The sequence below is a fragment of the Schistocerca nitens genome, chromosome 2 (genome assembly GCF_023898315.1).
Source record: "Schistocerca nitens isolate TAMUIC-IGC-003100 chromosome 2, iqSchNite1.1, whole genome shotgun sequence".
NCBI classification, from domain to species: Eukaryota; Metazoa; Arthropoda; class Insecta; order Orthoptera; family Acrididae; genus Schistocerca; species Schistocerca nitens.
Genome location: NC_064615.1, coordinates 989,793,412 through 989,937,590, shown reverse-complemented (window position 1 = coordinate 989,937,590; position 144,179 = coordinate 989,793,412).

Here is a 144,179-nt window from a genome sequence, read left to right as displayed (position 1 = left end):
GAGTATCACTTGTATCATACGTCTGTAAGCGAGATTTCCATCCTCCTAAACATCCCCAGGTCCTTTGTTTCCAATGTGATACTGAAGTGGAAACATGAAGGGGGACGTAAAGCACAAAAGTGTACAGGCCGACCTCATCTGTTGACTGACAGAGACAGCAGACAGTTGAAGAGCGTCGTAATGTGTAATAGGGAGCCATCTATCCAGACGACCACACAGGAATTCAAGGCTGCATCAGGATTTACTGCAAGTACTATGACAGTTAGACTGGAGGTGAGAAAACTTGGATTTCTTGGTCGAGCGGATGCTCATATACCACACATCACGCCGGTAAATACCAAAAGACGCCTCGCTTGGTGTAGGGAGCGTAAACATTGGACGATTGAACAGTGGAAAAACGTTGTGTGGAGTGACAAATCACGGTACATAATGTGGCGATACGATGGCAGGGTGTGGGTATGGCGAATGCCCGGTGAACGTCATCTGCCAGCGTGTGTAGTGCTAACAGTAAAATTCTGAGGCGGTGGTGTTTTCGTGGAGGGGGCTTGCACCCCTTCTTGTTACGCGTGGCTTTATCACACCTACATTGAAGTTTTAAGCACCTTCTTGGTTCCCACTATTGAAGAGCAATTCGGGGATGGCGAATGCATCTTTCAACACGATCGAGCACCTGTTCATAATGCACGGCCTGTGGCGGAGTGGTTACACGTCAATAACATCCCTGTAATGGGCTGGCCTGCACAAAGTCCTGACCTGAATCCGATAGAACACCTTTGGGATGTTTTGGAACGCCAACTTCGTGCCAGGCCTCGCCGACCGACATCGATAGCTCTTCTCGGTGCAGCACTCCGTGAATAATGGGCTACCATTCCCTAAGAGATCTTCCAGCACCTGATCGAACGTATGTCTGCGAGAGTGGAGGCTGTCATCAAGGCTAAGGGTGGGCCAACGCGATATTGAATTTTTCAGGTAGGTGTCCGGATACTTTTGATCACATAATTATTATCATTCTTTACTAAACAGCCCTCGTGTATCAATGCAGCTGAGACGAACTAAATCAAGAATTATCCCATTTTCCTTTTCTCATTTTGTGCGAAATATCACAGAAGCAAAGTTTCGTAAAAGTTTCAAATTATGTGTATCGTTTGCTGAAAGTCGCTGAGTTCTCTCGTTCTTAAATACTGATATATTCTGGATAACATGCATGCTATTACGCATACTCTGAATATACTCATATACACAGGTTCTAACTTTAATAGTTGACTGTGTTAAGCCTTTAATTTTAGGTTATACCTCCTAGAGACTTTGAATATGCGTTGAGGCATCGTAACTCACGGTGTGCAAATTACATAGACTATATTCACCCAGTGTTTGAGAACAAGAGCACTTGGTGTCTTGGATCAAACTATACACAATTTCAAACCTCTACGAAGCTCTTCCTCGCTGATACTGCTCACAAAATAATGAAAGGGAAACAGTTTATTGCTTACCTATTTTCGCTGTTCATGCAGTATAACCTCATCATTAGGCATGATGCTTTAATTTATTATTTCTCCAATACTAATTATGCTCACTACACATTTAGCAGACGATATCAACATATAGTAATGAGTTTACCGGCAAAATTACAATGAAGCGCCAAAGAAACTGGTCTAGCCATGCGTATGCAAATACAGAGATACGTGAACAGGCAGAATACGGCGCTGCGGTCGGCAACAAGTGTCTGGTGCAGTTGTCAGATCGGTTACTGCTGCTACAATAGCAGGTTATTGAGATTTAAGTGAATTTGAACGTGGGACACAGCATCTCAGACGTAGCGATGAAGTGGGGATTTTCCCGTATTACCATTTTACGAGTGTACCGCGAATATCAGGAATCCGGTAAATCATCAAATCTCCAACATCGCTTCGGCTGGAAAAAGATCCTGCAAGAACTGGGCCAACGACGACTGAAGAAAATCGTTCAACGTGACAGAACGGCAACCCTTCCGCAAATTGCTACAGATATCGGTATTGGGCCATCAGCAAATGTCAGCGTGCGATCGATTCAACGAAACATCGTCGATGTGGGCTTTCGGAGCCGAAGGCCCACTCGTGACCCTTGATGACTGCACGGCACAAAGCTTTACTCCTCCCCTGGGCCCATCAACACCAACATTATACTGTACGACTGGAAACATGTTGCCTGGTCGGATGAGTCTCGTTTCAAATTGTATAGAGCAGAAATACGTGTACAAGTATGTAGAAAACCTCATGAATCCATGGACTCTGCATGTCAGCAGGGGACTGTTCCAATTGGTGGAGGCTCTGTAATAGTGTGGGGCGTGTGCAGTTGTAGTGATATGGGACCCATTATACTGCAACATACGACTGTAACAGTTGATCTTCTCCGACCATCTGCATCCATTCATGTCCATTGTGTATTCCGACGGACTTGGGCAATTCCAGCAGGACTCGCCCGCATCTCGTGGTCGTGCGGTAGCGTTCTCGCTTCCCACGCCCGGGTTCCCGGGTTCGATTCCCGGCGGGGTCAGGGATTTTCTCTGCCTCGTGATGGCTGGGTGTTGTGTGCTGTCCTTAGGTTAGTTAGGTTTAAGTAGTTCTAAGTTCTAGGGGACTTATGACCACAGCAGTTGAGTCCCATAGTGCTCAGAGCCATTTGAACCATTTTGAACCAGCAGGACAATGTGACATCCCACGTGCCAAGAAATGCTACAGAGTGGCTCTAGAAACACTCTTCTGGGTTTAAACACTTCCGCTGGGCACCTAATGCATTATTGACCTTATATGGGATGCCTTGCGACGTGGTGCTCAGAAGAGGTCTCTACCCCGTCGTACTCTTACTGATTTATGGACAGCCCTGCGGGATTCAAGGTGTCAATTCCCTCCAGCACTACCTCAGACGTTAGTCGAGTCCATGCCACGCCGTGTTGCGGTACTTCTACGTGCTCGCGGGGGCCCTACACTATATTTGGCAGGTGTACCAGTTTCCTTGTCTCTTCATTGTATATATCTATGCGACACGCACATCATGAGATATGACGTCATAAAGGTTGAGATACATGAGAAACTAGGTTACCTTAAAACGGGGCTATTTTATACATGTGATTTCTATGTTTTAAGGAATTGGGTTAAACATAGTGGAGGGAGTTTACTAGGAATATCTTAACGCACTAACAGATTACCGTAAGATACGTAGTTGTAGTTTGCTAACACATTAGCATGATGTATCTCGGTTATGTTGTTGTTTTTTTTTTTTTTTAACAGAATAGGTGTCAGTCAGTTTGAAATTTGTATTAATATAAGAATAAGATTTGCTACAGCATCTAGACAGCATCTCGTAAATAAATAAAATAACTAAAAATATTTTACTGCACCGCAGGGGTGATATTGCCAATATCAGAACCATAAGCAGTAGTATCTTTAAAATTCTCGTAACAGAATATCAGACCACAGTTAGTGACCAATTAATGCAAAACAGAGTGCTACATAGACAGGGATTCGAGAGTGAAAGTTCAGTCATTTTGTTGATCCCCTTTCGTTGTAAGCAGCAGAATGTGAGGTCGTGTGGAGGTTGGTACGTTTTCCTTAGCTCAGCTCACTGATCCCATAACAGCTGTACTTGGTAGACACCATGCCCCCAAACAGCTTCCACATGGAGGAAACCGGCTCCTGAACTCTTAAGAGCGGATATTACGTGTTTGAAAAAGGTCACTCGATACAAACAAGTTACCTAATCTGCGGAATGTGTGTGGAAAATTTTCCAGATGCTTTCTGATACTGCATATTCTATAATACGTCACTGGAAAATATATATACGGAATATATCATTTGGCGCAGCTCCGCCTCAGAGGTTTTAACTAAAAATCACACCTGGGAATACACTTTTCTACATCTACAAAAACTACATAAATGCTCCTTAAGACACAGTACAATGCATGCCAGAAGGTACTTTGTACCAGTATTATTAATTTTCTCTTGTATTCCATTTGCATACTTAGAGAGAGTCAAATTGCTTGGACGCCTCTGTACGTGTCGTAATCTCTTTTACCTTTTTCTTAAGATCCCTACTTGAGTTATACGTTGGTGGAAGAGTAATGGCCGGACGGTGCTCTTCAAAGATAATTTCTTTAAATTTACGCAACATGCATTCCCGAGAACTACGTCGCCTTTCTTCCGAGGATTCCATTCAAGATCCCCGAGTATTTCTGTTACATTTTCATGTCAGCTTTACTGACCTCTTCCCATTTTAGCAACACATCTGTGAAATTATTCGACGTCTGTTGTCATACTTACTTGACAGAGTTGAGATCATATTTTTAAGAGAATTTTTAATGACCCTATTACTTAAATTACTCAGCTTGGTTAAATGGTATCATCTATGATTAACTTCCATAAGTAAGTTTGGTAACGTTCTTAAGTTAACTTTCATCAGAGCTGAGTAATGTTCGGTTGTCATGAGCCGTTTATTACCACGAACATTAATACAGTCTCAGAACTGCTCTTCGGCATTTATTTCTTTCATGCATTTCCATCAGGTTTTATAGTATATTTGAACCTCAATAAGTGATAACCCATTAGCAATTAGCGTAGTCTTTTTTGGTTCGTGTCATGCCTTACATTTATCCCAAATTAGAGCAGACAAAATTCTTCTGTATCCCCTCCTGTTTGGAGCACGGCATTGTATGCCAGTGAGACATGAGCTGTGGGAAAACTGGAACAAAAGATCACCGAAGCATTTGAGATGTGGTGCTACAGAGGAATGTTGAAAATTATACTGATAATGTAAGGAATAAAGAGGTTCTCCGCAGATACGGCGAAGGAGGACAGGATTGCAGGACATCTTTTAAGACAACAGCGAGGAGTAACTTTCATGGTACTAAAGGCAGCTTTAGAGGGTAAAAACTGTAGGGGAAAACAGAAATTGAAATACATCCACCAAATAACTGAGGATGTAGGTTGCAATTGCTACGCTGAGCTGAAAAGTTCGTAGAAGAAAGGAACTCGTGGCGGCCTGCACACAACCAATCAGAAGACTGATGACTCAAAACAAGTGCCGTTATCAACATGACATAGTATTTATTCACTCATGAGCCGAAACACTGTGATTGCTAAACACCCTTTTATACGTATAACAGATACAACAGTGTCTAAGAATGGAAAAAATGTTAATGATATTCCGCGCTATGGAAAGCCTTTTCCAAATCTACGAACGTATCGTATGTGTCACTTGTTTTCCCCAAATCTACCCTGCATTACTGTGCTGAAATTTGCTCTTAAGGACTTAAATATCATGAACCACCAAATCGATCGTTCTCTAATATAATTCTAATTTTCCCTTCAATTCTCCGATAAAATACTCTTGCAAGCATCGTTAACAGAAACGCTTTTAAGCTGTTTGCGTCTGAAATTTCAATACCACAAGTTACTAATTATTGCAGATATCTTCGGTAAATAGGTGAAATTAAATAAGAACAACACGCAGCGACGCACAAAGCATACTAAAAGCATGCACTTCACACAAGTGCTCGCCTGGCCACAAGCGTGCGGTATTAGCTGATTTACAAGCGGAGAGACAAGGCTCCATAATGCACGTACCGGACAAAGGGACGTGTACCGTAGAGGCGGGATATCTCTGTCGTGATAGTATTCTGCGCGGTTGTGGAGTAATTTAATTCCGCGGGCACTCGCTGCAAGCTGTTAGTGGGACGGAGAGAAGCTGTTTAAGTGTGTGTGTGTGTGTGTGTGTGTGTGTGTGTGTGTGTGTGTGTGTGTTTCACACTCTCGCATCACGGTCAAGCGAGTACCCGCTGACTGCGAGACTGAGCAGACACCGTTTGTGCGCATGCGCTCGCCTCACTGCCCAGACACGCCGCCAAAGTAAACGTTGCACTTGTAATTTTCACCCCTACTTCCTCTTTTTATTTTAATTAAAAAGTGCTGGTGCAGCAATTTCCGCTGCAAAAGCCAGTGAGAGGGAACTGAGACGAAACTCGGTGTGTGTGACGTTGCTGTTCTCGCCGCAAGACTTACGTGCGGTTCGCTTTAATCCCACGGCTGAAACACTGGAATATCACAGTGTTTTACGAGAGGGACCTCCATCATTCACGAGTTCAAACGCTGTGACGTTACACTGTAATGCTCAGCCACTAAATTGGTGACTACATCACATAGTAGCGATGTGCATTAATAAAAAATGGGGTTAGGTACTGGAGGCGGAGAGAAGTATAACAGATCTTCAACTGACTTGGGGTGGCCCAGTAATGTTCTTGCACTGACAGCTCCAGTAATAGTGTAAGTATTCTTGCAAACCACTACTAATTTTATCAGTCTACTTCCCTTGACTGCTGCCACTGGCTGCAATTTTAGTGAATATACGTTGAAGCGGCAAAGAAACTGGTATAGGCATGCCTATTCAAATACATAGATATGTAAACAGACAGAATACCGCGCTGCCGTCGGCAACGAGTATATAAGACAGCGTCTGGCGCAATTATTACATCGGCTACTGCTGCTACAATGGTACGTTATCAACATTCAAGTGAGTTTGAACGTGGTGTTATAGTCGGCGCACGAGCGGTGGGACATAGCATCTCCGAAGTAGCAATGAAGTCGGGACTTTCCCGTACGACCATTTCGATAATGTACCGTGAATATCAGGAATCTAGTAAAACTTCAAATCTCCGACATTACTGCGGCCGCAAAAAGATCCTGCAAGAACGGGACCAGCGACGAATGAAGAGAATCGTTCAACGTTACAGAAGTGCAACTTTTCCGAAAATTGCTTGCATATGTCACTGCTGGTCCATCAGCAAGTGCCAGCGTGCGAACCAGTCAACGAAATATCATCGATATGGGCTTTCGGAGCCGAAGGCCCACTCGTGTATCCTTCATGTCTGTACGACACAAAGCCTCGTCTGGGCCCGTCAGCACCGACATTCAACTGTTAATCAAAATGTTGGCTGGTCGTACGAGTCTCGTTTCGAATTGTATCGAGCGGATGGATGTGTACGGGTACGGAGGTAACCTAATGAATCCATGGACCCTCCATGTCAGGAGGGGACTGTTAAAGCTGGTGAAGGATCTGTAATAGCGTGGGGTGTATGCAGTTTGGAGTGATATCGGACGACTGATGCGTCTTGATACGAATCTAACAGGTGACACGTACGTAAGCATACTATCTGGACCACCTGTGCCCATTCATGTCAATTGTGCATTCCGGTGCACTTGGGCAATTGTAGCAGGACAACACGAGACCCCGTAAGTCCAGAATTGCTACGGAGTAGCTCCAGCAACACCCTTCTGAGTTTAAACACTTCCGCTGGCCATCAAGCTTCTCAGACATGAACATTGTTGAGCATATCTGGGATGGCTTGCAACGTGCTGTTCAGTAGAGATCTCCAGCCCCTCCTACTCTTACGGATCTGTGTACAGCCCTGCAGGATTCATGATGTCAGTTCCCTCCAGCACTACTTCAGAAATTATTCGAGTCAATTCCACGTCGTGTTGCGACACTTCTGCGTGCTCGCGGTGTCCTTGCACGATATTAGGCAGTGTAACATCCACGAGATAAATTTTAGCTACAGTGCGACGAGAGGAAACTCTAACAGTTATGAACATTATCTATTCGACATATGAAAAAACAGTGAAAACGATGATAAATATTGATTATTTATATAATATTTTATGATGTAATTGGACATATCGATGTGTATCATACAAAGACAATGATAATTGTAAATTCCTTTTATGGTCTGCGTGTGTCTTCCTTTGTTTTTACCTTTTGTTGGTTGGCTTTTGTAGGTTGCGGACGCAAGTCGCATATCAAACCGAGGTCTGTTAAGAAATTCTAGTTATTTGTTAATTATTACTTGAGAATATAGTTCATCATTATTATAAATATGAGTGAATAATTATTTGTAACTTTAATTCCTCTCTCAATAAGCATTATCTGTGTTAATTATTTCTTTCCGCTGCAAGGAGCGCAGCCATTGATGATAGCGATTTATATAGCGTTTTTATCTGTGTCTTCCTTAGGAAAGAATCAATGGTTTGCTTGATGAAAATTAGTCTAAATAGTGCACAATATGAAAGTAAAGTTTAATAAGCATTTCAAATACTTATCCTATTAAAAAGAAAATTTACTCTAACAATAGAAAGTCTCTATCAATAGTCTGCCGCCATCTTAACAATTATCTCAGCGGCAAATTCAAATTACGCAACTCTGCAGACATAAATGCCGAAGGAAATAAAATTGTGTAAAAATAAATGTTCACCGGTGGTCCCGAACTCATTTTAATGAAAATAATTCGAATCAGATTGGTTCATTAAAAACGGTGCTCATAGCACAATTCATATAACAAACTTTTCTTGCTGATGTATGGAGCCGAAATTAATTACGCACGAGTTGCGAAGAATATTGTTTCCGGTAACATAGGTCAGAACCGAGCGGGGTGGCGCAGTGGTTAGACACTGGACTCGCATTCGGGAGGACGACGGTTCAATCCCGCGTCCGGCAATCCTGATTTAGGTTTTCCGTGATTTCCCTAAATCACTCCAGGCAAATGCCGGGATGGTTCCTCTGAAAGGGCACGGCGGACTTCCTTCCCAATCCTTCCCTAATCCGATGAGACCGATGACCATGCTGTCTGGTCTCCTTCCCCAAAACCAACCAACCAACATAGGTCAGTGTTGTGCGCGGCTGATATTCGATGGTATTAATGATCATTTTGCTGAAGATAACTGTTTCCATCTTAATCAATAGTTGTATAGAATCTGTTGTATGAACTGTGATTTAGTGACACTTACACAACTTCCAGACAACACTTAAACACAATGTTGACTTGGAGTTTTTTAGCAACTTGACGAAATCTTTAGCCGGGAGAAAAATTATTTAGTAATTACTCAATGTAATAAAACAAGATTATCACTTTCATTTACAAATTAGTTAAATACCAAACCACTGATTAACACAGGGAACGCCGCAGCAGGTGTGCCAGTTTATTTGGCTCTTCAGTGTATTTTGCGTCAATCCATCTTAATACTTTCTCTTGCTTCGGAAGATATATCAAAGAGCCTACAGTTAAAGGAAAAGGCAGTAATTGCACAAAATGATTTCTTTTAACTTTGCAGTGGGGGGGGGGGTGTATCCCTTTTAATGATCATGAAACATCATTTTACCTTCTAATATTGTCTCTACTCTTCCTTTATAGGCTTTCCCAATTGTCGTTTGCCAAGTTTTTAACACTGTATGAAGGACCGAACGAATATTGACGGGGTGAGAAAGGATTTGGTAACATCAGGAACACAACACATTACCATGATGTAAGAAATACGTTGATACTGAAGACAGCTTCCATTCATGTCGGAATGGATAAATACTGGTCCTATATGATTATCAAGATAATATTGTAACATTCTTCCTACAAAATAGACAAGTTCAGATAACAATGATGGAGCTCAATAATATTCAGGTGACCGTGTTGGCAAGGCGACATGCGACAATTCAACGACGTGCTCAAAAAACCAATCGTTGATGGTCTGTGTGAAAAGGGGCCCTGTCTTCTCAAACACAGCATCACCATTGGGAAACAAACGGTGTATCATTGAATGGACCATATCAGCCAAAATGGTCACGAAATCTTTGGCAGTAAGGCGATCTTGCAGAGTACCAATGGGGCTCATTGAACACCACGATGTCTGTTCCGAAATCGTCACCGAATTCCCATCAAGTGTCATTCTTACGAAGTAAACTCGACCAGATCTTGGAAACGGCGTGAAACGAGACTCATCCGACCCAATGACATTCTTCCATTGCTCCACAGTCCAGGTATTACGGATTTAGCACCACGTTTTCCTGGACGGGTATTTTTATCACTGATGAGTCTTTTTGGAATTACAGCTTGGCCTGAACTGCCCTACTTATGGAGCTCCCTTCGTGTTAATTTCGTGCCGGCAGGATTCGCGACATTCAGTTCCGCAGTGACATTCGCAGCTGTCGTCCCCTTATTTTTCGTCACAGTCCTCTTCAATTGCCGTCCGTAACGATCACACAACACATACTTTAGTCCACGGTATCACTTAGCGGATGATGTTATTCCGCTTTCCCTTTACGGCTATAAATCTTAAATATGGTGCCTCGTGAAACACGAAACAACTCGGCTACCGTGGTTACGGAGGCAGCCACCACACGAGCACTAACACTAAGCCCATATTCGAATAAACGTACACTTTGTGATCAAAAGTATCCGGACACCGCGAAAAACTACGTTTTTCATATTAGGTGCAGTGTGCTGCCACCTACTGCCATGTACTTCATATCACGGGCCTCAGGAGTCATTAGACGTCGTGAGAGAGCAGAGTGGGGCGCTCGGCGGAGCTCACGGATTTCGAACGTGGTCAGGTGATTGGGTGTCACTTGTGTCATACGTCTGTACACGAGATTTCCACACTCCTAAATATCACTAGCTCCACTGTTTCCGATGTGATAGTGAATTGGGAACATGAAAGGGCACGTACAGCATGAAAGCGTATGTTGACTGACAGAGACAGCAGACAGTTGAAGAGCATCGTAATGTGTAATAGGGAGCCATCTATCCAGACCATCACACAGGAATTTCTAACTGCATCAGGATTTACTGCAAGTACTATGACAGCTAGGCCGGAGGTGAGAAAACTCAGATTTTATCGTCGAGCAGATGGTCATAAACCACACATAACGCCGGTAAATACCAAAAGACGCCTCGCTTGGTGTAAGGAGCGTAAACATTGGACGATTGAACAGTGGAAAAACGTTGTGTGGAGTGACAAATCACGGTATACAATGTGGTGATCCGATGGCAGTGTGTGGGTATGGCGAATGCCTGGTGAACGTCATCTTCCAGCACCTGTAGTGCCAACAGTAAAATTCGGAGGCGGTGGTGTCATGGTGTGATCGTGTTTTCCATGGAGGGGGCTTGCACCTCCTCTTGTTTTGTGTGGCAATATCACAGCAACGGACCTACATCGAAGTTTTAAGCTCCTTCTTGCTTCCCTTTGTCGAAGAGCAATTCGGGGATGGCGATTGTATCTTCCAACACGATCGAGCACCTGTTCATAATGCACTGCCCGTGGCGGTATAGTTGCACGACAGTAACATCCCTGCAGTGGGCTAGCCTGCACAGAGTCCTGACCTGAATCCTATAGTACACCTTTGGGATGTTTTGGAATGCCGACTCCGTGCCGGGCCTCACTGACCTACATCGATACCTCTCCACAGTGCAGCACTCCGTGAAGAATTGGCTGCCATTACCCATGAAACCTTCCAGCACCTGATTGAACGTATGCCTGTGTGTCCGGATACTTTTGATCATATAGTGTAGCTCCGGAATAGTGCACTCACAACTACTGTTCCGAACACGACTGATACTTGCAATGCACTGGGTGCCATTCGTGGTCAAACACAACAGCGCAACTTCCAAACGTGGCCAGCATCTGCGTTTATGGTCAAGCAGTCATTTCTCGCGGGTTTTTCCACATTTTTGTCTAGCGCCTGTATTTTCAGGCGGTAACAATAGTCCTAAGTTTCCGAAGTACATATCATCAGTTTCTATCTTTCCTATGATGGAGAAACCTTCCTTCCTTATCTCTTTCGACCTTTGACATCATCACCATACTTCTGAGTACAGAATTATCAGCATAGCCACCAGAAACGAAGGACTGCGGACAATGAGAACGTAAACAGACACATAGTTTCGACCATCATCCAAGGAAACGACAGACGGAATACACCTACCGTAGTTTACGGACTACAAGACGCAGCTTCTTCTTCGAAAAATTGCCTCCAAAATACAAGTGCGTCTTATACTCGAAATTAATATAAAAATGTCCAGCGTCTGATTTACATTTCCACATATCGATGCCGTGGGAAAAGTATCTCTGTCTGCCACCACTGGACTCGTAGCAGCAGTGCACCGATGCGACGAACATGAGTTGCGCGGATTCACAAGGTTGCTAAAACTGTCTCCACCCCCCTCGCCAACACACACACACACACACACACACACACACACACACACACACACCCGCCCGGTCATCACAAACCCAGATTACAGAGCACTGTCTAGTCTATGCTGCCTCACTGCAATCCACGGTGCCAATGAAATTGTATTGAAAGTGTTCAGTGCTATCGGTGACAGTAAAATTTTTTAACATTACCGTAACGCTATCGATGGCAGCGAAGACTATCTTATTTATGTAGAGGGCAATGATGACGTCAAAGAGGAAGAAGAAAGTTAAGATGATAATTTTTTAGAGATTTTGAAGGTCATTTCGGTTTCATAGACTAAGATTTTTTGTGGTCTGTCTTTGAAATCTAATAATAAAAATGGTAATAATGCTATTTTTTTAATGCTTAAAACTACGCTGCGTCTCATAGTCCGTAGCGTCTTATAGTGCATCTATACTCCGCAAGCCACCTTATGGTGTGTGGTGCAGCGTACTTCGTGTATGAATGTCGCTTAGTCATTTCCTTTACTAGTCAGGAATGAGGTGTGGCATAATGATTGGTTATGAACCTCTGTTTGTGCTTGTAACTCCCTAATTTCACCTTCATGGTCTTTCCTCGAGGGAAACATAAAAGGAAGCAATACATCGGCTGATTAATCTAGGATTGTACGTACCTGGCATTTTTAATAGTAAACTGCACCGCGCTGCAGGACCCCTCTCTTATGACGTCTGCCACTGGAGTTGGATAACCACCTCCGCAGGTATTTCGCGCTTAATAATAAGAAGAAACTAGCAGCTATTCTCTGATTTTATTCTATGAATTCTATATTGTACGGATCGCTTAGTGCGGAGCAATGTCGAATGAGGGTTTTGTCAACTACACTCCTGGAAATTGAAATAAGAACACCGTGAATTCATTGTCCCAGGAAGGGGAAACTTTATTGACACATTCCTGGGGTCAGATACATCACATGATCACACTGACAGAACCACAGGCACATAGACACAGGCAACAGAGCATGCACAATGTCGGCACTAGTACAGTGTATATCCACCTTTCGCAGCAATGCAGGCTGCTATTCTCCCATGGAGACGATCGTAGAGATGCTGGATGTAGTCCTGTGGAACGGCTCGCCATGCCATTTCCACCTGGCGCCTCAGTTGGACCAGCGTTCGTGCTGGACGTGCAGACCGCGTGAGACGACGCTTCATCCAGTCCCAAACATGCTCAATGGGGGACAGATCCGGAGATCTCGCTGGCCAGGGTAGTTGACTTACACCTTCTAGAGCACGTTGGGTGGCACGGGATACATGCGGACGTGCATTGTCCTGTTGGAACAGCAAGTTCCCTTGCCGGTCTAGGAATGGTAGAACGATGGGTTAGATGACGGTTTGGATGTACCGTGCACTATTCAGTGTCCCCTCGACGATCACCAGTGGTGTACGGCCAGTGTAGGAGATCGCTCCCCGCACCATGATGCCGGGTGTTGGTCCTGTGTGCCTCGGTCGTATGCAGTCCTGATTGTGGCGCTCACCTGCACGGCGCCAAACACGCATACGACCATCATTGGCACCAAGGCAGAAGCGACTCTCATCGCTGAAGACGACACGTCTCCATTCGTCCCTCCATTCACGCCTGTCGCGACACCACTGGAGGCGGGCTGCACGATGTTGGGGCGTGAGCGGAAGACGGCCTAACGGTGTGCGGGACCGTAGCCCAGCTTCATGGAGACGGTTGCGAATGGTCCTCGCCGATACCCCAGGAGCAACAGTGTCCCTAATTTGCTGGGAAGTGGCGGTGCGGTCCCCTACGGCACTGCGTAGGATCCTACGGTATTGGCGTGCATCCGTGCGTCGCTGCGGTCCGGTCCCAGGTCGACGGGCACGTGCACCTTCCGCCGACTACTGGAGACAACATCGATGTACTGTGGAGACCTCACGCTCCACGGGTTGAGCAATTCGGCGGTACGTCCACCCGGCCTCCCGCATGCCCACTATACGCCCTCGCTCAAAGTCCGTCAACTGCACATACGGTTCACGTCCACGCTGTCGCGGCATGCTACCAGTGTTAAAGACTGCGATGGATCTCCGTATGCCACGGCAAACTGGCTGACACTGACGGCGGCGGTGCACAAATGCTGCGCAGCTAGCGCCATTCGACGGCCAACACCGCGGTTCCTGGTGTGTCCGCTGTGCCGTGCGTGTGATCATTGCTTGTACAGCCCTCTCGCAGTGTCCGGAGCAAGTATGGTGGGTCTGACACACCGGTGTCAATGTGTTCTTTTTTCCATTTCCAGGAGTGTATATCCTTCGTGGCTGGACCGCACAGCATTAATAATCTTCCAGGGAATCTCAGTGCAGTATCTGCCTTTCCCATGATTAGTTTTGTGTCTCGTCCGACTTTAAATCGCTTAGTACGCATACTCAGAGATAGATAGTGGGTGTGTGCTTCCAGTCACTGATCGCAAATCGTGTATCAAGTGTAAGAGGCCTTCCCGCTGTTTTGACGTAATATGCTACATCTGTTTATATTGAAAGCAAACTGATAGTACCTGCACCAAGCGTTAATCCTTGCAGGGCCGGGCGGAGTGGCAGCGTAGTTTGAGCCGCCATGCCTTGCGCGGCCTTTCCCGCCGGAGGTTCGAGTCCTCCATCGGGCATTGGTGTGAGTGTGTGTGTGTGTGTGTGTGTGTGTGTGTGTGTGTGTGTGTGTGTGTGTGTGTGTGTGTGTTGATCTTAGCATAAGTTAGTTTAACGAGTGTGTACGTCTAGGGACCAATGACCTCAACCGTTTCGTCCCTTAGGAATTCACACACATATGAACATATAATCCTTGCAGGTCTTCCTGCATTTCCCTAAAATTTTCTAACGCTGTGACTTCTCTTTATACTGCAGTACCATTCGCGATCAGTAACTTGCAGTGTTCAGTTTTCGCAGTATCCCTTACAGTGAGTCCGCTTGTGCGCACGCTCTACCCAATTCCGACTACAGTGGTGTGCAAGGAGGCAACTGCCTGATGCATTACACTCAGACAGAGACGGAGAGTACTTCAGAGAAGAGAAAACTTTATTGTAATGGTAGCGTGCTCACTGTTGCTATACAACACCGTAAATTCTAGATGTTGCCTATTGTAGTAGCTGGCAACACTTGGGTAAGGGCTACATTGAACCACTGTTCTGGTTCTTACTCTTCCTGGAAAACTGTTTATGTTCAAACAACAATACGAGATTACGTAATATTTAATATGTATGTTTCATGTCATCCTTAATAAACACAACACGAGTTAAATACCTTCACCATATCTAAATTAACACGAAAATGAACGCTACATCTTCTACGCTCACCACAATGATGTGTGTGCTATAGACGCAGAAGATTAATGAGGCACAATGCCCCTTGTTGCTATGCATCGCCTCAACACCCAATTCCATATCGCACACACAGCCTGAGTATGAAAGCCACCCATCCGCTTTGGCAAGGTACAAGGTTTAAGGGTGTAAGACGTGTACATTTCTATTGTCTATTGTCAAACCACAATTTATGAAAGATGTTTATATTTTATTTATAGGATTAAGTAGGAATAATTAATATTTGTCATGCTGGAAATAATTGTGGTAGCAGGGAATGTTTGCACCGAAGTATTGTTGGCAGGAGAGACTACACATCGATATAATTTTAAAAAGGGCGGGAGAGACCGCGTGTGGATACATTTTAAGAAAAAAGTGGGAAAGACCGCGCATTGATACATTTTATAATGGTAGCAGGGATTGTCTGCACCAGAAAGCACTGTTGGCGGGAGAGACCCACTTTAGCGTTCGTAGGAAGTCAGAAGTAAGCGAGATGTGAAGCGAGTCGGTAGCAGGTCTGAAGCGAGAGGTTGAGAGGAGCGGTGTGCCTGCCAGCCACTAGCTATGATTTACAAGAGATTATTAACGGATATACAGAGACATCAGCTAACTATTAACATAAGAGGAACTAATATTATTGAATTATTCTTTTTGAGAAACTCAAGACTATTGAAGGTATGTTTGCGCAATGCTAGTTGTAAGATTATTGTGAAAATGAAGTCCCATTTGAAAGTTGGAAAATCATTTCATTCAGAATAGAATTAATTTTTGCCAGCAATATTGCATTACTGATTATAATCCATCCCAAAAACCAGCAACGTAAAACTTTGCAAAATTTTATTTTTATCAAGGAAAAAGAATAACGTCAGATTCGGTAATAAATAGAGCCACTTATTATGACAGCCACCAGCAGCTAATAGAGTATAGTAAAACAGGATAAGTATATTCATGTCGCAGTTCCATGTAGCAGTCAGATGGCGATCCAGCAACAGTAAAAAAGGTAAGGAACACTATTGGGTAATTGCAGGTAACGACTAAGGGCCACGACGACGACACATTCTATGTTTCGTCGAAATAATCAGAAAATCACTTTTAATAAGCAACATTTAAATTTGTATGCGAAGATTGAGAAAGAGAATTATTTCAAAGGGAAGATTTCATTTGTTAATATTAAGCAAGAAATAGAAATCCTAAGGGAAGGTTTCATAGGTTATTGTAGAAGGGGAGATTGCGTAACAAAAGAGATATAGAGGAGACGGGAAGGTTTCAAGGAAATTGGGGGGTTTGTTGAGAGGGGGGCTGAATTGGTATGCCGTCTGCAGGAGGACCATGAATAGTAAAGCACTGTACTCTTAGAGTCAGTTTTACGGGTTTGTAGAAGCTTAACCAGAATGTGAAAATAGCAGAATTTCGCTACTGCATTGGTGCCGAGCTTCCTTCTCGCTCCTGTAGAAGCCACGTTCAGACGCAGTGGTCAGGCATTATCTGCATCTGAGTAGGAGACGTCGGAACACTTAACAATATGTGTACGAAATTACTTCCCAATGAATGAAAATAAAATTTCCATGAGGATAAATGCGTGTTCTCAAGGTAATCTGAGGTAGGAATTATTCGATTGCACAGGTGTGTTTCGTACGCAGATTTTAATGTTTGATGAGTGATGATATAATAACCCTATCAGTTCAATCTTTGGCAGTTGTACCTAATAACATATGTCTGTATGTCCATCTTTTTAGAGAAGGTTGAGGGACTCGGCTGTTCGTTAGAGAATGTCAAATTAAACACCTTTCAGACGTCAAATTTCCGACCTTATTTTACTTGGCAACCAGTTTCTGCTTTTTACTACGCCACTGAGATAGGATTCGGCAGGTGATGGTTAAAGTGATCACTGTAGCAAGTAGACATCTACTAATACCAGAATTGTTGACCTATGTTTTGACCACAACCGAGGTAGATTCTTCCTATACGTCGGTCAGGTGCCTGAAGACGGCGTAGTTAAACGCTGAAACTGGTTGCCAAATATAATGAGTTTGGAAATTTGACGGGTGGAAGGTGTTTAATTTGAAATCCTCGGAATAACATATAGTACAAGTAATGTTTTGATGTGATCTTTTATTGTTTTACAACGTCCCAAATGAGGTGTGGTCCAAATGATGCCATTTAACAACAACGCTTCAAGCGTGATGTCTAATAGATTTTGAGTAGTTGCTTCATTTATGTTCTTATTGTGGTTATATCACTGTGGTGTGCTTCTGATGTCCATTCTCTCCACAGAGTAACGTGTCCCTTCTCTGACACGCCAGCCCTTAGCAGCTGTGCGGTGCGAAGCGGCACATTTCGACTTCCTGCTGCTGGTGCCAAGATGATGGCGCGTTACGGTGCCAAGATGTGCGAGAGGGCTCTGGCTATGCGCCTGCTTCGACGCTAGCGCCGTTTGAGCCGTCTACTTGCGGCATGGCGGAGCGAGCAGGAGTCGCTGGAGGCCAGCGAGTGCGACGGATGTAGGAACAGTCTGGAAGAAAGTGGAGTGGGGCTGGACAGCGTGTGGAGTGTCACAAAGTCCAATACAGGGCATGGCCTAGCTGTGCGTGGCATTAGTCATTTGGCGAACGGACTGTCTCTTTTCGTGGTGTCCAGTAGAAGACGGCAGCCACAGCGAGAGGCGAGGAACAGTGAAGACTAGTTATTGTGTGTTGCATAGAGCGCCAAGTGTTCCGCTTCTATACCTATTGCTGGCAGCTGACAGGTGTTGTCAGGACGAAGTTATTGCGTGATAGGTCCTAAGACCAGTGAACGCAGCCAATGGCTGTTGTGTTCGCAAATCGATACATGTGATGAAATCTATACCGCACCGCGCAGCCATCAGGGAATAAGAGAATGATTTCTGTATTTTGTTTTTTTACGGATAGAGAAGTCATGTTTCAAAGATTGTACATAGCTACACTACTGCCCATTAAAATTGCTACACCACGAAGATGACGTGCTACAGACGCGAAATTTAACCGATAGGAAGAAGATGCTGTGATATGCAAATGATCAGCTTTTCAGAGCATTCACAAAACGTTGGCGCCGGAGGCGACACCTACAACGTGCTGACACGAGGAAAGTTTCCAACCCATATCTCATACACAAACAGCAGTTGACCGGCGTTGCCTGGTGAAACGTTGTTGTGGTGCCTCGTGTAAGGAGGAGAAATGCGTACCATCATGTTTACGACTTTGGTAAAGGTCGGATCGTAGCCTATCGCGATTGCGGTTTATCGTATCGCGACATTGCTGCTCGCGTCGGTAGAGATGCAATGACTGTTAACAGAATATTTAATCGGTGGGTTCAGGAGTGTAATACGGAACGCCTTGCTGGATCCCAACGGCCTCATATCACTAGCAGTCGAGATGCCAAGCTACTTATCTCCATAGCTGTAACGGATCGTGCAGCCACGTCTCGATTCCTGAGTCAACAGATGGGGAAGTTTTCAAAACAACAATCATCTGCACGAACAGTTCGACGTTTCCAGCAGCATGGACCATCAGCTCGGAGACCATGGCTGCGGTTACTCTTGACGCTGAATCACAGACAGGAGCGCCTGCGGTGGTGTACTCAACGACGAACCTGGGTGCACGAATGGCAAAACGTCATTTTTTCGGCTGAATCCAGGTTCTTCACATTGGAAGCGTGTAATCGTCATCGCCATACTGATGTATCACCCGGCGTGATAGTTTGGGGTGCCATTAATTACACGTCTCGGTCACCTCTTGTTCGCGTTGACGGCACTTTGAACACTGGTCGTTACATTTCAGATGTGTTATGACCCGTGGCTATACCCTTCATTCGATCCCTGCGAAACCCTACATTTCAGCAGGACAATACACGACCGCATGTTGTAGGTCCTGTACGGGCCTTTCTGGATACAGAAAATGTTCGACTGCTGCCCTGGCTAGCACATTCTCCAAATCTCTCACCAATTGAAAGCGTCTGGTCAATGGTGGCCGAGCAACTGGCTCGTCACAATACGCCAGGCACTACTCTTGGTGAATTGTGGTATCGTGTTGAAGCTGCACGGGCAGCTGTACCTGTACACGCCATCCAAGCTCTGTTTGACTCAATGCCCAGGCGTATCAAGGCCGTTATTACGGCCAGAGGTGGTTGTTCTGGGTACTGATTTCTCAGGATCTATGCGCCCAAATTGCGTGGAAATGTAATCACATGTCAGTTCTAGCATAATATATTTGTCCAATGAATACCCGTTTATCATCTGCATTTGTTCTTGGTGTAGCAATTTTAATGGCCAATAGTGTATAAGTCTTGCTGTGCGCTGCTACCTATTGTCACTGTATTAGGTCGCCCTGTGTGGTAGCGTTGTTCATAGAATTAGTGGAGTAGCCATTGCAGCACTTGTTATGGTACTTTTTCGTTTATCATTCTTTGTTATGACGATCGTCTGCCTATAGAAAGATAGTATGTGTTTGTATTATGAATATTGTGATTTCTGTTCATTTGTTCTGGCTCGCCGTCTCCTTGTTCGTCACCGGGCTTCAGTAAGATTTGTCCTTGAAAATACTCTATATGGTCAGATTAAGTTTTTATATTATTATTATTTGGGCTGTGCTCACCCTTAAGTAAGAAATATTCCTTGGAAAGATGCCGTTGACTTAGGTGTTAGCTTTATACCTTACCCCATTCAACAGCAAGCATATCTTTCACTAGGTGAAGAACGTTCCACAAATGAACACCCTTGCAAGAAGCTGGCCCTGAAAGGGTTAGACAATGAAAAATTCGTGACAAAGAAAGAACTTTATTAATTTTTAAAAGCTAGTACTGCACCACAAGAATTACCACATGCAAAAATTTATGACCGTGAGGCTTAATTCGCATGCCATTGTGAGATTCAGAAAATATAACAACGTGTTTCAAAGAAGGCAAATGCAGTCTTGTGCTGGCCTCTGTCAGCAAGACTGCATCTGGCAGATTTGATAATTTCACGCAATAAAATGGATATAACGCTACATTTGAAACGCAGATCTGATTAGACCATGGCAATAAACAAAGACACAAAGTTGGATATGCGTGAAAATAGAAAACTTCAGATTTCACGTAAAACAAGTGAATGCTGAAATGTCCGGACCTCTGGGAAAATACTTATAAAAATCTCGTACTAGTAAATGAGAGAGCTACTATTTTTTTGTAAAAAAAGAAAAAGAAGAAAAACTTGCAGATCACAGTAATGACAGAGATCCGGGGTACAGCATAGAGTGTGATCTGGCAAAGATTGCATCAACATCGAGTCATACCAGTGTTGGGTTTGTGTCGGTTCTGGAGCGCCACGACCGACCTCATTTGAGCTCTTCTGTCAGGAGAATTAATTTGGAGTTGGAATGGCTACTTGGATCTGGTGCAGGGTCGCACATTGGTGTGGTTCCTGTTGATTCTCTCTGTAGGTGGGACTATACTAGACATGGCCTACACCTCAACAAGAAAGGGAAGGGTAAACTGGCTGGGCTGATAGCAGGAAATTTAAAGGGGGGAGGAACTACATCTCATGGTGGAAACTCTTTTTTAGTGTAAGATCAGTGTCCAGTGGGAAACTCAGCCAGGCAAGTACTAAAGACGTTAAAAAAGTTCAAGATACTCACAAAAGTAAAGTGAAAAATAATGTTAGTATATTTCATCAAAATATGTGGGGGATTGAAGAATAAAATTGAAGAAATAGAAACTGAGAATGTAATAGATGTACTATGCCTGTCTGAGCATCACATTGTCACTGATATGCAAAAGGCTAGCATCAATGGGTACAAATTAGCTGCATATGTAAGTAGAGATAATATGATGAGAGGAGGAGTTGCCATATATGTCAAAAGCTTCCACAGTGTAAAAAATTTAGAAACTAAAAAATTTTGTGTAGAGCAACATATGGAAGCATGTGCCACTGAACGTAAACTAAATGATGGCACTTTCATAATTGTAACAGTGTATAGGTCCCCCTCAGGTAATTTCCAGCTATTTCTAGAAAACTTGGATGCTTTGTTGTGCTATCTGTCAGACAGGGGAAAGCAAATTATCATATGCAGGGATTTCAATGTTGATTCCCTGAAAGAGTGTAATAGGAAGAATGATCTTGTAGTATTACTCAGTTCTTTCAATTTGAGCTCCGTCATTGATTTTCCTACTCGTATAACAAAGAACAGCAGTACATTGATAGATAACTTTTTTATAGACCAAGATAAGTTTAACGACATAAATGCTTATCCTGTTGAGAATCGTCTTTCAGATCATGGCGCACAGCTAGTTACAGTACATGACATAGCACCATGCAGTATATCAAATCAGACTTTCAAAGCAGTGCTTTCAATTAACAATATAAATATTGCAAACTTTAGGGAAAGCCTACAACAGCTAGACTGGGTTGAAGTGTATAAGGAACCCGATGCAAACTTGAAATATAACTTATTTCACGATGCATTTTTAAGGATATTTGAAAATTGTTTTCCGAAGAAAATAGTTAAACATAATTCCAAGAAAACACATAAAAAACGTTGGCTAACTAAAGGAATAAGAATATCTTGCAACCATAAAAGAGAACTGTATCTAACAGCAAGAGGGAGTAGTGACCCCGAAATTGATCAATATTATAAAAACAATTGTGCAGTACTAAGAAAACTTACTAAAAAGTCCATAAGCATGTGTATTATGTCTGAGATCAGTATCTCCGATAATAAAATTAAAGCAATTTGGAATATACTAATAGAAGAGGCCATACATGTACAGTTTGAAACAACTGTAATTCCACCAACCTCTCCCTCTGAAATCAGTAAAATAATAAACTCACTGAAAAGTAAAACAACTACCGCCCAATCTCTCTTCTGACAGCTCTATCAAAAATTTTTGAGAAATTAATGTACTGAAGAGTAGCCTCCCATATTTGTAAAAATAAAGTACTAACAAGATGTCAGTTTGGTTTTCAGAAAGGCTTTTCAACAGAATATGCTATATACGCTTTCACTGATCCAATATTAAATGCTCTGAATAACCGGACATCACCAATTGGTATTTTTTGTGATCTCTCAAAGGCCTTGGATTGTGTGAATCATGGAATTCTTTTAGATAAGCAAAATCATTATGTTTTGAGGGGGGCAGTGCACAAATGGTTTAATTCATACTTAACTGGAAGAATGCAGAAAGTTGAAATAAGTTGTTCATGTAATGTTAAAACAACAGCTGATTCCTCAAACTGGGGGGCTATCAAGTACAGGGTCCCACAGGGTTCGATCTCAGGTCCTTTACTGTTCTTGATATACATTAATGACTTACCATTCCACATTGATGAAGATGCAAAGTTAGTTCTTTTTGCTGATGATACAAGTATATTAATGACATCCAAAAACCAAGAACTAAGTGATGTAATTGTAAATGATGTTTTTCACAAAATTATTCAGTGGTTCTCAGCAAACGGAATCTCTTTACATTTTGATAAAACACAGTATATACAGTTCTGTACAGTAAATGGCACAACTCCAGTAATAAATATAGACTTTGAGCAGAAGTCTGTAGCTAAGGAAGAGTTTTCAAAATTTTTAGGAGTGTCCATTGATGAGAGGTTAAACTGGAAGCAACACATTGATGGTCTGATGAAACGTCTGAGTTCAGCTACGTATGCTATTAGGGTTATTGCTAATTTTCGTGATAAGAATCTCAGTAAATTAGCTTACTATGCCTACTTTCATTCACTGCTTTCGTATGGCATCATATTCTGGGGTAGTTCATCGTTGAGTAGAAAAGTATTCATTGCTCAAAAACGTGTAATCAGAATAATTGCTGGAGCCCACCCACGGTCATCCTGCAGACATCTATTTAAGGATCTAGGGATCCTCACCAGTAACCTCACAGTATATATATTCACTTATGAAATTTGTTGTTAATAATCCAACCCAGTTCAAAAGTAATTGCAGTGTGCATAGCTATAACACCAGGAGAAAGGATGATCTTCACTATGCAGGGTTAAATCTGACTTTGAAACAGAAAGGGGTATATTATGCTGCCACAGAAGTCTTTGGTCACCTACCAAACAGCATCAAAAGCCTGACAGAGGGCCAATTAACATTTAAAAATAAGTTAAAAGAATTTCTAGATGACAACTCCTTCCACTCATTGGCTGAATTTTTAGATATAAATTAAGGGAAAAAAACATTAGTGTCATGCAATATTTTGTGTGATGTAATATCTTGTACAGACATCTTTTATTAACCTGACACGTTCCACAGCATTACTAAGTGTCATATTCATGACCTATGGAACAAGTATTAATCTAACGTAATATAATCTCCAGGCAACTGTCAGTTTTCGTGTCCTGGTGACGCTACCACTCCGTCAAGTAGCTCCACAGTTGAGATCATGGGGCTGAGTGGACCCCACTCCAGTTCTGCATTAAGCAAAAAATCCTTGGCAATACCCACAATCGAAGCCAGGTCCTCCGCATAGCATGATGAATACTCAGCTACATATGCGGGAAAAAATTGCATAAACCCATGGAACCTACCACCTCAAATTTAATAAGATTCGCCTTATACAGGGGCACTTGTCACCAGCTATGGAACACCAAAACGCTCAAAGCCAGTGTTCGAAGGGTCTTATAACGAAATTAATTTCGATGGTCCACTGGCGGTGCAACGAAAAAGCTTGCCAACAGCTAGTTGCGGCTTCAGTCTGTCACTAACCTGATCCTTCGGCGTACCACACGTCTCGTCAAATGCAGTATAACGAGTGAGGCCCCTCGTGGTGTAAACGGCCTGGCACATCACAATGACTCAGCGTCTCTACTCGTCAGCTGTAGCACCAAGACTCCATGACAGATTTAGTCTGAGTATGCAAGGACGCGCACGATCTTCTAAAAACAGGCAGGCAGTACGAGCTGCACACTCTAACTGGACGCCGTAGCACTTGTCGCTAGGTACGGAGTAAAAGATACGATGGAGCATAAATGACTCAATAAGAGCCGACAAATGGCTCGCAATCCATGGCACAGAAGTTTAATAACCGTGATCGTTTTCAGTTCGTTTAAACCATCCAGCGGCATGGTGAATATGAATCTCAGTCTATGCTGTGTCTGTATCGAATGACGTTATATTAGCAGTAATTAACAATGCATCGTCGCCATGGAGGAATACTGTAACGGCATTATCCAAATCTGACGCTGGTTGTCTTAATCATGTATGAGTACAATTTAAATAAACTGAAACCTCTAAAATAACGTGTTCTTTGTTCTAATTCCAGTAAAAGTTTTTGTCTTCATTGTTGTTCCTGAACACTCTATGCCTCAATGTTGTGGAACAATTATTAACTGAATTCTCCACCTGGACTTGACAGCAATGACAAAAAGGAAACGTTTTCTTTATTTTTTGTAGTATTAGAAGCCAAGATCGCTTGAGGTCAAACAGTTTATTTCTTGATCAGGTGCGACAGCTAATAACTGTCACCTTCGGATTCTCAGATCTCCCACAAACAGTCGACATACGGAGAATATGCTCCGATTACAATAATACAACTACACACTGGTTTGTGTTTATCTCTGTATTATTGTAACTGGGAGTTTGTCCTCGATATGTCGATGAGACTGGTGTGCAATTATGTTTCTGAGAGATCTCAGAAACTGAAGATGACAACTAGTTACTGTCGAAACTGGCCAAAAAAACAATTTTACAACAAGCGATCTTGGCTTTAATATCGCTGATTTTGATATTAGATCGCCCCACAACACGTGTAAAATACGCTTTCTTGATTTTCTGCAGTTATTATTTATTTGTCCACCAACTAGCTTTTACCTCCGTTGTCCATTATCAGGTGGCACTGAATTTCACACCAACATGTAGAATGTCAGTAAGATTTTGCACTTAAGACACATCTTATTAAGTTTCATCATTTTGATTTTTAGGATAGGTAGTGCAGAATCTGAAGGGAACATCCTGCATTATTTACACCTAAACACCAAAATGGTGAAGCTCATTCAGAGCATACATTAAGATAAAATGATGTCTGACTGAAAGAAATATTAGTGATACAGTTGCAGATATCTTTCATAGGAAAATGTTACCTTAAGTACACAGGCTTGTACAGTTGCCTCTATCGATGCAACCCACAATACCTTAAAAAACCACATGCAAGATTTTCGTGTTCTCTCACTAAATACGTGCAAACTAATAGTCCTACAGAAAAAATGAACAGGACGTTTTTGTAGGAAATTTAGTGCAGTTAAATTCTGTTATTGGATACGTTTTCGTGAGAGGCCACTATTGTTGAGTTATTCAGGAAAAACATACAAAATGACCTTTAAACGCCCCTCCACCTCCGCAGTCATTCCTCACCAGTTAAGATTTTTAGTGTACGTTATGCCACTCCCTCCCACCAACGCACAAAAATTTTCAACTACGCCAACTATTCCCGATATTAGATTTTTCTTTGGTCTCTGTCGATTAGGCTCCTACAACACCAGCATATTCACGTAGTCCTTTAATATTAACAGTTAAAATGTGCGCATGAGGGTAATGAAAGAAAAACTACTTTTGTAAACGTGTGCTGAAACTAATCACGTTGACAACTCGATCCAAACTTAATCCTTACAAGAAAAGTAGTTTCGTAGTCAGGCTTGACGAATAAAATTAAGTAATTGTTTATTTTATGCTGCTAAAATTTACAAAATTGTGAGGTAAACTGTACACAGAAGTCAATTCTACAATTTGTAAGTGGTCGACTAAGCCAGTGGTGTATTAAGGCCGGTCAAATGAAGACCGAGAAAGGTCGAATGTGAGACACTTTAAACAGTGATAGAAGAGAGTGCCATAAACACTATACCAGTATACTAGAAATCCTGATCTGTGGGGGCTGAGTGTGGGAGTGGGGGTGTGTTTGAAGGTAACTTTTGTACATTTCTTGAATAACTAGTAAACGACGGCCTCTAGTGAAAATGTACGCCATTACATAAGTGAACTACATTAAAATTTACTACAAAAATGTTCTGTTCATTTTTTTCAGTAGGACTAATAGTTTGCGCACAGTGTGCGAGATAATAGGAAAATCTCGCATGTGATACTTGAAGGAACTGTGGGTTGCACAAAACTCATCAGTGGGGACAGCTGAGTCACTCTACATAGAAAAAATACTCTGTGGATAGTTATATTCGAAAAACTGATGATTTTTGGTATTGCAATTGCTTCTCTCCCTTTTGCTAACTGAGATTAATTTAAGAGAGGGAAAAAAACGAGTGTTTTTGTTCGTTTAACACTAAGAGAGAATTTGGTGTCACACTGTAATTAGTTTGAAGTATTTACATTCGAGTCATCTTCGTGCGTTTTTTAACATTACATGAATCAAGGTGTACATTGTTTGGGTGGTGTTCTATTGAAACATCTTCCACAAAAGTTGAATATACCTTTCCTAGTCTTATTGTTAAACAACCTTTAAATTATGCTTAGACTTGAGCTACGGTAAGCTAACGCCAAATGAAGGTGTGTCGTTGCGGTGGTGTGCGTAGCAGATATTGTGTCACGGCGATGTACGTAGCAGTTCGATGAAATGACGACCGTTTGGTATTCTGTGGTGGTTGCAGATCACAGCTATTCCCCGAAACAGACGCGCTTCAACAGCAGCGAGTGGCTATTGGCTCGTAACGAGCAGTGCTCGACGGCCACTGGAGGAATAGCAGCGCTACGCGGAGGCGCAGTAACACCAGCATTTGTATTCCGAACCGATGTACTGCTGGTAGCAACGGGAGCCTAGCTCTATCGCGAAATGCGTTCTGCAAGAGAAGCTGGCGCTGTATACAATGTCTAATGATGTTGCGGGGCACCGGCTGTGATGGGTCTTTACTGGGCTTATCTTTGATACACTCTTTGTGCGTAGCGTCGCCAGTGAAAAAGAAAATCTGGAAAAGCGGGAATTCTCAGGGGAACTGCTTTCATTGGGAAAGGCGAGGATACCTCGAAAAATTCTAACTCGTGAGAATCCGTGACACTTTGGGAGGGGGGGGGGGAGACGGCGATACTAATGAGCTGGCGGGATAGGCCCCCACCAAGGGCGCAGTCACAGAGAGGACGCGTAAACTGACTGGGAAAAAAACAACAAAGACGGTTTTAAAATTATCCGAAAAAGGTGCGTAAGTTCCTACCTCTCGTGCGGTGTGTATATGGTTAATTTTGTATTGAAATACTTGGTCTTCTTTTAATTCATTGTTCGTTCTCGGTGAACCGTATATTATTCAGACACTTCGTGGACACATGCGTTATTATGAATTAAAGAAAGCATAACATTCTAAGCTTATTTAGCTTCCGATCATACACACAATATGTTCTACACTGAAGACCGAAAGAAACTGGTACACCTGCCTAATATCGCGTAAGGCCCCCGCTAGCACGCAGAATTGGCACAGCACGACGTAGCATCGACTCAGCTAACGTCTGAAGTAGTGCCGGAGGGAACTGACACCATGATTCCTGCAGAGCTGTCCACAAACCCATAAGAGTACGAGGACTTCGAGATCTCTTCTGAACAGCACGGTGCAAGGCATCCCACATATGCTCAATGATGTTCATGTCTGGGAAGTTTAGTGGCCAGCGAAAGTGTTTAAACTCAGAAGAGTGTTCCTGGTGCCACTTTGTAGCAATTCTGGACATGTGGGGTGTGGCATTGTCCAGTTGGAATTGCTCAACTTCTTCGGAATGCACAATGGACATGAATGGATGCAGGTGATCAGAAAGGATGCTTACGTACATGTCACCAGTCAGAGTCGTATGTAGACGTATCAGGCGTCCCATAACACTCCAACTGCACGCGTCCCATATCGTTCCAACTGCACACGCCCCACACCATTACAGAGCCTTCACCTGCTTGAATAGTCCTCTGCTGACATACAGGGGCCATGATTCATGAGGTTGTCTCCATACCCGTACACGTCCATCCGCTCGGTACAATTTGAACCGAGTTTCTCCCGAACAGACAACACGTATCCAGTCATCAACAGTCAAATGTCGGTGTTACGGCCCAGGCGAGGCGTAAAGCTTTGTGTCGTGCAGTCGTCAATGGTACACGAATTGGCCTTCGGCTCCGAAATCCCGTATCAATGACGTTTCGTTGAACGATTCTCTTCAGTCGTCGATGGTCCCGTTCGTGCAGGATCTTGTTCCGGCATCAGTGATGTCGGAGATTTGATGTTTTACCGGATTCCTGATATTCACGGTGCACTCGTGATACGCTCGTACGGGAAAATCGACACTTCATCACTACCTCGGAGGTACTGCGTCCCATCGCTCGTGCGCCAACTATAACACCAAGTTCGAACTCACTTAAATCTCGGTAACCTGCCATTGTAGCAGCAGTAACCGTTGTTACAACTGCGTCAGACACTTTTTGTCTTATATGGCCTTGCCGACAGTAGCGCTATATTCTGTCTATTTACGTATACCTGTATTTGAATACACATATCCTTCAGTAGACCTGGGTGTTATCATGAATTAATCAATGTACGCTACTCTAAACTCGTTTATTCTCCTCTTATACCTAAAACGTTTCATTGGCAAAGTACAGGAATTTAACTTAGTTCTTCATTGTTCGGTCATGACCAACGGCATGTCCTTCAGACACCTTGTAGGGCCCTGTGCGTTAGTAAATGATCAGAGCTGCATTTGCTAAGTCTTTCTGCTGTCTGTATGTATGGTAAATTTCGTATGTTACACGGTTCTTGATTTGATTAGTTATTTTCATGGATCACTGAATGCCTTATGTGCGTCTCTGTCGAGCACGTTGTACTACGGCATGCCTCTTGAATGCTCTTAAAAAAAATCTTTTTGGGTTGGACTGTAGCAGAAACGTACGAATGACATAGTGTATTGTGTGCCGTATCAAAATCGTTGCCACGTGCCCCTCCTGAACCCCTTAATACATATGGTAATGTCAAGAAACAAGTACGTAAAAGAATTCAGATTTCTCTTACTGAATTATTCTTGACATCATTAGTGGGGACCAGTTTTATATATTCTTTGTGTGTATTAAATATTCACCGAGACGCTTCTCTGTTAATAAATTCCATGTCGAAGTTCGTAGTAAACTTAGGCTCTTATCTTATGCTCATATCACCAAATCACTCTCCCAGTTTGTCGGTCTGAATTATTAAAGGCTAACTGTCTTTACCCACGGCAGACTAAAGTTACGTCTTGATTATGATTAGTAAAAATCGTTACTAGTGCACTATTTCCCGGCTCCTTTAAAATATTAATCGAAATAATTGCCTGTCACATGGGCGCCTGGGAATAAATGACTGGCTGTCTCTGTACAGGTAGTCCATCACGATAGCTCAGTGCTGCCGGCAGGGTAGCTCAGCGTGTTCGGTCAGAGGATTAGCTACCTGAGTCAACATATCAACGGAGAACCCAAATGGGTGTAATCTGACGTCCATCTCGAACAAATTCAACGAAAAAAAAAAGTGGTCAGCGTGACTGATTGCCGTCCTACGGGCCCGGCTTCGACTCCCGGCTGGGTCGCCGCTCAGGGACAGGGCGTTGTGTTCTCTTCTTCATCATTTCATCATCCTCCTCCCGCGGGAAGGTCGCCCAATGTTGCGTCGAATGAAATAAGACCTGCACCAAGGCGGCCGGCCCTGTCCCGTAAGGGGCCTCCCTCCATACGCTCATTTCCATTTTTTCTGTACAGATAGATTTTTAAAGCGCTCTACAAAGGTGCGTGGGTGGCATCGAGGGTGTTGGTCAACGGGGGAGCTTGGAGGAAATCTTAGCTGTTTTATTCACGCGTTATCAACGTCGCACCCCGTCGTGATTCACGCCAGAGGAAGGCGCGAAACAGGTGCATCGAAAAAGCATGAACGTCCTTTGCTGCTTCGGATCACTTTCAAATTTCTCTGAATGGTTTTGAACATTCCCTAGTCGTTCCAACCAGTTCACCAGAGCAAACATTCGATTGCACGGCATTCCAAAGTGGTTCAATGACATTCGTTGGTGTTGCAGGCCCACGATGTCCTTAGAGAAGAACTGAATTCTCCAGAGGCTTGTCAGCAGTGTCAAAGGAGATCAAGAACGTCGCCCTGTAGCTCACTGCATATTGTTTTTCTACAATAATAATTTATATAATATGACTCACGTGTTTTTTAACTGTGTTTGTAATTGAAATTGGAACTCGGCAAAGTCTTTAACTTCTGTAAAATAGTGTGATTGGATGTAAGTTTTGTCCTAGGAATTTTATCACTTCCGTGCAATAAATTTCCACTGAAACCATGTTCTGTCAACCGAAATCCACTTGAAATGCGTTAATCATAGTGTAGCAGAATCGTTTACTCTTCCGTTCTGCATCAGAATTGTAAGTAGCAGTGAGTACGTATATCCGTGCTATTGTGGCACTTTGTGTGAAGACAGAACTGGTTATTACTTAGTTTTACTTATGAAATGATACTACGTAATCAAATGAACTCCTGAAAAGGCAACGACGCTTCTGCAGGCTCTATTTAACCCGTCATCCATCACACATCCCCACAATTTGTGTGGAAATAAATACTGAACGTGAAAACTTAAATTCAGACAGTTGTAGGAAAAACTCTGGATATGTACTTGAAACTTAATGCCGATATTCTTAAAATCAGTCGCAGCAACCCAAAACATTTTTTAGTCAGTCACAGTTCAAAACTCGATTACAATCGGACATAACTCTGTCAATTACAAATTTATCAAAGTGTCCACCATCAATAATATATTCTGGCAATTACATTCAGTATCTTCGAAAAATCTCAAGCAGTAATAGTCCCAATTCATTACAGTTCTTTCCGTCTTAATAAACAAATTTACAAGGAGTAAGTCTTCCACATTAACCAGAGAGCGCAACACTCTGTTGCAGTCATGGAGGTATAAGGAGGGGAGATGCCATGACGTCACAAACTTGAAGCCGACAGAAACCGAGCTCCGCCATTGCAATTTGGTCAGAAGACTCGTTTCCAATTGGGCTACTGTCTAGAGCTGCTGAAGGTTTTTTCATTTTAAAATGCCGGTTTGCGTTGTTTACGGGTGTACTAACCGTTGGAATAGTGCTACCAAGTTAAAAGGAATCACGTTCCATGCGTAAGTGGCCCCGATCGTAAAATATTGGCGTTTATATTCGTGAGATGTGCGGCCTTGTTTACGTTTTGTGAAACTGTTTTCTTCTTATTTTATTTCAGATTTCCGATCAATGAAGCTCGTAGGGCTCTGTGGGTTCATATGCTTATTTTTCTTGACAAAGCACAAAGGATGTTTGTATTTACAAATGAAATTTTGCATAAGTGTGTAAACGAGTAAGAAATATCATCCGGTATGTAAACTAGCATAGCTTTCGGGTTCTGCTTTCAGTTTACATCTACACAAATACAGTAAAAGGTGATTTGAGTTTGAAAAGAGCTTTGTACACTGTTATTTTTCATCATTCGAAGTTCGTATCCAAAAGAAACACTTAAGTTAACGAGACCAAATCAGTTGTATTGCTGGGGCAAAAACGCATTAAAAACAAAACGAAAACACCTGAAAAAGCTATTCTGACGTTGTGTTATGCATGTAAACATTGTAACACTCATCATCTGAAATTATTTCGCAGACATAACGTTAAATATGAAGAACACGCAATTCTAACAAGAGCTCTTTCACTGTTTTGACCAATCAAACATGGCGGCCCACCGGCTTCAAACAGACGTACAGCAGACGGCCATAGTGCCATCTCCCCTCCTTATACCTCCATGGTTGCAGTAGTACTTGCTATGTTATCTCTGGCTCGGCGCTGTCACGCACCTTATTACTGTGTAAATCTAAATATTTTCAGATTTACAACAGTATTCAAAGTTTATAGTTTATTTATACACAGAAAAAAACAGGACAGAAAAAAACAATAAATTAAGTATAGTGGCAAACAAATCACATTAAAGGGGATAGCATATGCGCTCCCTACTGTTATTCTCGACTGCGAAATTGTGTGGGAATTAACACCACAACGGAAGCAGTGGTTTCATTTAAGTCCTTTATGTTAACCCCTCCCCCGGACACCTTTTCGGTTCGATACTGAGCGGCGGTGTGTCGGAAGTATTTCCCTCGGCCACCCATAAAAAAAGGCGTGATTTCAAAGCCGGGCTTCGCGGTCCTGACCTTCATCGTAGAGGCGTGAGAAGAAGGGATCAAATGTGGGCAAAAAGGGGTGTGACGCCCTTCCCATCGTCTGACAAGTCAACGGTGGCGTTGATCAGAATTGTGGAGTAATTTGGGTCCGATGTGACGTAATTAAGCCACCTAACACCTCACATGAACTCCCGAGCTCTGGCCTTTTGTTCGCACGTGCCGACACCTTGCTGTTTGAAGCGTTGCCTAGCGCACAGGTGACGTCACAGGGAGGCACGCTGTTGCGCCGTGACAGAGGAATGTTTAGTCCCCTTTGAGCCAAATTTCTATCTTACGCGTCGCAGTGGGAGACAATTACTGGATGTCGAACGCGTGGTCCTTTAATTCTGTTGCGCAATGCAGAGTGCTTGCTCTCCTCAGATATAAATTATTGTTATTCAGGAGTATAATTCACAATCTGATGACCTTGTCACCAGCCGGTAGCTTGAGAGGATCTGTGAAAATTGAAACATAGGTTCTTCTTTACGAATTTCAACAGAAAGTAGTGTTTTCACAGCTTTCTCAGGGTGCCACGATTGAAGCAGACGACCATCAGAGTGAAAAGAGCGCCCGGTTTGAATGATAATTGTGTTCCTTCGAGGACTTACGATATACGATTATTGCACATGACACGATATGGTACAGTGCGGCGACAGACAACCATAACGGTTATGTATTTTACACTACTAAATTTATCTTCAGTAACAATGTTACAAACAATTACAATTAAACATTATTTTGTGAACAACAACAAAACCATAGCTTCGTGAATTACTTGTTTTCAATCCTAAATGAACTCCGAACGATACTAATGAGTAGTGGACACTGAAACAAATTCGTTTGTGTCCATGACAACGATACAGTAAAACTTGCTGACACAGACAACAAAAGTTCGTTCTGGAAATTAAGTATTCAACCTGGAAATAAATGGAAATTTTTGGGAAACCTTCTGATCTAACATTTTCGCCACGCAGACATGGCACTTGCAAAGCTTTGTTACATACATATACACTGGGCCATTTAATATCATCCATTAGAGAGGTAACTAGAACTTTGAGTGTGTTATTTGCATCAGTATGGAACGTATGTTCAACTTCACCCAAAATTTATCGAAAATGCACTTTGAATTTCGATCTTACAAGTGTCATTTACGCGTAATTAAATAATCATTTTCGATCTGGTTCAGTTATTTATTTGCATGATCAGTGGATCGCAGTCGCCCATATATGGCTATGATGCGAATTGTGTTATATATATATATATATATATATATATATATATATATATATATATATACTACATGTTAACCACTCACAAGACTGTCTATGCATTAATTTTAAGCTACATTAAATTTTTTATATTGTAATACAGAATCAGATGTCACACAGAGGCTTCCGAAACTGCGAAACTGTATGAAGTTAATTATATATATATATATATATATATATATATATATATATATATATATATATATATATATATATATATATATATTCCTGGAAATGGAAAAAAGAACACATTGACACCGGTGTGTCAGACCCACCATACTTGCTCCGGACACTGCGAGAGGGCTGTACAAGCAATGATCACACGCACGGCACAGCGGACACACCAGGAACCGCGGTGTTGGCCGTCGAATGGCGCTAGCTGCGCAGCATTTGTGCACCGCCGCCGTCAGTGTCAGCCAGTTTGCCGTGACATACGGAGCTCCATCGCAGTCTTTAACACTGGTAGCATGCCGCGACAGCGTGGACGTGAACCGTATGTGCAGTTGACGGACTTTGAGCGAGGGCGTATAGTGGGCATGCGGGAGGCCGGGTGGACGTACCGCCGAATTGCTCAACACGTGGGGCGTGAGGTCTCCACAGTACATCGATGTTGTCGCCAGTGGTCGTCGGAAGGTGCACGTGCCCGTCGACCTGGGACCGGACCGCAGCGACGCACGGATGCACGCCAAGACCGTAGGATCCTACGCAGTGCCGTAGGGGACCGCACCGCCACTTCCCAGCAAATTAGGGACACTGTTGCTCCTGGGGTATCGGCGAGGACCATTCGCAACCGTCTCCATGAAGCTGGGCTACGGTCCCGCACACCGTTAGGCCGTCTTCCGCTCACGCCCCAACATCGTGCAGCCCGCCTCCAGTGGTGTCGCGACAGGCGTGAATGGAGGGACGAATGGAGACGTGTCGTCTTCAGCGATGAGAGTCGCTTCTGCCTTGGTGCCAATGATGGTCGTTTGCGTGTTTGGCGCCGTGCAGGTGAGCGCCACAATCAGGACTGCATACGACCGAGGCACACAGGGCCAACACCCGGCATCATGGTGTGGGGAGCGATCTCCTACAATGGCCGTACACCACTGGTGATCGTCGAGGGGACACTGAATAGTGCACGGTACATCCAAACCGTCATCGAACCCATCGTTCTACCATTCCTAGACTGGCAAGGGAACTTGCTGTTCCAACAGGACAATGCACGTCCGCATGTATCCCGTGCCACCCAACGTGCTCTAGAAGGTGTAAGTCAACTACCCTGGCCAGCAAGATCTCCGGATCTGTCCCCCATTGAGCATGTTTGGGACTGGATGAAGCGTCGTCTCACGCGGTCTGCACGTCCAGCACGAACGCTGGTCCAACTGAGGCGCCAGGTGGAAATGGCATGGCAAGCCGTTCCACAGGACTACATCCAGCATCTCTCCGATCGTCTCCGTGGGAGAATAGCAGCCTGCATTGGTGCGAAAGGTGGATATACACTGTACTAGTGCCGACATTGTGCATGCTCTGTTGCCTGTGTCTATGTGCCTGTGGTTCTGTCAGTGTGATCATGTGATGTATCTGACCCCAGGAATGTGTCAATAAAGTTTCCCCTTCCTGGGACAATGAATTCACGGTGTTCTTATTTCAATTTCCAGGAGTGTATATCCGTATCACTGGGTATATGGTTAAAGATGATTGATGGATGTGTTGGCAGAAGAGCAAACACCGTGTTACTAGTCGAGGCCGAAATGCACGCGTGTTAGCTCACGCAGGCTGCTGTGAGGAGGGAAGAACTATACAGACGTGAGGTCTGGAACATGACAAGGAATTAGAATTCAGAAAGCGGAAGTAATGAGTTTGATACTTAACTTTAATCCATTAATGATGAACGTCGCTCTTGACGGTACATGATTCACAATATTATCTGTTCAGAATAAATTCTTAGTAACTGAATATGGCGGCTTGCTAGGTCGTAACAAATGACATAGCTGAAGGCTATGCTAAACTGTCGTCTCTGCAAATGAGAGCGTATGTAGACTGTGAACCATCGCTAGCAAAGTCAGCTGTACAATTGGGGCGAGTGCTAGGGAGTCTCTCTAGACTAGACCTGCCATGTGGCGGCGCTCGGTCTGCAATCACTGATAGTGGCGACACGCGGGTCCGACGTATACTAACGGACCGCGGCCGATTTAAAGGCTACCACCTAGCAAGTGTGGTGTCTGGCGGTGACACCACAGATGGTATAAGTCATTTATTCATTTAATACTGTATTTACGAACTACTCAACATTTAGAATAAAGAGCATTATGGAGTAAGTAATTTTCATAAATCAACGAAATGAACAGTCTTCGACTTTGACAATGTTTGTGAAACAGTATGTGGCAGTCATCGTCAAGTCAAGTCAGTTTCGCGATTCCAAGCATATGTTAGTTTTGGTTAATCGAACTGTTAATTAAATGTAGTGCTATGCAGTCTGTGAGACTAAATGTTTTGTTATACACCGAGGTGACGAAAAGTTATGGGATAGCGATATGCACACATGGCGGTAGTATCGCGACAGCAATTAAACCTTGCACGTGGAATGGTACTTGAAGCTAGACGCATTGGTCATTCCACTTCGTAAATCGTTAGAGAATTCAATTTCCTGAGGTCTATAGTGTTAAGAGTGTGTCGAGAATACCAAGTTTCAAGTATTACCTCTCACCATGGACAAAACGTTGGCCGACGGCCTTCACTTTTACGACCCGGAGCAGCGGCGCTTGCGTAGAGTTGTCAGTGCAAACAGACAACCAACACTGCATTTAATAACCACCTAAATCAATGTGGAACGTTTGACGAACTTATCCACTAGGTCAGTGGGGTGAAATCTGGCGCTAATGGGCTATGGCAGCAGACGACCAATGTGAGTGCCTTTGCTAACAGCGAGACATCACCTGCAGCTGCTCTCCTGTACTCCTGGCCTTACCGATTGGATCCTAGACGAGTGGAAAACCATGGCCTGGTCAGGTGAGACCATATTTCATATGGGAAGAGCTGATGATAGGGTTCGAGTGTGGTGTAGATCACACGAAGCCATCGACCCAAGTTGTGTGGTGGCCCGATAATGGTATGGACTGTATTTACATGGAATGTACTGGATCCAACTGAACCTCTCATGCCGAGAGGTCTATGGCGCTGCAGTCATGGACTGTGCGGCTGGTCCCGGCGGAGGTTCGAGTCCCCCCTCGGGCATGGGTGTGTGTGTTTGTCGCTAGGATATTTTAGGTTAAGTAGTGTGTAAGCTTAGGGACTTATGACCTTAGCAGTTAAGTCCCATAAGATATCACACACATTAGAATATTTTTTTGAACCTCTCATGGACTAGAAATTGTTATGTTCTACTACACGGAGACCATTTGCAGCCATTCAAATGTGTGTGAATTTCTAAGGGACTAAACTCCTTAGGTCATCGATCCCTAGTCTTACACACTACTTAAAGTAACTTATGCTAAGAACAACACACACACACCCATGCCCGAGGGAGGACTCGAACCTCCTGCGGGAGGGGCCGCGCAGTCAGTGACACGGCGCCTCTAACCGCGCGGCCACTCCGCACTCCGAGGATATCAAGGAAGACGAAGGTCAAGGCTAAGGTACAAGTGACTAAAGGGGCAGATGAACGTAGTCGAAAGAGAGAAGAACATTAGGTTAAAACAGCGACACAGAAGTGATGAATATCTTTGGTTAGCAACGTCGACAACTTTGAGTTTTCGTGTAGCTCTCCAAAAATTTTGAAAACTATAAAGTCTTCAATTTTAGTATTTCATCCATCCTCAGCAACCGTAGCTTTATGTTGCGAAATAACAAGAAACCAGATGCACAAAAGAAATTTAATTTCTTTACCGGTTTCAGGTACTTAGTGGCCTTTTACACAAGGTTATACCTATCGCATTATTTGTAAGTGTGAATGATAAGAAGCATTAGTTCTCAAAATGCGTGTACCCACCGACGCGACCCACAAACCGCGACGGCATTGGAAATGCGCATTTTGAGTTGTGGTATTTTTTTTTTTTCGGAAAAGAAGGCACACGCACAAGGTTATTTAATTAACCCCCTAAAATAAATCCGGGGGCGTCAGATCCGGAGACCTACATGGCCTAGAACACAACATAGCGTCGTCCTATCCAGTATGGCAATTCCCAACGGTCTGCAAGACGTTTCCAGGGCTCTCGTGTGTCCAGCCGGATGCGAAGTCCTACGATATTTCGGCGAATAACCTTTCCGCCATCATCAGGTGATTCTGATGGAACGGTCTGTCTGCTCACTGTCAATGTTATTTACGTCCGTCTGTCGGGCTTCGATTCCCTGTGCCGACGGTCCGATTGCGGCCGCCGACGGTCCGTTTGCGGGCGCCGACCCAGGTCTGCACCGTTCCCAGCGTCGCGCCGGGTGGTGGAAGATACAGAATCCCGTGGAGTGTCCTCTGCGGTCGTAGAAGGGTATTGTGCCCGCTTGTGGCGTGACTCCTTGATGGAGTTAAGTAATGGTTGCCATGCCTTGCTTAGTTGAAAGAGAGCCCCGGAAACAACACATACGCCGGGAAAGCCTCCGATCATGGTTTGCAAGACGTTGTTTTAAAAAATGCGCGAATCATCATACCTCATGTGACGGTGCTCCAGTTCGAGGAAAGATGTACACTGCTGAATCCGTGTCCACCTGTAGCTTCACAACTGCTAAATCGTGTCCAGGTAAACGTTTGTTGCTATTGCTCAGTGAGGAGAAATGGAACGTACTTTAACATTACCGCGCATGCGCCAGCTTCCGATTCGCTTCGCGAACGCAACGGTCGGAATTCTGAACTGCCTTTCACATTCACTAAAATTCTGACCGATATACGGTATGCATTAACAAGTTACAGCTGTCTGTGATCGCCGTATTAGTTTTGCATTGCCCAGTATTTAAAATATGTATTTTCTTTATGAAGTATATTACGTCAGGGACTGTTTTGTAAAAGCATATCAGAACAGCGATCACTTCGCACAGAAAGACACAGAAATGGATTAATTAATGCATAAAACCTAAAATCGTTGTATTGGTAGTTGACAATGGGTTTAGGTTAAAACGCAAAACTTGTGACGAGGGTACGGAAGAGATATGTTAGACGAGTAATAGTTTCTCTGTTAAAGATTACAGTTACATTTAGTTGTCTAATCTGAATCCATTAATTACGACTGGCGAGCAAGCTAAGATTCAGCTTCAAAAAGAAATCAGGACGGGCTAAGCGTGGGGGAAACAATGATTGTCCTCCTCAGCTCTGCGTTACTCATTTGGGTGCGCGAACAATAGGACAGAGCAGACCCTTCGAGGAACTTAAGCTGGCGAGATAAACGCTGCTAATGCGGAAAGCCGTTCGATGGGCTAGGCATGTATTTTCGTAAGTAAAAACAGTCTTTTATTCCACGTAGAAAGAATCCCCACATTTTGCGTTAAATAAGTAGATGTAGTGAATAGTAAAGTGCTATCTGTCGGAAATTGTTAAGTAACTGACCAGTTTTCAGTTTCTTTGTTTTATCATAAAACTGACATTACTTTTATATTATCTCTCTAATGGAAAAATAGCTGAATTGTGTCACCTACTAAGAGCGGCTGCGTAGTAATTTCTTTTATTTCGGTAAAAATTCTTAAGCAGGAACTCAGTGCACAGTGTAGGCAATGTCAACGATTTGTAATTAGAATTAATTACCGAATACTTGTGACACAGGTGTGAAAATTCTCATCCGTATCTGAAAGGAAGGGTAACTTCTCTATAGTTGACATCCAAGGACGTAGTAATGATTTATTCCAGTTGTGAAGCAAATAAAGCAATCACATATTAATATTTATAGCCATTTTAACTCAGTGTCTGTTCCGTTGCAGCAAGGTGATCACTACATATTCCCAAAAGTTTCTCAAACTTCAAATTTTTATTCACATACCCAACTTTTTAAGATATTTCTCTTAAAAGTGTAACGTCTCTACTTCTGTAACGTACAGTCAGTCCCGTTTCCTAATGTCCCCATGCCCCTGTCACGCTCCCCCCCCCCCCCCCCCCTTCCCTTTTATTCTGTCTCCTCGCGCACGCACACACACACACACACACACACACACACACACACAAACACACACACACAAAACATGCGAGAACGACTTTTGCCTATACATAGATTATACTGATATTTCACAGAAGAAGTTACTGTTAATCATGTTTATTATTATTCTATACATTTAACATACACCAACATTGTTCATTGTTTATAAGTGGAAGTATAAAGTGGAGTTATAATTTGTGTATTTTACACTCACAAAGAAAATGAATATTTAATCGGGATTTGAAATAAAAGAAATACTGTTGCAACTTTAACAATAGTTACACATATTTAGACTTTTCACCACATCATTGCAAAAAGTATTACTTAGAAAAGAAGATAGTCAGTACATACCGGAAGACTTACAACTCTTGGTGAAGTATTATATGTTGAAAGGCATCGATTGGAGATACTTAAGGTGGAGCTGGTTACGCTGGGTAATCTACTTCATATTGTTGTTCCTACAGTTTGTCTGTATATTAATTAGAATTAAAACATATAGATGAAGAATCAAGAGATATTAGTAAGAAAAGCTAAACCATTTGGGGATTCAAATCAGCGGTATTTCTGTTCACTGCACTACCCGTAGTTATTACAGCGCACGGCCGCTCTTAGTCACACATCAAATTTTGGATACATACGTGAACAAATAAAGGGCTACAGCATCCATTACGCTCTAATTCCGTTCGAATGCTGAACACACGCACACTCACTGCCAGTATTGGAAGCGTCATATTTCATAACCCTGTCTGTCATTACGGGGGATGGGAAAATAGTGCCATACCCTGCCACATCTATAACTGAGAGTTTACTTTTGTATCTCTCGTGACTTTCCGTGTAATGCAATAAACTGCAGAGAAGCGTCGAAGTAGCAATATTAATTTTCCTTATTATGTGATAACTACTTTCGAGCTAAGCTCATTATCAAGTGATACTGAAAAACGGAAACCAAAAGTAAGTACTTTTTACTTAACAAAAAAGAGCCACGGTAAAACTATAACTGATGACAATTGATACATACTACTACGTTAGGCAGTAATATCGATTAGGGCAGCCACATACCCATTTTCAGAATCCGCGCAGGGCTGAGCTTCATTCACCTGAGACACCGCAGTGTGAAAGTATTAGAAAGACTAGGATAGGGGGTGCTTAACGGAACTACACTATCTAGCAGCAACTTTATTTTATATATTTTCTTTTTTTCTCTTTTTTCAGTTTCTTAGAAAGTGAGTAACCTCACATGAGGTAACAAGCATTACAAAATACACATCACATGTTGAACAAAAATCTTTACAAGACGATATTTACAATGGGATTTTGTCCACAGTCCGACAAATCCTATTGATAATTTTTTTAGATTTCATTGTTAACTTGAACAGGCGTTGAAATTCAAGTCACATAATAAGTGCTAGGACGGAAATTATAATAATCACCAAAATAACTAACATTGTAGAGGCAACAATAATTTTCAAAGAGGCAATGGAAATGGGAATCCTCACAACGGAAATCAAAACTGGGAACGAGGATGCGAAGGGCAGAAGCTTCATGAAATCCAATACCAAAGTATGAGGTCGGGAAGTTAGAGAGCGCCGCTTCTTAGGTCCGGAGATGGAGCAACAAATCTGCGTTGAAAACGAAACGTTATTTTAAAAATTTGGTGGGTATCGAAAATTCGACGAAGAAACTACAAATATTGGAGATGGAGGTTATAACAAGTAGGAATAAAAAACACGGAATAATTTTAAACACGGGAACCGTAAATGCGGCGCAAGAATGATTGTAAAATGTTTAGAGAAATTTGATAATGGAGATATGGGGCTGAAAAATTTATTTTGTGAAAGGGAAGTGAATAATGGAACGAAAGTCTGTTTGTTGAAGGATTCTGTGACGACAAGAGCGGCTGCGGTGAATCTGAATTTGGTGAAGCTGGAATGTTGACGAATTCTAATGAGGTACTACATGTAGTCAATTGCAACAATTACAGTAATGTATGTAAAAGCAATCCAGATGATTTTTTATCGGAGGAAGTAAATGAAACTATTCTTGAAAGAAGTTAAGCTATAGTCTCATCAGCTAGAAATGAATTTTGCGGTGTATCGACGGAAGTATATCAAGTTACTTATGAAGACGGCGTAGCAATAGTTTTGTCAGAAATGTGATGAGTTTCATTATGTATCGGTGGAAGTGAGTGATATACTGTCAAAGGGAGGTAAAGGTGATGTTTTAGGTTCTGAAGCTGCGAAGGTTGAAGCTACTGATCTAGATACCTCGGGGAAAGAATCTATGCATTTATTTCTGTTGATGGAAGTGAACCAATGGCTCTTGATGAAAGCTTGAATTATCAGTAGATGTGAAAGTAGGAATGTAAAAGTAATGTGTTAGATAGTAGATCAGAATCCAAAGTGTAGGACCAATTAAAGGTAGATCTGAGTTTGGCGCAGTTCGAGTGCACTACGAATTGCAGTGTGCAAAGCTGTGGTAGCGGCAATTTTTATGATATATCGGCGGAGGCTGACGTTTACCCATGTCATCTATGTGACCCGTGGTGCACCACAGCTGCATAGAGGGCGATTTCGGATGGCACCACTCTGCCGTGCACGCTATACTTTAAGAGGAGGTTTACTATCTTTGGCCCTAAAAAAGCATGTTCTTTGAAAATTTTTCTTCTAGGTATGTGTTATAGATATCAATGTCAAATTTGGTCAAAATGTTTACTGATATATCCTCTACAAACTGGAATTTTTTCGACCGGAAATGTCGAAGAAAAAAGGCGGCACTGCCGTCGGAATTAAAAAAAATTTCGATGTAGACCTCCACGCGCGGTATGGTCAGCCGGCTCGTCTGAAATCAAAATTGAGTCGACGTTAACGAAGTATATAAGATTCTTTAGGAGTTGCACCTCGCTTAAGTTATTTGGACCATAGGAAATAAAATGGCAACCATTTGAAAAAAATAGGGGTTTTTTCATCGATTTTTCGAATTCGTCGGCCAAGTAAACATATTTACATTTGATGGATCGGAATAAAAGTGGTACAACTCCTAGACAATTAAGTTAGCTTTGTCGTAAACAAAGAATCATGCCAATCGGTTCAGTAGATTTGAAGTTACCATACCGCGCGATAAAGGAAAGTCATTACGAGAAAAACGCGTTTGAAGTTTTGACTACATATTACGCAACTTACGTTCAATCTGCTATTCCGGGTCCATAAACTAGTCCTTCCTCTTCCTCATAGACGGCCTTCTGCTTCATCTGGGCCACCCTGCGCTGCTCCAGAGCCGCTCGTACGGCCGGTGACAAGCGGTTTTCGGCTGCTTGAATCCGGAGGTCGTCAGAATGCTTGGCGAACTGCGTCGAATAGAGTCCCAGGGTGACGTCCATCGTTTTCATGGTCCTCAATTGCTGAATACACTTCGTTGAAGCTGCTCACTGCCAGGAAAGTCGCATTCTCCACAGACTTCGCACCAGAATGCAAATGCTTGAGGGCTAATTCTCAGACACACGCGTTCAAGCTTTCATTTGAATTTTGTGTGTTTCCTCCCAAGCACCGGTACAATAACTTGTCCTCCGAAAGAAAAAAAAAGTGGTGCGTGAAAATGGCCGATTTCAGGCAGGTGCATTTTTTTGTTCAACCGCGAGTAACAAACATTTCCGATCCGTAACTGGAAAAACAGTTTCAGGGGTGGATTCTGAACACTTTTATTGATCCAAAAATACAATAAAAACGATTTTTTGAACCAAAAGATAGTAAACCTTCCCGTAACCACTGCGATACGCGACAGTTTACAATATAAGCCGTGTCGGAAATGATTCCACCCTGAGCCCGAAAGCCAATGATCATGCCCTTTTCGACATCAGATAAGTCGCTCTGCTGCCGATTTACAACAACGACTGAACTGTTCTCCGCACGTCTCGGACACGTCTTGTATATTTTCCGCTGCTAGTGCTGCAACTTGCCGTCTGTGAGTGTTTATTACACGTTGACGTCGAACGTGGGAAAGACATAAAATGTATTCGCAATCGCGAATACGGATAACCATCAAAATGAAATGACGACGTTGAAAATTTGTGCTGAGAGGGAATCGAAGGTGGTTTTCCCGCTTATCGCGAGCGGTCGCCTTATCGTTTGGCTTACCATTTGGCATGACTCACAGCTAGACCCAAATTTTCATATGTCGTCAACCAAGCGTCTAAAGCCTGTACTCGTACATCCATTATGAAGGTTCCCGTGCGGGTCAGACATTTTACTTGAAAGTGGCTCGCTCGGTGTCGACGGATAAACACACTACTCGCCATTAAAATTGCTACACCACGAAGATGACGTGCTACAGACGCGAAATTTAACCGACAGGAAGAAGATGCTTGTCATACGCAAATGATTAGCTTTTCAGATCATTCACACAAGGTAGGCGCCGGTGGCGACACCTACAACGTGCTAACACGAGGAAACCTTCCAACCGATTTCTCATATACAAACAGCAGTTGACCGGCGTTGGCTAGTGAAACGTTGTTGTGATGCCTCGACTAAGGACGAGAAAAGCGTACCATCACGTTTCCGACTTTGATAAAGGTCGGAATGTAGCCTGTCGCGATTGCGGTTTATCGTATCGCGACATTGCTGCTCGCGTTGCTCGAGATCCAATGACTATTAGCAGAATATGTAATCGGTGGTTTCAGGAGGGTAATACGGAACGCCGTGCTGGATCCCAACAGCCTCGTATCACTAGCAGTCGAGATGATAGGCATCTTATCCGCACGGCTGTAACGGATCGTGCAGCCACGTCTCGATCCCTGAGTCAACAGATGGGGACGTTGGCAAGACATCAACCATCTGCACGAACAGTTCGACGACGTTTGCAGCAGCATGGACTATCAGCTCGGAGACCATGGTTGCCCTTCACGCTGCATCACAGACAGCAGCTCCTGCGATGGTGTACACAACGACGAACCTGGGTGCACGAATGGCAAAACGTCATTTTTGCGGATGAATCCAGGTTCTGTTCACAGCATCATGATGATCGCATCCGTGTTTGGCGTCATCGCGGTGAACGCACATTGGAAGCGTGTATTCGTCATTGACATACTGGCGTATCACCCGGTGTGATGGTATGGGGTGCCGCTGGTTACACGTCTCGCTCACCTCTTGTTCGCATTGACGGCACTTTGAACAGTGGATGTTACATTTCATATGTGTTACGACCCGTGGCTCTACCCTTCATTCGACCCCTGCGAAACCCTACATTTCAGCAAGATAATGCACGACCTCATGTTGCAGGTCCTGTACGGGCCTTTCTGGATACAGAAAATGTTCGACTGCTGCCCTGGCCAACACATTCTCCAGATCTGTCACCAAATGAAAACGACTGATCAATGTTGGCCGAGCAACTGGCTCGCCACAATACGCCAATCACTACTCTTGATGAACTGTGGTATCGTGTTGATGCTGCACGGGCAGCTGTACCTGTACACGCCATCCAAGCTCTTTTTGACTCAATGCCCAGACGTATAAAGGCCGTTAACAAGGCCACAGATGGTTGTTCTGGGTACTGATTTCTCAGGATCTATGCACCCAAATTGCGTGAAAAAGTAATCACATGTCAGTCCTAGTGTAATATATTTGTCCAATGAATACCCGTTTATCATCGACATTTGTTCTTGGTGTAGCATTTTTAATGGCCAGTAGTGTATGATTTTGCAGTGTCTGTGTTATTCTGAATTGCGATGCAAAGTTCCTTTGGAAATACATGCAGGTTTTTTAAAAGAAAATTTAAAATAGTAAAGCTTGAAAACCACAATGTACGTTTATTACAGAATCAATAAATTGCCACTCGCAAAAAATACATGATAAATGCGATGAGTAGCAAACATTAAACTGTTAAATTGCAAATCGTACATAGAATATGCGACGAACATACTGGTCACATCACGTCTGTATAAACAGTGACAGCGGTAGTGTTCATAGAACCTTAATAGAATATGCAATTTTGGGAGCTCAAGTATGCACTGAACCTTATGAAACAACATAAAATACTTAACGCAAGCATTTGAAATGACAATGATTCAAGTGTTAACCAAACAGACAAATATACAGTGGTCAAAATAATTGTTGCGTATTATTGAAACTTTGCAGCCATCCTGATTCAGAAGGCACTGCAGTATCGTATCGAATATAGTAGTAGGTTATCACATACATGTGCCTGGACCGTGTACTAACACAAAGAAATTTCAGTAAACGAGAGGTTGTCAGCACCTCACTCCACCTCCTCAGTCAGACCTCAGCTAATATTTCACTCAATTATGAAGTAAGACTTGGGAGCGTATACTACGGCTCAGAACCAGAAATGTTACTAGGAACAAGTTCTGACAACAAGTGTAAAACGAATTTTCTACCGTGCGTTGTTAGTTGACCAATTTCTCATCACGCAGCAGAGCGACGTGCATCACGGGCCTATCAACGAGACCTGTTTTCTCGCTGGAATAGCCTTGGAGGTTGCTGTCACCTTCCGAGCGTACCGAAGTATTTCGGGCAGGGCGGGGCGAGCTGCGGCCGACACGTAAAGCCAGGACGTGGTCCCGCTATACTGGAGAGTGGATACGGGAGACCACCAGGAGCAGGATGACCCAATTACCGCAAGCCCTGAACGCCGTTCCTGGAGTGGCTGAGATGTCCGGCGCCTAGCCGCTACGGCGACCCACCCACACAGTAAATACGCTCCGCCTGATGAGCTTTAATACTTGATGCCACCGCAGAATTCGTCCCGGCTGCTCCCCTTTGTAACCGCCTTACCAGCTAGCTGGGCTAACAAGGTTACAGCCCCAACTGCACCGCTCCTCAGAAACAGGGACGCGATCCATCTTACCACTGACGACCTTCGTGGTAGGAACATTGTGCGAACACTTTGCCTTCAGGTATTTTTCTCGTTGTTCCGTCTTTAATGGCTACTTGCAGAACGGAACAAGCAATTTTGTGTGAGAGTTGGAGGAGGGAGAACAGAATGTCCGGAGCATGTCAATAGTATGAAGGTTGCACAGGGTTATTCAGCTGCTCCTACGCATGTGTTTAATGCAACCCGCAATGCCTTCAAATACCACACACAAGATTTTCTTATTCTCTCACTTGTTACGCGCAAACTATAGGTCCTACAGAATAAATGAACAGGACTTTTTATAGGAAGTTTTATTTAGTTATATTTTGTACTGAGATACGTTTCTGCTAAAGGCTGTAGTGCTCGAATTATTCAAGAAAAATTTACAAAAGTAACCTGCAAACGTGTTTTCCTTGAGTAATTCGAAAACTTAGCCCTCCAGCGATAAAATATCGCAGTACAAAGTTTAACTATAGTAAAGTCCTACAAAAACTCTCTCTTCATTTTCTGTTGGACTAATAATTTACACCTAGGAAGTGAGAGAATATGAAAATCTGGCTCATGCGTTTTTTTAGGAAATGCCGATAGCATGAAACCTATCGGTTCAGGCTGCTTTACCACGCTGTGTAATGACAAAAGTCGACGGAAAGATAGGAGGCAGAATGACAGTAATTTTGTTTGCTACTCGTCTATGTTTACACCATAACCCTCCCGCCTCCCCTCAACCCCTCCCCCCGCCCCCCACGCTCTTCACCCTTTTCTTGTTACATTCACGAAGTCCATATGCAACGAACGATTGTCGATAGAGCGATTTATTATACCTAATTTCTCTGACTTTCCCGTCGTGGTCATTCCACTGGACATATGTGGGTAATATTGACGAACTTTGCGGTATGAACTTCTTGTATATTTTGTCTTCAGGTAATTCTCTATTTTGTGAATAAAATCGTGTGGATCGCTTAATGTATTATTTTATTTATTATGTAGGTTTTTGTGCTGCCGTCATCAGATCAGTAATGAAGATTAGCCGAACATAACAATGTGTTACTTATTCATTATCAGCGTGAAAAAGGTGGAAACTTACACGGTTAATTTTTTAAAAATCGTTCATTCATCAGACCCGGTGAGTAAATGTATGAAAATATTTTTAACCCTTCGTAGCCCGACGATAAATAACAAACACCTTTCGTTCTTATGTTCCTTTAATGTTAATTACAGATCTGATGATGACTGTAGCCGAAACGACGTAATAAACGATTATGTACCCTGGCGGCAAAAAAAAATCACAACTCGTAGAACGAGTTGTGCGGCATAAACGAAAGTTGTTAGGCGTATTTCTACATGAGAAAGATGACGTCTATTCGTATTTCGCGCCAGTAGCAAAAGAATGGCCGTGGAGACGTCACTACGCAAATACGTATACTGATGGAGACGCTGTAACGATCGTGAGCGTTACTTAGCACTGAGAATGGACGTGGTGAGTTGATAATAGTCAAGCATGCCTTTAAGGTGGCAAAGACACCATTATCAACACCTCTGAATGAGGTCGTGCAATAGGGTTTCGAGAAGCCGGATGTTCCTTCTGCAGAAAAACTTGGCGGGAATAGTGTCTGTACATGATTTCTGGCAGGGGTGGTCCCATGATTGTACGGACGCAAGAAGACCGGGCTCCGGACGGGCATGTGACACTACCAAAAGGAAAGACCATCGTGTTTGGCGTACGACTCTGGCGCATCCCGCTGCATCTGGAGAAGCAATCTCAGCAGCAGTTGTCACCACAGTGACACAACGGGCTGTTACAAATCGGTTACATCAAGGACAGCTCCGAGCGAGACGCCTTGCTGCGTACCTTCCACTGATCTCAAACCACCCCACACTGGACTCGCATTCGGGAGGACGACGGTTCAATCCCGTCTCCGGCCATCCTGATTTAGGTTTTCCGTGATTTCCCTAAATCACTTCAGGCAAATGCCGGGATGGTTCCTTTGAAAGGGCACGGCCGACTTCCTTCCCCATCCTTCCCTCACCCGAGCTTGCGCTCCGTCTCTAATGACCTCGTTGTCGACGGGACGTTGAACACTAATCTCCTCCTCCTCCCTCAAACCACCCCCATTTTCGACTTCAATGGTGCCAAGCGAGTCCTCATTGTAGGGCAGAGTGGGGGGCCTATTGTGTTTTCTGATGAATGCTGGTTCTGCCTTGGTGCCAATGATGGCCGTTTGTTGGGTAGGGGGAGGCCAGTTGAGTGTCCACAACGACCGTTTCTTCGTGATAGACCCACTGGAACTGTATCTGGAGTTTCTGGGGTGCGATTTCGAATGACAGTAGCAGCACTCTCGTGGTTATCCCACGGTTGTCAGTCTGGTGATGGGACCTACTGTGCTGCCATTCATGAACTGCATTCTAGGAGTTGTTTTGCAACGGGATAACGGTCGTCCGCATACCGATGTTGCAGCCCAACATGCTATGTAGAGTTTCGCCACGTTGCCTTGGGCTGCTCGATCACCAGATCTGTGTCCAATAGGGCCCATGTGAGACATCATCGGACGACAGCTCCAGCATCATCCAGAAACAGCTCTAACTGCTCCTTTATTGACCGACCAAGTGCAATAGACATGGAACTCAATCCCACAACCTGACATCTGACACCTGTAAAACATAATGCTTACAATTGACATTCTGGTGGTTACATCAGTTATTAATGTACCACGTTTCATATTTGCAATGCCTTATCTCTAAATTACGTTAAGCTGTGGTCCTGTAACGCTAATCACTTCAATATGTTACCTAGACAAATGTATCTCCGAAATTTGATTACTCTGCATTAGTTATTTTATGGTGAACGATACTTTTTCCCTCTCAGCGTATTATAAAAATGGATTTAAATGTGTGTGTGTGTGTGTGTGTGTGTGTGTGTGTGTGTGTGTGTGTGTGTGTGTGTGTGTTTATGCACCACCCGCTCAAGGAGTTAACGTCCTTACAGACACAGCGCCCGCTCCTTTCACCACCACCGTCTACCATCATGGTGGTACGTCTGAAGACGTTCTAGAACACACCGAAACTGGTAACCTTACAAAAATAGAAGATTCTTACGGTTGTGACAGTTCATGTTCATTCATTTATTTTGTTTCCCAATTAGCAAAACTCGTTAACTATTTCCTAGCGTCTTATATCCTTAAGTAATACCATCAGCAACACCTGACTTTGCTGGCCGGAGTGGCCGAGGGGTTCTAGGCGCTACAGTCTGGAACCGCGCGACCGCTACGGTAGCAGGTTCGAATCCTGCCTCGGGCATGGATGTGTGTGATGTCCTTAGGTTAGTTAGGTTTAAGTAGTTCTAAGCTCTAGGGGACTGATGACCTCAGAAGTTAAGTCCCATAGTGCTCAGAGCCATTTGAACAATTGTTTTACTTTTGTTGATATTCATCTAATAATATTTTTTTGAAGACACTATCCATTACATTCAACTGCTGTTTCAAATCCATTGCCGTCTTCCCGGAATAACAGTGTCATCGGCAAAGCGGAAAGCCTTTATTTATTCTCCCCGAACTTCTAATTCCCTCTCCCCTTCCGCTTGGTTTCCTTTACTGCTCGCTAAACTTACACATTGATCAACACCGTAATGAGGCTATAACCCTCTGTCACTCAGTTCCCAACTACTGCTCCTCTTTGATGTCCTTCGACAAATAACATCAGGATGAGGCTACAACCCTGTCTCTCTCAATTCTCTACAACTGCTTCTCTTTAATTCCTTCGGCTCTTTTAAATGCAGTCTGGTATCTGTACCAACTGTACATAACTTTTCGCTCTCTGTATTTTACCCATGCTATCTTCAACTTTCCGAAGGTTCATCACGCAGATTCTAAATTCATAGTCTTTTACGGATTAAACAAACTGTGTGATACTGATTTAGTGCTGTTGATTTCTTCCGCAGTAACACAGCCTATTACGAACATGAGAGGGTATTCATTTCTACTTAGGAACATATATTAATTACTCCGAGAAGTGCAGTTTTCATACCCCTGACAAAGAAGGGGCGTAAACGCTTCCAGTTTCATTTCCAATCAAGCCAGAATATGACTTCACTGCTAGGAGCTGTTACAAGGAAATGTACAAAATTACGATGTAAACATCCGATATAAGTTGAAGCAAGGTGTTTCATTTACAGATACTTGGAGAAGAGCAGCGCATTTGTTCCCTTTCCGTAACATTTCGCACGAGGGGAAGCCACTATTCAGTGCATTGTAGTGGAGATAGAAAATATATTTTGGGTTGAGCTCCAAGGAAAATCAGTACCAAATACAGAGGACTGGAAGTCAAAATTAAAAAAAATGGTCAAATAGCGATTCGACATACTTCAATTACAAATACGACCGTTCTGTTTTGTTACTGCCATGTTGCAAGCTAACAGATTATTCACTATCGCTGTGACCGGATATGTTGGCAGCAATAGTGACGGAGTGCTATTTGACGCTTTAGCAATCAGATGCTGGATGCAGAATGCAGTTCTTAATGTTCCTCACACCTCGACATTAACGTACGATAAAAATGATGTTCTACCGTATGAAGAGTTTCCTTCATCACGCTATTTAGTGATCCCTTTCTCCAAAAGTATCCAGATGACGGGAAAAGAGTTTTCGTTATTGATTGATCAGAGAAAGGAAAGATTCAACCTGCATTATGAATGAGGTCAGAGAAACTATTATTAAAACTTATTCAATAGGCTTCGCATAAACGCTCTTGATACCTCGGAACTGAGGTATTACAGCCACTGGCGATCGGTACGGCGAGTCACCCGGAACTGGTTACAGTCAGAATTACTTCTGGGTTTATAACTGCAAATGCCGTGTGCTGCATTCCATTCAGGCACATACGAAGTAACTCCCAAGCGGCCAGAGCCAACTCGCGTGGTAAACCAGTTCGAGTAGATATTTGTATAACTGGTGTCTATTCTATTGGATACGTTTTTAACAGGTGTAACGGCTTATGTCATCTTAAAACTAAACTTCTATCTATCCGAAATCGTTGGCTGCAAAATTTCCTCTGTGTGGCTCCACTTTTGTAAGTGGTTCCCTTACTACCTTAATAGCATAGTTAATTAGTTCAAATGTATTTACCTGCACATATTTGCACATTTTAGTGGTCATTTGCATATCACGCGCTAGTGCCACAGAGCAAAAATGGGTCCCTCAGTACTGCAATTATTTCATAAACTATTATCTACAAAAAATTTCTTAGGCGTATTCTGTAGAAATCTTAGGGAGCTCTGTGAAACTGAGATCATATTTCTTGAAAATTGGCAAATAATATTGCAGAACTACTAAAATTGTCTACAGAGTACTCTTGAACTAAAATTGCAAAATAACAGAACACTAGAAACATTTCTTAAACGTGTAAAATAGCACCTTGTAGTATAACCCAACGTATCCTACTTAAATTTTTCATTTGTGAGGCCACATTTTCCGTAGTTGCTTAACAGTTCTCGGTGGTATTTTCGTCCTATCGTTGCAACTGCAAAAAATACTTTTTTTTCAGCAGATGTTTTTCGCTTTATTGAGGTACATCATCATAAGTGCTAAGGTGAGGAGCAAGAAATGAAATAAAATTGGGAGGGGGTTGGTTAGGTGGGAGAGCGGGAGAGGGTGAAGGATGGAAAAATGTCTTTTCTTTTTCATGTAACTTCATCAATTATTTTATATATAATCTATTATCCAATATTTATTTGGCAGACTCCTCCTCCGTTTCCAAGAAAATTTCCACGCACACGAAGCATGAACAGAAAATACACAGTTGCTCAACAACCAAATAAATATTGGAAACCAGACTCTGTATAAAATAACTGATGAAATTACATGAAAAAGGAAAGAGCCTTTTCCGTCCTTCACCCTCTCCCGCTCTCCTACCAAATATCCCCCCCCCCCCCCGGGCCATCATCCATCCCAGTTTCATTTCAATTATTTGTCCTCACCTTCTCGTCCAACTCACTCTCCATCAGACTACTATGGACTTACGTCCACTCATCATGGCTTCTCCCTCCCCCACAAAAAAACTCCATCACTGTTCATTCACTGCTCTTAGACGGTATGTAAATACACAGCAACATAATCAAATAGAATTATACATATACAATACACTTAAAAAAATAGAGTATAGGCCAAGGAGAAATTAGTGGCATTGTTATTTAGGCAACACTACAAATCACAGAGTACAATGCGTACTTAGAAGCATAAAAACAAACGGAAAACAGTTGGGTGCAAAAAAGTGTGGCGTGTAAAATATAAAAAATGTATAGTTCTGTAGAAAACTAAGAATTAGACTAAAACTACCGGTGTCTAAAGAAGAACATCAACTATGTGCAAGCAGACGGCATTTCCCGATGCAGGCGAGAAATAAAGCGAAAATCACGGGAAGTAAAAACTAACACATTGTTAATGAACGATCAAAATGTAAATAACAATACAAACCACTGATGGTGCTTTACCTCAATTAAGCTAAATACGTCTGGTGGGGAAAAAAGAAAAACAAAAACAGGAATTTGTGAAGTTGCAACGACATAACGAAAATATCCTCAAGAACCTTAGTTCAAAACTAGTTAAAATTCTGTGTTATGAATTTTTCATACTTTTCAAAGAAATACTGTGATATTTCCCTTGTTACTCCATCCACTGAGCAAAATGGGATAAAGCATTTTTTTGTGAAGTTATTGCATAAATGATTAAATTACTGGGAATATCGTCTTAAAATTAAGATAAAAGTTGTTTAATGAACCATTTAGACAAACGAATATGGAATCTTCAAAAACCTCGTCAACCATAAAAAAAATATTATGACGTTGTGAAAAATGTACAGTTATTTTTGATGTGGAATGCCAAACTACTATTACTGTTACCTTATTGAACCCTGTCGCTCGTGCACCAGATGTATTTTCTGCCTTGCGAATACACAATGCAGGATGCCTAGAAATAAATCTTATAACCCAGTACTGCCCAGCTAGCCAAGTTTCTTTGTCAAATCTATGTAGTAAATGACTAGTTAACGATCTGATAATGGGATGTTTCATCTGCCCTCATGGACTTCAGGTATGCTGGCAGCTCGTCTTAATGTACCACAGTAACCACATATTTAAATTTCCCGTTTGATTTGTTAAAACTATAGTTGACATTATTGTTAGCTTTACGAATGTATCTTTACAACATTGATTTCGGTATGTTAAAGTCCTTAGATGCTTTTAAAACTCCCATTTCAGAAGATAAAATGGAGGAAATTGTCATTTACATTGATTTAATATCCAACTGCAGACTATCAGTCTTTGTAATGTAAGTTCAGACAATATGGAAAAGCAAGGGGGAAAAATCTACTCGTATCAGGAAAATGACGGGGCAGAACAGGCCGCTTTCCTATTCTGTCCTATCCCTTTACGCCACAAAACACATTTGAAGTCAACAAAATTTATGGGGCGTAATAACTGATGGATTTACACTACTGGCCATTAAAGTTGATACACCATGCACATGACGTGCTATAGACGCGAAATTTAACCCACAGGAAGAAGATGCTGTGATATACAAATAATTAGCTTTTCAGAGCATTCACACAAGGTTCGCGCCGGTGGCGACACCTGCAACGTGCTTTCCAACCGATTTCTCATACACAAACAGCAGTTGACCGGCGTTGCCTGGTGAAACGTTGTTGTGATGCCTCGTGCAAGGAGAAGAAATGCGTAGCCTCACGTTTGCAGCAGCATGGACTATCAGCTCGGAGACCATGGCTGCGGTTACCCTTGACGCTTCATCACAGACAGGAGCACCTGCAATGCTGTATTCAACGACGAACTTGGGTGCACGAATGGAAAAACATCATTTTTTCTTATGATTCCAGGTTCTGTTTACAGCATCATGATGGTCGCATCCGTGTTTGGCGACATCGCGGTGAATGCACATTGGAAGCGTGGATTCGTCATCGCCATACTGGTGTATCACCCGGCGTCATGGTATCGGGTGCCATTGGTTACACATCTCGGTCACCTCTTGTTCGTATTGACGGCACTCTGAACAGTGGTCGTTACGTTTCAGATGTGTTACAACCCGTGGCTCTACCATTCATTCGATCCCTGCGAAATTCTACATTTCATAAGGATAATGCACCACCGCATGTTGCAGGTTCTGTACGGGCCTTTCTGAATACAGAAAATGTTCGACTGCTGCTCTGGCAAGCAAATTCTCCAGATCTCTCGCCAATTGAAAACGTTTGGTGAATGGTGGCCGAGCAACTGGCTCGTCACAATACGCCAGTCACTACTCTTGACGAACTGTGGTATCGTGTTGAATCTGCAAGGGCAGCTGTACCTGTACACGCCATCCAAGCTCTGACTCAATGCCCAGGCGTATCAAGGCCGTTATTACGGCCAGAGGTGGTTGTCCTGGGTACTGATTTCTCAGGATCTATGCACCCAAATTGCGTGAAAATGTAATCACAGGTCAGTTCTAATATAATATATTTGTCCAATGAATACCCGTTTATCATCTGCATTTCTTCTTGGTGTCGCAATTTTAATGTCCTGTAGTGTAAATGTGTTATGTATCTAACGTGCATCAAATGGGATGCAGTTTAAGATTACATGTTATCGAAGGGCACACATTTAACGGCTTATTTCGTGTTCAGATTCTCTAAATGTTAAAAAATACAACTGGAAACGTGATCAGGAACCGTTCACTTACAAGTCGCTCTCCATATGAAGACAAAAACGCTGTCGCATCTTACCTCTCATTCAGAGACATAGTTACATGTCACTAGAGTGGGGTTTACAATTCCCCAGCCTAAACATCAAGACTATCCTTACGTTCACAACTACCCCTTTCTACCCGAGTTCCCTGTACGTGTACTTCTATAAGAATTGGTTGCTGACGACACGCAAATTAGTGGCAGTGTTATGCAGGCAACACTATAAAACACAAAGCACAAGACGTACTTACAAGTATAAAAACAAACAGAAAACAGTCACTTCTCGTGTCCCGTATGAGCTCCATTGGACAGGAATATGGATGTTGTGGTGCCCAGTGAGGTTGGTTCACGCCTTGCAGAGCACATTGAGTTTCGTGGGATTGTGCGGGCGAGCATATTCCTTTTGGAACAGCACATCACGTTCCTGTTGCAAGAACGGCGAGCGTTAGTTAGCGTCCCCTCCAGAAACACCAAAGGTGAACGAGAGTTGCCGGTCCGTGTGGCCTAGGGGTTCTAGGCTCTTCAGTCCGGAACCGCGCTGCTGCTACGGTCGCAGGTTCGAATCCTGCCTCGGGCATGGATGTGTGTGATGTCCTTAGGTTAGTTAGGTTTAAGTAGTTCTAAGCTCTAGGCGACTGATGACCTCAGACGTTAAGCCCCATAGTGCTCAGAGCCAACTGGAACTGAACGAGAGTTGGGGCCCGAGTGCCTTGGACGAATGCTCTCTACAGAACAGTGCTCCCCAGCTCTACACCTACGTGAAAATGACTATCACTTGCATGCAAGCAGAATGTGCTTTCATCGCTGAAGACCACGGCGCTCCGTTTCATCTTCTAATTGGTCTTCTGACGGCACCAGTCAAGCCGTGCCAGTAGATGCTGTGGCGTGAGTGGAAGATGGGCTACAAGTGTGCATGCCTGTAGTCCCACTATTCGCTACTGTTCGTGTTGACACTTTTCGGTTCACAAGAGCTCTTATCAGCTCTGTGGTAGCTGTACAATCTGCCACTGCTCCCCTCAAAATACGACAGTCCTGGCAGCCGTGTATCTTATGGCGACGCCCAGAACCTTGTCTACAGGTGTGCAAATGTTCACATGACCACTGATACCAGCATCGTAGCACAACTCACGCAACACGTCCAACGTGTACGGCATTTCCCAGAAAGGACCATCCTGCCACTCGGAAGGCCATAATCTGACCCCCTTTCAAACTTGTTTAATTGGCTGTAGGGAGCACAAGTGCGTCTCCATAGCATGGTTCACACATTTACACCACACTCAGCCTTCCGGTTGTAAACACTCCGTATCAGAGGATGAACACAGATGGCGCCCTGGTAGCTATACCACTACGCTATCTGTTGGCGGACGACGATGAAACCATTATCAGTACATCTATTATCCCCAAGGTGGCATAAGCTGGCAACCGATCAAAATCGTCGTCGTCCTCCAGGTGTACTACACTCATGCTCATAAACTAAAGATAACTGCAGAATGTGGTGCCACACAACGTGGCACTACACAAAACTGGCGCTAATAGCATTGGCACATAGGGAACACACACGACACAGATCTGGAAGTCCACGGTATTGGTGATAAGTTGAGAAAACCGTCCCGAAACACATGTGCTACAAAACGCCACTGTTTCATGCGCATGTAACCGGACATCAATATGGGATACGATCACTATGCACAAGTACATAGGCCGCATAACGGGTTGGCATACTCTGGATCAAGTGGTCGAGTATCTGCTGGAGTATAGCCTCCTATTCTTGCACCAGTGCCTGTCGGAGCTCCTGAAGTATCGTAGGGGTGTGAAGACTTGCAGCGATACGTCGACCGAGAGCATCCCAGACGTGCTAGATGGGGTTTAGGTCTGGAGAACAAGCAGGCCACTCCATTCGCCTGATGTCTTCTGTTTCAAGGTGCTCCTCCACGATGGCAGCTCGGTGGGGCCCTGAGTTATCATACATGACGAAAGTGGGACCCACTGCACCCCTGAAAAGGTGGACATACTGCGTAAAATGACGTCCCGGTACACCTGCATGTCACAGTTCCTCTGTCAAAGACATGCAGGGGAGTACGTGCACCAATCATAATCCCACCCCACACCTTCAAGCCACGACCTCCATACAGGCACCTTTCAAGGACATTAAGTGGTTGGTATCTGGTTCCTGGTTCACGCCAAATGAAAAGCCGTCGAGAATCACTGTTCAGACTATACCTGGACTCATCTGTGAACATAACCTTGGACCACTCTTCCAATGGCCATGTACTGTGTTCTTGACACCAGGCTTTACGGGCTCTCCTGTGACCAGGGTTCAGTGGAATGCACCTTGCAGGTCTCTGGGCGAATAAACCAGGTCTATTCAGTCGTCTGTAGACTGTGTGTCTGGAGACAACTGTTCCAGAGGCTGCGGTAAGGTCCGGAGCAAGGCTACCTGCAGTACTTCGTGGCTGTCTGCGGGGACTGATGGTGAGATATCGGTTTTCTTGTGGTGTTGTACACTGTGGACGTCCGGTACTGTAGGACCTGGACACGTTTCCCGTCTGGTGGAATCGTTGCCATAATCTTGAGATCACACTTTGTGGCACACGGAGGGCCTGTACTACGACGTGCTGTGTTTGACCAGCCTCCAGTCGCGCTAGTATTCTACCCCTCATAACGTCATCAATATGTGTTCTTTGAGCCATTTTCAACACACAGTCACGATTAGCACGTCTGAAAACGTCTGCACACTTACTTGCTGCACCGTACTCTGACTTGCACCAACACACCTCTGCATATGTGGACTGCTGCCAGTGCCACCGTGCGAATACCGCAAGTCAAATGCACTGCATGGTCGTACACTGAGGTGATTTAAACCCGCAAACCGCCCACAGAGCGTTGTTTCACCATGTATCAGCATTATCCTTAATTTATGGGGAAGAGTGTATTTTCTTTTTCCAACTGTGCATTTGATCGATCGCTGTGAGAGTCGTTACTATCCAATTTACCTACATCCGAGGCTTACCACAGAGATTAATATGTTTGTGACTGTACAGCTTACATATCCCTGAGGCTCACCAGATATCTACAAGCAGGTGAGAACGTCCCATCTCTTTCCTGGTACGAAATTGGCAGAACCTGGTCTGCAGTCTGCCTTTCCGACGCAGTCAGCGCTGCCAAGGACACTCCGAGAAACTCGCGCGAACCGATCGCCGTATCACCGGCTCGAGTTGGAAGCTGCTATCTGCTTCACGGCTGGCTGGCGTCCACCGCCTTCTCAACTGGCGAAATCTCTGGCGCCAGGGCGTCCGGCGAGCGAACGGACTGCCGCGGCGCTGTGCGCGCCACCGCCGCTGCGCAGGCTAGATACCGAGCAAACACGCCACCAGGCGCCCACAAGTGAGTCCGCTCCGCTGGAAACGCACAAAAGCGGGCGGTCGGACGCCTCCCTGCCCACGCCGCCACACAAGGCAACGGCCATCGATTCCTCGGCACACATAGCCAGAAGTGGGTGCGGTGCCTGCAGAATTCGGCTGCCGCCTGTGAGGGCCGGCTTGATTGAATCCATTGGAAAGTGACTGCGGGAAGCTGTACTCCGAAACCGAAAGCAGACGTGCAGTGAACACGGAATACTGCTGTGCCTTCCGAATTTTTCTGGACGTTGTTTTGATTTGGACACTATACGAGTCTACGCTATTTTTAACGTCGTACTGCAGCACGAGGTTTCATCGTCCTCTGCCAACATCAGCTCCTGCCCTCAGGAGATAATGTTGACGTGTGTTCTGGTACAGAAGTTGCACAGCATCACAGAGAATTCCGTCCCCTACACTATGAGCAATATTGTACGAGTGGCTTTCAGTAAGTAATGAAACACTTTCTTTTTCCTTGTCCAATTTCGTTTGTAATATACGTAATTTCTTGTGCAGCCTCTACAGTTTCATGAAGTTCTAATACGTGGCGACGCTATGTGTAGCCTTCAAAATGGCGCCTTTGAAGGAGGTGTGTTCCAAGCAGAGAACTGTCACTGAGTTTCTTTTGGAGGAAAACAAGAGCATCGTAAATATTCATAGCCGCTTGCAGAGTGTCTACGGAGACCTGGCGGTGAACAAAAGCACAGTAAGAGTTTGGTCGAGGTGTCTCAATGCTCCGCTGTTCGTCTCTGTTCACCAACTAATCAGACATGGCCTCAAGGCCTCAAGAAGATTTTTCATAAAATGGGAACCAGTTACTGTTTTGACGTGGGGTTATTAATGTTTGAAAAATGCTTGCGACCGAGACTGTTTATTATTTTAACGCACAAAAGAAATTTATCACTTTTTCTCTGGTGCCGGCGAAAAAAAAAAAAAAAAAAAAAGCATTTTCTGGAGTCGTCAACTGAACCGATACTAGCTGTCCATTGCACGTAGCTCTCGACGAAACGTCAGGGATAGAAGAGTTCCACCGACCACGGCCATACAACCCGGAATAATTCTCGGCAACTGAAACATCCGGTCGTGAAAGCCTTCATTGTATGATCATTCCACCTAAGTTTCTTTTTTACCATGGCAGTTAGTCTACGTTCTGCCTCCGAAGCCTAATATTGAAGGCTGCAGTCGGCACCAAAGCGGATGATGGTGTGAAAGAAATTCCACTTGAAATCATCCTTCATTACCGGTTCGACTCCGACACCGGTTGTCCTTCGCCATTTTATCCATAGTCCACAACTCCTAACATCACATGTGACTGTGGAAGCAAAAATTGGAATTTAGTCACTCGTGGGAGACATGAGGCAAAACATTATGACCTATAGCGTGCTGGTCCTCTTTTGGAAAGCAATAAAGCAGAGATTCTACATGACATGGGTACGACAAGTATTTAGTAGGTATCCAGCACAACATGAATTCGCACAGAACGCGCAGGGTTCGTAAATTAAAGGCCTCGGTTTGTGGGTGAGGAGACTGCGCCCGTTACCGTTCCCCATATGCTCCATCAGGTTCATATCAGGCCCATTGGGTGGCCATCGCATCATAGTGATTTCACTATTCTGATCCTTAGACCACCATAGTACGATTCTGATCTTGTGGCACGGTCGTTATAGTTCTGGAAAGTGCTATCGACAACGAGACAGACATTAAGCATGTTTATATAGTTTACAGACGTCATAGTGTCTTCCATTATTACCACAGGAACCTTGGAAGCGCAGCAGGCCTGGTCATACAGCAGCCGCAAGTGGGGCAGAGTGTCGATGAGGAAGAGAAATATAGAGGCTGCAGCCTGACACCGCTAAAGTAGTTGCCGTGTCAAGCGCCAACCTTTTGCTGACAGTATTGGTTCAAATGGCTCTAAGCACTATGGGACTTAACATCGGAGGTCATCAGTTCAAATGGTTCAAATGGCTCTGAGCACTATGCGACTTAACTTCTGAGGTCATCAGTCGCCTAGAACTTAGAACTAATTAAACCTAACTAACCTAAGGATATCACACACATCCATGCCCGAGGCAGGATTCGAACCTGCGACCGTAGCGGTCACTCGGTTCCAGACTGTAGCGCCTAGAACCGCACGACCACTCCGGCCGGCGAGGTCATCACTTTCCTAGACTTAGAACTACTTAAACCTAACTAACCTAAGTACATCACACACATCCATGCCCGAGGCAGGATTACAACCTGCGACCGTAGAAGCAGCGCGGTTCCGGACTTAAGCGCCTAGAACCCCTCGGCCACCGCAGCCAGCCTGACAGTATTATAAGGAGTGTTTCGTAAGTAATGGAACACATTTTTTCTCAGCCAGTTTCTCATATATATATATATATATATATATATATATATATATATATATATATATATATATATATGTGGTGTTTCAAAAATGACCGGTATATTTGAAACGGCAATAAAAACTCAACGAGCAGCGATAGAAATACACCGTTTGTTGCAATATGCTTGGGACAACAGTAGATTTTCAGGCAGACAAACTTTCGAAATTACAGTAGTTACAATTTTCAACAACAGATGGCGCTGCGGTCTGGGAAACTCTATAGTACGATATTTTCCACATATCCACCATGCTTAGCAATAATATGGCGTAGTCTCGGAATGAAATTACCCGAAACCTTTGACAACGTGTCTGGCGGAATTGCTTCACATGCAGATGAGATGTACTGCTTCAGCTGTTCAATTGTTTCTGGATTCTGGCGGTACACCTGGTCTTTCAAGTGTCCCCACAGAAAGAAGTCACAGGGGTTCATGTCTGGCAAATAGGGAGGCCAATCCACGCCGCCTCCTGTATGTTTCGGATAGCCCAAAGCAATCACACGATCATCGAAATATTCATACAGGAAATTAAAGACGTCGGCCGTGCGATGTGGCCGGGCACCATCTTGCATAAACCACGAGGTGTTCGCAGTGTCGTCTAAGGCAGTTTGTACCGCCACAAATTCACGAAGAATGTCCAGATAGCGTGATGCAGTAATCGTTTCGGATCTGAAAAATGGGCCAATGATTCCTTTGGAAGACATGGCGGCCCAGACCAGTACTTTTTGAGGATGCAGGGACGATGGGACTGCAACATGGGGCTTTTCGGTTCCCCATATGCGCCAGTTCTGTTTATTGACGAAGCCGTCCAGGTAAAAATAAGCTTCGTCAGTAAATCAAATGCTGCCCACATGCATATCGCCGTCATCAATCCTGTGCACTATATCATTAGCGAATGTCTCTCGTGCAGCAATGGTAGCGGCGCTGAGGGGTTGCCGCGTTTGAATTTTGTATGGATAGAGGTGTAAACTCTGGCGCATGAGACGATACGTGGACGTTGGCGTCATTTGGACCGCAGCTGCAACACGGCGAACGGAAACCCGAGGCCGCTGTTGGATCACCTGCTGCACTAGCTGCGCGTTGCCCTCTGTGGTTGCCGTACGCAGTCGCCCTACCTTTCCAGCACGTTCATCCGTCACGTTCCCAGTCCGTTGAAATTTTTCAAACAGATCCTTTATTGTATCGCTTTTCGGTCCTTTGGTTACATTAAACCTCCGTTGAAAACTTCGTCTTGTTGCAACAACACTGTGTTCTAGGCGGTGGAATTCCAACACCAGAAAAATCCTCTGTTCTAAGGAATAAACCATGTTGTCTACAGGACACTTGCACGTTGTGAACAGCACACGCTTACAGCAGAAAGACGACGTACAGAATGGCGCACCCACAGACTGCGTCGTCTTCTATATCTTTCACATCACTTGCAGCGCCATCTGTTGTTGAAAATTGTAACTACTGTAATTTCGAAAGTTTGTGCGCCTGAAAATGTACTGTTGTCCCAAGCATATTGCAACAAACTGTGTATTTCTATCGCTGCTCGTTTAGTTTTTATTGCCGTTTCAAATATACCGGTCATTTTTGAAACTTCTTGTGGGACATCGTGGAATAACTCCGTTTTGAGTTTCTTTTGGCAAAAACCAGATCATCACAGATATTCATGGGCATTTGCCGAATATGTACGAGACCTGGAAGTGAACAAAAGCACGGTGAGTCGTCGTGCGAGGCATCTTTCATCACAACCAGGCCGTGCAAACATGTTCAATCTCCCGCGCAATGCAGGAGAGTGCGGGCACTCTCACTCGAGATAATCGACGGATCACAATCAAACATCTTGCTGCTCAACTGGACGTCTCTGTCGGCAGTGCTACACACTTGTCCACTGGTTGGTGTACTCAAAGGTATGTGACGACTGGGTTCCTCGCCGCCTAACAGAAGACCATGAAGACTATCTGTCTGGCCCAATGAAGGATACACTCTGCGGTGAGCAGTACGTGGATGTTGGGAAAGTTACTGATGCAGCAAGACGTTGGCTCCGATATCGAGCAGTGGATTGGCACCTTGCGAGGGTACAAGGTGTCGTTAGTCCGTCACTTTAAACGAAGATTATTTTGGAAAATAGTTTTTTTTTGCCAAAAGAGTGGAGAACAATATCGTGTACAAAATTGATAAGGCTTTCGTGGCCACTTGTTGACAAACTGCCTATTGGCTTCTGTCTCGGGTTCTCCGGCCGACGTTCATTTAATGATTTTACTGACGTTTCGCCAGCACGAGTGTCTGGCATGGTCAAAGCCTCAACCTCCATTGCCGGTGGAGAACTGGAGCCGAGCTCGCGGCCGCAGACTATATGTACCTGGGGCGCCATAGTCAGAGGGCTTCTCCACGGTCATTTCCGGTACGGTTCTCCTCTTGCTACCTGAGACGGTCGTTCGCTGCAGTACGGGAAGCCAGGATCCGTTTACCTTTCTTGTTGAAGCTGTTATCTGTTTTTGTATTTCTACAGCTTCTCTGAACAAGCGCGTGTGATAGTGCTTCTCTACAGCCAGAACTTCCGTGTCGGTGAATTTTATTACGTGGGCCGTCTCACGTAGTGCGTGCTTTGACACGGCTGAATTCTCCACCTGTCCCAGTGTGCTATGTCGCTTATGTTCTTTAATCCTGGTGTTGATCGATCCTCCAGTCATTCCGACATAAACTTTTCCGCATGTGTATGATATACGGTATATTACCGACCATGCAAGTGGGTCCCTTTTCTACTTTCCCGATCTGAGACACTCTCTAATCCTCCTTGTCGGTTTGAAAATCGTCTTTACGCCATACGCCATGTTTGCGTAATATACGGCCGGCCGATTCTGTCCGTCACTCTGGGAATGTATGGCAGAAAGGCCGTACCCGACACTTCTTTTTCTGATTCCTTACTTCGCCAAGTGTTTGGCTTTGTTACACTTCTAATATAATTTGTGGAGTACCCATTGCTCCTCAGAACACTTTCCAGGTGCTGCATTTCGCGTCTGAGGTGCTGAGGCTCACATATTCGTCCTGCTCGCATTACGAGCATATTAATCATGCCTCTTTTCTGGCTCGGGTGGTGGTTTGATAGTTTGTGCAGGTATCGGTCCATGTATGTCGGTTTTTTATACACGGTGTGTCCCAGGTTTTCGCCATCCCTTGTGACCAGCACATCTAGAAATGGCAGTTTTTTGACCTTTTCTACTTCCATGGTAAATTTTATGTTTGTATGGAAGCTGTTCAAGTGTCTTTAGGAAGTTACCGAGCTGTTCTTCACCATGGCTCCACACAACGAAAGTATCATCGACGTATCTATACCACACCTTAGGTTTTATCGTGTATTGGAATCCTGAATAAAATCAGCCTGCTTTCAGAAAAAATGTGTTGCGTTACTTATTGACTCCCCATAGTATTTGTGTTTGACTTAATTTCTCCATTGGGAGTGTTATGGCTTCAACGCGCTTCTTCAATAAAAAATAAGGTGATGAAACCACATCGTTCAATGCTGTATGAGAACTGTCTTATTCTTCATACTGTTTACAGGCCTTGCAAATGATTAATATACCCCACCACTATTAGGAGCTGTTATTGGAATCTCTCTACAAGACCAGCCACAAAGACAATGTCATATTATTGTCGTCTGACGATCGACAGTGAATGCTGGCTGAACTGAAGGCGGCCATTAGGAAAAAACTGAGCCCGGGGTTAGTAGAGTGGCGACACAATCTGTTATGGTCGACTTCACAAATTATTTCAACTACTTATCTGAATGAAATTGCAAAGAGATTGGCAGACAAGACAAACTATTAAACACAAAGTAATCCTATGGAAAAACCATCTTCAAGCAACATCTTTCATAACTCACGGCAGTCATTCGTCGGCCACACAGAACTGGCTACGTTACAGTAATTGAAGCATTTCATTTTGGGTTCTAAAAGAGATTCCAAGACAATACACAACTGAAGACGGATAACGATTACTTTATCAGACCTTTCTCGCTTATGACTGCTAATACACCTTATTACTTCCAATTTAAGCTGACAGACAAATAGAGTAGCACTCAGCTCAACGACCTGTTTGTACACTCCATCAATATGGAAGAATTTTATAAAATGTTACCTCAAGAGCAATATGTGAGACTGCACTGGGGAGCCTCGCACGAGCTTTGCTTTCCAAACCTATTATGCTTTGTGGACAGAAGCTTTTCTAGCAAGAAAATATGTTATATTCGAACATGATATATGCTTCAGAATTTTGCACAATTTCTCAAGAATTCTGCAGCCTGACGGTGATCCTGTATTAATTACGCCGTACTTATTCAGCAGTAGTAACACAGGAAGAATGGTCGATATTGAGGGTTATGAGAGGAACGCTTATTTTAAGTAAAAAACGTCATATGGACATATGTCCTATTTCTAATGTTTTCCGAGGTAGAACAATGTACATTGTTATTTATGGAACTGGTAACTTTACATAATTGGTTTGAATCATACACAACAAACAGTGTGCAAAATGCTGCGACGAATAAGTTAAATAATATTGGCACGCTAGAGAACCTTAGAGATTGGGGAAAAAATCAGAAAACCTGTTCCGCAGGGTTTAGTTTAGAATCTCCTCCGATTCCTATGATATCCTGAGCAAAGCTGTTGAAAGAAACGAGGTAGGTTGACTAGAATAAGAGGTCAAACACGTTGGGTGGCTCAGACATATACGTGTGCGCCGCTGGCTCTAAAACAAAATGTACATTAATGGTGTTCTGTCTCGGAAACTATTCGGAATACCGCATATGTCCACGTGGAGTTTCTTGCTTCAGACGAGCATTGCTGTCATATCCCTGAATATTAACTATTCCTCCTTGGGTACGCTGCTTATGTAGAGGAAGACCGTACGCATCGTGTTTCGTTGTAACAGGTGCGACTGCTTGTCTTCTGTGGAAGTAGTGGTTCATGCCCAAGGTACCGTACTGTGCTGTGCTGCAGCGGGCAGCTCGTAGGGCCACGCGGGAGCGAAGATTTCCTCGAAAAACATTATCTCCATCCATTCCCCTCCGGAGAGTTTGGCGCTCGACAGAATACACACACAAAAGGGAGGCCCACCCCCTGAGGAATATCGACCTGCCGGCGCTGGGGCCCGGCCGTGCGCGAGAGGTTGAGGCGGCGATAGGCCAGGCCGCGCAGAATGCGGAATCCGGCGTCGCCGATGGCTTTCGGCTTGCGAGGCGTTTGCTTGTTGCCGCCTGATGGAATTCTGGAATGGCTGCTCCCGGAATAGCGCAGACCAAATACCGCGGCGGCTCCCATCTCATGCTGCAGAGGTCAGCCGTGAAGTTGAGGAAAGATTCCAGCGGTGATAAAGGAATCTGGGGCACAGTTCGTTTACCTAATTCGAAGTTCACAAGCGTCACCTGAAAATATCATAAGTAGATGGTTTCCTCGTACTGATGTTCTCCCATCCCCTTAAACAGATCGTAATTAGACGGTTTCCCCATATTATTGTTCACCATTGTGCCCTGTCGATCGCCTGACATTATGGTACACGTGAAATACGGGGTGTTCAAAAAGTCTCTCCGCAGTGCCGTATGATTGTTAGCCGCGCGTGCCGTATGATTGTTCGCCTGCCTGGGTTACTTCCCTTCAAGTGGACTCTCTCAACATTGCCACTGTTTCGTTTATCTCAGCCAGCCTCAGTAGTATCTTTGGTGTGTGTCGTTACGTGTTGACTTGAACGTTTAACTTTATTTCCTTTGTTCGTTTGTTTCGTTTTTGTCACTGTTAAAATGCTAACCATTGAAGAACGTGTGTTTTTATTCGAACAAGGGTTCAAAGCTGGCGGTAAATACACAGTTTCAGTTCGTCAAACATTTAATTCTGTTTTTCCGGAGACAACACTCCCACATCGCGAGGCTGTGCGAGATTTGATTTACAAATTATGAAGTACGGGTTCAGTAACAGATCCACCGAGAAGTGGTCGTCCTAGCGTTTTGTCAGAGGATAAACTACTCGATATTTCCGATAAAATGTCCATGAGTCCGAACACGTCAGTAAGAAAACTCGCCCAGGAAATCGATGTTAGTGTCGGACCGGCACACACAGCTATAAGGAAAAAATTTGAACTTTTCCCATACAAAATGACAGTCGTGCAAGAACTAAAAAATACTGATCATGGCAAGAAAGTGCATTAATGTCAATGGTTCAAAAATTTCATTTAACAAAATGGAACGGATATTCTTAATGAAACGTTTTTCACTGATGAGGCGTGGTTTCATTTATCCAGGTACATGAATTCGCAAAATTCTCGTATGTGGAGTACTGCAAATCCATTGTGTGTTCATGAGGAACCACTTCATTCTGTGAAAATAGGAGTTTGGATTGCAATTTCTAGACGTCGGATTGTGGGTCCCATATTTTTCAACGAAACAATAAACGCACAACGATACTGCAGTGATATGTACCCATTCATAGAAGAATTTGTGTTAAGTGAAATACTGAACGGTTATTTTCAACAAGATGGTACAACCGCGCATACACCTCACGTTTTAATGTCACTACTTACTGATGATTTTGGTGATCGCGTAATTTCACAGGGACTTTGGCCTCCACGATCGCCTGACCTAACACCACCTGACATTTTCTTCTGGGGTGCAGCGAAAGCAACTGTCTATAAAAACCGTCCAAAATCCATCGATGAACTCAAAACTGCAATATAGACTTTCACTGCTTCTGTTACAGAAGAAATGTTACAGCTTGTGTTTGGAAACATGATTAGACGAATTGAATTGTGTATTGAACAACAGGAGGGACACTTTCAACTCTTAATGTGAAAATTTGTAAGTAAAAATGGATATTCAATAAATTAGTGAGTTGTATTTCACTGAGTCTCATTTCAGTATATTGACTACAGCATAGGGCACGCGCAGCTAACAATGATACAGTACTGCAGAGAGACTTTTTGAACACCCCGTAGTATAGTGCGCGCAAAATGTCGTGGCCGCTAGATGCACAGTCGACTGGGGAGGTGAGGGTAGAGTGGCAGTGGTATGGGGTCGCTCATAGCCCTGTAGGGGAAATGCCGAGCGCTGGAGGGGAAAGTGCAGTTCTAAACTGAAGCCGATGCTAAAATTTTTTGTAAATATTAAGTGGGTCCCTTCACACCTAAACTTGTATGGGGACCATCCAAAAGATCTACTTTCACCTCTGCTTCCGTTAGTATCTAAAAAGAATTCTGCCAAAAATACAACGATTTATTTTCGCCTGCCTTGCTATCCACTTGTAACTTTCAGTGAAGTGTCAAGAATGGCGAGTTTGAGTAAAACCTGCACATTTCTATGGCCGGCATGTCAAACCTTGCTTCTTTTGCCAAAATACAGCTGAGTTTACACTGTCTCAACTCACTACCATGCTGTAAAGGCACAGTAGTGTGAGAATTCTGAAACAGTGGATTATTAAGTGAGAAAGTGAGGAAAAGAAGAGACAGTAGCTTTTGAAAATGCACATCCTTGGTACAAAAAAATGTGTAATGTCTTCACGTATGTTGTTGCAAAACGCATAGCATTTCTCGTTTCGCCATCTATCGACAGCCCTGAAAAATTATATTCTTTCACCGAAAAAGTCTGTAGTTATTGGACTAACACAGTAGATAATGAAGTTTTACATAATTATGATATGGTAAAGTACTCTACTCTTTGCATCCTATCATTTGCCAAAAATCTCATTTCGATATCTGGAACAATTTATGAAATATGAGGGATGTCAATTTTCTCGAGATTGGTGACCGTGTGATACCTCTACCCAAGTCTCATGAAAAATTTAATGTATTAGCTAAACTTCACACACAACATAATATGAAATATGCACGACGCAAAATGACAGCAACATTTATTTTCCACTGCACACTTTTCCGAATTTCTCGCAGACTTACCTTCATGTAAATATCACAGTAACTATGACTATTAACGAAATTATCGGCGCATCTTCATGAATCTAAATATAAAGGAATAATTAAAGCAAAATTGAAATTTTTACGGAAGAGTTTCAAATTCTGAAGGTGGCTATTTACAATTTTTACAGAAACCAGACGGCTGTTTTAAAAGTCGAGGTGCGTGAAAGGGAATCAGTGGTTGGGAAGGGAGTGAGACAGGGTTGTAGCCTCTCCCCGATGTTATTCAATCTGCATATTGAGCAAGCAGTAAAAGAAACAAAAGAAAAATTCGGAGTAGGTATTAAAATCCATAGAGAAGAAATAAAAACGTTGAGGTTCGCCGATGACATTGTAATTCTGTCAGAGACAGCAAAGGACCTGGAAAAGCAGCTGAACGGAATGGACAGTGTCTTGAAAGGAGGATATACGATGAACAAAAACGAGGATAATGGAATGTAGTCGAATTAAGTCGGGTGATGCTGAGGGAATTAGATTAGGAAATGAGACACTTAAAGTAGTAACGGTGTTTTCCTATTTGGGGAGCAAAATAACTGATGATGGTCGAAGGAGAGAGGATATAAAATGTAGACTGGCAATGGCGACGAAAGCGTTTCTGAGGAAGAGAAATTTGTTAACATCGAGTATAGATTTAAGTGTCAGGAAGTCGTTTCTGAAAGTATTTGTACGGAGTATAGCCATGTATGGAAGTGAAACATGAACGATAAATAGTTTGTACAAGAAGAGAATAGAAGCTTTCGAGATGTCATGCTACAGAAGAATGCTGGAGATTTAGATGGATAGATCACATAACTAATGAGGAGGTATTGAATAGAATTGGGGAGAAGAGGAGTTTGTGGCACAGCTTGACTAGAAGAAGGGACTGGTTGGTAGGACATGTTCTGAGGCATCAAGGGATCACCAGTTTAGTACTGGAGGGCAGCGTGGGGTGTAAAAATCGTAGAGGGAGACCAAGAGATAAATACACTAAGCAGATTCAGAACGATGTAGGTTGCAGTAGGTACTGGGAGATGAAGCAGCTTGCACAGCGTAGAGTAGCATGGAGAGCTGCGTCAAACCAGTCTCAGGACTGTAGACCACACCACCAACAACAGTTTCTGTAAAATCTTTTGAGAAAGATTGCTCATTGCGTGTCTCGAGTCTGTCATCACTGATCGGCCGAAAAGTGGAGAACACTTATTGGCCTTCCCTTCCGAGCGAGCAAGGTGGCGCAGTGGCTAGCACACTGGACTCGCATTCGGGAGGACGACGGTTCAGTCCCGCGTCCAGTATCCCGAATTAGGTTTTCCGTGATTTCCCTAAATCGCTCCAGCCAAATGCCGGTATGGTTCCTTTGAAAGGGCACGGCCGACTTCCTTCCCCGTCCTTTCCTAATCCGATGAGACCGATGACCTCGCTGTCTGGTCTCCTCCCCCAACCAACCCGAAGGCAACCCTCCCCGGCCCTTACGAACAAACGAATGAACGCGCTCAGCGCTCTGGACCAAAACTGGTTACTACGCATTGTCCACCGTATTCTGTGCAAGCAATGTATTGACTCCTATCGATAGAGGTCTTTCCTCTGTTATATCATTGACTCTACAATCCGACAACACAGTGTAATATACAGTGATAAACGATAATATTGGGACACCATGAGGTTTTCACTTTATAGTCTCTTAACAAAACAAACGAAAAACATAACCAAGCGTTAAATTGAATTACTTATTTTGTAAATAATGAGAAACTTCATTAATATAACTTACAAAAAATAAAACTTGGTCCAGTTTTAAAGTTACTTTAGTAAAAGGGATTGATTTCGGAACTAATTACTTCAAAGATAAACTATTCTGAAAATATATGTTTCAATACCATGTACTGTAGTCACCCAACTGAATCACTTCTTTGAAACGCAGCGGCATGCTGCTAGCGAACGTTTTTAGATATTCAGGTCATAGACCGTCTCATTCTTCTTTTAATTATACGTTTCAAAGTTTCTTTGGAAGATATTCATGTTTTTTCAATACGTGTCTCTCAGTAGGATTGAGGCCTGCTCACTGAGGTCGTGGTTGTAAGACTTTCGGATAACTGTGCAACAAATGTTCCTGCGCAACCTGAGCCTTATGTTCCGTGTCCTGGGAAAACCCGAATGTGTTTTACTATCCTACTCTTTGAGCACTTTCGCGAAAACTGTTCTACAATATGTTCAGATAGACATACTAGTACATAATACTGTCGGTGAACACTAATTCGCCCAATCCAAATCTGGATCTTGTACAGCCCCATAGAAGAACAGTGCTAACTCCACGCCATATATTCTGATCAAAATTTCCGAGTTTAAATTGTTCATTCTCCTTCCGCCGCACCATCTTTCGTCCATCCGACGCAAAAATGTTAAAGTTACTTTCGTCGATAATAAAGACGTTGTTTCACCATGTGTCCTTTTTCGTAATAAACGCTTTAGCAAAGTCCTATCTCTGCTTTCGATTATGATCATTCACATACGGTTTCTTCCTAGCCATTCTTCCAGTACAGCCGCTATCTTTCAATACTCTGCGAATCGTCTGAGGATGTAGTTTCTTTCTAGTCTCGTTTAGAAGATCGCTTGCTAATTTGATTTCATTGAGTGTAAAATCGTTCTTTATTTTTCGTACTAGAACCTTTGTATCACGTGGTTGACCCTTTTGAGGTACAGGCTCTACACGATCGTTGTTTTTGAATCGTCTGGCTATGTCTGCCACAGTATTCTTACTCACGTTGAGCACAGCAGCAATTTGTCTCTGCGATTTACCTTTTGCGTTATGAAAATTCACAAGTTGTTCTTTATCAAAACAGGTATTAGTCTTTCGTAGCATTGTACCATCCCGACAGTCAACCGCGCTTGTAAACAAATACTCCCATCTAATTCAGAATATCGAGACAAGTGCTACAGTGCCAACAGTCCGAATATTGAAGTACCGTGAAAATCGGACACTGTTTTATTTAGTTAACAAGTGTTATAAGTAGTGTAAAGTAGTTCGTAATATTATTTACTGAACATATACCTAAATAAGTAACTTGATTACTTTTTATTTTTGTTCTGTTAAGAATAAAGTTATGATGATACAAATTAAAAATATTGTACTGTCCGAGTATTAACTATAACTCTGCTGTGGAAGCTGTTACCATCTGACAGTCGGCGATGAAACCAGCCATAAGGTTAACGCTCGTTTTTCATTATTTTTCTACGTAATTAACGGAATAGTTATAACTTTTTGCGACCCTATTATTAGTAATTATCAAAAGACACCAATGATCGTGAAATAAATAAATGAGTCGAACCGCACTGATTCATTGACGTAAGATACAACACAGGTATGAACGAATAGTTTCGAATATTTGTATAATTGCAACTTACTCCGTTAAAAGCAAAAGAATGTGAACATATTTTTCACGAATGAGAAACATATATTTGTCTTGTTGTCTGTTATTATTATGATGGGCACTGTCCACAACACACGACGATTTTGTATGGAGTCTAAGGACCCGCACAGTCTCATACCTAAAACAAAAAAAATAAAAAAATAAAAAAATGGCTCTGAGCACTATGGGACTTCACTTCTGAGGTCATCAGTCCCCTAGAACTTAGAACTACTTAAACCTAACTAACCTAAGTACATCACACACATCCATGCCCGAGGCAGGATTCGCACCTGCGACCGTAGCGGTCGCGCTGTTCCAGATTGTAGTGCCTAGAACCGCTCAGCCACTCTGGCCGGCTCACTCGTAAAAGTTGTATATCACTCACAACCTGAGATTTCTTGTTCAAACTATTTTCTCTTGAGACAGCTCACTCAGTTCACTGCAATTCGATGGTAAATTGACCAACGCTTGGAGTTGTTGAGCTATTAATAGCACAAAGTAGTTACGTGCGAACTTTATACTTAGCTTCAGCATTTATTGGTGAAAACTTGACGATGGTTGTTCATTAGTCGTGACTGCTTCCATTCATAAACGACTATGAAATTGGAGCAGCTTCTTAATGAATATGTTTTCTGAAATTGGGAAACGCCCAGTCGTCATGCGGTAGTCGTAGACACGACAAACTAGGCAATTACGCACATATCTATGCTGCCTCGATCCTTTGCACCAGAGAAGAGAAATCTCGAAGTTAAGGAACTTCTGTGGAGAATAGACACATTCTCAATAAAGCGTTGCAGAATGGTGTTAGAGAATACCCTGATGGAACTTCAGACCTCCACGCTGCTCTTCCATACAATACTGCTTTTGTCATTCCAGTTCGCTCAATAGCGTTTTTGAATGGATTCAGTGTGGCACCGACAAGTGCGACCGAGGGAAACTGTTACCCAATCATTGTGCACACTGATTACTGTCATTAGTAGCTGCAGCTTACATGCAAGTTATTGACGAGTGTGTAATAATCGTGCTGACATATCTCATAACATGGTCATCGGGTCATTCACACGCACACAAAACCTCGTCCTCCCCTCCCCTCCTCCTCCGCACACACAGCGTATCGACAGGTATAACAAGTTTTGTACGTTGGAGTGCGCGAGAAATTCTGTCGAGCGGATTGATTACAGTAGTATTATGCAGACAGCAATCCATCACAATAATGTCAGTTCTCAGTTAAATGATACTTCTTCACCTTAGTCAGACCAGAGCAGTTAAGAAATTCAGAATAAAAAGTACGATGTCTACTCACGTGGACTTTTAATTTACTACTTCACTGAGATGCCTAATTTTCACATAATTTTAACTGACTCCACAGGGGATTCTGTCGGAAGAATCGTAAATAATTACGTAAGAAAGAACGGTTTTTGACTTTTCTACACAAAATTGTTTTATTTATGATGACCTAGGTTTCAGAATAAAAACTCATTTTCTAGTTCTACTATTTCAAATATGCTATTCGTTAATCTACAACCACCAAAAAAGCTGAGCGATAATTAATGAAATGTCAATATACCTGTCTATATAACAAGTAAGTTATGATATGAGACAATCCTGGAGTGCTATTTCATATATTACTGGTTAAATATAGAATTTCTCACTGCACTACTTAATACGTACGTTATTCAACCCATTACCAGCGCCGTAAAACATAAATACATACATAAAACGTGTAATTAATTGTACAGTACTTCACCAATGTCGAAAATCATTACTTAATTTCTTTGTTGTATATGGAAAGATCTTTATGTATTTCCAGTTCCCACTTAATTCGTATGGCGGTTATAAATTATCTATTTAATAGCACAAAAGACTTAAATATTATCGTGGTAACATCAACATTAAATAATGGGATAGTTATCTAAAATATAGATCGAGTAAGTGAAAGTAAAATGTTTCAGATGAAACGCAGATAGTGTGTTTTCTTGTGTAAATATCCCACACAATTTTTCTTGTTTGATTTTCCAGACTTACAACCTGCTGTGTAATTGTTAATTGGTCGACATTTTATTCGGTCTAGCAGTGTATCTTCTTCCTTTCTTAATTTCCTTTTGGACAGAAACTTTTTCATTTGGCATGAATCAGCGTTAATACCTGCCGCACACTCCTAATTAGATTACAAAAACAAAGTCACGAAATTAGTCTGCTCTGATACCTTTCGCGTTTTCAAACTTGTAAGTTCTCTGGGTTCAGAAATGTAAGGAACAACAGATTAAACGCGAAATGAAGTACAGTCCATTATTCTGCTACTAATTACCGAAATACTGACGTATTCGTTTCCATGAAAGGAATATAGGGACCAGTATTTGTTGCTTAACTGCTGCTGACAAGGTGAACTCTCCGAAATGTCATCGGAAATTTTGAACTCATGCGGGAGTCTTTAGTTTTATATCTTTTCAATTGTTCCTACACGCTGTACATTTCTTATTGTTTATTACTTTTCAGTCGTTGTACGGAATGTTTTCCGTTTATGAATTTTCTGTTGGTATCTGGTGCGTATACCAAGTAGCCTAAACCACATAAATCAGGTAGGTGGTACGATTAAAAGGTATGTACTGACATGAAGAGACCACTGTGCAGAATTAAATGCCCAAGTTTTAACCTCTCGGCCCCCGACATAACAAATGAAAAATGCTCATTCTGTTGAGAAATGCAGTAATTAAACACTTAGTATCATTAATATCATTTATTAGCAATTTTTTCATGTACCATGACTGAATGAATATTTTCAGCCAGACATATCTGCAGGAAAGTACAAATTCTTCGACTCTCTGCAAATAGGTTTTTGGTGAAACAGAACTCGTAACATTTTGTTGAAACTTCTGTGGTAGAGTAGAAACCCGACATATATGAAAAGATACATTGTTCAAAATAAGCATCGCCGAACGTGTGTTCTATATAATCTTTTGTATGTTGTAGGGAAGACCGGGGCACATTGGCCATAGGGGCAGGATGGCCAAGTCGAGTTAGTTCATACAATAGACGCTAGATCGTGCGGGGAATCAATCAGCAGGTTGGTAGCACTGTCCCGCTCCCTCTACAGGAGCAATATGGCCGGCGGAGCAGTTTTGGACAAGTTGTGTTGATTAACGGTTTTTGTGCGTGTGTGAGTAAAATTCTACTCGTTGGTTAAATGCGTGTTGTGTGAAGTTTGCTTACTTTAGCCGCAAGAGGTGAGTAGTATAATTAAACTTCGTAGTTTAAGGATTATTTCTATATGGCATACAATCTAAATTGCTTCAGTGGGTTCTGTGACGAATATAATTTATTGTAAACATGGCGATGGGGCAGGTTGGCCCAGAGACGACAGGGCACGATGGTCACCCGGGCAAACCTGCCCCATCTTATATATTTTTTTTAACTCGATGAAAGATTTGTTATTTTTAATGATAATAATTTTTATAATGTGTCGAGCTTATGAAATTATTAACATAATTTTCGAAGCTAAACATATTTTGTACGTTTCAGAGGTCAAAAGATCGTCATATTCAAGAGATAAAAAGCGCTTTAAAAAGAAAACACCAACTTGTAAATTTTGTTATAATCTTAAATAGCGATCTGAGTAGTCAGAATCTTGTTCACTTCTTTGTTTTTAGAACATCAGAGTTACGGCCTTAGTTTAAACCATTTGTTTTATCTATAGGAACATAAAAATGGCGCGAAATTATAAAAGAAAAAGTGAAAGAGGAATGATTTCTGAAGATACAATGCTAAAAGCAGTTTTAAAAGTGAAAGAAAAGAGAAGATCTATGAGGGCTACTAGCGAGGTATTTGGGATTTGAAGAAAAACTTTGGGGAGGTACTGCGCTAAGTACAAACAGACCTCATGTCAGCCTACACAGTCAATTGAACTTCAGGAAATTGAAACTGAACCTCAACCAATGCCAATTGACCAAAACCCTCAGCCTGGAGGAGTCCTACAAATACTTAATGACAAAAAGAAGCCTAGGGATAAATTTGGCTATGATAACAGATTTCAGGTATGAAATGTTGTTAACTAAAATTATTTTTATTTGCAAAGCTATTTTTCAATTTCTAATGTTTCTTCTCTATCCCTGTCATTGTTATTGTATCTAGCTCTACATCGTCTTGTGCACTGTAGGCCTACTGATCTCTCTCTCTCTCTCTCTCTCTCTCTCTCTCTCTCTCTCTCTCACACACACACACACACACACACACACATGAAAAGAAAAACTGTGCGTCTATGGGTAACTTAGAGTTATTTATTTTCAGACATTTAATTCCGAACAAGAAGATATGCTTTAACAATACCTCATGAAGGCAAGTGACATATATTATGGTCTTTCCCCGAAAGAAGTCAGGCGGTTTGCGTATAGATATGCTATTGCATGCAACAATAAAATACTCCAAACATGGACTGAGACCGAAATGGAGGGAAGTGATTGGTTCACAGGATTCTTGAAGAGGCAAAGAGGCACCCTCAACTCTCCATTCGGACTCCTCAAGCAACTACTTTAGCCCAGGGCACCAGTTTCAACAAGTATAATGTAGAACTATTTTTTAATAATCTTGTCAAAGTTTTAAAAAGATTAAAAGTGACCCCTGCGGACATCTGGAACATTGACGAAACTGGAGTAATTACCGTCCAGCGTCCTGATCGTGTAGTCGCTCGAAGAGGTTTTCGCCATATAGGGCGAGTGACATCGGCTGAGAGAGGGTCACTTGTTAAGATCGCTTTTGCAGTTACTGCGTTGGGTAATAGTGTGCCTCCATTCTTCATCTTCCCGAGGGTCAACTTCAAGCCTAATTTTATCCTTGACGGCCCGATTGGGTGTGATGGAGCAGCTCATGCTTCGGGATGGATGACGGAAACATTTTGTTCTACACGCTCGTTGCTCACAAGAACGCCCTTGCTTGGTTTTGATTGATAATCATAGTTCACATCTCGACTCTAAGTTCTTGATTATTGTAAAGATAATGGAATCACCTTTCTATCTTTTCCAGCGCATTATAGCCATAATCTGCAGCCTTTAGACAGAAGTGTTTATGGGCCTTTTAAAAAGTTCGTGAACTCAGCATGTGATGCATGGGTTACCAATAATAAACGGCCTATGACTATTTACGACATCCTGTCTATAGTGCGAATAGCACTTCCAAATGCTGCAACTCCCAATACCATGACCAGTGGATTCAAGGTAACTGGAATCAATCCCTTTAACAAAAATATTTTTACTGACAGTGATACACACACACACACACACAATCAGTGGTTACCACACTTTACAGAGCCATTTCTCACAAGCCAAAACTAGATTATTATTAAACATGTAGCTCTTCCCAATGTAATAAAAACAATATATCATTAAGGTAACTGAACCAGATAAACACAGCTCAGCAGATATAGATACCTACACTTCGGATAGGCCAGACCCAAACACTGAAAACAGTCCATCAATTCCAGCTGAGATAAACGTAAGACCGTTTCGAACTCCAGAAGATGTCAGACCTTTTCAAAAAGCAGAGACAAGAAAAAGTATGGGAGCAGGGAAAAGGAAAAGAATTTCTGCCATAGTGACAGACACTCTAGTAAAAAAAGCCCTTGAGGAAGAACAAAAAGGTGCAAAAGAAAAGAAGGCAAAAGTTTTGGAAAGAAAACTTAAATCACAGGCTAAAAAAGCACTTTTCAAAAAGAAAGTAGGAGCAATGGTAGAATGAAATTAACTAAATCAACTGCAGTAGGCGTAAATCGCAAGAAGAAGCCAATGGAAGATGACGATGGTGAAGATGATGATGACGATGAGGAAGATTCACTGTGCCTAATGTGTCTCAAGCCTTTTTCAAACAGTAAACCTAGAGCACGATGGATTCAGTGCACAAAGTGCAAACGTTGGACTCATCAGACATGAGTGAAAAATGAAATCTGTGGACTATTTTATGAGTGTTATAACTGTGCTGATCCTTTGGATGTGGACAATGATTAAAGTTAATTGGTTTGTATTAAGACACTATAATTCCTAATAATTTTAAGCTTTCCCGTTGTCATAATAAAATGTTAAGCATTTAACTCAATATTCAACTTCATTTGATGTACAGTAAAGTATGTTTCTTGATAACTATTCGTTTTATTTTGATATCCTAAAGTTATACTAGTTTAACTTATCAAAATGTTACATGGGTCAAAGTGCCCCAGCCCCTGGGCCAACTTACCCCGAGGTAGGGGCAGATTGGCCCACTTGACATATGTCCAGTAATTATTTTTATTTTTATTTTTTAACTCATATTTTCAAGGTTAATAATTGTGATCCAGATTCAGTAAGACTGCTCTAAATATTTAGCAATAATTTCATAAATTTAAATATGTAAAAAAATCTATATATTTTTTTTAAAAAAATATGGCCAACGTGCCCTGGTCTTTCCTACTCCACATTTCTGATAGGAGACGTTCTTATAGACCATTTTCTAACAATGAGCTGCTATAAAACATTATTTGCTACAACTTGTTCCAACTATTTCTCCATCATTTCCAGAGTTTGCTTAAATACAACATGCCCATTACAAAATGTGTTAAATACACTTTCTGACGAAAGACTGGATCACCCAGAAGACATGGCCGAATGTCGACGTAAATTTGCGCAAGTAAAAATTATCGGAAGGTACGCAAATGATTAGAGTTGCAATTCCATGTGGCAGGTTGATAGGTCAGCAGAGTGAATTAGTGTTGTTCGTGTTTAGTGTTGTTACTAGAATTTAGTGTTGTTACTAGAATTGGTATGGTGCATAAGGACGTGGACAGTGTCAGATGCGAAGTGATCAATATTAGGAAACAGAGAAGGGGCTTGTTCGTATGAGATAGCGTTATGAGCACCTGATATAGTTTGAAAGAGGTCTCGTTGTGAGTCTCCATTTGGTCAGCTGGGCGAAGCGTTCAGTATCCAGATTTATGGGACACTGATGTGACAGTCGTCTGATGTGGGGCTGTATGGGAACTGAGGGCGGGCATACTCGTCGTCAAGGTTCTGGTGGACAGATGTGTCCAAAGCAAGGGAGGATCACCGTATTGTGCACTGAGCCAATGGCAGCCCCTTCATATCTGCACTGCCATGCTAGAACAAGTAATGGACGCGATGCATTCTGCACCACTGACCTCGGAGATTAGGAGAAGCCGGATTAGAGAATAACCATCTGATATGTAAGCTACCTTTAACACCAAAATATAAACGGCTACTTTGGGAATGTCCTGTGATTGGGAAGCATGGAGTGCTCATGAACAGCGTCGCTTTATGTTCAGCAGCTAAGCGCGGTTCCACATTATCGCGAATGGCCATTATTGGCGAGTGTTGGCTCTGAGCACTGTGGGACTTAACTACTGTGGTCATTAGTCCCCTAGAACTTAGAACTACTTAAACCGAACTAACCTAAGGACATCACACACAGCCATGCCCGAGGCAGGATTCGAACCTGCGACCGTAGCAGTCGCGCGGTTCCGGACTGCGCGCCTACAACCGCTAGACCACCGCGGGCGGCTATTGGCGAGTGTGGCTATTACAGTTATCACACCAGGCTTCACAAAATCCTCACCAGAATACCAACCATTCCAGGAGGTACTGTAAGGAAGAAGAATCGTGAGTATACAGAGATAGCGAATGACAGGCTAGGTGCGATCTCAAGACTCACTTCCCTCAGTGGACTTTGGCAGATATCACAGACCAAGATACTGTCCCTGAAAGACACTGGCTTACAGTAATGAAAGGGAGAACTGGGAATCTGCTAGAAAACATCTTGATTTAAAAAAAAGAAAGAAACTAATGGACGGTGGCAACAGCTCAACCGCTCAAGTCACCACGCCCAGTTGCAATCTGCCCAGCTCTACTGCAACAAGCAGGGGAGAGCCTAATTCTATGAAGGCTGTTTAGGGTTAGCCTAGCGGCAGGAATCATTCCTAATGCTTGGACTATACCAAGGTTAAGGTTATGAGACTGACCAGTGGGACTTCATTTCTTTTAAAACCATTAGAAAAACTGGTTATGTGCGAATTAGGAAAAGGAGGTTAACTGGGGTCCCTCTACATGTAAGCCAAAACGCATATCAACCAGACAAAACATCACCATCTTGCAGGGAAGATGGAGAAAACACTACACTTGTAGGAAATTTCTCTCTGCATCTTCAAAGATATCGAGGAGGCTTTGAGCAATACTACTTTCAAATCCATTGGTAGAGCTGCAGAAGGGCATGTCATTGAGGCCCCCGTATGTAGGTGGATGAAGACCATGTTGAGCAGAAGAAATGTGGTAGCCATTATCGTGAATGGAAAAATGGTAACCAAAACCACCAGAGGGTTTCTCTAAGGAGATGTTTCGTCCCTTCCGATGTGGAGTCTAGTGGTGAATGATGAATGGAATCATTGAAGAGCTAAGTACTAGAGGCTACTTTTGCTAAGTATACGCAGACGACTTACTCACAGTAATACTTGGCATCGTTAGAAAAATGATACAACCTGCATTGGACATTGTGCAAAAGTGGCGCAGGAAACAGGGTCCAAGGGTCAATACTAAGAAAACTGTTATATTAACATTTGCTAGAAAGCATGTACAGCACACGTAGTGGATAGCAAAGCTTCTCGACGAAACTCTACGGAGGAAGGGGAAGCGAATTCTCTAGGGGTAACCCTGGACGCGGAACTATCATGGACCCGTCACATAAGCAATACGTATTCAATGGCGAAAGGTAGCATTAGAAGATCCTGTGGAAAAACCTATGGTCTAAACCTCAAGATATATACTGGCTGTACATCACCGTCATAAGACGATGATTTATGGCGTTACATTATGGTTGAACAAGGTAGTACAAGAGGTGGCTTCTAAGGACCTTGGCAAGGTGCACCGCCTAGCATGCTTAGCCGCAAGTGGAGGAATTAGCAGCACATCCATTGCTGGGATTGAGACCATGCTGCACATGGCACCATTACACCTTTGCATTACAACGAAGGCAGCGTCAGGATCATACAGGCTAAAAACTGGAAATAACTAGGAATCTGTAGGATATCAAGAATATCACAACAATAAGTGGAATTTGGGAAATGTAGGAATGGTCGACGAAACGCTGACTGTCTATAAGACAACTGCGAACTGCTTCAAAACACATTTTAACGTAACTGTTGGATGTAGGGAATAGTGGAAGAACGACAACATGCAGGAGACATAGTCTGGTCTATTGACTGGCCAAAAACAGACTAAACCGCTGAGGCGGTGATTATGGTGTACAGCCAAGGCCAGAGAGTGTAATTTGTCTAAGGAAGCTGGCCACTGTATTCCAGGCGGAAGTATCGACTATCCGGGTGTGTGTGGAGGAGAATTTGCATAGTCGCTGCAAGGACTGTAGAATCTACATACACTCCTGGAAATTGAAATAAGAACACCGTGAATTCATTGTCCCAGGAAGGGGAATCTTTATTGACACATTCCTGGGGTCAGATACATCACATGATCACACTGACAGAACCACAGGCACATAGACACAGGCAACAGAGCATGCACAATGTCGGCACTAGTACAGTGTATATCCATATTTCGCAGCAATGCAGGCTGCTATTCTCCCATGGAGACGATCGTAGAGATGCTGGATGTAGTCCTGTGGAACGGCTTGCCATGCCATTTCCACCTGGCGCCTCAGTTGGACCAGCGTTCGTGCTGGACGTGCAGACCGCGTGAGACGACGCTTCATCCAGTCCCAAACATGCTCAATGGGGGACAGATCCGGAGATCTTGCTGGCCAGGGTAGTTGACTTACTCCTTCTAGAGCACGTTGGGTGGCACGGGATACATGCGGACGTGCATTGCCCTGTTGGAACAGCAAGTTCCCTTGCCGGTCTAGGAATGGTAGAACGATGGGTTCGATGACGGTTTGGATGTACCGTGCACTGTTCAGTGTCCCCTCGACGATCACCAGTGGTGTACGGCCAGTGTAGGAGATCGCTCCCCACACCATGATGCCGGGTGTTGGCCCTGTGTGCCTCGGTCGTATGCAGTCCTGATTGTGGCGCTCACGTGCACGGCGCCAAACACGCATACGACCATCATTGGCACCAAGGCAGAAGCGACTCTCATCGCTGAAGACGACACGTCTCCATTCGTCCCTCCATTCACGCCTGTCGCGACACCACTGGAGGCGGGCTGCACGATGTTGGGGCGTGAGCGGAAGACGGCCTAACGGTGTGCGGGACCGTAGCCCAGCTTCATAGAGACGGTTGCGAATGGTCCTCGCCGATACCCCAGGAGCAACAGTGTCCCTAATTTGCTGGGAAGTGGCGGTGCGGTCCCCTACGGCACTGCGTAGGATCGTACGGTCTTGGCGTGCATCCGTGCGTCGCTGCGGTCCGGTCCCAGGTCGACGGGCACGTGCACCTTCCGCCGACCATTTCCAGGAGTGTATATTCACACAGCCAAGCAGCTCTCAACTCTCTATTAGCCCCTGCGAAGTGATAAAAGTGGTTGTAGAATCCTACAAAGCTCTTTTGCGGCTTTGGGAAAGCAAGAGGGTATTACTGCTGTGGGTCCGTGTTCACTCAGGAATCAGTGGCAATAAACAAGGTGATAGACTGGCCAGGAAAGGTGCGGTAACTCCATTTATTGGACCGGAACTTGTTCTAACCATCACTAAAGCGATGGTTAAATAAAAACAACGAAGCTGGATCACAAGGCAACACAAAGAATACTGGAATATTATCCAAAAACTAAAACATGACAAGCTAATGACGCCAAAGCCATGTCTTAAGGGAACTGTAATTCTGCGCTTCAACAGAAGAACGGCTTTAACTTACAGTAGAGCTAAGGCCATGGGAACTTTAAGAACCTGTAGGATGCGTGGTGAGAGTGAAATCTTCCAGTGTGGAGCGTTGGAGATCAAAATACACATAATATACGAGCCATCAAGTGCTGTAGAAAATGTGTCTAATTAGGAACCAGTAAAGGGCCTCCTACTAATGACTGAACTTACTAGAATAACAGAGAGTGAAACCGCACGCTACACCGTGTTTAGATGTGGGAAATAGTGGGCTGAGAGCGCTGTTGTTTTTGTTTCCTTCTTCAAACCAAATCAAATTAAATTAAATGGCGGATGCATAGGAAGAGATCCTATTGTTGAGGTCCTCGGGCATGACCTCATGCCACAGCTGGAAGAGCTTTGAGGAGACTTGAAGGCGCAATGGTATGTCAGAATATCCCGCGAGTCATGGACTGTGCGGTTGGTTCCAGCGGAGGTTCCAGTCCTCCCTCGGGCATGGGTGTGTGTGTTTGTCCTTACGATAATTTAGGGTAAGTAGTGTGTAAGCTTAGGGACGGATGACCTTAGCAGTTAAGTCCCATAAGATTTCACACACATTTGAACATTTGAATATCCCGCGTCCTCGTTTGTTATCTTCGTGAGACAGTATTTTGACGGCATTTTTCAATAAAACAACGCTTGCCCATGCATGGCAGGTATCTCTATGAACTGTCTGCATATATTGAGGGACTTCCGTGGGCAGTAAGATCCTCAGATCTGTACAGATACTCAACTCCGCCCCATTGCCACTATTCAGGATATAAAGGATCACTTATAACAGTTTTGGGCCATCTTGCCTCAGGAGAGGACGTAAGATGTCCTCCCAATCGTATCAATCCATGCGTGCAGACCGCCGGCCGCGGTGGCCGTGCGGTTCTAGCGCTGCAGTACGGAACCGCGGGGCTGCTACGGTCGCAGGTTCGAATCCTGCCTCGGGCATGGGTGTGTGTGATGTCCTTAGGTTAGTTAGGTTTAAGTAGTTCTAAGTTCTAGGGGACTTATGACCTAAGATGTTGATTCCCATAGTGCTCAGAGCCATTTGAGCGCCATGCGTGCAGACCAGATGGGACGCAGCATCATATTGCAAAGTTCTTTGCAAAATTGGGTCAATACAGTAATTCCAAATAAATCACATACCATCCCAGCTCGTAAGTTTCCATTTCGTTTCCTCCTCCCATTTTGTGGGCTTCACTTGTCTTTTGACAGGCAGTGTATATTTAATGCTAAGGAATCCAGTGAATCTGCTTCATGTGTTTTGGTGTCTCGATGGTGTGCCATCAACAAGACCTACTTGCTTCCTCATCAATAACTGTATATTTAATATATTTTGCGATAATGGACATGTGGTATACAGGGTGGTGAGAAACAGACAGAAAAACTTGTAAGGAAGCTGCAGGAAAGGTTCTGCTGAGGAATTACTGTTAAAAAAATCGATACGTTGCGCTGTCTCCGAATTATTTAGCATTGAAGTTAGCCAATCAGGCCGCTGAGCCTTCAAATGCAATACAATTAATGGCAGTTGTTCTCGTAGCGTCAATGACAGCGCGCTAGACTGCTCAGCCTTACGCTCGAGTTAGATTCTTACTACCGTTCCTGTCCAATTTTCGTATCGCTCTCCAGTCGGGTTTTAGAAAACCAAACGAACAACACATTTGGCAACACCGTCTCTGTAGGGCCGCTTGTATTTGCAACGACCTGATTGGGTAGCTTCAACGCTACATAACTTGGAACCGCACGAAGTATCGAATTTCTTTCTTAATAATTATTTGTCATAAATACCTGACACTGTCGGCTGGAGAGGGCTCAATCATTTCAATGTAAATAAAGATTCTGATATGAAGCTTTTTGTTGCCTTGGTCGAGCCTATTTAGTACCGTGTACTCTGTGGACCTGAAGATGGTATATTAGTCCTATCGAATCTATTAATTTAGATTACATACAAGTTATCAAGGCAATAAAAAGAAGCTTTCTTTTCATTGAAATATTTCTCAGTACAGCCTATCCTGCAACACCCTTATAAGCTTTTCAGGCTGTTTGTGACCACCCTGTATACCTATTTGACCTTCAAAGTTTGACGGAGGATGATGAAATAGTCGAAGCTTATTGTAGAAATATAATATTTAATAACGTTCTTTGCTGGTGTATATAAAGGTAATATTTCTTGTTCACCCAAAAAGCGTGACAGTTTAATTGCGTTGAAGGTTACCGATATATGATTTTCCTTTGACCTTTCCCGGTCTGAGCCGCCTTGTCACGGTTCGCGTGGCTTCCCCCGCCGGAGGTTCGAGTCCTCCCTCGGACATGGGTGTGTGTGTGTGTGTGTGTTGTCCTAAGCGTAAGTTAGTTTAAGTTAGATTAAGTAGTGTTTAAGCTTAGGGACCGATGGCCTCAGTAGTTTGGTCTCATAAGACCTTACCACAAATTTCCAGTTTCCTATTTCCTTCGTCCTTTCCGAAATAGAAGCGTTAATCTTTGGTAATTCCGAGTTCAATTACTATTAAATTGGTATTAGATGACATATAGACCCGTTTACAGGTAGTAAGCACAGAAAGGTTGGGAGCCTTGTGCTTAGCACGTGTATTAGAATAACGTGAAATCCTCACTGATTCTTTCTAAGTCCGCACAAGTCTACTCACCTAAAACTGTTAACTGTCGGAAATAAAAACGAAGGATATCGAGAGAGAGTTTTCCAGTAGTCTTCGAACAATATGATAGGATCTCCTGAAAAATGAAGGGCAGGTGCCCGAGATATTGCTGACAGGTCACAGTACAAGTGCTCTCAATTTTCTACATTGAGATGGCGGGCTGAGTTGGCGAAACAGGAGCAGTAAATGTGGTACTTCCTCAAGAGCGCCACCAGCACTGGACCCCATTGTGGGCGCCTTCCGTGGCTCGTCGAGTGGCACAGGTCAAGTAACCGCCCTCAGGGAGCAGTGGGCTGCGCAGGGTTGGGGTGGCTCGGGGAGAAAAGTGAACGTGACTGGCCTGCAAGCAGCCCTTTCATCTTGGGAGAAGGTTGGAGGAGGTGGGGGAGGCACTGTGCCCCGCTGTAACAAGGGCTGTATGGCTAACAACGGTGGCAGGCTTATGTATTTTTTCTTGTATCCACAAGGGGTCAGTCAAGGAAATCGCCTGGTGACAATGAAACCGTATTTACCTTTTTAAAATTAGAGCTCATTACCTTGCTTTGTCATTTTCTGGGTAACTTTTTACCGACAGCAAATTTATTTTTTCAAATACAAGGTGATTCAGCTGCCCCTACCGATCTAGTTTTATACGACCTTCTATGTTAAAAAGTGGCCTTCATAAACCACGCGCTATGTTTTCGTTTTCTCTCGCTCCCTACACGCAAACTGTTAGTCCTACTGAAACAGGTCTATTGAGAGTTTGTTATTTGCGTTTTTGGACTTTGTACATATTTTGGATGTCTCAAAAACTAAGCTACGATTTTGAATTGCTTATTATTCGCGTTCAGTCTTTGATCAGAGTAGCTGTGTCGGTGGAAGATGTGCTTGTTTTTTCATCTCTGCTTTGCAGCGAGGAGCGTGGGAGTTCTATAGTTAAGGAGTAGTGAGTCAGACGCTGAACAGAGGACTCGTAGCAATGTAGGCATAAAGTAAAGTGCATCCATATTTAAGTAAAATGATTTGTGTCTGAAGGATGCCATAAGATATTTCCATGCACTTTCGTCTTATGTAACCATCGTTTGGGCCACCAGCCGTTGGCAAAAAAAGTTTTTATTGCTCAGAAGAGAGCTATACGCATCACGAGTGATATGCAATCAAGGCACTCATGTAGGAATCTGTTTAGGAAACTACAGGTATTTACAATGATAGCTCAGTACATATACTCACTTTCAAGTTTCTTTAGTAAAAACCACTCTCTCTTCAAAATCAATCGTGAATTCCTGGTCACAGCACAAGGTCAAAAGAGGACTTTCATATGAACCAATCGAACTGTACCCTTGTACAGAAACGAGTAAATTATATATCCATGAAAATTTACTATGCTCTACCCAGCTCTCCTGAATCACCGAAGTTTTTTGGTGCATAGGAGCAAGATTTTATGATACGGCTGAACTAGCCATTTAATGTAAGCATAAATGTAAAGTGTTGTATTGCTGCTCAAATATTTTCACTCACTCACTCACTGGTCATACCGGACTCGAGAGCCCATTACCGCAGCAACGTATTTTGGCCATCTGTCCCTGTCTTGGCCGGCCGAAGTGGCCGTGCGGTTAAAGGCGCTGCAGTCTGGAACCGCAAGACCGCTACGGTCGCAGGTTCGAATCCTGCCTCGGGCATGGATGTTTGTGATGTCCTTAGGTTAGTTAGGTTTAACTAGTTCTAAGTTCTAGGGGACTAATGACCTCAGCAGTTGAGTCCCATAGTGCTCAGAGCCATTTGAACCATTTTGTCCCTGTCTTGGGCTATTTCCTTCCATTCACCTTCAATACCTAGGCTTCTCAAATCAGCCTTCACATTGTCCTCCCACCTACGCCTCGGCCTCCCCACAGGACGTTTTCCCTCTAAGTGCCCTACCAGTACTCTGCGTGCTGCCCCGCCCTCATCCATTCGAGCTACGTGACCCGCCCATCGCAGCCCATGTGATTTAACAATACTGATCATGTCAGGGCTTGAATACAGTTCGTGAACCTCTTCTTTAAGAAATTTTCCCCACTCTCCGCTAATGACATCCCTTTTTGCTCCGAAAATTTTCCTCAAAATTTTGTTTTCAAATACTCGAAACGGCTTTTCATTTTGCACAGAGAGACCAAATCTCACACCCATACAGCATAACTGGTAGAATAATAGTTTTGTATATTCTAATCTTTAAATTCCTTGACAATATCCGTGATGAAAGTAATCTATTCAGTGAGAAGTAGCACGCATTTTCCGCATTTCCCGTAATCTCTTCTTCAGTTCGGATTCAATCTCATTTCTCGAAGTGATGTCCACGCCTAGAGACTTAAATGTGTTGACTTTTTCAAACTGGATGTCTCCAACTCTTAACATTTCCTGATCTGCTGCTGTTGGCATTCTAGTAGTAACCAGGCATTTAGTTTTGTCTTCACTTATCCTTAGCCCTACATCTTCACTAGCCTTGATTAACCCATTCGCATTTGCTGTTACAGATTTCTTCCTATCGCTAATGATGTTTAGATCATCTGCATACCATAATATCTTAATACTTCCATTTAACTCCACACCCTCTGAATTATCTGCTGCCATTCGTACAATATATTCTAGGACTAAATTAAAAACGTAGCGGAGACAGGGCATCTCCCTGTTTAAGTCCGTTCTTTATTACAAATTCTTCTGACTCCAATTTCCCCACGCGTACTCTGCCTATTGTGTTTTTCAAACTGGCTTCTATAAGTCTAACATACTTCTTTGGTATTCCAAGTTGCAAAAGAATTCTGTACAATTTTGGTTGCAATACTGAATCATATGCTTTTGTAAAATCTATGAAAAGATTATGAATTGGTTTATTGTATTCCGATTTCTTTTTCAAAATATGACGCAGGGTGAATATTTGGTCTTTGTTGATTTGTTCCTCCAAAAGCCAGCTTGGTAATCCCCCACAATTTCATCTGCATATGGTGTAAGCCTGCTTAGCAGAACTTTTTTTTTTTTTGGTCATTAGTCTACTGACTGGTTTGATGCGGCCCGCCATGAATTCCTTTCCTGTGCTAACCCCTTCATCTCAGAGTAGCACTTGCAACCTACGTCCTCAATTATTTGCTTGACGTATTCCAATCTCTGTCTTCCTCTACAGTTTTTGCCCTCTACAGCTCCCTCTAGTACCATCGAAGTCATTCCCTCATGTCTTAGCAGATGTCCTATCATCCTGTCCCTTCTCCTTATCAGTGTTTTCCACATATTCCTTTCCTCTCCGATTCTACGTAGAACCTCCTCATTCCTTACCTTATCAGTTCACCTAATTTTCAACATTCGTCTATAGCACCACATCTCAAATGCTTCGATTCTCTTCTGTTCCGGTTTTCCCACAGTCCATGTTTCACTACCATACAATGCTGTACTCCAGACGTACATCCTCAGAAATTTCTTCCTCAAATTAAGGCCGGTATTTGATATTAGTAGACTTCTCTTGGCCAGAAATGCCTTTTTTGCCATAGCGAGTCTGCTTTTGATGTCCTCCTTGCTCAGTCCGTCATTGGTTATTTCACTGTCTAGGTAGCAGAATTCCTTAACTTCATTGACTTCGTGACCATCAATCCTGATGTTAAGTTTCTCGCAGTTCTCATTTCTACTACTTCTCATTAGCTACGTCTTTCGCCGATTTACTCTCAAACCGTACTGTGTACTCATTAGACTGTTCATTCCGTTCAGCAGATCATTTAATTCTTCTTCACTTTCACTCAGGATAGCAATGTCATCAGCGAATCGTATCATTGATATCCTTTCACCTTGTATTTTAATTCCACTCGTGAACCTTTCTTTTATTTCCATCATTGCTTCCTCGATGTACAGATTGAAGAGTAGGGGCGAAAGGCTACAGCCTTGTCTTACACCTTTCTTAATACGAGCACTCCGTTCTTGATCGTCCACTCTTATTATTCGCTCTTGGTTGTTGTACATATTGTATGTGACCCGTCTCTCCCTATAGCTTACCCCTACTTTTTTCAGAATCTCGAACAGCTTGCACCATTTTATATTGTCGTACGCTTTTTCCAGGTCGACAAATCCTATGAAAGTGTCTTGATTTTTCTTTAGCCTTGCTTCCATTATTAGCCGTAACGTCAGAATTGCCTCTCTCGTCCCTTTACTTTTCCTAAAGCCAAACTGATCGTCACCTAGCGCATTCTCAATTTTCTTTTCCATTCTTCTGTATATTATTCTTGTAAGCAGCTTCGATGCATGAGCTGTTAAGCTGATTGTGCGATAATTCTCGCACTTGTCAGCTCTTGCCGTCTTCGGAATTGTGTGGATGATGCTTTTCCGAAAGTCAGATGGTATGTCGCCAGACTCATATATTCTACACACCAATGTGAATAGTCGTTTAGTTGCCACTTCCCCCAATGATTTTAGAAATTCTGATGGAATGTTATCTATCCCTTCTGCCTTATTTGACCGTAAGTCCTCCAAAGCTCTTTTAAATTCCGATTCTAATACTGGATCCCCCATCTCTTCTAAATCGACTCCTGATTCTTCTTCTATCTCATCAGACAAATCTTCACCCTCATAGAGGCTTTCAATGTATTCTTTCCACCTATCTGCTCTCTCCTCTGCATTTAACAGTGGAATTCCCGTTGCACTCTTAATGTTACCACCGTTCCTTTTAATGTCACCAAAGGTTGTTTTGACTTTCCTGTATGCTGAGTTAAATGGTTCAAATGGTTCTGAGCACTATGGGACTCAACTGCTGAGGTCATTAGTCCCCTAGAACTTAGAACTAGTTAAACCTAACTAACCTAAGGACATCACACACATCCATGCCCGAGGCAGGATTCGAACCTGCGACCGTAGCGGTCTCGCGGTTCCAGACTGCAGTGCCTAGAACCGCATGGCCACTTCGGTCGGCTATACTGAGTCTGTCCTTCCGACAATCAATCTCTTTCGATGTCTTCACATTTTTCCTGCAGCCATTTCGTCTTAGCTTCCCTGCACTTCCTATTTATTTCATTCCTCAGCGACTTGTATTTCCGTATTCCTGATTTTCCCGGAACATGTTTGTACTTCCTCCTTTCATCAATCAACTGAAGTATTTCTTCTGTTACCCATGGTTTCCTCGCAGCTACCATCTTTGTACCTATTTTTTCCTTCCCAACTTCTGTGATGGCCCTTTTTAGAGATGTCCATTCCTCTTTAACTGTACTGCCTACTGCGCTATTCCTTATTGCTGTATCTATAGCGTTAGAGAACTTCAAACGTATCTCGTCATTCCTTAGTTCTTCCGTATCCCACTTCTTTGCGTACTGATTCTTTCTGACTAATGTCTTGAACTTCAGCCTACTCTTCATCACTATTATATTGTGATCGGAGTCTATATCTGCTCCTGGGTACGCCTTACAATCCAGTATCTGATTTCGGAATCACTGTCTGACCATGATGTAGTCTAATTGAAATCTTCCCGTATCTCCCGGCCTTTTCCAAGTATACCTCCTCCTCTTGTGATTCTTGAACAGGGTATTCGCTATTACTAGCTGAAACTTGTTACAGAACTCAATTAGTCTTTCTCCTCTTTCATTCCTCGTCCCAAACCCATATTCTCCTGTAAGCTTTTCTTCTACTCCTTCCCCTACAACTGCATTCCAGTCGCCCATGACTATTAGATTTTCGTCCCCCTTTACATACTGCATTACCCTTTCAATATCCTCATACACATTCTCTATCTGTTTATATTCAGGTTGCGACGTCGGCATGTACACCTGACCCACCGTTGCCGGTGTTGGTCTGCTGTCGATTCTGATTAGAACAACTCGGTCACTGAACTGTTCACAGAAACACACCTTCTGTCCTACCTTCCTATTCATAACGAATCCTACACCTGTTATACCATTATCTGCTGCTGTTGATATTACCCGATACTCATCTGACCAGAAATCCTTGTCTTCCTTCCACTTCACTGACCCCTACTATATCTAGATTGAGCCTTTGCATTTCCCTTTTCAGATTTTCTAGTTTCCCTACCACGTTCAAGCTTCTGACATTCCACGCCCCGACTCGTAGAACGTTATCCTTTTGTTGATTATTCAATCTTTTTCTCATGCTAACTTCCCCCTTGGTAGTCCCCTCCCGGAGATCCGAATGGGGGACTATTCCGGAATCTTTTGCCAATGGAGAGATCATCATGACACTTCTTCAATTACAGGCCACATGTCCTGTGGATACACGTTACGTGTCTTTAATGCAGTGGTTTCCATTGCCTTCTGTATCCTCATGTCGTTGATCTTTGCTGATTCTTCCGCCTTTAGGGGCAATTTCCCACCCCTAGGACAAGGGAGTGCCCTGAACCTCTATCCGCTCCTCCGCCCTCTTTGACAAGGCCGTTGGCAGATTGAGGCTGAATTCTTATGCCGGAAGTCTTCGGCCGCCAATGCTGATTATTTATCAAAATTTAGGCAGTGGCGGGGATCGAACCCGGGACCGAAGACGTTTTGATTATGAATCAAAGACGCTACCCCTAGACCACGGGTACACCCTCAGCAGAATATTCGAGAAAAGTTTGGAACATACTGGTAATAGCGATATCCCTCTATAATTACTACAATCCATTTTGTCGCTCTTCTTAAAAATTGGGTTCAGAATCGACTCCTGCCACTCTTCTGGTAGCATCTCTGAGTTCCATACTTTAGTTATCACTTTGTGAACTACTTCCACCAGTTTCTGTACCCCATTTTTAACTAATTCTGCAGTTATGCAATCGATCCTGGTGCTTTATGGTTTTTCAATTTTTTGATTTCATCTCTTACTTCCTTTAACGTTGGCTCAGGTATCTGGTGTTCTGCTGTATGTATTTCGTACGTCTGCTCATTTCCTTCTTCCTGGTGTACATTTAATAGACGCTCAAAATACGCCCTCAATTTACTTAATATAGTACTGGGGGTCTGTCAGTATCCTCCCGGCATCCCCGCGAAGTGCATTTGTCCTAGCCTTGAACCCCTTCCTATAACGATTTATGTATATGTGAAATTCCCTAATTTGTTGTTCTTTTACTGTTTGTTTCCATTTTTTTTAATTTGACTGTTCAAATAATCCCTCTTCTTTGCCCGTAGCCTATGACCAAATTCCCTTCTGATGTTCAAGAACTCCTCTCGTTTCCTGTCTCCCATTCTAACCCAATATAATCACGCTTTTCTCCTTTCCTCTACCAATTTCTTGCATTCCTCATCAGACCACGGTTTCCTCCTGTTCTTCTTAATTGTACCTATTGTGACCTTCGATGCCTCTTTGATATTATTCCTCACAGTGATCCTCGTCTTGATCTTCGTGTGTCCTGAGAGCATCAAACCTATTTGAAATTTCTATCATGTACCTTCTTCTAAAGTTTTCATCATTTAGCTTGTCAGTGTCGAAGCTAACAAGTTTTTCATTGTGACACCTTGATGTTGCTGTAGAGAGCCGTTGGTGAACTTTGACAACTACAAGAAAATGATCAGAATCGCAGCCAGTCCCCTGAAAGTCCTAACATTTTCTATAGTAGTGTGCCATCTCCGATCTACCAGAACATGATCAATTTGGTTTCGGGTGTGTACATCCGGAGAGACCCAAGTTGCTTTATGAATGTCCTTCCTTTTGAAATATGTGCTCTCAACAATCATGTCTTTTGAAATAGCAAAATTAACCACGCTTGTGCCATTATCATTCGAAATGTTATGCAAACTTTCTTTCCCAATTGTAGGCCGGAATGCTTCCTCCTTCCCTATCTTCGCATTGAAATCACCTGTGATTAACTTTCTATCGTGCGAGGAGAACTCATCCCACAGTTGATCTAGTTCTTCATAAAAGCCGTCTTTAACAACCGCTTCAGTGTCCTCAGTTGGTGCGTGTACATAAATTACTACTAGTATATTCCACCTGCCGGACAAAACTGTAACTGATAGTCGGTCACTAATGAACCTTATATCTCTGATTGCGTGAAGCACTTTTCTTTGTACTGCGAAACCTGTTCCGAAACTGCGAGCTTCCGCACCTCTATAGAAAAATGTATTGTTACCCCTCTTTATGCTACCCTCCCTCTGCCACCGAGTTTCTTGAATAGCTATAATGTCTACATCGTATCTAATTCGTCTAATAATATCTGGAACGTTCCTGGCCTGTCTTTTAACGTTCCATGTTCCCAACCTGAAAGTTCCTTTCTGCCTGGACCTCTTCGAAGTAGGTTCCACTCGGAGATCCGAATGGGAACCTAGTTTACCTCCGGGATATTTTACTTCAAAGGGACCCATGTCCATTAATGTTGCTGATTCTTGATGAATAGATTTGATAGTAAGATAAGAAGAAACGGGGATAGTTCATCACGCCATCGCCTGCTCCCCACCGGCTGTCCGCGACGGCTTATTTTTTGTATTCGCAACTACCCTTCATATCTGAAGGCCGTATCCCCTATCCGCAACTTGGGGACGCGCTGTGCCGTGGTGGTAGGGGCCCACGAGACAGCGCTCAAATATTTTGATATTGTTAATTTGAATGTGTACACTTAAGTTCAAATGGTTCAAATGGCTCTGAGCACTATGGGACTTAACATCTATGGTCATCACTCCCCTAGAACTTAGAACTACTTAAACCTAACTAACCTAAGAACATCACACAACACCCAGCCATCACGAGACAGAGAAAATCCCTGACCCCGCCGGGAATCGAACCCGGGATCCCGGGCGTGGGAAGTGAGAACGCTACCGCACGACCACTAGATGCGGGCTACACGTAAGTATTAATTCTGATATATGAAATATGTTTTTTATTTCTTTTAGTGTTCCATGTTGTTACTATAAGTTTTGTCATGAATTAAACATACTGTGTGCTGCTGTATTGTTAACACTTTAAAAATATTGACTCATTCCATATCCTTGCAACTCCCTTGCTGTCAGGATCAACGGAACTTGCAATAAAATAAATAAATAATGTTGGTATATACAGGAGAAAGAATCAATTAGCGATTTAGAACGAAATGAGATTGGTAAAGCATATGAAGAGAAATGAAATTAATATTTTTTATTTAGTTGCATTGCAGTCGTGCGTAGTATGTAACCACTGTTGAATGAGACATCCGTATCAGGTAACTTTAGATTTTCATTAAAGATTGAATAATTTTCACTGAAAGGTATTTTTCATATTTATTGGTTCAAATGGCTCTGAGCACTATGGGACTTAACATCTGTGGTCATCAGTCCCCTAGAACTTAGAACTACTTAAACCTAACTGACCTAAGGACATCACACACATCCATGCCCGAAGCAGGATTCGAACCTGCGACCGTAGCAGTCGCGCGGTTCCGGACTGAGCGCCTAGAACCGCTAGACAACCGCGGCCGGCCTCATATTTATTATTTGTCAAACATTTGAGAGAGAAAGAGTCTGATATCGGTGTTGCTCTTTGTCAGTGTTAATGAGTATTGTAACAGAAATTTCATACAAGTAATAACGTATCAGATAATTCAAAAACAGTTTGTTAAAGAAATATTTCATCTAAGAGCATTTCCCACATCCTCGATCCAAGTCATTTTTATTTATAGTGTGGTTCACTCAATGATGTGTATAAAATGGTTTTCTTGTTGTCTGTAGCATTGCACTAAGCTCTCAGCAAATGTAGTTAGAAATTTGCAGCTGGCGCAGAAAGAGCAGCAAGCACCTCGTTTCCAAGTAATTCCATGTTTTCATTTCAGGATCAGTTTGCTAAGAAAATTAACAACTCACAGGGAACTTTCCATGAACAGCTTTATTAGGCATACCATTAAAGCACAGGACAAGTTTGTCGAATTAAAGAGACTAATAGTTAAGTTCAGGGTTCGCATATTTTTAGAAAGATCATAAAACAGGGCCAAATCGTGTTGCACTCTCGCAGGCAGATATATATCGTTTCTCTCGCAGTTGGAAATGTCGACTCTCAGACAAAGCCAGTACGAGTTCAAAATGAAACGAATAAATTTTTTAAAGGAAACTTTCACTACAGAAAAAATGATCAGGATCATTTTGTAGGAAATTTAATATACTTCAGTGTTTAGGGGGATACGCTTCCGATGAAGACGAAGATTTTCGACTTATTGAAGAAAAACGTACAAAACTGACCTTGAAACGCACCTTCATCCCTGCACTCATCCTTCACCATTCAGGAGTTCTAGTATGTTGTTCCTAAACTCCCTCCGACAACTCTACAAAAATTTCGGACTACACGAACTATTCCTGATTTTCGAACTTTCTTCGATTTCTGTTGATTGGACTGTTACGCCACCAGCTTAGTCGGCTAATTCGTTAACATAATTAATTTAAACATGCCAGTAAGGGTCATGAAAGAAAAACGACTTTGTAAACGTTACGCTAAAAACAATTAACTTCACAATTCGGTCCAAGTTTATCTCTTACATGCACAGTAGTTTCGTTGTCGGAAGGTATGACGAATACAACGATGTAAAAGTTTACTTTATGCTGTTCAGATTCACAAAATTGTTAGGTGAAATTTACGCAAACGTCGTTTTTACAATTTGTAAGTTCTCGACTATGTCGGCGGCACAATAAGGCCAGACACTGAACTCCAGAAGAGGTCGAATCTGAGAAGTAATTCATCCAGTCGATAATTTTTGTACAGTAGTAGGAGGGAGTGTCAAGAACAGCTACTAGAAATCTTGACCGGTGAGGACTAAGTATGAGAGAGTCTGAGCTTTGGAGATCGCTTTCGTACTTTTTTTCTGAATAACTCGAAAACTACGGCCTCTAGCGGGAACATATCCAACTACAAAATTTAATTTACACTAAATTACTACAAAAAGGTCCTGTTCATTTTTCTGTAGGGTTAATAGCTTGCGCCTAGCGACTGAGGGAATATGGAATACGCACGCGTGGTTCATGAAGGTCGGGTACAACCTTGCCGGTTGCATAAAACGATATCCGCAGTGTCAGCTCTAATCACCCTGTACGTTACTGGCTCGAATAATTCTTGATTTCTCTTGTGTATAAAGGGTGGGCATCAAGTCCTTCCCTGATTATCGTAATCCATATCTAAGGAACTATACTAGGTGCAGCTATTTATTTTTTGCAAATAGAGCTAGACTCACACGGCTTTTTATGGGTATCCTTCCACATGTCTACGCTGGTTTATGAGAGGGTAGTTCAAGTCTTGAAGTTTTTATGGTTAAGCCTCTACGTATGATCTGACAGAATCTGATTTCTTTTATGTCTCTCTTGTTACAGGTAGCGTAATTTATGAGAGTTGCTTTCATAGTGACGTCTGTGCAACAGAAAGCTCAATGTGTTTCGTGATTGCATGAAACATAGTTGCCTGTTACAGTTTAGTGACAGAGCAGAAGTCATCTGCGTGATGTGATGAACATCAAAGAATGGTATGAAAACCTTGAAGAGACTGACATTGTTGATCATGAAGCGGTTCACATGTAGTCAGTAACGGGATTGTTGATACCATGCGTACACCACTTAAACGCAGTCTGCTGAAATCGACGCGTCGTGTTTCCAGAGCAACAGCCACCACTCAGAGCACTGAGTGAAGAATTTAAACAAACGGTACTATTTCCATGCACACTTAGTACAACGTCTGTAAGCTTCGCAGACAGATAATAGGACGAGAGCTTCAAAAATGGTTCAAATGGCGCTGAGCACTATGGGACTTAACTTCTGAGGTCATCAGTCCCCTAGAACTTAGAACTACTTAAACCTAACTAACCTAAGGAGATCACACACATCCATGCCCGAGGCAGGATTCGAACCTGTGGCCGTAGCGGTCACGCGGCTCCAGACTGTAGCGCCTAGAACCGCACGGCCACACCGGCCGGCTAAAAATAAAGAACTGAAGGCATCCCAACAAGACAATCCAAGTAAACTGCAAAGTTTATTGTAATCTTCGCTCCTCTCAAATCTTCATAAAAGACTTGGCTTATTAATTACTTGGACTGGGCATTGTTTAATGTGGACAATAGATGGAAGAAGGAAGGAGGGGGGGGGCAGAGATTACAACCTTAACTTGGGAAGAATAACAGTTGATACTAATCGATGAGACCGTTGGGAGAGGGTACACAGAAAACAGGTTTGGAATCTAATAGATGCAGTGGTGCGAAGCAATGTGCGTTCACGACGTGGAAGAGGCTTCTTTACAAGCTGACAATGATTGTACTTCCATTTCTGTATTCGTCGTATGCAAATGTTAATATTTTGTAGAAAACCCAGTGTAATCGCTGTATGACCATTAAGACGCCATATACCGTACCACACAGACTACATTTAGCGAATATAAGAACAAATTTGCTTCCATCCAGAACCGATCGCTAGACCTCCCGCACGCTGCACCAACTGCACAGCACTACTCTTTTCTACTGACAGACGTGATTACCGTACATGTGATTAAAGTGTTACCAGACTGCCAGCCTTTGACGTCCATTTACTGCCGGAAATATGCGCAGGACGAAATTTTGTGATTTATAATTTTGTATTGCTTGTATGTAAGGAACCGCGAAGTCCGAGTGCGTGAATTTTTCTTCATCCTGGATTTACTGTTACAGCTTATCTAGACGTGTTGTGCGTTAACATTGCACCCCTGTTACTACGTGACTTTAAACTACGGGACATGTTCAAACAAGACGGTGCACCGCCACGCTGGAGGTTATTTGTTCGTCAGTTCTTGGATGAAACATTTCTGGACAGCTCATCAGTAAAAAGTGTCCATGCCACGGTCACAATGTTCATCCGACATAACCCCACTTGACCTTTTTGCAGTGTTACGTTAAGGATAAAGTGTTCACCAGTTCTCGCGACACGAATTCGAAGTTCTGTAGAGGTGGTGACGGAAGAGTTGTTGGCAAAAACGCGTAAAGAAACTGAAAATCGCCTAGACCTTCTACGGGCAACTCCAAAAAGGCAGACTAATTTATCGTATGTTTTACTTGTGTTAGATGTCAAGTTCGTGCATTTTGGTAATATGAACGCGAAATAATTTGCATATGTCATCTTGTGCAAATTGTTGAAACTGATTAATAAATATAGTCAAAGATTTACACCCACACAACCCTCAACCACTTTCCACTTGTGCCACCTCCTGCGAAAGTCTTCTGGTCTTCGTTTCACGAGGCCCTGCTAACAATGCACTTAGGTGAAAGGAGGCTCCATCAACGCAACACACTGCTGCATACAGTGACACAACATACATACACAATAGACACACAAGAAATTGTAATTTTTGTCTGGGACAATGAAGGACGTTGTACGAGAAATAAAACAGTTCCGATACCCCAGTTCAGACCAAGAATGTTGAGAGTTTCTTTTTGGTCAGGTAAATCCTGAAACTGGTAACCCTTACCATTTATTTATTGCAGACTGGGAACCCCTCCGCCACTCTACCAGGTCTCCCCGATTGACCCCTGTACGCATCAGCTGGCAAGCAACAGGAAGGATGTGGTTGCAAATAGAGTTATAGAGTTACATTGATATTCATATACTACTACCACGTCGCCAAAATTATGAACATTATAGTAAAAAAAGATACCTAGCATTTGCTAGTAGAACTACACTCTGAGGGTTCTGTACAAACTTAATTAGTTATATGAATAGTTCGTCTATAGGTTTTGATGAGCAAGTTTGCGAGTGTCAAAATATGTGACATAAATGGCCGCATCTTTTGATTGCAGTCAGTTAGAAGCTTAACATTTTTACCGCGGCTAGAGACCGTAGACCCTAGTGTACCGTGCGAGCGCCTTTATCGGTAGCGGCCGCTCCAACTTAACGTCTTTGGTCCTTTGCCTGGTAACACGGCCTGGGTATCCTGCAACGGGGCAGCGACATAGCGCTTCACGAGGATAAAGACTTGCGCATGAGCTCCGACAAGGAGTTTGGTTGAGTTTCCACTGCAGCACTGCAGCACTGCTCAGTGAAACGACCGTAGGACTAGTTTCGGCAGTTGAGTCCGCTTAGAGGAAGGCGTATTGACCGTTACCGCTGTTGGAAGTGTCTTTTTGCTTCCTGCGCGGACAGTGGCGAGTGGCGACGTTAAAAATCTGTCCCCGAATATGCTGTCCTGCCTGGAGGACAGGAGGCTTGCGGCGGTTTTCATTCCATAAAAGAACAGCCTGAAAAATACAGTGAGCGTCTGCTTCACATCCATCGGTTTCCGGGGACGGGAATTTGGAAAGTCTCTGTGCTCTGCCATAAAGTTCTGCCATCCTCTTTATCAAGACACATTGCACTGCAATGATGTGCGGTACTGATATGTGTGAGTGAATTCACTGTGCTCTGTCCTTTCAACAGGCAAGTGTGTTACTTCTAATTAAAATTTTTGTTAGTTCTGTCTCACATTTGGCGAAGGGTTACCTTTTCAGCAGTAGACTGGCGAGCAGTTATTGTCCATATGTAATCCATTTTATTTGTTTATACATTGTATAGAAATTTGCCTGAGGCGGGTGGAACTTTGGGATGTTTTGGGGAAGGAGACCAGACAGCGAGGTCATCGGTCTAATCGGATTAGGGAAGGACGGGGAAGGAAGTCAGCCGTGCCCTTCGAAAGGAACCATCCCGGCGTTTGCCTGGAGCGATTTAGGGAAATCACGGGAAACCTAAATCAGTATGGCCGGACGCGGGATTGAACCGTCGTCGTCCCGAATATGAGTCCAGTGTCAAACCACTGCGCCACCTCACTCGGTCGCAGGTGGAACTGGCAGAAGTACCGCGCACCTTAATTATTACTTGGCTTGGAACTTCTGTGCCACTTCGGTGTTAACTGGTATTTATATTTTGATTCTTGTGGCCTCTCACGCTGGAGGTCGTTTGGTGATTGCTCTTTGGTGTATTCTTTATTTTATTTTTTGTTTTACTGCCTGAAGACCAAATATTTGCTCTGCTTTTTGTATTTTAAATCCAGGTTTCATTCTGTGTGTTTGTCGAAGTAGTACGAGGGCAGTTCAATAAGTAATGCAACACATTTTTTTTCTGAAACAGGGGTTGTTTTATTCAGCATTGAAATACACCAGGTTATTCCCCAATCTTTTAGCTACACAACACTATTTTTCAACGTAATCTCCATTTAATGCTACGGCCTTACGCCACCTTGAAATGAGGGCCTGTATGCCTGCACGGTACCATTCCACTGGTCGATGTCGGAGCTAACGTTGTATTGCATCAATAACTTCTTCATCATCCGCGTAGCGCCTCCCACGGATTGCGTCCTTCATTGGGCCAAACATGTGGAAATCCGACGGTGCGAGATCGGGGCTGTAGGGTGCATGAGGAAGAACAGTCCACTGAAGTTTTGTAAGCTCCTCTCGGGTGCGAAGACTTGTGTGAGGTCTTGCGTTGACATGAAGAAGGAGAAGTTCGTTCTGATTTTTGTGCCTACGAACACGCTGAAGTCGTTTCTTCAATTTCTGAAGAGTAGCACAAAACACTTCAGAGTTGATCGTTTGACCATGCGGAAGGACATCGAACAGAATAACCCCTTCAGCGTCCCAGAAGACTGTAACCATGACTTTACCGGCTGAGGGTATGGCTTTAAACTTTTTCTTGGTAGGGGAGTGGGTGTGGCGCCACTCCATTGATTGCCGTTTTGTTTCAGGTTCGAAGTGATGAACCCATGTTTCATCGCCTGTAACAATCTTTGACAAGAAATTGTCACCCTCAGCCACATGACGATCAAGCAATTCCGCACAGATGGTTCTCCTTTGCTCTTTATGGTGTTCGGTTAGACAACGAGGGACCAGCGGGAACAAACCTATGAATATACCAACTGGTGAACAATTGTGACAGCACTACCAAGAGAGATGTCAAGTTGAGCACTGAGTTGTTTGATGGTGATCCGTCGATCATCTCGAACGAGTGTGTTCGCACGCTCCGCCATTGCAGGAGTCACAGCTGTGCACGGCCGGCCCGCACGCGGGAGATCAGACAGTCTTGCTTGACCTTGCGGCGATGATGACACACGCTTTGCCCAACGACTCACCGTGCTTTTGTCAACTGCCAGATGTCTACGGTGACATTCTGCAAGCGCCTATGAATATCTGAGATGCCCTGGTTTTCCGCCAAAAGAAACTCGATCACTGCCCGTTGTTTGCAACGCACATCAGTTACAGACGCCATTTTAACAGCTCCGTACAGCGCTGCCACCTGTCGGAAGTCAATGAAACTATACGAGACGAAGCGGGAATGTTTGAAAATATTCCACAAGAAATTTCCGGTTTTTTCAACCAAAATTGGCCGAGAAAAAAAAATGTGTTGCATTACTTATTGAACTGCCCTCGTACTTAAAGTCTTAATGACATTTGGTGTCTTTAAGGCAGCCTCTTACTGTTTATTGACATTGACATTGTAAGGAGTTTTATCTTGATTGATAGCCCAATGAAAGGCCTTGTTTCCTAAATATTTCCGTTCAAGAGCTGCTTTCCAAGGTTTGGTAACTCATTTGAAACGTAGTTGGCTATCTAAGGTGGATAACTGAATTCTGTTGGTCTTGTAATCTACTCTGTTACTGCTTTGACAAATGCCATTGTTTTTTAATTTTTTTATCTTTGTTGCCGACTAGTGCGAGGTACTAACATTACCTGTTTTAAAAATGGTCTTAAACCCGTTGGTCACTGTGGGGGTGGGGGGGTTAGTTAATTACTGTATTTATTTGTTTCATGTCCTTTAAGGGGATACGGAATCACCTATCCCCGCAATGTTAATATATGCCTACTATAGGGAACATTTTCTCACAAACTACTGGAGACAGAGAGGTAAAAATTTTACTGTATGTGCATTCATATGTTACAACAATACTGAAACAACAGTTTATTGTCAAAGTATTTTCTTACAGAGATACTGTACATTTATTTTTAAGTAAATTTTTTCCATCGCTTTTTACTAGACTATCACCCCTAAGTCTTTTGTAAATCAAGTAATTAAAAAATCGTTGTTTCAGTATGTAATAGGGACCTATGTCACTACGTCATAAAAATTTCAGACTTCTAGGTTGACCAGTACCTGAGATAATGTTCCTAGATGAAGTAAAAAGTAAACTTATGGGAAACGGAGAAAGAAGATTAAAACATTCCTGATCCGTAGCTAATACCCCCTTCACAGTCTTCATAATCATCTTCAAGTCTTCTTTTGGCACCCCTCTGCACCTGTCTTGCTTTTTTCACTAATGTCTTGATTATATTATCAGCATGCCTTAGTCTGTGCTGATCTAAAAAGAACATAGCACGTACCGTACGGGAACCAACACACATACCCAACTTTTGAAGGACCTGGCATTTAGTTATATTTCCAAGATTGAAGGTTGCCACAGCATCATACACACCAAAATGTAGTGTATTAATTCCGACAAACACTGTTTTTGGGAGACGATGCCATATCACACTATTCAAGCACTCGTTGGGGTTCTGCGTTTTTCCGTGAAGACATTTCATCAGAAGACTTCTGTCAGCCAGATCTCTGAAAATGGGCTTTATTTCTGCCATGATGGCTGATGGTAGACTGTGGTGGTGAATGTATTTCTCTCCTGTTGTTAGTCCCCTATTGTATTTACACCAGCTGTTTTCACCTTTGGGGCACAAACCATGTTGTGGATGCTCATCCGTGGATGCGGTGTGGAAATATAAAGCCCATATAGCTCTCCTCATTTCTTCAAGATTGCCTGTATTTTGCCTGATTGCAAGGCCATAGCAGTTCTGAATGTGGTCTATTATGGAATCAGTCAATCTTCCTCTGCCATCCAAGGTTTTCCCATCATCTAGTTTTTTCCCTTTCATAACTGATTTTAACCTTCTCAGCCTGGCACCCATTCTCTTCTGCACATGTCCTATACATTCAAGTTTGCTTATATTTACACTGTCCCCATATGGTTTGCTTTCCAAAACTTCTTTGAATGCTTTAGAGTCACCATCTCCCAGATATTTGACATAGCGAACATTATACCACTGTGAAGAGCGATGAAAAATTTTCTTCACCCCAGCAACCTCCATGCCACCACTACTACCATAATAATTAGCAATACAGTCATCACTGTGTTCATTTTTCAGCCTGCCTGTGCACCTACAGTATTTAGACATTATTGCAACATCAATAACCTTGCCAGTATCAACACTAGTTGCTGTTACAACACCATTGTTGGAGGTGTGGCCCCTTTTCTACCACGTGCCATCAAACGCCACTGTGAGGTCACGACTGCCGTCATTTTCTTCCACTGCTTCTTCCACAGCAACCTGCATTGACTTCTGTGCTACATCTTCAACTGCAGATCCTAGTACATAATTGTAAGCTTCAAACTTTGAAGGTGCACTTGGAAGATTTAGAACACCACATAGCATATCACCAGCTGCTTTGCCCTTACCAATTGCTCGCAATCCATAAACTAACCTAATATTTACACTATAAAGTTCAGTTTTCTTGTATCCATTATTTACAGTTACTGAAACCGAACTTGGAAACTTACAGCTGTATTTACAAACACTGCATATTAAATTAAACTGGGTAGCCAGGCCAACATGGGATTCTACTTTCAGAGAAACGTTTCCATGACATTTTTTGCAGCACAAACTGTTTTCAAGAGCTTCACACAATATATTCGTATCAATGAGTTCAAAAACTTCATTCCCTCTATCAAGTAAATTATATTTCTCTTCCAAATCTCTTAGTTTTTTATGAGAAGCACTGTTTTCATTTGGTGTAAGTTCGTTCGGCAAATCAGTAATAAGTGGATTCACATTTTCCAACAGTGATGATGATGAACTGCTTTGCTTTGCTAATGAATCATTATTTCTTTTCTTTTGCCAGTTCACACGCTTTTTAAATACTTTTGCTTTAGCTCTAGGCATTTTCACTGCGAAAAATGAAGCACTAAATACGAAATAACTCAACAACAACTACTTTCTTATATCACACTGTTTACAAAACAGTCCCGCCACAAAGTCAAAGAGTAACTTGAGGAAACCAGAGAGAAACATTTTCGGGCAACTAGTGTATAAATAGTCGCTGGAAACCGGGATATTTGAATTCATGTCACTTTAAAGGTACTGCCAAAAAGTTCATGGTCAGCCACGAGAGACGTGTATAACTAAAGCGCAATACCCGATCTCACAAATATATAAAAATAAAATAGTTATAATTGTAGTAGAGCTATGTATGATACGTCATTTTAAAGAGGAAACATGGCAGAATATAATACGCCAATAAAAAAAATTCGATTTTTTAACCCAAAATCCGATTCCGTATCCCCTTAAGGCGGCTAATAGTTGCTCATTGTTTTTTATGTTTTATTGCTCGAGTCATTATTCTGCGTGTTTACGAGAGCGGAAAAGTTATTGGGTGTAAACTAAATTTCAAACGTGTCAGTCTAGAAAATTAAGAGACGTGGAACTTCTTGTTGTTTGGATGACTGATCGTGTTGTTACACAATCTAATTGACACTGCATCAGTTTCTTTCAGACGGCTCCTTACCTCTCACCAGTCTAGCTCCCTAGAGCCTCACTGTTATTAGGTTCCCATATTTGTTCGTCAGCCAGCTATGTCTCGGCTATAAGTTCTGTTCGCTTTATTTCTACTTTATATGTAAATGTGGTTGTATCACACTAATTTTCTGGGAGAGTGTCTGGCACACAGCTAGTAAACCCCAGGAGTGCCGTTAGGTGTCCTTTGCCGGTTGCTGATGGCCACAAGGGGCAATATTCTGGTCTCCCGGGGCAACTTCCAGGAATACGAGCGTCGGTTTCGACTCACCTGTTAGCTGATCGGCCAGTGTGTTCCGCCACGCCCTGCGCACAGAGAACTCGACGTATACGGAACTGACGTCCACTGTATCTTTAAGCTGCAATGGAGGCTCTTTCTTCTTGCGCACTTTAAATATTAGGCTCACGCCCACTGCAATGCAGAACTCTTTCTTGGCAATGTCCATCTCTTCTTCAGCGTTTCAGATTGACTTTGTATGGTGGTCATTCGGTCGACATGTTCAGTCGATTTTCCATTAACGTCTTCAATTTGTTCTTACGTTGAATAAGTTTAGTTCCTTCCTAATGCCAATGTTTCTCAATTTCTCTAATCTGGTACAGCCTTTCAAGCCCATAAGAAATGTCGATTCGGCTGCCCGGATCTTAATTTCTTTCTCTGTTACAATGATTTCTTATACAGGGTGTTTCAAAAATGACCGGTATATTTGAAACGGCAATAAAAACTAAACGAGCAGCGATAGAAATACACCGTTTGTTGCAATATGCTTGGGACAACAGTACATTTTCAGGCGCACAAACTTTCGAAATTACAGTAGTTACAATTTTCAACAACAGATGGTGCTGCAAGTGATGTGAAAGATATAGAAGACAACGCAGTCTGTGGGTGCGCCATTCTGTACGTCGTCTTTCTGCTGTAAGCGTGTGCTGTTCACAACGTGCACGTGTTCTGTAGACAACATGGTTTATTCCTTAGAACAGAGGACTTTTCTGGTGTTGGAATTCCACCGTCTAGAACACAGTGTTGTTGCAACAAGACGAAGTTTTCAACGGAGGTTTAATGTAACCAAAGGACCGAAAAGCGATACAATAAAGGATCTGTTTGAAAAATTTCAACGGACTGGGAACGTGACGGATGAACGTGCTGGAAAGGTAGGGCGACCGCGTACGGCAACCAAAGAGGGCAACGCGCAGTTAGTGCAGCAGGTGATCCAACAGCGGCCTCGGGTTTCCGTTCGCCGTGTTGCAGCTGCGGTCCAAATGATGCCAACGTCCACGTATCGTCTCATGCGCCAGAGTTTACACCTCTATCCATACAAAATTCAAACGCGGCAACCCCTCAGCGCCGCTACCATTGCTGCACGAGAGACATTCGCTAACGATATAGTGCACAGGATTGATGACGGCGATATGCATGTGGGCAGCATTTGGTTTACTGACGAAGCTTATTTTTACCTGGACGGCTTCGTCAATAAACAGAACTGGCGCATATGGGGAACCTAAAAGCCCCATATTGCAGTCCCATCGTCCCTGCATCCACAAAAAGTACTGGTCTGGGCCGCCATGTCTTCCAAAGGAATCATTGGCCCATTTTTCAGATCCGAAACGATTACTGCATCACGCTATCTGGACATTCTTCGTGAATTTGTGGCGGTACAAACTGCCTTAGACGACACTGCGAACACCTCGTGGTTTATGCAAGATGGTGCCCGGCCACATCGCACGGCCGACGTCTTTAATTTCCTGAATGAATATTTCGATGATCGTGTGATTGCTTTGGGCTATCCGAAACATACAGGAGGCGGCGTGGATTGGCCTCCCTATTCGCCAGACATGAACCCCTGTGACTTCTTTCTGTGGGGACACTTGAAAGACCAGGTGTACCGCCAGAATCCAGAAACAATTGAACAGCTGAAGCAGTACATCTCATCTGCATGTGAAGCCATTCCGCCAGACACGTTGTCAAAGGTTTCGGGTAATTTCATTCAGGGACTACGCCATATTATTGCTACGCATGGTGGATATGTGGAAAATATCGTACTATAGAGTTTCCCAGACCGCAGCGCCTTCTGTTGTTGAAAATTGTAACTACTGTAATTTCGAAAGTTTGTCTGCCTGAAAATGTATTGTTGTCCCAAGCATATTGCAACAAACGGTGTATTTCTATCGCTGCTCGTTTAGTTTTTATTGCCGTTTCAAATATACCGGTCATTTTTGAAACATCCTGTATATATATATTTTATAAGTACAATTGAGTGTTGAGACTGATGAAACGTAGTAGTCTGTTAGTCTGTGCCAATACTCATTTCTACTCTGTTTCTGAAATATATATTCTTACAGTTTCAATAATTAAGTATAACGTAATGCAAGATTAATTTTTTTAGAGATTCTTTTTGAATTTCATGATGCTTGTATGTAAAATGTCACATTTTTGAAAACTTAAACATAAAGATAAAAATCTGTGTACAGCTATGTACTCTCGTTGATGGGTGGACTATCTGTTGAGTCTTAAGTTGCCTGAGGATGACCTAGAAAGCCGAAAGCAGATCGTACAAACTACTAAATAAATGAAACTTCCTGGCAGATTAAAACTGTGTGTCCGACCGAGACTCGAACTCGGGACCTTTGCCTTTCGCGGGCAAGTGCTCTACCATTTGAGCTACCGAAGCACGACTCACGCCCGGTCCTCACAGCTTTACTTCTGCCAGTATCTCGTCTCCTACCTTCCAAACTTTACAGAAGCTCTCCTGCCAACCGTAACATCCTTTCTTTCAGGAGTGCTTGTTCTCCAAGGTTCGCAGGAGAGTTTCTGTAAAGTTTGGAAGGTAGAAGACGAGATACTGGCAGAAGTAAAGCTGTCAGGTCCGGGAGTGAGTCGTGCTTCTGTAGCACAGATGGTAGAGCACTTGCCCGTGAAAGGCAAAGGTCCCGAGTTCGAGTCTCGGTCGGGCACACAGTTTTAATCTGCCAGGAAGTTTCATATCAGCGCACACTCCGCTGCAGAGTGAAAATCTCATTCTACTAAATAAATACTATTGTGTAACATCAACACTGTGTGTATAGGTCTACAATAGGTTTATATTCCTTAATTACGGTAGGGATGTATCATAAATAATAGCCGGATATCGCGATCGTGGTCAGTAAATAAAGTTAATAAAAATTCGATCTAAAAAAAATTAAGCCCTCCTCCACCTTGAGTCTTAAGAGAATCGAACTCCCATGTTTAAAACATATTCATAATTCCGATTGGAAATTATTATTATTATTCTTTCTTTTGTCAGACGTAATGTCTGGTCAAAAATGGAAAGTGACGCGGACCTTGATCAAGCGTGACTTCCTTCTAACTGTACGGTATATGTTACTTTGCGTTTAGGAACTTTCGGGTAATCGAACATGTATCAATAATTACAGATTTCTGTAGTTGTATATATAAGTTTGGATGTAGCTGTATTGCGTTGATGTACTGGTGGATATTGTGTGGTATGACTCCTGTAGTTGATAGTATAATTGGTATGATGTCAACTTTATCCTGATGCCACATGTCCTTGACTTGCTCAGCCAGTTGGATGTATTTTTCAATTTTTTCTCCTGTTTTCTTTTGTATATTTGTTGTATTGGGTATGGATATTTCGATTACTTGTGTTAATTTCTTCTTTTCATTGGTGAGTATGATGTCAGGTTTGTTATGGGTTGTTGTTTTATCTGTTATAATGGTTCTGTTCCAGTATAATTTGTATTCACCATTCTCCAGTACATTTTGTGCTGCATACTTGTATGTGGGAACGTGTTGTTTTATAAGTTTATGTTGTATGGCAAGTTGTTGATGTATTATTTTTGCTACATTGTCATGTCTTCTGGGGTATTCTGTATTTGCTAGTATTGTACATCCGCTTGTGATGTGATCTACTGTTTCTAGTTGTTGTTTGCAAAGTCTGCATTTATCTGTTGTGGTATTGGGATCTTTAATAATATGCTTGCTGTAATATCTGGTGTTTATTGTTTGATCCTGTAGTGCAATCATGAATCCTTCCGTCTCACTGTATATATTGCCTTTTCTTAGCCATGTGTTGGATGCGTCTTGATCGATGTGTGGCTGTGTTAGATGATACGGGTACTTGCCATGAAGTGTTTTCTTTTTCCAATTTACTTTCTTCGTATCTGCTGATGTTATGTGACCTAAAGGGTTGTAGAAGTGGTTATGAAATTGCAGTGTTGTAGCCGATGTATTTATATGAGTGATTGCTTTGTGTATTTTGCTAGTTTCAGCTCGTTCTAGAAAGAATTTTCTTAAATTGTCTACCTGTCCATAATGTAGGTTTTTTATGTCGATAAATCCCCTTCCTCCTTCCTTTCTGCTTAATGTGAATCTTTCTGTTGCTGAATGTATGTGAGGTATTCTATATTTGTGGCATTGTGATCGTGTAAGTGTATTGAGTGCTTCTAGGTCTGTGTTACTCCATTTCACTACCCCAAATGAATAGGTCAATATTGGTATAGCATAAGTATTTATAGCTTTTGTCTTGTTTCTTGCTGTCAATTCTATTTTCAGTATTTTTGTTAGTCTTTGTCTATATTTTTCTTTTAGTTCTTCTTTAATATTTGTATTATCTATTCCTATTTTTTGTCTGTATCCTAGATATTTATAGGCATCTGTTTTTTCCATCGCTTCTATGCAGTCGCTGTGGTTATCCAATATGTAATCTTCTTGTTTAATGTGTTTTCCCTTGACTATGCTATTTTTCTTACATTTGTCTGTTCCAAAAGCCATATTTATATCATTGCTGAATACTTCTGTTATCTTTAGTTATTGGTTGAGTTGTTGATTTGTTGCTGCCAGTAGTTTTAGATCATCGATGTATAGCAAATGTGTGATTTTGTGTGGGTATGTTCCAGTAATATTGTATCCATAATTTGTTTTATTTAGCATGTTGGATAGTGGGTTCAGAGCAAGGCAGAATCAGAAAGGACTTAATGAGTCTCCCTGGTATATTCCACGCTTAATCTGTATTGGCTGTGATGTGATATTATTTGAATTTGGTTGGATATTAAGTGTGGTTTTCCAATTTTCCAGTCAACACAAAACTTACGTGTTGTCTGTAGCAGAGGACACATGGCTGCCCCTACTGGCTTGCACCTCTGTTGCATTTCATTTTAATTCTATCTGACGCTGTCAGGTATGACCGCAGCTTTCGTATTTTTTGGTACATTATGCTGTAACATTTAGTTTTAATTTTGTCCGAAGAAGGTGTCCCTTGTGACACCGAAACCTTGGTTACAAATTAATTGTGTTCGCGACTGAGGGCTGTGTTTTTCAAAATTTTGTATTACACAACAGTCGCTGATTGACAGCCATGTTGAAAGCCTTACTTTAAGTTAGATTAAATAGTGTGTAAGCTTAGGGAACGATGACCTCAGCAGTTTGGTCCCGTAAGACCTTACCACAAATTTCCAAAGTAAAGCAAAATAATTTCGAAGTATTAGCACGAATATGAGACCGTTTACAACAGACACTGGTGGCGAGTTGATCCGAAAAACACGAAAACTACTGGCCGAGATAGCAGCTGCAGAAGACAGGGCACCAGACAGCTGCCACTGTTTGTAACAACTGGCGGCGGGCAGCAGCTTGAAGTGGCTCGGTTTGGTTTGGCCCTCGCTGGGGCGGCCAGCCGGGCCGCGTCCCAAGTCAGATTAGGCGCGGGTAATTGCTGGCCTGACGGCTGACTCCGCGGCGCGACGGCCGGAATTCTGCGCGCCGCTGGGCTGACACGTGGCACAACACGGGCCGGGAGTAATGGCTGGCTCCCAGTACGCGCCGGCTGTCCCCACGGCACTCGCTCTGACAGATCTGGCTAGCAACTTGGCCACCGAAGACTTGACGAGTTTCCAACTCCGGACGACTCAACTTCTCGTTTGCAAGTGGTAAATTCCCTGTGCTTAGAATGTAACCTGTCCGGACCTCACGAATGAATATCAATAAAGAGCTACTAAGGCCACAGAAACCCACTTGCAGCTTGCCTGTCTGACGATTCCCAAGAACAAGGAAAGCATGATTTTCAGGATCCATACAAATTCGCATGCACGTATGTTTTTTCCACACCTCCTCCTAAAACACTGGACCGATTTCAATCGAACTCGGTACATATTTATTTACTGCCTGGAAAGAATCACTGGGCTGGTAGGGGGGGGGGGGTAGGGGAGGGGAAAGGAACCCACCACCTACCAAAGGTGTTGTGGTGTGCGTACTGTAAGACCTTCGGTACACACACCATCAGATTATTTGACTTGTCGCTCTAACGAAGTAGGCGAGTGTCAGCAATATGTCTCGTGGTCTTACCGTTGCTTGTTTATCTTGTGCCGTTAGGTCAGACGATAGAAATGCCACTTGCACGTTTATAGTAGCAGATTGACGGTGACCAACATTAAACAGAACTTGATTAATTTTCACACACATTTATTAAAATAATAACAAGCATAAAAATAACTTATCTTGGTTCTGGAAGCTATTTACAATTGACAATCTGAAGTTCCTTTGGTATTGGTACGTTAATCTTATTCTCAAATATCTCTCATACTTCACAAAGTGTCTATACATTTCTCTTCATGGCTATGTACAGGAATATGATAATCTTATTAGGCGCAGACTGAAACTTGACTACATACTAATGCAGATTGACTAATCGGAGGTCTGTACACAAGTTATAATACCTCGAGCGTTCAGGTATCACTGCGCGAGTGTGATCCGCGAGGAGGAAAGGTTCTTCGTTAGCAGCAATCTCATTGGCTGCGTTACATATTAACACGCTGATCGGCGGAAGCAGAATTTGGTCCGTCTCTAAGGCAGCGCCATCTCGTAGTGCGGAGACGGACGAGCGCTGCGCCTGCACTGTTGTGTTTAGCGGGGCGCGCTGTAGTGGGAAAGTTGTGTACGCGCTGACTACGCAGAACTATGTACACAACAGGCGTGAAGGTGGGAGTCAGAAAGCAGTGTACTCCGCGACGCGTGAATACCCGTTCTTTAGATGTCCTATGTCTCAGAACGGAACTACTTAGACACATACAAAATATTTTACTCGTAATTTAAAACTTTTACGAAACCCCTCGCCAACGACCCCCAGAAAATCATTAAAGGATGGAGGTTAGTCGCTTAATACATTTTCGCTGTTCCTACAGTGAAACTGCCACATTGTGCACAACGTTTTCATTTAGTACTTCTTCACCAATAACTATATTTATGACAACTTTTGCAGACAGTATTCACATGTACCACTGAATGAGCCAGAAAATTACACCATCGTACAGTACATAGTTCAGAGGATACGTCGCCATTAACATTGAGTTGCGTGAAAATGGAGGATGCTAGACGTACAGGTGAAACAGGTATACAAATAGAAGTGAAATATGTTAAAAATGTGTGAAGTGTATTTGACATGTGCCTATGCGCGCAAAGCATGGGTATAAAGCTCACCCTAAGCCCATGGAAAGATTTCAATTACATTTGGCACACATATTAGTCACAGTTCAAATGGTTCAAATGGCTCTGAGCACTGTGGGACTTAACGTCTGAGGTCTCAGTCCCCTAGAACTTAGAACTGCTTAAACGTAACTAACCTAAGGACATCACACACATCCATGCCCGAGGCAGGATTCGAACCTGCGACCGTAGCTGTCGCGCGGTTCCAGACTGTAGCGCCTAGAACCGCTCGGCCACCCCGGCCGGCTTAGTCACAGTCTCGAAATAAATAAAGTAGAGCTAAGAACCACCATCCTCTTATTGGAGTAAGTATGATAACGTGGAGAGAGGAGGAGGGATGAGCAGATGAACTGACAGCGAGGGAGAAGCAGGAGGTACAATAGATACGTATAGGAGGAAGAGGAAATGAAGAGAGATAAGGTTGGTTGGTTGGAGAGGGGACCAAACAGGAGGTAATCGGTCCCATCGGATTAGGGGAGGATGAGAAAGGAATCTGCACACGCTTAGTGGCCAGAGATAAGGGAGAGGGAACTGGACAGAGAAAAGGCAGAGGAGCAGGTCCACGGAGAAAGGAAAGATGAGGAGATGCAAAGATCCAGTGGGAGGAACAGATAGAGATGAGGAAGGAGCAAATGAACAGGCAAAGGGTAAGGAGGAAACGGACAGAGATAGGGAAGAAGTGTAAATGGACAGAGAGGATGTGGAGGAGGTGGAAAGAGAGAGGGGCAGGTGGGGGTGATACACAATGAATGAGGGATAGAGAGAGGAAGAAGTAGAGGTGGATAAAGAGAGAGGAGGTGGATAAAGAGAGAGGAGGTGGATAGAGAGAGAGGAGGTGGATAAAGAGAGAGGAGGTGGACAGACAGAGGGGGGGAAGAGAAGGTGGATAGTGACAGGGGGAAGGAGAAGGTGAGCAGATAGAGACGATAAGAGGAGATGGACAGAGAGAGGGGGGGGGACGAAGACATTGACACAGAGGAGAGTGAGGAGGAGACGGACTAACAGAGGACTGGAATTAATAAATACCCGAGCAACACGGGGTTGTCAGCTAATTTCATAGAATTTTCTGTTTTTGAGTCATCAATCTCGTGACTGGCTTGATGTCGCCTGCCACGAATTCCTCTTCTGGGCCAACCCCTTCATCTTAGAGGAGCACTTGCAACCTACGTTCTGAATTATTTGCAGGATGTAACTCAATCTGTCTTCCTCTACATTTTTAATCCTCTATGGCTCCCTGCAGTTCCATGGCAGTTATTCTGTGATTTATTAACAGATGTTCTATCATCTTACTTCTTCTTCTTAGTGTTTTCCATATATTCTTTTCCTCACCAGTCCTGCGGAAAACCTCCCCATTCCTTATCCCATCAGTCAACTCAATTTTCAACCTTATTCTGTAGCATTAGATCTCAAATCCTTCGATTCTCTTGTTTTCCTGTTTTCTCACAGTCCACACAATGCTGTGCGTCCCAACGTAAGTCTTCCGAAATTTCTTCTGCAAAGGAAATGATAGACACTACTAGACTCCTTTTGCCCAGGAATGCCCTTTTAGTTAGTGCTAGTCTTTTTTTTATGGCCGCGTGGTTAGAGGCGCCATGTCACGAATTGCGCGGTCACACCCGCCGGAGGTTCGAGTCCTCCCTCGGGCATGGGTGTGTGTGTGTTCTTAGCATAAATCAGCTTTAGTAGTGTGTAAGTCTAGGGACCGATGACCTCTGCAGTTTGGTCCCTTAGGAATTCAGACACATTTGAACATTTTTTTTTGTTTTGTTTCTTATGTACTCCTTGCTCCGTCCGTCATGGGTTATTTTGCTGCCTAGTTAACAGAAATCGTTACCTTCATCTACATTGTGGTCACCAGTCCTGACAACACGTTTCTTGTTGTTATCGTTTCTCCAATTTCTCATTACCTTTGTCTTTCTTCGATTTACTCTCTGTCCATATCCTGTACTTATTAGACAGTTCATTCCGTTCAGAAAATCTTTTAGTTCTCCTTCACTTTCATTCAGGCTGGCAATGTCTTCAGAAAACCTTATCATTAATATCCTTTCATCCAGAATTTTAATTCCACTCTTGAAACATTATTTTATTTCCATTATGCCTTCTTCGACGTATAGACTGAATGGTAGGGGTGACATGCTATATCCCTGTCATACGCCGTTTTTAATCGGATTCTTCGTTGTTGCTCTGTCATTCTCATTGTTCCCTCTTGGTTCTTGTTCATATTGTATACTACCGTTCTTTCCCTACACATTACCACTATTTTCTCAGGGTTTCAAACACCTGGCACCATTTCACATTGTCGAACGGTTTTTTCCAGGTCGACAAGTCCTATGAGCGTTTCTTGATTTTCCTTTTCTCTTGCATCCATTACCAACCGCAACGTCGGAAATGCCTTTTTGGTGCCTTTACCTTTCCTAAAGCCAAACTGGCCGTCGTCTAATAAAACCTCTTTTCCATTCTTCTGTATATTATTCTTATCTGAAACTTGGATGCACAAGCTGTGAAGATGACTGTGCGATACTTCTCTCACTTGTCAGCTCTTGCAGTCATCGAATTTGTGTGTATGATGCTTTTCCTGAAGTCAGATGGTATATCACACATTCTACACACCAACATGACTAGTCGTTCTGTTGCCCAATTATTTTAGAACTTCTGACGGAACGTTATGTATCGCTTCTGCCTTATTCGATCTTAGGTCTTCCAAAGCTCTTTTAAGTTTTGATTCTAGTTCTTGATCCCCTATCTATGCTATATCGACTCCGTAATCAGACAAGTCTTCCCCCACATAGAGGCATTCAGTATACTCTTTACACCTATCCGCTCTTTCCTCTACATTTAAGAGAGGAATTCAAATTGACCTCTTAATGTTACCGCCCTTGCTTTTAATTTCACCTAAGGACTTTTCAGTCCTTCCGAAAATCTTTTTTTTTTCATGCAGTCATTTCGCTTTAGCTTCCCCGCACTTCGTTGTTATTTCATTCCTAAGTGGCTTGTGTATCTGTATTTCTGAATTTGCCTGAGCTCTTTGTTTACTTCCTAGTTTCATCGATCGAATGAATTATTTCTTCTGTTACCCATGGTTACTTCTCAGTTACCTTTTTTGTAGCTATGTTTTTTTTCTTTCCAGCGTTCGTGGCTGACGTCTTTAGAGATGCCCATTCATCTGAAACTGAACTGACTACTGAGCTATTCCTTGCTGCAGTATCTATAGCATCAGAGAACTTCATTCCTTAGTACTTCTCTATTACAATCATTTCCTCACTGATTCTTCCTGACTAGTTTCTTAAACTTCATCCTAATTTTCATCACTACTAAATTGTGATCTGAGTATTTATCTGCTCCTGGGTACGGTTTACAGTCCGGTATCTGATTTCGGAATATCTGCCTGACCATGACGTAATCTAACAAAAATCTTCCCATATCTCGCGCCTTTTCGAAGTATATGTCCTCCTCTTGCAGTTTTTGAACAGAGTATTCGCTATTACAATCTACAATTTATTGCAGAACTCAGTTATTCTTTCTCCTCTCTCATTCCTAAAACCAAGCCCATATTCTTCCGTAACCATCTCCCATCTCTTCTACTCCTTCCAATACAACAGCATTCCGATACCCCATGACTTTTACATTTTCACCTCCCTTTACATACTGAACTACCCGTTCAATATCCTCAGAGACTTTCCCTGTCTCTTCATCTTCGGATTGCGATGTCGGCATGTACACCTGAACTCTTGTTTTCGCTGTTGGTTTGGTGTCGATTCTGAGGAGAAAAAGCCTATTATTTAACTATTCATAACGAAACCTAAACAAATTATACCATTTTTTGCTGCTGTTGGGATTACCGTACAATTATTAGAACAGAAATCTCTTCCATTTCACTTAACTGACTCTAGCTATATCTAGATTGAGCCTTATCCTTTCCTTTTTCAAATTTTCTAGCTTTCCTACCACGTTTAAACTTCTGACATTCCCGCCGCTACTCGTAGAACGTTATTCTTTCGCTGTTTATTCTATTTTTTTCCCATGATCACCTCCCCCTTGGCGGTCCCCTACCAGAGATCCAAATGACTAGTCCGCAATATTTTGCCAGTGCGGCGATCATCATACCACTTTTTCAATTGCAGGCCACATGTACTGTGGGTAGACACTGTGTGTCTTTAACGTAGTGGTTTCCATTGCCTTCTGCACCCTTGTGCCGTTGATTATTGCTGACTCTCCCACCTTTAGGGACAGTTTCCGACTGCAAGGCAACGAAATTCCCTTACAATGATTATCGACCGCGGTACGAGCATATTCCAAAACGCCGCGCACAGAAATACGATTTTTCACTTGGTCATATCTCTGATTCTGTTGATCCAAAAGGTAGGACGTCCAGTGTTTTGGATATCCATTGGCCTAGCGGACATTTGTATACCTAAAGAAAGAATGAGCATGCTGTAACTATCACCCTACAATAGAGGGTCAAAATTTAAACATTTCACACTTCCTCCAGCCCTGGCGAATTCAGCAAATCGGTTATTTCTTTTGCACTGGATGCGGTCTAGAGTGGACCTTAGGTGACATATGAAAACACCATTTATTCACTGCCGGGTCCTGAGAAAATCGCTATAAATTGGTTTTTAGCCTTTTTTTTGCGCTATGGCCCGCAGCTATCTAAATGCGTAACCACAGCAAACGGTGCAAATTTTAAACTGTATGTTCTTCGGATATTTAACTACAAGCACCATTTTCCCGTTTTCGAAAATTTATATCCGTTTTCAAGATACACCACGAAAAAACGTATTTTCGTACCACAGGTACCAGCTGTGGCGATGGTTACTTTTATAATTTTTATTGATGGAAAATCTTCGAAGTTTTAAGTGTTTTTGTTGTGGTCTTCAGTCCTGACACTGGTTTGATGCAGCTCTCCATGCTACTCTATCCTGTGCAAGTTTCTTCATCTCCCAGTACGTACTGCAGTCCACATCCTTCTGAATCTGCTTAGTGTATTCATCTCTTGGTGTCCCTCCACAATTTTTACCCTCCACTCTGCCCTCCAATACTAAATTGGCGATCCCTTGATGCCTCAGAACATGTCCTACCAACGGATCCCTTCTTCTAGTCAAGTTGTGCCACAAACTCCTGTTCTCCCCAATCCTATTCAACACCTCCTCATTAGTTATGTGATCCACCCATCTAATCTTCAGCATTCTTCTGTAGCACCACATTTCGAAAGCTTCTATTCTCTTCTTGTCCGAACTATTTATTGTCCATGTTTCACTTCCATACATGGCTACACTTCATACAAATACTTTCAGAAATGACTTCCTGACACTTAAATGTATACTTGATGTTAACAAATTTCTCTTCTTCAGAAACTCTTTCCTTGCCATTGCCAGTCTACATTTTATGTCCTCTCTACTTCGACCATCATACGTTATTTTGTTCCCCAAATAGCAAAACTCCTCTACTACTTTAAATGTCTCATTTCCCAATCTAATTCCCTCAGCATCACCCGACTTAGTTCGACTACATTCCATTATCCTCGTTTTGCTTTTGTTATGTTCATCTTATATCCTCCTTTCAAGACACTGTCCATTCCGTTCAACTGATCTTCCAAGTCCTTTGCTGTCTCTGACAGAATTACAATGTCATCGGCGAACCTTAAAGTTTTTATTTCTTCTCCCTGGATTCTAATACCTACTCCGAATTTTTCTTTTGTTTCTTTTACTGCTCGCTCAATATACAGATTGAAGAACATCGGGAAGAGGCTACAACCCTGTCTCACTCCCTTCCCAACCACTGCTTCCCTTTCATCTCCCTCGACTCTTATAACTGCCATCTGGTTTCTGTACAAATTGTAAATAGCCTTTCGCTCCCTTTATTTTACACCTGCCACCTTCAGAATTTGAAAGAGAGTATTCCAGTCAGCATTGTCAAAAGCTTTCTCTAAGTCTACAAATGCTGGAAATGTTCTAAAAATTATGCTCTCGCGGAATTTTGAAACTTTTTTCGGTATCATTATCCAATACCGAGATCCAGGGGTTCAAAGTTATCGTGCTTATATATTTAAAATATGCCCGTAATATCAGATCTGAGGTGAAAATATGGTTTTAACTGACGTAGTGAACACATTTTAGGGGTTCCGGTATCAGAATAAGCTTTCTGAGACGAGCAAACTATGTTTTTAGTCAGTATTTTATCACCAATAAAATCTTATGACACATCTTGATCTGGAAATTATTCGATGATAAAAGTCTTTGTACTTGCAAATCATACACAAATCTTAGTGTCCTGTAAGTGTAGCCTAAAACATTTTGCATTTTGATGTAAAGTAGTGTAGAATGAATGTGGGTTGGATGAGAGCCCTGCGCTGACTTTAAACAAGAGGAAACAGATATTTTCTGTTGTCACTTTACACCGTACATTCGTATTATTGCATTAAAACCTTTTGTTTTTATCCCTCAAGTAGCAGGATTTTTTTTTTTTAATTTAACGTACTACTCAATATTTTGTATTTGGACGGAACGAACGGCGATTCCCATTTGGAGGGAAAGAACGCCTATTCTGCGTCCTCTGAAACATCATATTAGGCTTAATTACTTTTTTTATATGGGCCAAAATATGTAAATGTGTTGGAGAAATTAAATAAACTATCAAAACTTTACTGACCTACAGAATTCGTTTTATATAAGTATCGCACCGTGATGCAGCAGGGAAACGACAGGAATCAGCGGAAATGTCTTCATGTCGTAGTACACTATAGGAGAATATATTCCTCTTCATAAGACTCTACCGGAGAAGCCAGTGGCCTCAAACCTCATTTCGCCTATCCCACAAAAAATTTTAGCTGTCGACAGGGGATCTCAATCTTATTCCACATTTACGAATTTCCAGAATGCTCATGACACCAGGCACACAAAGGCCTAATCAAATTGCGTACACGTGGAGTATAATATTAGTTGTGTGACTGGATTCGTGGTCTCCTATCGGAGAAGACACAGTTCGTAGCATGTGACGGAAAGTCGCTGAGCAAAACTGGAGTGATATCTGGCATTCCACAAGGAAACAGTGGCACGCAAAACAACAAGGGGTGCAAGCCTCCTATATGAAAAACAGGACCGCACCATAACACCACCGCCTCCGAATTTTACTGTTGGCACTACACACGCTGGCAGAAGACGTTCACCTGGCATTCGCCACACCGACACCCTGCCATCGGATCGCCACATTGTGTACCGTGATTCGTCACTCCACACAGCGGTTTTCCACAAATCAGTTATCCAATATTTACGCTCCCTATTCCAAGCGAGGCGTCGTTTGGCATTTACTGGGGTGATGTGTGGCTTATGAGCAGCCTCTCGACCATGAAATCCAAGTTTTATCACCTCCCGCCTAACTGTCATGGTACTTTCAGTGGATCCTGAAGCAGTTTGGAATTCCTGTGTGATGGTCTGGATAGATGTCTGCCTATTACACATTACGACCCTCTTCAACTGTCGGCGGTCTCTGTCAGTCGACAGTGAGCCGTGCGTGGCTCGTGTTGGTGCCATATCTCATTTGACATCCTGTTTTTACTGTACTACCACCTCATTATGTTAATTTCAATTACCGGTGTCACTGAGTTGCCGCCTTGTCTGCCCGTGAGCGGCAGCAGCGGCGCTTGTCGATATAAGCCCTAGCGTGTTATCTTTCCAGAGTGCTATTAATTCCCGGTTGTCGTGTGTTCGGAGATAGTTCGGATCTGCTAGTGAGTTGGGAGGCGCTAGCAGTGCAGTTCGGACCTGGCAGTGTTTGACTTAGGAAGCGGCGGAAATCCAGTCGGGTCGCAACTATAGTGAGGTCCGGACAGTTATGACTCGCCCGACGGTTGCCGATACATTTCACTTGAGTGCGGACCACCTTGGTTGGTCGTCGGTCGGTCGTCTTGTCTGACGACGTGCATGTTGGCCGGCGACCGCTTATGGGCTGCATGCGTGGGCCAACTCGTGATTCGTCCTTGCTATTCCACAGTGGATGCCGTTAGTATTGTCTAGTCCTTCGTGCAAGTGTTCGTGAAACTGTGTGTAGCTTGTGATGTCAACCGTTCAGTTATTTTAGTGCTGTCTCCGTGCTGATGTGTGGGAGTCAGTCGGTTGGCGTGGAGCAGCGAGGAAATCTCCACGGGGTGTTGTTTGGCCGGGCCCGCTGGTGGTCTCTACACAGTGTCAGAGTGGGTGGGTCTGTTCCCATTGTTACGAGATCCGTGTCTCACCGACATTGGACAAGAAAGTTGAGTTTGGATTTAATTTACCAGCAAGTCAAGACTGTTCACATTGTGCCGTCTGGTTCCCGTTGTTGGCTGTTGGGACATTCCTGCGACCAACAACGTGTGTGTTCGAGTTGGCGAAGGTTTATCCACCGTCCAGTGGAGTCTAACTGTATTTGGTTATTTGCAATTGATGTGCACCAGCGTAATTTTCTGCCTTGTGGCAGTTAACGTTCCGGTTACCTGCCCTGTCCGTTGACGTAAATTTAGGCAGTGCCCTTTCCTCACCGTGTTGTCACTGTCCAGCAAGGTGTGTAGTTCGACAGGTTAATGTATGTTTGGTTGTGGGCTTCCATGCCTTTTACGTTTGCATTGAACTCCCGGTTGTGTGCTGGTCGAGTGGAGAGCAAGTTACCTTGTCGGTGGGTCCGTTGACTGTCTGTTGGTTGGGTTGTCGTCGGTTGGGCTGACTGCCTGTCTCACCTAAGTGATCGTTAGTATTTCAAATGCCGGCCATCCTCGAAACTTCTGAGTGCCGTTAGCTACACTGCCTTTTCTTATTTTCCGTTGTGTGTATTTGTATGGCTCATAGCCGATGGTTTTGAATTAAAGTTGAATTGTTCTCAGTGGTGTTTTAATTCATGGGCCTTCAGCCATTTTAAAATTAAATTTCCTTGCCTGTCAAGTGTTTGGGGCCTTCAGCCTAATTTAAGATAAGGCTTGGTTGTTTAAATTTATTTTACCTAGAGTTTTAAGTCATTGGGCCTTCAGCCGTTTTTAAATTAAGGATCCTTGTCTCTCGAGCATCAGACAGTTTGGGGCCTTCAGCCTACTTGAAGATAAGGCCTTCTGCCTTTTGTTTTTTATTTAATTTTACTTAGAGTCTTAAATATCGGCCTTCAGCCGTCTTTAAATTAAGGTTGTTTCTTTTCAAGTGTTAGATTTTTGGGCCTTCAACCAAATTATAGAACTTACGTAAGGTGAGGCCTTCTGCCTTCTAAATATTCTTTTTGCGTCTGAATTTTGAGTTAATGGCTTTTAGCGGTTTTTTTTTTTTTTTTTTTTTTAGTGGAAGTGGTTGTGCCCTTAAGGGGTAAGATAGTGTGGCGTAATCAGCTGATAACTAAGAATTTGTACTGTAATGTTTGGTCAAATAAATAAAGTTATGCGTGTTCGCGTGTAACTGACAGCCGCTTATATTGGCCCCTTTCCAAAATTCTAACTACCTGTCCTGTCCTGCGGGTTTAGCAGGGCGTTTCAGACAGACGAGGTCGACCTATACGCTTTTTTTGCTGTACGTGTCCCTTCACGTTTCCACTTCATTATCACATCGGAAACAGTGCACCTAGGAATGTTTAGGAGTGTGGAAATCTCGCGCACAGACGTATGACACAAATGACACCCAATCACCTGACCACGTTCGAAGTCTGTGAGTTCGGGGGAGCGCCCCATTCTGCTCTCTCACATTTTCTTATGACTAATGAGGTCGCTGATATGGAGTACCTGCCATTAGGTGGAAGCACAATGCACCTAACATGAAAAACTTATGTTTTTGGGGGTGTCCGGATACTTTTGATTACATAGTGTATTTATCATTTGCGTAATTGGAGTAGTGATGATTTAGACATAAGCATGGGTAGTTGGTTAGTGTTGTTGGTTGTTGGTGTCTTACGACTTGGCGTAATTAGCGGCACTAGAGCAAGGATTGTTTAGTGGCCATATTTCGTAATTTCTATTCTAGATATGTGAATATTTTCTGGTTTAGGGATTTGCTAGTGTCACGACTACTGATGGCAGAGCGCCACATATAGTTACATTGATTTCCCAGTGCAGGACCGGATTATTTATTATACGTTGCATATTGTTACTTTAAAGACGACATTTAATGTTATTTGAGACTTACTACCAGAGAGCCCCTTGAGTGCGAGGTCGCAAGTTCAGTGTTTAGTAAGTCTCATTTGAATGTGTTCTCTTATCAGTTACGACAGGAAAAATACTAGCTACTAATGACTCACGAGGTCCATCAGGACGGTGACAGAAAGTGAGTGTCCGGGAGGTGCACAGATCAAACTTCTATGGCTTGCATGCGATACAGGTCACTCGACATTCCAGAAATGTTCTAAACAAACCATTAACTTGTACTGTGAACACTGAATGAAAAATGGCGCTCCACCGTGATCAGAAAAGTTCGCAAGATCGAAGGCGAACACCCTTGGAGTTACAGCCCGGGCAGGACGCTCAGCTGGGTATCCATATGGAAACATATTGTTGTAACGGGATGATTAGTCAACTGATGGAATGTGATGGCGTGCAACCGAATACGAAACAGACCTTCGTGGAGCTTATCCTGAAACTGGGGTATACTTTAAGGCGTAGCTGTGGGCAGTACGGGATTCTGTTTTACAGGCACGGAAAAAGCAGACATCCACAGGCTAAATTTCTCCACTGCTTCCGGCTGGTGTGCATTGTAACGTCACATTCGTTTCAGGAGGGACAGTTTGCTCTAAAGAAGCATGATTTTTGTGTGCAGACAAGAAATCAAGCAAAGGCAAATTATTTTGACCAGCTATTGGCCAAAAGCAGTGCTCACAACTTAGTTGTAGTTCTAATAGGCTTATTTTCCCATTATTGCTTGCTGCGACCCTACTGCCCTTGCAAGACCGCGCACACGAGAAGGAATCTTTCAGCTTCTCGCACCATAAAATGTAATACATAATTTTCCAGACAATTTATCGTCCAGATTAAGAGTCGGCATAAGTGTGTACGAATGCATTAACTCACTTAAGTTAGATGATCTTGATACAACTCTCTTGGTACCTCTCCTTTCCAGGGTTCCTTTGATATTCAATTTCCTCTTCATATCCCGAGTGGTTGTAGTGGAAAACAAATTCATTACTGAAATGTTATAATATTGTTTATCTCATTTACAAATTTTCGGACCGATTCCGCAGTTTGCTGTGCAATGTCAAGTTGAAGCTTTGGTTGAAATTTCATGTCTCTCGTCTTGAAATTCTGTAGCAGTGTTTGAAGTAACGGAACTATTCAGTGCTTACTTTGAAACCACAGTACACTAAGTCGCGCGCAGTTTCATGTGAATAACATAGTAGATCTCTATTACACAAATCCTTTAAATTATATCGAGCACCCTTGAAACGTGCAAACACCAGTTTCTGTAGCAAGGGCGCTTTGTCCTCCCTGGAATATTCGTAGTTTTTCTTACGCACTGCATGATCATATTTCTGCGGGCTTATTCGAAACCTATGGTGCGGATTGTGTTTCATGCAAGTAATTATATTCAGTGCCCGCTCCTTGGATAACGATTGTCCTTTACTAAGTTTCATTGGAGACGGGGTTTGTGGCTTCTCATCTGACAGGGATGACGAACTACTTGGTTAGACACCCGTTTCAGTACCACCTTCACTCTTAAACACGTATCATCCTCGTTGCACTCCCCAAGTACATTTGTCCGCTCGGTCGAGCGTATACAACACCATAAATTCCACTGACTCATCCTGCAGAAACGGAAATATTTCATCTGCCATTTCTTTCTCACTCTGCGAAATTCCTTGGGTTTCTTTCTGACGAAAAGAAAAACTGTTGTAGATATAATGCAATGTGTGCTTTGTATTACCACCACTAGCACTGTGGCACTGTTCAGAATTACTCGTCGACTAATAAGCTGAACTACGCTCCATAGCCTCATGTTGTGCTCACCATTGGATACAGTCAGACCCGCCACCTGTTGCTATTATCAGGCAATATTGGATTGCATGGTAGACAATACGTGGTACGTCGATTGCCGTAACCATCACTGACCTTTTGTGACCTCACACTCGAAGGATTCCTTGTAACAATTATTAGTGCTACATAGCCTTAATTGCTCTGCCAGATTGAGTTACGTTTTATATGATGATATTTTGCATGTTAAATGAATTGTTATTAAAATCGAGACCACGTCTGCATAACACCCTGCCCGAACCCCACTCCACCTAAATACTACGTTTCACTTCTATACAAGGCTACGCTCTAGACATATGCACAGAGAAGACTTCTTAACCTTAACAAATCTATTTTTCGGAAATAATTTTCGTAATATAGCCAATCATCAGTTTATATCCTTTGCACCTCAACCATCATCAGCAGTTTTGATGGCCAAGTAACAAAGCTACCTACCAATTTTACTGCTACATTTCGTAATTTAATTCCCTAAGCATGGCCTAATTTAATTTGACTCCATTCCATCTGCATTGTCTTATTATTGTTGACGTTTATCTTATACTCTGTTTTGAAGATACTATTGACTTCGTTCAGTTTCTACTTCTGAGAGAATGGCTATGTCATCGCAAAGCTCTTAAGGTTTCATTTCTTCTCCATGAGCTTTGATAATCACTTTCTATGTTTCCTTATCTGCTTGCTCTATGTACAAGCCGAACAATACTGGTACAACTCTACTTACTCTTTTCTCTGACACTGTTCACCTTTCTTGTCCTCCGAATGCAGTCTCATTTCTGTACAAGTCTAAAGCTACCTTTCGCTCATTTTAATATACCTTGATGCCTTCAGAATTTCACAGAGTCTAATCGAGTTAACATGGGCAACAGCTTTCTCTAAGCCTGCAAATGCTAGGTTTAACTTTCGTCACCTATTCTCAAAGCTATTTCGTTGGGTCATGCTGCCTTGCGTGTTCTACATTTCCCCAGAACCTAACCTGATCTTCCCTAAAATCGGCTTCTATCAGTTTTCCATTTTCTGTGAATAAATTTTGCAACGATGACTGTTTTAACTGAGGTTTTCATGGTATTAGAACCTGTCAGCCCCCTGGCGTTTTTTGGGACTGGGACTACTACATTCCTCTGAACACTGAGGGTATTTCACCTTCTCGTAGATCTTACACACCTTGTGGAATACTTTTGTCATGACTGTCTTTTCCAAGGATTTTAATAATTCTGAGGGAATGTCGTCCATTCCACGGGCTTTGTTTCCATTTAGGTCTCTCAGTGCTCTCTCAAAGGTCATATCGAGTGCAGCCTTTCCACCGTCGAATTAGAACTGGAAGTGGCTAATATCAGTACCCTCCGCCAGGCATTTTCTAGTAGCATACAAAATTAATATGCAGATTTGGAGAGGTATGAGCAAAGACAGCACACGTATAAACAAGCAAGAGGCTAAACGGCTTAAGACAGCCACTTGCCGGGAAGTTCCGCCGACACGTTGTAACTCTGTCGACACGGTCACGCCTCAAGGCTAGTTTTAGCTGGCTCCGCGCCCGACGGCCTGGCAACACGCACAACATTCCATTATAGCAGCGCATTTGCATTTCATGCATCGCTGTGAATCTTCTGCAGTCGCCGCTTTAGTGCAGGAGGTGACACACTGAACTCCTGTACACTTTTGGTTCCCCGTCTCTACATGCGCAAAAAATTCGTACTGTTCCAGTATTTATTTTCGTTCTTTCATTCCGCTAACATAACACAAGAATGAAGTCACTTTAATCCCCTTATATCGCAAAAATCGTCATGTAGTGGAGCGAATTACGAGTAAGAAGCGCTTGCTGGAAATCAAGGATTTTGTTTGTCTTACTGCATTCCTGAAGACAACGGAACCTAATTCGTTTCAGGCACTTGGGCAGCATAGAACCTACAGAAACACATCGATTTTTTCAACTGGCCAAATTCAGTTTTTATTTCCAATTAAAACGAAACTATGGACGGAAACAGTGCACTTAACTGTTAAGAGAAAGGTATGAGTAATGAGAAAAAACATTTATATACATTCCCCAACTACGAACACGCTCAAAGTAACAGCGAAACAAGTGGTACTTACACTGTGTGCTGGTACATTGAGGTCAAAGTCAATTTTATGTTAAGTTTTCACTAATCTTATGTATACATGAATGATATTCTATGATAAGATTTTTACCGTCCTTAGGGGGAGGAAGTAGATTACTGAATAAAAAATAATGGGTGCTTTAAAAAAAAATATGTACTGCTGTTCACACCTTTGTAGCGAACGAATTTACAAGAAAGGAAACGTCCACCTGGAAGCTGAGCAACATTTGCTTGGTACCTTTTTTTTGCGTAGAAAGTTATTTCGGGTGGTCAAGGCAAATGGCACGCCCTCTGTATACACTTTAGTGACTACCTGTGAAGATGTATGCTTTTGTAGCGCGGGCCGCTGCGAGACGTGAAGGAAGACTGTCAGGAAGTTCTGGAAGGTACTGACAGCTGCACTCCATTTCTCGGTTGAAGATCGTTGCGCAAATAGCCCCATTGAGGTGGTCCCACAGATTCAAGATTGGGTTTAAATCCGAGGAGTCTGGTGGCCAGCTGAGTACGGTAAGCTCAACCTGGCAATCTTTGAACCAAGCTCGTATTCTGCCACCTGTGATAGGTTACATTGTTCTGCTGGTAGATGCCATCGTGCCGAGGAAACAAAAACTGCATGTAGGTGTGGACATCGTCCCCAAGGATAGATGCGTAATTGCGCTGATCCACTCTGCCTCCAAGAACGACGATAATACCGAAGGAATGCCACGAAAACATTCCTCCGGTCTGGACACTTCCGACGATTGCCGCAGGACGTTAGCTTCCAGACATTTTACACCATACATACCAAGGGCCTTCTGTCCGATGGAACTTAAAATGTGATTCACCTGAAAAGGCCACCTGTAGCCACTCAATGGACGTCCATCTGTGGTGTTGGCGTGTAAATTCGAACCTTCGGCACCAATGAAGGGCAGTCGACACGGTACACGGACCAGATGCCTGTTGTGGACGCTGTCGTTCACCCCTGTCAACTCTGGCCTTTGATGCGTCACAGTTGCCTCTGCGCTAGTTCTGAATAGCGCCGTTTTTTCATGCACGATACACTTTAACGACGGCGGCACGCGAACAGTTTACAAACTTCCAACTTCCGCAAATGGATCGGCCCTAGGCCTGAAAGCCAATGATCATGCCCTTTTGGACGATAGATAAACCTCTCTATTTCCGCATTATGACAACTATCTCACTGTTATCCGCATTCACGCGACACGCTTTTTATACAGTCCATTGCTAGTGCTGCCATCTGCCGTCTGTGAGTGGTTATTGAACGTTGATATCGAATACAGGCACTGGTCATGTTAATGTGACCAACAGTGCATAAATTGAAGTGTTTGTGGTTCAAGTTGATGATACCTCCAGAACCACCAATTGCCGATCACTAGATTTTGTGTCTGACGTTAACCTTGCGATTGTGAGGTGGCAGCTGTTGTGGTTTTGGAGATATGAGCGTTTGGATTGATCACCATTACGTCGTAGTGGGCAGCTGGGCGTCTGCTGAATCTCTCGCGTTTGTGTATTTTTCCAAGGGAAAAACTTCGAGAAAGCTCTGTAATTTTCTAGAGCTGTTACGAATATTCGCGAATGTACTAGAACATTGTCGAATATTCGAAATCTTCTAGAATACAACTTGAAAACGGCAGATGTCGCATTTATCCGCAGTGTGGCAAAATTGTCTTAACTGAAATGTTTTGCAGAGCAGTAAAGACAGAAAGCCCGCTAGGTTAGCCGTGCTGTCTAACGAACGTCTTTCAGGATTGGGAGGGAGCGCCTGGCCCCCGGCACGAATCCGCCCGGCGGATTTGTGTCGAGGTCCGGTGGACCGGCCAGTCTGTGGATGGTTTTTAGGCGGTTTTCCATCTGCCTCAGCGAATGCGGGCTGGTTCCCCTTATTCCGCCTCAGCTACACTACGTCGGCGATTGCTGCGCAACATATTTTCCACGTACTTGTACACCACCATTACTCTACCACGCAAACATAGGGGTTACACTCGTCTGGTGTGAGACGTTCCCTGGGGGGTCCACCGGGGGCCGAACCGCACAATAACCCGGGGTTCGGTGTGGGGCGGTGGAGTGGTGAAATGGACTGTGGTAGTCGTCGTGGGGTTGTGGACCACTGCGGCTGCGACGGGGACGGAGCCTCTCCGTCGTTTCTAGGCCCCCGGTTAACATACAATACATAGACAGAAAAGAGCAAAATTGTAGAAAAATTGTATCCGCTTAGCGAGAGGAATTATGGAAACAAAGAATGCTTGTGTGAGAGAACCATTTTAGCGACATAAACAATGTCATGGAAGCGGAAATATTAACTGAAAAACGCAAGTCAGTATTCATACCACGAATTCCTAACATTAAGAATATTAGGGGTGGTTCAAATGGCTCTAAGCACTCTGGGACTTAACATCTGAGGTCATCAGTCCCCTATACTTAGAACTACTTAAACCTAACTCATCACACATATCCATGCGCAAGGCAGGATTCGAACCTGCGACCGTAGTAGCAGCGCGGTTCCGGACTGAAGCGCCTAGAACCGCTCGGCCACAGCAGCCGGCTACGAGGGGTGTTCAGTAAGTAATACAATACATCTTTTTTTCTGAAAACAGTTGGGTTTTATTCAGAGTTCCAATGCACCAAACTGTTCCCAATTTCTTTGGCTACAAATCCAGTTTTTCAACATAATTTCCATTCAATACAAAGCTACCTAAATCGGAAATCGTATATGCCCTCGTGGCACCACTCTACGGTCGACGTCAGTTCAAACGTCTTGTTGCATCAATATCCACCACACTAACCAAGTACTTCATTGGGCCAGACTCTTAAATCTTTACGGTCTTCTGTCAGTCAGGGAGGAACCGAGCAGGCACATACCTTTCAGTACTCAAACTGGTGGACGAATGTGTCAGCATACCAACAAAGACGTCCACTGGTGCAGCTAGTTGTTTGACTGCGATTCGTCGCCCACCTGGAATGAAACTGTCTATTTGTTCCAACATTGTAGAAGTCACAGGCGTGTGCGGCCGGCCACCACGCAGGTGATCGGAGAGATTTGTCCGATTCTGTTGCGGTGATGACAGGGGCCTCACCCAACCACTTTTGTTCACTGCTCGGTCTCCGTAGAAGTTCTGCAGGCCCCTCTAAATATCTGTGATACTTTGGTTTTCCACCAAAAGAACCTCAATGACACCTTTGTGCTTGGAACACAGCACCGTTACAGCCATTTTGAATGGAATGACACGTATAGCGCCGTGACCTATGGGAACTTCATCAAACTATAGTGTGTGAAGCGGAAATATTCCACGATTTCACACAGAAAATTCCACATTTTTTCAACCGAAATTAGCAGAGAAAAAACTGTCTAACATTACTTGCTGAACGTCCGTCGTAACTTAACAGCTTCAAGATTAGCACATATATGCTTATCAAAGCGCAATGGCAAACCGTTTAATGTTGTGGAGTGAATTTAAAAAGACTCTCGTTTCTCGCACTGACAGAAGGTAAGTACCTTAGTCGCATATGGGACGACAGAACTTATTCAATCTTTGCACCGAAAAGGAAAACACCAAATGAAGTTCACGACAATACATTCTGAGTACTTAGAGTATATGCAAATGAAATGACTAACTGCACATTTCTTTTTCAATTCAGAACAGAAGTGGGAAAACGACCAAGCGAAGTGGGTCCTTTGCAGCTGGTAATAATAATAGTAATAGTAATAATAATAATAATAATAATAATAATAATAATAATAATAATAAATCCCGTGGAGGCCCGGGAAAAGAATAGGCCTCCGGTATGTTCTGCCAGTCGTAAAAGGCGACGAAAAGAACAAACCACTAATAGGGCTAACCCCCCTTTTAGTGTGATTACTTGGTTCAGGACAGAACTAAAGAAGCCTCGGACAAGCGCCGTCATGGTCGGGGACGACGCTTGAACCCTATGCCCGCCCACAATGGTAACGACACTGCTAGCCAACTGGAAAATGATTTAAATCCAAATAGAGGTGTTTTGCAGGATATGCTTCCTGCAACCACCCTAGAAGGAAAACAAAGACAGAGGATGAGATGGTCAGATGAAGTTAATCGACACCTCATGTTCTGTTATTACCAAGCAACAAACCTAGGAACCAACACAACTGGATACAGATCACAAGTACACACAACATTTATTACCAGATACCCAGAATTAAAATTTTTAACAGAACAACGACTAGCTGATCAGATCCGTGTAATAATCAAAAATAACAGGATACCCCAGTCAGAATTAGAAAACATCAAACAACAAGTACAACAAATACTAGAACAAAATAATGTGCAATCAGAAGAAGAAGAAGAAAATACAGTAATGGACTCAAACATCCCAGAGCAAACAAACAAAGAACAACACACATCAATTAAACAATCAGAGGAAAACGACATCTTAAGACAGCCACCAGAACAAGCACAAATAGAACACGAAGTGACACACATGTTAGATATAGAAGAGAAATTTCAGCTGACATATATAGAATACAAAGACACAAATACAGACATTAGACCATTCTTGCATAGACCACCAAATAACCCACAAGTCGAAACAACAATAACAACTATCAACACAATCATACACAACAAAATAAATGAAAATACAACAATGGAAGAGTTACAACTACTGGTTTATGTAGGAGCACTCACTACACTAAATATACACACTAGGCAGAGATCAGAACCAACCAACACACAGAAGAAACCCACAAAACCAGCATGGCAACACAGGCTACAGATCAGAATAGAAAAACTGAGAAAAGACATCGGACAGCTAACACAATTTATAAGAAATGAAATATCAGACAAAAAACGAAAAAGGTTAGGTAAAATCTCACAACAAGAAGCAATGGAGCAATTAGATGAAAAGAAGCAGAAGTTACAAGCATTGGCCAAACGACTTAGAAGATACAAAAAAAGTGAAAATAGAAGGAAACAAAACCAAACATTCAACACAAACCAAAAGAAATTTTACCAGACAATAGATAACACACACATTAAAATAGACAATCCACCAAACATAACAGACATGGAACACTTCTGGAGCAACATATGGTCAAACCCGGTACAACATAACAGGCATGCACGGTGGATACAAGCAGAAACAGACTCATACAAGATGATACCACAAATGCCTGAAGTGATAATTTTGCAACATGAAGTCACCCGAGCAATTAATTCTACGCACAATTGGAAAGCCCCTGGAAATGATAAAATAGCAAATTTCTGGCTAAAAAAGTTCACCTCAACACATTCACATCTAACTAAATTATTTAACAGTTACATTGCAGACCCATACACATTCCCTGATACACTTACACATGGAATAACCTATCTGAAACCTAAAGATCAAGCAGACACAGCAAACCCAGCTAAATATCGCCCCATAACATGCCTACCAACAATCTACAAAATATTAACTTCAGTCATTACACAGAAATTAATGACACATACAACACAGAACAAAATTATAAATGAAGAACAAAAAGGCTGTTGCAAAGGAGCACGAGGATGTAAAGAGCAACTGATAATAGATGCAGAGGTGACATATCAAGCTAAAACTAAACAAAGGTCACTACACTACGCATACATTGATTACCAAAAAGCTTTTGATAGTGTACCCCACTCATGGTTACAACAGATATTGGAAATATACAAAGTAGATCCTAAATTGATGCAGTTCCTAAACATAGTTATGAAAAACTGGAAAACCACACTTAATATCCAAACAAACTCTAATAATATCACATCACAGCCAATACAGATTAAGCGTGGACTATACCAAGGAGACTCATTAAGTCCTTTCTGGTTCTGCCTTGCTCTGAACCCACTATCCAACATGCTAAACAATACAAATTATGGATACAATATTACTGGAACATACCCACACAAAATCACACATTTGCTATACATGGATGATCTAAAACTACTGGCAGCAACCAATCAACAACTCAACCAATTACTAAAGATAACAGAAGGATTCAGCAATGATATAAGTATGGCTTTTGGAACAGACAAATGTAAGAAAAATAGCATAGTCAAGGGAAAACACACTAAACAAGAAGATTACATATTGGATAACCACAGCGACTGCATAGAAGCGATGGAAGAAACGGATGCCTATAAATATCTAGGATACAGACAAAAAATAGGAATAGATAATACAAATATTAAAGAAGAACTAAAAGAAAAATATAGACAAAGACTAACAAAAATACTGAAAACAGAATTGACAGCAAGAAACAAGACAAAAGCTATAAATACTTATGCCATACCAATATTGACCTACTCATTTGGAGTAGTGAAATGGAGTAACACAGACCTAGAAGCACTCAATACACTTACACGATCACAATGCCACAAATATAGAATACATCACATACATTCAGCAACAGAAAGATTCACATTAAGCAGAAAGGAAGGAGGAAGGGGATTTATCGATATAAAAAACCTACATTATGGACAGGTAGACAATTTAAGAAAATTCTTTATAGAACGAGCAGAAACTAGCAAAATACACAAGGCAATCACTCATATAAATACATCGGCTACACCACTGCAATTTCATAACCACTTCTACAACCCTTTAGATCACATAACATCAACAGATACGAAGAAAGCAAATTGGAAAAAGAAAACACTTCATGGCAAGCACCCATATCATCTAACACAGCCACACATCGATCAAGACGCATCCAACACATGGCTAAGAAAAGGCAATATATACAGTGAGACAGAAGGATTCATGATTGCAATACAGGATCAAACAATAAACACCAGGTATTTCAGCAAGCATATTATTAAAGATCCCAATACCACAACAGATAAATGCAGACTTTGTAAACAACAAATAGAAACAGTAGATCACATCACAAGCGGATGTACAATACTAGCAAATACAGAATACCCCAGAAGACATGACAATGTCGCAAAAATAATACATCAACAGCTTGCCTTACAACATAAACTTATAAAACAACACGTTCCTACATACAAGTATGCACCACAAAATGTACTGGAGAATGATGAATACAAATTATAGTGGAACGGAACCATTATAACAGATAAAACAACGCCACATAACAAACCTGACATCATACTCACCAATAAAAAGAAGAAATTAACACAACTAATCGAAATATCCATACCCAATACAACAAATATACAAAAGAAAACAGGAGAAAAAATTGAAAAATACATCCAACTGGCTGAGGAAGTCAAAGACATGTGGCATCAGGATAAAGTTGACATCATACCAATTATACTATCAACTACAGGAGTCATACCACACAATATCCACCAATACATCAATGCAATACAGCTACATCCAAACATATATATACAATTACAGAAATCCGTAATTATTGATACATGTTCAATTACCCGAAAGTTCCTAAATGCAATATAACATATACCGTACAGCAAAAAGGAAGTGACGCTTGATAAAGGTCCGCGTCACTCCATTCCTCACCAGACTTAACGTCTGAGAAAGTAAAGATAATAATAATAATAAGTGGAGATTGCGTGACAGTTCAAATATTTAGACGAGTTATTCAAGATTCTTCATCAAATATGTTGTCGCAAAACAGAAACAGTCTTCAGACTTCCCAAATACATTGACAACGAGAACTGGATCCCAAAATAAACAGAACTGCGACGCCACAAACCTCTTGTTAAACCAGTAAGTCTGTATGGACTGAAACATTAATCTGAACCTTTTAAGTGAAACAAAGACATTGCAGAAATCAAAGAGAGGACACAAGTAATCAAAACATTTTTAGGTTGAAATATACTGAAGAAGGAAGACGCAGACTAACGAGAAGGCAGAGGCAAAGTAACATTTATTTGAATATGATTAAAAGCAATCTAAAAATCCTTAAAAAGAAAATCTAAAAGAAGCACGAATAAAACAACAAAAAATACTAGATCTTTGAGAAGAAAATTCAGAAGTGGACAGTTGATTAGGCAAAAAATAGATGAAAGAATAAGGAAAGGCTTAAATAAATGTCTGAAGTGACCTTTGCTTTAGATAAGATGGTCTTGTTGAGCACATACGTGAAGAACAGTTATCAGTGACAATAATTCTGGAAATCAGGTGACCGTTCGAAAGCTGTACAAGACGGGCTCAAGAGTTAGTTGATTAACAGACCGATTATACAAATAATCTATTATTTTCTTTAGGTGGGTTGGAGATCTTGAATTGTTTTCGTGATATAATACTGCTGTTTCGAAAAGCAGAGGTCCATGGTTCGAGTCTTGCAAGCGAAAATAAGTTTTGTGAATGCTGTTACTGTGTATTTCTTGTGGGAATTCTTAAATAAAAAGGAAATGTGAAATTCTCTCGCAGTGAGTTGTGTACGCTCTAAATACTTTTCAAACACACAACATTTTTCAGCCATGTCATACTTTATTATTTATTATTTTGATTACGTGTTTTTGCTAACTGCCATCATCGGATCTGTCACGAGGCAAAAATTTAAACTAATGGGATATGTAACTATTTGCAAATACTACAAATATATCTTTCATAAGAAAAGGTAAATGGGATGCATATTACTGGGTCTACAACTTTGCTTCCGCCGTTTCTTCACGACGTTCAAGACTTTATTGTGAAAAACTTAACAAAAATTACGATTCAAATTATTGGCCATCATTGGCCACTGCTTTCTCCTAGCTTTAGGGCAGCATACGAATCCCATAGTGTATAAACTGGGCATATTTTGAGGGGAGCCATGAATCGATCCAATTTTACTCTTGTTCATTTGACCGCAAGTGCTAGTCAGCCAGGTCGTGTGTCATACATCGAGAAAGGTGTCAGTCAGAGGGAGGAATATTTGGAGAATACAGCGGGTGGGTTAGAACTTCCCGTTTTAACGTTTCCAAGTAAGTTTTGACGGGATTTTCGACATGGGGAGGTGCACTGTCATGCTGCAAAATCATTTTCTCGTGTCTATCGCTGTAGTGTGGCCGTTTGTCTTTCAGTGCTCTGCTCGGGCATGTCAGTTGCTTTCAATAACGATCTCAAAAAAATGGTTCAAATGGCTCTGAGCACTATGGGACTAAACATCTGTGGTCATCAGTCCCCTAGAACTTAGAACTACTTAAACCTAACTAACCTAAGGACATCACACACATCCATGCCCGAGGCAGGATTCGAACCTGCGACCGTGGCAGTCACGCGGTTCCGGACTGAGCGCCTAGAACCGCTAGACCACCGCGGCCGGTCGATAACGATCTCCTGTGAATGTTCGGGTCGGTTGCAGTAGCATCGAAAGCTTTCTCTCTTTCACACCCATGCCGGTCTTAAACGTCAAAATCACCATTCTTGAAGCATGTAAACCATTTTCTGTGAAGTTCTGCTAACAGGCGTCTCATCATAGGACTTCCCCAGCTTTTTATGAGCCTCAGCCGCAGATTTCTTTATCAAAGCAGAAAATTAAAACCTCCCGCAGATGACAAGAATTGGGTTCATAAGTTGACGTATTCAGTCGAGAATAACTTTATGATGCCATCAAAAATCGACTGATATTTTGATGGCGTTATGTTCTCAAATGCCTAAGCTTACTATGTGACACTACGAACGACTTGCACCACTACTTTCCACTACTGCCGTCTATTGCAAAACGGCGGAAGCAAAGTTTTAGACCTAATATTTCAGTATATCACAAAATGAGAAATGCTCACAATAAATAGGGTACAAATACAACCATGATCTGTATTAGATGACTCTTTCGTTAATCTGTCACCGACACAGACATTTCATGAATCCCGCAGATCAGAATCCTACCATAGATTACAGTTTCTGAGCTCGAAGTTTACATAACCTTTATGTTAGGAGAAGTGGCACAAGCAGCGTGACGACAATAGGAGAGAAGCTTAGAAGGTCAATGCATTTGGGCGCGTGTTCGGCGATTACAAATTGGATAGGGATCTTAACTGCAGGCAGGGGCAAAGAATAATCCGTGGTGACGGACCAAATTCACGTCTGTGGTCGCCTTTAACACTGAATAAACTTTTAAATCGCTCTTCTGCCGCATATGATCTTTTTCAAGATGATCGGAATTACACTACTTGACAAAAACAGTGAATCACTAAGCTGGGCAGAGGAAACGAAATGAGAATTCGCGGTCTGAGTGGATGTATTATGTTATTTCAGTGATTACAAAATCGAGCCTAATTTACAAAGAACTTCTCAGTATGAGCTCACTCATCAGTATGACGTTCCACCCTGTCTGGCCTGTATGCATGCAATGACTTAGTCGGGAAGCGCGTCATAAAGCTATTGTATCTGTCCCGAGGCAAGCTGACGCGCAGCTGTAACTCGTCTTTGATATCCTTAATACTGACACTGGCACGGAATTGACGATCGAGCTGGTTTCACACATTTTCTATTGGAGACGCATGTGCGGATCCTGCTGGTCACAACAACAGTAACTCAACATCAAGCGGACGGTACATAGATGTACGTGCCAGTAACGGTAAATGTCTGTAGTAAGACGGTAAGCAACTTTTCGAGGTTTGTGGTAACAACATTTCCCATTTTCTATACGACATATGAGTACATATTTATGCTAGCTTAGAGCCAGCTGCTCCGCTCGCTTCCGCTGTATGCCTGCAGAGATTATTATTTTTTTTGTTATTATTTAATCAAATTTTTATGTTGTTCAAATAACTGTAACACCTTCTAAGCTTTTCACGCCATAAAGGCCATATAAGCATGGTCTTTTCCGAATGCGCTTCTGACCAAAAAGCAATTCCGGTAGCTGGATTCCAAATGTTTCATTAATCATGTCTTTTGCGTTCTGTTGGAGATATTTCCACAACAACTTTCACCACTGACAAATATTTCTTTGTATCTAACCGAGAAGTGAAATACCAATTTTCATAAATTTAGCTTTCTAAGGTTTTAATTTAATGAAAAATTTTCTTAAAAATTTTCAGCCTCTATTGCATTCGCTTGGGAAATGAATTTCCAGAAACACTGAAACAGCCGCCCGCGGTAGCCGAGCGGTTCTAGGCGCTTCAGTCCGGAACCGCGCGACTGACACGGACGCAGGTTCGAATCCTGCCTCGGGCATGCATGTGTGTGATGTCCTTAAGTTGGTTAGGTTTAAGTAGTTCTAAGTTCTAGGAGACTGATGACCTCAGATGTTAAGTCCCATAGTGCTGAGAGCCATTTTTGAACACTGAAACACGTATATTTTATTTTATTTCTAACCGAGAGGTCAAATACCAATTGTCATAGATGTAACCTCAAAAATCTTTTAGTAGTTCTTTAGTAACTATTTATTTTCAAAAAAAACTTTCATCCACTACTTTACCTCCTTAGTCGCTTAATTTCCAAAGATGCTGAAACACGTATTTCTTTTTATTTTCTGACTGAGAAGCCAAATACCGGGTTTCAAAGTTCGAGCTTCAAAATTCCATTAATAAAGACGTGCTTTCAAAAAGCCTTTCATGTTCTGTTTCACTCCCTTAGGAGGGGAATTATGGTCATTCCCTTCTTAAACAATGCCTACGGCGTAAGATGCACACCCTCTCCAAACTTCAAGTTTCTATCCGTAACGGTTTGGGCTGGACGATGATGAGTGATTCAGTCAGTCAGTCAGGGCATTGCCTTTATACAGGGTGTAATTTTTAAGTTGACAAACCAGAATAACTCGAAAAATAAGCTACACACGGAAAAATGTGTAGAATCAAAAGCTGATTATTTTCGAGGGGGACATCTGCTGGTGCTAAAATTAGCCGGCCACCCCAGCCCCCTAGGGGTGGGGCGGGAGGCCACTTTAAAATTTCAAATGGGAACCCACATTTTATTGCAGAATTAGATTCTATATAAAAAACTACGGACATTTTGTCTCAAACATGTGTTTTGATTCTTGGTAGTTGGCGCTGTAATTCAAGCAAATCCATGTTCTCATTTTTACGTGGGTAATGGTTACGGATAAATAAAAAATACTTATTTACTTCGTAAATTTTGATTCACTAAAACTAAAACTCTACCTCTCTCCCCATAGGGTGGGGTCTGAGAGAGAGGAATTAGAGTTTTACAAAAGTTGACCCAAATATTAATTTTTCCCGCAGATTCGGATAAGTTTAGTTTGTTTCGTGGTCATGAGGCCACAAAACTTTTAATTATCAAACAAATCATCTGACTACCTAACTAACCAACCTAACATCCTACTTACTAACGAGTGAACTCATTAACTAAAAAATTGACTGACTCACGAACATAATATTTTATAATAAAAATTAATATGTGGGTCAAAATTTGTAAAATTCCAATTCTTTTCTCTCAAACTCCACATTATGGGGAGAGAGGGAGAATTTTAATTTTAGCGAAACAAAATTTACGAAGTAAATAAGTATTTTTTAATTATCCGTAATCATTTTCCACCAAAAATGAGAACATGGATTTCTTTAATTACAACGCTAACTACCAAGAATCATATCTAATGTTTAAGACAAAATGTACGTAGTTTTTTATGTAGAAACTTGATTCTGCAATACAAAATGGGGGTCCCCAGTTGAAATTAAGTTACCTACCGCCCCAACCCCAGGGGCTGGGGTAGCCGGCTAATTTTAGCACCAGCAGATGTCCCCCTCGAAAATAATCAACTTTGGATTCTACACATTTTTTCGTGTGAAGCTTATTATTCGAGTTATTCTGGTTTGGCTCTGAGCACTATGGGACTTAACATCTATGGTCATCAGTCCCCTAGAACTTAGAACTACTTAAACCTAACTAACCTAAGGACATCACTTCATAGCCGGCCGAAGTGGCCGCGCGGTTCTGGCGCTGCAGTCTGGAACCGCGAGACCGCTACGGTCGCAGGTTCGAATCCTGCCTCGGGCATGGATGTGTGTGATGTCCTTAGGTTAGTTAGGTTTAACTAGTTCTAAGTTCTAGGGGACTAATGACCTCAGCAGTTGAGTCCCATAGTGCTCAGAGCCCTTTTTTGACATCACTTCTGGTTTGTCAACTTAAAATTTACACCCTGTATATACACGTATTCTATGTCGCATCTGAGGTAGCATACGAGGATGTAGGATGTCCGTGACATAACGCTGTGCCGTCGGAGTTCTTCCAGTCACTATCAGCTCTTACCTGTAGTCATACACGATGGATCTCTACACTATCCCCGGACTAACACTGGTGTGCCGCTCCAAAACATTGGACAAATGTCATCTCTCACCAGTTCACCGATACACTCGCCGAAGATGGTCATCCGCTTTAGTCAAAAATTTTGTCTCGTCGCTGAAAATAGTATGACGCCCTTCATCAACAGTCTATGCTCCTGACCGCGAGACCACTGAAAAAGCAGCCTTTTGCGTTGTGGTGTTAACGGCAGCGTACGCTTAGGACGGTAATCCCATACTCCGGCTGCTGCGAACCTCGGCTACTGGTCGGGGACGACACAGAATGTCGCATGCAGCCCATCACTACTTCTTGGATGAGAGGCACAGCTGTGAAGGGGTTACAGTGTGCTTTGTGCACAGTATGGGTAGCCTTCCTTGTGACGGTAAGACATTGTCGACTGGAGCTATGACGACTAGTGTTCATGCCCTCATGTCTCCACACAGTGCAATAGAGACCTGTCACATCCGAACGCCGCACCGATCTGAATATGGCACGATTCGACCAGCTAACCATATCTAGACCCAGAATGAGGCCCATTTCAGATTCTGTCAGATGCTGATAACGCTAAAGTCCGTAGCTCGTGGTCATGCGGTAGCGTTCTCGCTTCCCGCGCCCGGGTTCCCGGGTTCGATTCCCGGCGGGGTCAGGGATTTTCTCTGCCTCGTGATGACTGGGTGTTGTGTGATGTCCTTAGGTTAGTTAGGTTTAAGTAGTTCTAAGTTCTAGGGGACTGATGAACATAGATCTTAAGTCCCATAGTGCTCAGAGCCATTTGAACCATTTTTTTTTTTTTTTTTTTTTTTTTTTTTTTTTGATTACGCTAACTCACGTGAGTGTGCGACTTCTTCGTGTCATTCAGAGTAATCACCAATATCCATCGCAGTTCCCGCCTGTTATGTTCCTGCCAGGCAGGCCAGAAAGCGAAACGGTACCGACCGGCCGCCTTGTCATCCTCAGCCCTTATGCTTCACCAGGTGTGGATACTGAGGGGCACGTTCTCAGCACATTACTCTCCCGGCTGTTGTCGATTTTCGTGACCGGTGCTGCTACTTCTCAGTCAAGTAGTCCTCAATTGGCCCCACAAGGACTGAGTGCATCCCACTTGCCAACAGTACTCGGCAGATCCTGACAGTAACCCATCCAAGTGCCAGCCATGTCGAGACAACGCTTTACTTCGATGATCTGACGGAAACCGTTGTTGTCTCTGCGGCGTGGCTATTGGCATTAACAGTACTAACAAGGGGAGGCCGCCAATTGTGAAATTCAGATTCGATTCATACTGCGCATAATAAAAGCTCATGGCCAGAGGTGTAATGTGGCAAAGCACCAAGATGCACTTCTCAGCCGTTGTCGAGAAAATCGACAGTTAATAGAAACCGTTGCGGTGAAATACTCTCTACGATGTATAACTTCCTATAGCGTCGTGGTGCAGCGGGAAGTGCTTGGGCTCGTAAGTCAAAGGTCGCCGGATCGAATCTCGCGCCATGCAATTTTTTTAGTATTTGTTTTTTGTAATTCAAATATATATATATATATATATATATATATATATATATATATATATATATATATATATATATATATATATATAATGGGGTCTCTAATTCGAACGTTTGACTTACACTATACGTATTCGTTTCGGAATATCGTTTCTACGTCCTCCGTTAACTACACGTGTAAACATTATGAAAACAATTAATAATATTTGTGAAATACAACTTTGTTTGCAGAAAACATAATCATGTTCGAAGTCGCCAGTTTTTCCACGACAAACGACTTTCAACAACTTATTATATGCATAATTGTTGCAACTGATTGCCGGGAATTTTATTACAAATAACAAATACTAAAAAAAAAGTTGCATGGCGCGAGATTCGATCCGGCGACCTTCGGATTACGAACCCGAGCGCTTACCGCTGCGCCACAACGCTGTAGGAAGTTACAAATCGTAGAGAGTATTTCACCGCGACGGTTTCTTTTAACTGTCGATTTTCTCGACAACGGTTGAGAAGTGCATCTTGGTGCTTTGCCACATTACACCTCTGGCTATGAGCTTTTATTATGCGCAATATGAATCGAATCTGAATTTCACAATTGGCGGTCTCCCCTTGTAAGCACTCTGCGATGGCCTTCCTGTCTGCTACCGAAAACTTTGCATAACTGCCATTAGTGTGTACGTGTACGAAATTATTTTGACGGCCGACTATGTCTGAGGGATTCTTCACTTTTTTGGTCGGGTGATGTATATTGTACAGTTTCTTAGTGAAACTGTCTGGCAGATTAAAACTGCCTATTCGACGAGGACTTGAAGCTGGGACATTTGCCATTTGTGAAGAAGTGCACTACCTACTGAGCTGTCGACTCACGACCTGCCTCCACTGCCAGCTACTGGCGGAAATACTGTGGAGCGGAATTGTCAGTCGTACTCGGATACTACAGTCGGCAGAGCGCTTGCTCGCGAAAGACAGAGGTCCCCGGTTCGAGACCCGATACGGCACACAGTTTTAATCTGCCTGGAAGTTTCAAATCAGCGCACACTCCGCTACAGAGTGAAAATTGATTTTACAGTGAAATGAATACCCTTTAGCTGCATACAGGCCTTGATATAAGTCAACGGGGACTCGTACCCGGGATCTCCTGCTTACATGGCAGTCGCTCTATCCATCTGAGTCAACGAGGACACAGAGGATAGTGCGACTGCAAGGACTCGCCTCTGGCACACCTCCCGTGAGACACACATTCGCAACTTATCGTCCCCCACTATATTCATAGTGCCCCTGCCCATTATACTCATTACTCGCCGCTTTTTGCCGATTTCCGTAAGAGTTCCGGCACTGTTTGTGCATCCGCACAGAAGAAAATGGTCAAATGGCCGGTGAGCCTTAACTACCGACAAACTCTGGGAGGTTGTAGGGGACATCAAAACAAATATTTTTCCCTGATGTAATTTTTCCTGTGAGGAGGAAGATTTCTCTGGCGGCAAATTAATCAAACCAGCAAATACATTTCCATTTTTTTATGACCAAGAAACAAAACATTAACACAACCCAATTTCAATTACAGTAGATTTTCAAAAATGCCTTCATTGACACGTGAACAAAGGTTGTCTTGTAGGGAACGGGACGCCTTCCAGCAATTCTGGCAATGCTCTGGCGAGAAAATTGTAATAGTGCCTGCCATTTAATGGCCTAGGTAGCAGATACGGCCCAATTAAACAGTCCCCAACAACACCGGTCCACACATTAACGAAGAACCGCACTCGATGAGCGCTAGTAACTGTGGCATGTGGGTTATCCTCACTCCAAACATGCGAATTGTGCATGTTGAAGACGCCATCACGCCCGAACGTTGATTCATCGGTAAACAACATAGAGGATGGAAATGTAGGATGCATTTCACACTGCTCCAGGTACCACTGCGAAAACTGTGCTGTGGGTGGATAATCAACTGGTTCCAGGTTGTGGACATGCTATAACTGAAAGGGACGTTATAATTGCTCTCGAAGGACTGTTCTCACATTCGTCTGATTCGTCCCCATGTTACATGCAATTGCACGAGTGCTGATTGAAGGATCCCGCTCCACATGCTGCAAGACAGTTTCCTCAAATTGCAGCGTTCTTACCGTGCGACGGTGTCCCTGTCTAGGTAATGTGCTAAATGACTCGGTCTCACGCAGACGTTGGGACACAGCACCAAAGGTCGTATGATGCGGGATACGGCGATTAGGATATTGTTGTTAATAAACCCGCTGTGCAGCTCGTCCGTTGTGGTGCGCTACGTAGTACTCACCAACCATATCAGTGTACTCACTCCAGGTGTATCGCTCCATTAGTAAACAGAGACAATGCACTACTACACTGACGGACAGCAGTTGCCTATAATTGAAGAGCGTAATACGCCCTCTAACAACTGAAGAGCGTAATACGGCCTCCACTGGTTTAAATAATCCCCATAGGAAAAAATATTTGTTTTAATGTCCCCTACAACCTCCCAGAGTTTGTCGGTTTACATACTTTTCACCCTGTGGGTGAGTCACCTAACGTTACCGCCGG